Consider the following 128625-nt stretch of genomic DNA (forward strand, 5'->3'; position numbering starts at 1 on the left):
CCCAGCACCCACCCTGCTACAGCCAGTCCCCAGCAAGGGTTGTTCTCCCTGCAGCCCCCACGAGTTCAGTCATTGTTTCTCCAGTCCCGGCAGGGCCCACCTCAGCCCAGACGTCTGCCCAGGTCAGGATGTTTGGAGAAGAAACAGACTGTGTGTGCCAGGGTGGAGTCCCTGCGAGGTCTGCAGCTCAGGGACATGCCCTCTCCTGCTAGGACCCGCCCACATCCAGATGCAATGAACACTTGCCCCACCATCTATGGGCGGCCAGATGCTCTGTTGTGCGTTTTCACTCACAGCTCTGTAAGTGGTGGCGTTACTCAGGTTCTCCTGATGAGGAAATGGGGTCAGCCATGCCTTGAGGACACCACCCATACCAGGTGCCTTTGACAAGACAGGCAAACTCCCCAACACAGAACACGATGCCCTACCCTGAGGCCAGCTATGTATACAACAAGACAAGGCCAGATAGTTTCACTGTCCCCCAGAATACTTCCCTGATTCTTTTCTTTTAATTGAAGCATAGTTGATTTACAATGTTGTATTAATTACTGCTGTACAGCAAAGTGACTCAGTTATACATATATATACATTCTTTTTCATTATGGTTTATCACAGGATATTGAATATAGTTCCCTGTGCTATACAGTAGGACCTTGTTGTTTATATAAATGCCTTTTTTTTTTCTTTTGGCCATGCCACATGGCTTGTGAGATCTCAGTTCCCCCAACCAGGAATTGAACCCAGGCCACAGCACTGAAAGCCCAGAATCCTAACCACTTGGCCACCAGGGAACTAACTACCTTAATTCTTGAGGGCAGGTTTTGGCCCAATATCCTGGGGCCTGAATGCCAATCCTGAATCTTCTGCACCATTTCTCCCAGAGGCTCAGGAGGCTGTTTTGAGTGAGGCAACGTGGAAGTTCTCAGATGCAACTCCCTTGGAGAATGGGGAAAGGGCTTTCTGAAGGAATGGAGTCTCAGGAAGGGTCAGGACAGGAAGATGGAAAGACTGACCCCCAAAGTCAGGACGAAGGAGTCAAGGGGAGCAGAGCCTGGCCCATAAGAGGGTTCATGAAGACGTAACTGTCCCCGAGCCCCTGGCCTCAAGCGATCCCAACTCCACTGCCACTGCAGCCGGCCTAAGATCAGGACACCCAAATACCAGGGGCCTCTGAGCACCAAGGGACCCACCTGGATCTGCATCCGCACAGCTGTAGGGTCTGTGAAGGGGAGTTCTGACACGTTAGGGTCTCGGGGGCCCAATGATAACACTGGGGAGACCTAATAGTTGACAGAATTGGAAAAAAACAAGGCAGAACTCAGTAGGGAAACTCTCAAGTCTCCTGTGTCTTAACAACCCACTGCAGTCCTTGCCATGCAGAATGAGCCCGAAAAATTCGACACTTGCATTGTCAGGTTCCTTTTGTCCTTCTGGTGTGCAACCAATCTCTCTGAAAGCCTTGACCTCTGCCGTTTATCCGTGTCATTCCTCTCCATAGTGGTTTGGGGTCCTCTTACGGGGACCCAGCCCCACTACCTCATAAATAACTTCTAGGTCACCTGGGATCTTCACAGACTCAATACTGACATTGCACTTGACTGGGCCGGTGTCTTGGATGGTGGTGGTGGTTCCAAAACCTGGTCGGGTATCTAAATCTCCCAGGGATTTTTTTTTTCTCTGCTATTAACAAATAAAGGGAGAAGTACGAGATATAAATGGTAATCAGTTGAAGCAGTATCAGAGGGCACAGAGTCAAAAGGTAATTTTCCCACCTAATTCAGTCAACCGGTCCCCATTTTTCAGTCCCCACAGGTGATCACTGGAACAGTTTCAGGGGTATCCCTTCTAGAGAGAGTCACGAATATACAAGCAACCAGCTGCCCCAGCTTCTCCTCCCCCCTCCAGAGGGAGACACACCATCAAGACTCGCACCATCTTGCTTTTTCCTCTTAATATTTATTGGAGAATATGGCATAACAACATGTGTAAACCTGTCTCGTAATTATAAATAGCTATGGATAACCATAATTTATTTAATGAGTCCCCGTCTGACGGACCTTTAATAAGTTATTAAGTGCATCACATTTAATCCTCACAATCGCCTCTGAGACATGTTATTCCTGTTGAACAATCCAGTGCAGTTCAAAGGCGATCCGTGTACCATCTAAAATGATTAGGAATCCTGTGATACTGTGATTTATAATAAGAGATATACATATTTGACTTTTGTCCCTGTTTCTGGCACAGAGCTCCTAAAACCCTTGGAATTTCCTAGGTGATAAGAGCAATAAAAGTATCTTGATATTTATAACAAACCCCTTTTGACCACACCTGAGTTTATGTTAATGAGACAATGAAGAGCACCCAAGAATGGGGGCTGGTTGTCAGGAGAACCAACCTCGTGATTGGAGGGTTGGACCGTTCAGTCCCACCTCCTGACCTTCGGGGAAGGGAGAGGGGCTGGAAGTTGGATCAATCCCCAATGGCCAATGATTTAATCAATCATGCTTACATAGTGAAGCCTCCATAAAAACCCAAAAAGACTGGATTCGGAGAGCTTCCGGGTTGGTGAACACACGGAGATTTGGAGAGAGCGGTGCGTTCAGAAAGCATGGAAGTTCTGCAGCCCCTTCCCCATGATTTGCCCTGCGCATCTCTTCCATCTGGCTGTTGTTGAGTTACATCCTTTTACAATAAACCAGCAATCTAATAAGTAAAATGTTTCTCTGAGTTCTGTAAGAGGTCCAGCAAATTAATCGAACCTAAGGAGGGGGTCTTGGGAACCTCTGGCTTATGGCCAGTCAGAAGCACAGGTGACAACCTGGATTGCGATTGGTGTCTGCGGTGGGGCATCTTGTAGGACTGAACCCTCCCCCTGTGGGATCTGATGCTATCTCCAGGTAGATAGTGTCAGAATTGAGTTGAATTGTAGGACACCCAGCTGGTGTTCAATAATTTCTTGGTGTGAAGTTGGCCTCAGAATCAGAAGTCCTCAATCCTGGCCGCACAGTAGAATTACCCAGGGAGCCAGACTGCCCCCCAGGGGTTCTGGGCTGAGGTCTACGCTCCACCCCCTCCTCTGCCTTAGCTGCTGGAGGCTATGTGAGGTCCAGCCAGGCTTTGTAGTGATCAATCCATCCGTTTTTATTTTATGTTACAGTTGTTCTTCCTGCCGACCGCCACTGCCTCCAAGCTATTTCAGGACATTAATCTTTATGGCTGGCCCTCCTCTGCCACTGTTTCTTGGGGTGGCATTTTACTCCACTCAGAAGACTTGGGGACAAAGCAGCTGCAGCAACAGTTACTGGGCAGTTAACACTCCTGGACCCCTGAAGTGCCGCCTTCCCAGCTGGGACTGGTGGCCTTTGGTTCTGTCCCCTAGATGGTGATGGAGCCAGACACAAATGCAGAGAAAGACACCAAGAGGGGTCGAGAGGGTGGAGACAGATACCAAGAGAAGCAGAGAGACAGAAAGCTGTGCCCTCGTCCCACCTATCCAAAGATGACTCGTATGAATTGGCTCAAGCACATTTTAAATCAGATAAATAATCATTTATGAAGACACTACTATCAATAAAAAGCGTTATCCAGAAGTGCCTACTGGATGCCAAAGGTAATACAGACCTCACCTCTGGTTCTCTCTGAAATCCTACAAGGAGGTATTATTGTGAAGAAACTAAACTACAGCGCAGAGAATTAAGTGCCTTACCCAAGTATATCAGTCAGTGTAGGCTAGGTCATGCTGTGTAAAAAACAATCCCCAAAATCCCAGTCATAAAACATCAGGGAGCAGTAAACTATCTCTTTCTCAAGCTGCATGTCCAACAAGGCATGGCAGTGACTCTGGTCCATGTCACCTTCTTTCATGGACACCGTGCTTCATCCCCAAGATAGCCCCTTAGAGGATGAAGGACCTAGTCCCCAGCGGTGTGTTGGTAAATGTTTAATAATAATTCTCTGGGAGAAAAAATATAAATACACACATTTATTACAAATTTTGCTGATATGAAGAATGTATAGTGTACTGTTTATATATGATAATAAAATATGTAATATTTTTTATTGTAAATTCCATATAGCTCAATAATTCTCACAGAATGCTTTTATTGATCTTTATCGAACTCATACATCCACAGCCACCTATAGTTGCAATTCAACTATTATTTGACTTTTTTTTTTTACTATTCACAATGTAACAGCTACCAGTGACATTTAGTTTAGTCTGCCTTTTTTCCATCACTTTCTCCAGTCTAGACAATCAACCAAACAAAGGATAAAGCCCTGATTTGCAGCATTTGCCAATTTCTGTGGTATAATAAATACTCCCACTAGGATGGATTTCAAGCTGCCGAGGTCACTGAATGCAGAGCTGGAGTTGTGTGATAGCACGCACTGTGTAGTATTTCCACCATACAATGATGTAAATCAGCTCAAGAGCTTAGGTAAAATAAAATGTAGTAAAACAATTAGGAAGTGATGAGTTCTGAGTATTTATTACCTTTGTTTTTAATAAAATGTATGTATACATTTATGTAATTTAATTTTTAATGGTGACTATGTTTAACAACTGGCTCGCCAAATTCCTGAACATTTAATAATCGGTTCTCACAGGCTGCTAGAAGCTGGTCCCTTGGGGATTCCCTGGTGGTCCAGTGGTTAGAACTCCACGCTTCCATTGCAGGGGGCACGGGGTCAATCCCTGGTGGGGGAACTAAGATTCCACATGCCATGTGGCGCTCCCCCAAAAAAAGAAGCGGGCTCCAGCACACCACTGCTGTTCTCCAGCTGCTGGAAGCGCTGTCCTCAGCCCGCAGCTGTGATCCCTCTGCAGGAATTGCTCTCAGCTGAAGAGCTCCATCTCATCCAAGGTTACATTCCCTTCCTGGTGTGTGTTTTGCAAGGACAGGTTCATTTTTTAGCCCATTTTGTGAGCTCCATTGTGCTTTTTTCTGTTGCTCTATGCAATTTGACTACGAATGAAAACAATATGAATGCATGGTTGCTGCATTAGTGTAATGCGGTGTGACTTTGCACTTAAAAGAGGTATTCAGATGATCTAGTTATAAATGTTCATGAAAAGCCTCCTCTGTACTAGTCTAACTGCTTTCAGTGAGTCTCCCCAGTGGCTTTACATCTGCAGAGCATTGAGGACTAGGCTGACTTTTTGAGAGGATTGAAATCGCTTCATATTGTGATCCTAAGTTTTATATTCACTATATTCCCTAAAGTATACCTTTATAAATATTTTATGACCAGGAAAGACAAAAGTTCCTGGGGGTAACTTACATTCAATGAGTGATTGATATGAAGGTATAAAAGCTCAGACCATTGCCCCAACTTGGGACATCTCTGAAGGACCACCCCAGCTTCAGCGCTCTTGCTCTCCTCCCTTCATCTGTGACTGTGGATCCCAGGAGCATCACCTGGTAAACTGCATGTGTGCTCATCTCCATCTCAGACTCAACTTCCCAGGGAGACCAGCCTTCACTCTGGGGTCCAGGTTGATGGCTCAGCACATCTGGAACATTTTTGTTGGTCATCATGGAAGAAGGAAAGAAACGTTTCTGAGGGATCTCACTTCTGCTCACAACCCATTGGTCAGAGCTAATCACATGATCCTACAACCATACTATCTAGTTCCCCCAAAATGGGAGCTCCAGAATCCTTGACAAACAGCACTGGTGATTACCACTGCACAGACACACGGCTGGGAAATAGCAGCTCTGGGATAGAACTCCAGGTTTCTCTGACCACAGAGTCTATGGTCTTTCCTCCAGGCCATTTGAGGAGTGAAACGCCTCGCTAGGTCCTGAGAATATGAAGATGAGTAATATTCATTCCCCACCCCGAGCTCCACTCTGAAGCACCCACAACATGAAAGCTGGTATGTAGACTTATCAGGTCAGAAATCCGCCCAGTGACTGAATCTTAGTACTCCCAAGAGACGCCTAAGAGACTACTGGTCTAGGTCGGCAGATACACTCCATCCTCCCACCTCACATACATTGCAGACATCACTAATCCATCATGACACTTCTTCCTGATAAGCCTGGATGTGGTGAGATCTCCATTCATGGTTCCAGGCAGACATTACCAATCGGTCATAGGAAGCACATAATTTAAAACCATTTGCCTTTCTGAAATCCTCCGATTTAAATATAAGGAAACTGAGGCCAGAGAATAAAAGATCATAACCCACGTACATGGTAAGTCAGTTTGGCCACACTGTCGCTTCAGCAAAGACATATGTCCTGGGAGGACAGAGGACAGCTACCTAAATCACCCAGAGTGCTCGTTGCTAGGAGGTACAAAGCCAGCCTCAGCCCAGAGCTTTCCCCCTTGCTTGGTTGATAATAACTAATAGCAAAAAACAATGATATTTGCCATTTATAGGGCACATTCCATGTGTGAGCCCCAGTGGTAAGTCTTTGAAATGCATGCATCATTTCTCATCCTTACACCATCCTCAGGTGGTTGTTAGCAATAGGTAACGTGATGTCTGCCCATTTCAAAGATGGAGAACCTGAGACTCCGAGAGTGATGGTAGGAAGTCTCTCCTGCAGTGAGTGTTTATTACGTGGCAGGTTCTATCTCTTTTGATCCTCACAACAGCCCTATGAATGGAGTAGTATCATCTCTCATTTTGCAGATAGAGAACCTAGGGCTCAGTGAGGTGTGTCTGTGACCCAATGTCACAGAGGTGGGATTGGAATTCAGACAGTCTGACCCTACCATCCAGCTCATGACAGTAGATGGTGGTTAATAGAGAAGTTAGGACTTGAACCTCCTGTTAGTCTGACGCCCTCAACCACTAAGCTTTACTGGCAGTGCCCACTGCCCATCTGAGGGTGGCGCTAAGGAGAGACTTGGAGCTAAGTCTGGAACGCAGAGACCTTGCGGTCTGCAGGGCAGGGCAGAGCAAGAGAGTCGGATGGCCCACCCCAGGCAAGAGGTAACCGGCCAATAGGATGCTGCGATCAGAGGAATGGCGTGTTCTGATTGGCCAAATCTCACGCCCACCACCGGGCTATACATCACCAAGGCTGAGTGCAATGCCTGGCAAAGATTAGGCACCAGTGAAATGATTGCTGAGTGATTGTTTCGGTTTACGTTTACTGCATAGAGAACCACCCCCAAATGTAGTGGCTCAAAACAACAGCCACTGTATTTAGCTCATGGATTCAGTAGATTTGCTGGGCTGGCTCATTGGAGCTGGGTGGTCGAAGGGGGTTCACCCACGTGTTAGCAGGCTGGTTACCATCAGCTGGGCGGCTCAGCCGTGTTCCACGTCGTCTCTGCTCATCCAGCAGGCTAGCCCGGGCTGTTCCACGTGGAGTCTCAGGGCAGCACGAGGGGACTAACATCAGCTGGCACCGCATTTGCTAACATCCCATTGGCCAAAGGCCATCCCATAACTAAACTCAAATCCGCGATTTGGAGTAGACTTCACTTCTTAGTGAAAGAAGTGCATCACAAAGGGACTGGATACAGGGATAGGAAAAATTTGTGCCCGTTTTTGTTGCAACCTCCCACAGTGATTGAATAAATGAGTAGATGAATAAATAGAAAGGCAGAAAGGAACTAACGAAAAGGTTATGTCCAGGTTGAGCCCCTGAACTCCGTCCGACCTCGGAACCTCGTATATTCCTCTGTCCTTGGCAAGGAGCAGGGGACAGAGCACACACGTCCCTCAGTTGGGATGAAGTGGCTGGGGAGAGGCCAGCAGGAGCAAGGGGCTGAGCAGATCCACGTGCCCAGGCCCCAGCTAGCGCAGGGAGGAGAGACAGGCTTGTGTGGTCTGCAGGTCCCTGCGTACCACCCTCCCACCTCCCCCTCCCCCAAATCTGCATCCCTGCCTCTTGCCCCAGCCATCCCTCTGCCCACCTGAGCATTCTTCCAAACCCCCTGTGCCCCTTATGACGCACAGTGCTGGGGTTTGTAATTGCTGTAGTGATTACTTACAGCCATTACATTAAGTTTTAAAATGCTCCCTTCAAATTGAACAATGTTTTTTCAAAGTCAACAGCTGGTTCACAGCTTGAATGCAACCGTTTGGATAAATTAAATAAAAAGCGTAATAAAATCACAGTCTAAATTTAATTTCTGAAGAGTGCATAGGCTCAAAAAAAAAGAGCATTTAAATAATGCCTTTAAAATACAGCCAGAAAAGCTGAAGTTAATTCACTCCCTGATTATGTCAGCTAATGGGCACACTGGCACAATTACCCACATAATTGCCCTGGTGTGGACAAAGCCCGGAGCTCACTCCCAGGGTTCTTTTGTACAGCCCACAGGGTCCACATGGGAAGGGGTTCTCAGACAGGTGGCTGTATATGCAGACATCCCCACAAACTGGCTAACACGCACACGCACACACACACACACAGACACGTGCACATCTGCTATTAGGGACCAATTGTCCCTTGAAGCAAAATAACAGCAAAGATAATGTACAGGGCAGGCCTCCATCCCAAAGCATCTTCTCATTACCTGCAGCCACCTGAGGCTACCTGCTGTTACCTGGCAGGCTGGCTGGAGCTTCTTTGAACTTGCTTGTATGCAAGTTGCAACATTCAGCCACTAAAACCCTTTGCCTCTGAAGGGTGGCAGAATATGCCACCCCAAAATATGCCATTTTGGCATAAGGATTCTTTTGAGCTGAAGGCAACTGAAAAAAAAAAAAAAAAGATACAAGAAAATCTCTCCATCCTTCTCCTATTTGCCTAAAAGCAGGACATAAATCTGTAAAGGTGTCCCTCCTCTCTACCGGGAAGGACAGAAGTTAATCACTGGAGACAACTCTAGAATCTTATCAGCGTGAAGATGACACTAGAGGAATCTACACAACAAACCTTACTAACTAGCTCTCATCTTCCATTAGTTTCCCCATAGAGTTACCTTCCCACAGTTTGCTGCCCTAGAAACTCAAAGTCCTTTTCCTTCTCATGTCACTCTAGCACTATATTGTGCCTTTGTTAAGATGCTATGTAAGCCCAGATCCTGACCACTGCTTTGAGTTACTCAGCACTGGATACTCCCATGAGTATGCTAGACATACATGTTAATAAACTTCTGTTTGTTTATCTCTTGTGGGTCTAATTCACAGGGCCCCAGACAATGAATCTAAGATGGGTAGAGGAAGAAAGTATTTTCTTCCTCCCCTACACCTCAACTTGCCTCATAACCCACCTAAAAAGACCCGTCCGTGGGGGCTTCCCTGGTGGCACAGTGGTTGAGAATCTGCCTGCCAATGCAGGGGACACGGGTTCGAGCCCTGGTCTGAGAAGATCCCACATGCCGTGGAGCAACTAGGCCCGTGAGCCACAACTACTGAGCCTGCGCGTCTGGAGTCTGTGCTCCACAACAAGAGAGGCCACGATAGTGAGAGGCCCGCGCACCGCGATGAAGAGTGGCCCCCACTTGCCACAACTGGAGAAAGCCCTCACACAGAAACAAAGACCCAACACAGCCATAAATTAAAAATAAATAAATAAATAAATAAGCAAATATGGTTAAGAAAATATATTTAAAAAAAAAAAAAAAAAAACCCGTCCAGCACTTCCTCCAGGATCAAGCCCTACATTCCAATTTGGAGCCAGCCTGGACTTGAATCCCACTTCTGCCACCTACTTGCCGTGTGGACTTGGACAGTGATCAGCTCATTTTCCAAAGCCTCAAGTTCCTCCTCTGTAAGAAGGGAACTCATCCATTCTTTCATACAGTCAGTAAATATGTATTGGGCACCTAGTCTTAGCTGGTACCTGGGACACAGCAATGAACCAGTCGGACAGAAATCCCTGCCTGAAGGAATGTAGATCCTAATGGACCAGACAAACAATGAACACAATCAGGAAGCAATATGTATAGACTGGGAGAAGGTAAATTCATGTTTGGGGGAAAATAAGGTAGGGGAAGGAGGGAGGGAGTGTTGTAATTTTAAATAAGGTGTTTGGGGGACGGCCCTGCTGAGAGGGAGCAATTGGAGTAAAGCCTGAAGGAGGGCAGGGAGCTGGCCACTTGGATATTGGGTGAAGAGCATCTGGGCAGAGGAACAAAAATGCAAAGGCCCTGAGGCAGGAAGGAGGCCAGTGTGTCTGGAACAGAGTGAGCAGGAGAGTGGTAGGAAACAAAGTCAGAGAGCCACCAGGGGAATAATAAGATCCAATTCAAAGGGCTAATCCGTTCATTCAACCAGTATTTACTGAGTATTCAGTACACACAGTAGACCGGTTTGTTGTGAGAGTTAAATCAGATCAAGTGAGGGCAGTTCCTGGCACCTACTAAGCTCTCAATACATGGGAACCACTATTACTGCAGAGGGGTGGACCCCCTGCATCCTGGGCAGGTGGAGGTGGACACACGGTTCAGGAGATCCTGAGCCCTGGCTCTGCTTTCTGCCCCTGGGTGAGGATGCGGCCTCACTGCCAGTGAGCCTGGCTCAAAGCCAGAGCCTGAAGGTGTAAACAGCCCTTTAACAGGGTGCCCAGGTGGTTGGGGGATTTCTCCCCAGCTGTCGGTCCAGCCATGGAAGGTCTGCATCACAGCAGAACTCTGCTGCCTCCTCAGCCCTTAAAGGAACCATCCTGTGTGGAGAGGGACACAGGAACTGGTCCCATGGAGGGAACCAGGGGAGGGCATGAGAAATCAAGAGAAGATGCCCCCGCTCTGCGGACCGCCTCGTGCAGCCTTGGCTAAAGAAATCGGTCCCTTGTAGCAGGTGTGCACACGTGTGTGTGTGTGCAGGCAGTGGTCTCTTTCTCCAAATCTGTAGTCCACCAACTACCCGGCAATTATTTACTCTTCCTTTCCTTGTTAGCACCCAGCCTGGGCACCGGGGTTCATTCACCACTTGCATCGGCCACAAGGGGGCTCTCAAGGGTCCCCCTTCCTCTCCCTCCTCCCATTAATGTATCAGGCCAAGGCCCCACATCACACACACAGGCACGTGCACACACACACCTCCTTCTCCATCTTCTCTCAATTCTTACTCTTGAAAGTACTGGTCCCAGGGCTGGCGTGGTAAGAGGTAACCTGGGGTCTCCTCTGTCTTTTTAAGGATGGCCACCCTGGGATGGCCTGGTGGGTCATACAGACCACTTCTACAGAAGCACTCGGGCAGATGCTTCCTTTTGCCACTACTGTGCCTTAAGGTGGTCTCTCCTCACCTGAGTGATGTAAGACCTTAAAGAAAGAGCGGCTGATGCTTCCTACTTTTAGGATGGAGATGGGTTAGTTGAGGCTCCCAGGGGCTCCCACAAGCCCCTTGGGCTGTGGCATAGAAAGATTTTCCAGGGAAGCTTCTCAAACATTTGGGTGCCTGTGAGCCACCTGGGCTTTTTGTTAAACTGCAGACCCTGACTCAGGAGTTCTGGGGCAGGGCCTGAGAGTCAGCATTTCTAACCAGCTCCTGGACACCCTGATGCAGCTGGTCCAAGATCACACTGAGTGGAAAGGGTGGGGCTTATGTACAATTTCCATCTCGTGGCTGCCACAATATCCCCGTTCTTTCCCTCTCTGGACAGAGAGCTGTGATTCAGTGAAGCACCATTTTTTTTTTTTAATATTTGACATAACTCAAGTATCCATCTATAGGAGACTAGTTAACTAAGCCTTAGTACAGCCATCCAATGGGTGGAGTACCATACATGTTCATAACATCCAGTCCTCTGAGAGGGGAAGCCCTGATTGGTAGAGGTTTCCCACTTCTGTTGAGCAAATACTTCCTCCAAGGCCCATTTCAAGCTACCAATATGGCGACAACCAGCTCACAAAATTTGTGACAGTTTAACAATCAGTTTTACTGATTCCAGCACACCCCACTATGCAGCTGTAAAAATATATAATAATAATAAGGAAGCTGTCTCTATCAAAAGAGCTTCAGAATATACTGATAAGTGGAAAAAAGCAAGATATAAAACAGTATATATAGTTTGCTACCTTTTGTGTAATAAAGGAATGAGACACACACACACAATTGCTTGTATTTGCATAAGGAAGTGCTAGGGGGGCTTCCCTGGTGGCGCAGTGGTTAAGAATCTGCTTGCCAATACAGGGGACACGGGTTCGTGCCCTGGTCCGGGAAGATCCTACATGCCACGGAGCAACTAAGCCCATGTGCCACAACTACTGAGGCTGCACTCTAGAGCCCACGAACCACAACTACTGAGCCCGTGTGCTGTAACTACTGAAGTCCACGTACCTAGAGCCTGTGCTCCGCAACAAGAGAAGCCACTGCAATGAGAAGCCCGTGCACCACAACGAAGAGTAACCCCCGCCGCCACAACTAGAGAAAGCGCGCTCACAGCAACGAAGATCCAATACAGCCTCAAAGAATAAATAAATAAAATAAAGAAATAGAAAAAAAATTTTTAAAAAAAGAAGTGCTAGGGAAAGACACACAAAAATAATAAATGTGGCCATCTAAGGAGAGAGAAAATACAATGAACAGAGACAAGAAAGAGTGATGCTTTTTTGTAAGTATCTTTTTATATTACTTTGATTTTGAACTATGTAAACACAATATAGAAGCTATTCAAAAACTTAAGAAAGCAAGCATATCAAAAAAGCAAGCACATGATTGTGACATTCTTATTGGGGCCATAGGTATGAATTGTTCTATAACTCCTGAAATAGAAGATATGTCCCATTTCTTTAGATTTCTGAATCAAGTCAGACCCCCATTAGTTAGATAATAAATTCAATAGTAGTCAATTTCTGGAGTCTTCTCCTTTCTCTGGATCATACAAGGATTCCAAGGTTTGATCCAAAATAATTAGAAAGGATTCAGTTTTCAGCTCTTGTGATCATCATCCCCTCAGTTACTGCTTGTGGCTGTACAGCACAGGGACTAAGAATAGACTCAATGGCTTACTGCCTCTATTTAAATCCCAGTTCTCCCTTTCACTGGCTGTGTGACCTTGGGCAAGTTGTGCCTCAGTGTCCTCATCTGTAAAATGGGAGTAATAATGAGACCTATAACTTAGTGTATTTAATACAATGAGACCTGGCACTAGTGAACGATTGAAATGTTTGCTACTGACGTTGTCACCGTCATGCACTATGCCCCCGCCAACAACTGCTCTTTGGGATGGGTGACAGATGCCCATCAAGGGCTCTCTTCACTGATGCAGGCCTGTTTCGGGCCCCAGGGACCACATTCCCAAGATTGCAGGACTGAGAGTCCAGCTTCCACAGCCCTCATGGAGCCACCCCCCCGAGGACCTACCACCTGGAGGGCCCTTTGCAAGGGCCACCACCTTCAGAACCTCAGCGTCTTCTCACCCAGTCCCAGAGGCCAAAATACCTCTTTCCCCTCCAAGCACCAGCCCCTTGCACCTCTGCATCCCACATGAGCCAGCTAAATTCCGCTCCAGGGAGCCTCAGACACCCAGGGTTCTTACTACCCACATCAGAGTCTCCTGAAGTGCCTGTGAAAAATGCGGAGTCCTGGGCCCACCCCAGAACTGGGGCCCAGGAATCTGTGTTTTCAGCCAGCTCTCTGCCTTCTGCACTTCTGCTCTCAGGGGTTGTGGAACCTCTGATTTTGCAGCGGGTCCTGGGGAAATGGGAAGAAACATTCCTCTCATTCCTTTCTGATGAACCTAAAGCAGCTGAGGAAAAAAGACACCAATTAATTTTTCAGTAATTCACACTGCTCCCTAGGAATCACTTTGAATCAGCTCTAATTTTGTTGAAGTTAATCATTCTTTGACGTCGGTACTTTAATGGCTTTTAATATCAAATGATTGTGATTAGCCTCCCCTCCAGTTACAGCCCCCCCGCCCACACATTTGGGAGGCCAGGAATAGGGTATCAACTGTTTAACCCTCAGAAAACTTCCTGCCCACCGAATCTTATCCAGAACCCTGAAACAGCACGTCCCATTTTATGCATATTTGCATTATGTGACTTGGAAAACGGACGATTTAAAAATATTAATAAAGACTTGCCGTATGTTCAGATTTTGAAATAATGCAGATCTTGCTTTGCATTTATCCCTCTGGGAAATTTAGTCTTGAATAATGCATGGCTTCAGGAATGAATCCCTTGCATAAATCTGATCAGAGCCGATCTGCTCTAATGCTGGGGGAGGGACCCCAACACTTAACCCTTTCTTCCCCTCCCCCACCCTTCCCGTGTCCCCCACAGGAACCTGTAGCCCAGCGGTGGCCTGCGTGGCCATTCAGCTTTTTAGATAAGATTTCCTGACCAGTCATTCTGCTGAGACCTGCCCTCTCATCCACTCAATCCCAATATGTTAAGCACCTACTGTGTGCCCATCCTATAATGTGGGCGTATCATCTTCGTGGAGTTTACACGCTGGACCAGCCCTCCCAACAGCCTGAGAAGCCAGCATTGTTCCCAGTGCAAGAAGAGGAAACTGAGGCTCAGCCCAAGGTCACCCAACGATTATGTTATGCAGAAGCCACATTTGAAAGCAGGTTGTCTGATTCCAAAATCATCATTCCATCTGCCGGTTGAGAGGCAGGGTGTTGGAGGATCCCAGATCCTGGCCAAACACCATCACATCGCAACTACGGATCTGCAGGGGACGTCACTGAGATTGTGATCATGCTTCTGTGGTCAACACTGGAGAGGGGAGCAATGCCTGCGTCACAGGACTGGCCTCCTGCAAGGGAGGTCGGGAGCACCTTATTGATATATATATATATGAGTTCTGTTATCAGAAGGGGGAGTGGATGTTGGGAAGGCAACCCACAGTGTCTCGTGCAGAGAGGAAGTTTGAGGAGGGGTCTGGAAGAATGATAGGAATGTTCCAGTTGAACAAAGGCAGGGAAAAGGCTCAGCTGAGTTAAACATTCAGAGGCAGGAGAAAGCAGCTGTTGACTTGGAGACCCAGAGACAGAAGAGGGGGCCTGGCAGGCAGAGAATAGGACGGAAGACAAGGCTGGGGCAGCTGCTGTGAGGAGACATCTCCACACTCTCCCATTCCAGCAGGTAGGACCCCAGGTGGGAAGGGAAAGGGGCGGGTGCTTCTCGTCACACCTGTATGGATTCACATATGGACGGGACATCTCCATATGGGCGTGTTATGAGCTCCCACAAGTTAAGCCTCTTCTTCATAACAGTGTTGTATTTTCTCCCCCAGAAAGTCTAGATTCTATGAAACATTACATCTCACTTTGTTTCTGTAAAACCAACCCAAGGTCCTCCGTTCCCCTCACTTTGAATTCTGCATATATTTCTGCACATAAAGAGAAATGGCTGCACGGGGTGGGGAGAGGTGCTGGTGCCTGGGAGCGCAGGCATCTCCCTTCCATGCCTGGCACGTGGCAGGTGCTGAGCTAATGACCGTCTAACCTGGGGGTCCCCAGGCCCACCTGCCTGATTAACGGCAGTGACTCGGATTTACCTGCTTTGACAAGAATTTTGGCCTCCAGAGTCCTGTTTTTCCATCAGCAGTATTTATGGGATTACCCAAGACACTCACAAATAGATCTGAGCCCAGCCTAGCTGCTGCCTTGCCAGGCGCCAATGTCCCCACTATCCCCAGCCCTCCAGATGTCACTGCTCTGTGCCCTGTGGCGGGGAGGGGGAAGCAGGGGAGGCAAATGGATTTTTTTGTTAATTCACTGTTACAGCAGGCTCCTGTCTGAGCCCCTTGGGCCCCAGTGTGTTCCAGAATGAAAGAGCTTTCTGTTTTGAGTTACAGCCATCTCCAACCCCACAGGGCGGGGCCCCCAAAAAGTCTCAGTGGCCTCTTTCGCTCCAGCCATAGAAACTTCTTGACTACAGTTAGATCCTTGGGGATACGTGCACAGATCCCAACAAAGTCTCCTTCCCAAGAGCTGCCAAAGGGAGCGGGTCCAGCAAGAGCGTTTGTTCCGTGTAACCCCACTCCCTGGACACAGCAACGGGACAGGGTAGCTGACCCAAGCTGGGCCAATCAGATGAATTTCTCCCAAAAATTCAATGCTGAGACCAAGAGACATTGGGTCTATTTTCTGTGAGGTCTGGAACTTGCAAAAATGAATGAAAAATCTGAGAAACCTCATCCGTGCTCGGGACCAGAGAGAAACAGAGAGGAGAGGCACAAGAAAAAGCACGTTGATGCCTGCCCTCTTCCCAGCTCCAGGCCTTTCCAGCCCACGACTTCCATGAAGTTCTGTACCGTCAGGGCTTTTGGGTGCCTGCAACAGGCTCCACTCTAGTTGGTTGAGGAAATAAAGACATTTATCAGCAACACTCACTGAGTCTCCAGAAAAGCTAGAGAATTAAGCCCACCAAGCCAGGGAGAGTCCTCAGATGACACTGCAAAGATATTTTAGCAAAGACCCTACAGAGACCCCTCATGCTGCTGGAGCTGGACCCATGGCACCCCTGCCAGGACCTTCCTCCCGCTATCCTGAGACCATGGTCCACACCCAGGTTGCAAGGGGGGCTGCCAGATGGCACCCCTTGACTTCTATCTTGAGGAGGCAGGGCTACGAAGAAAGACAATTTCCCAAAGGTGTTCAAAAGAAATCACAGAGCAAGACAAATGTCCACTACATCACTGTAGTAATGTCTCTCTCTCTCTTTTTTTTTTTTTTTTTTTTTTTGCTCTTGTTAGCAGCTGCTACAAGATCTGATGATGGAACTCTGGGCTCAGCATCCTGGCCTTGCTCTGACCACTGGAGCAGCTGGACCAGTCTGGCTCCTTACCAGGATCAGGAGGGGTGAGACAAGTATAGGGCTCAGGATGCAAAATTTAAGGAGGCGCTTACTCTCAGGCTCGTGGAAGTGTGGGACCAGCACCTGGGAGTGAGGGTCTCCTTAAACTGGATGCCGTGGGTGCCGCCTTTGCCTCGCCCTAGTGCAGGCCCTGCTTCTTGCTGCTCCCAAGGAGGGGGATTTGCTCTCCAGATGTCTCAGGCCTCATGTAAACACAAATGGGGGACCCACCCCCACCAGCGTTCCTGGCACATTTCAACATGCCTGAATCCACTTAGAAACCACTGGAAACAGGGACACATTTGTTTGGTTGACTGATTAACAATAATAACAACAAAAAACACTAATCACACACTGACCTTGTGCCAAGCACTTGGGTATTTCATCAACACCACAGCTCTATGAGGCTGTCATTTGATCATCCCCATTTTACAACTTCTGAGGCACAGAGAGGTTAAGGGACTTGCCCAAGGTCACACAGCTAGTAAGTAGCAGAACCAGGAATCAAACCCAAATCTCTGCACTGCCTCTGCCAAGCCCCTTTCAAGAAAAGCAGCTGCCTGCCTGTGAGAACCACAGAAACAGTGGAAATGACCATTTTTAACTCACTCAAGCTGTTTAGAATGGCCACAGGGCTATTAAGTCATCAGCCCCTAAACCCACTAGTTATTGTTATAATTAGTAGCATGAGTGTCAGTGTCAGTACAATTACTATTACCGTGACTATGGATCAATTCTTTGTGTTGGATTTAGGTGGGTGATCTCATAAAACCTTCACTACAAGTAGATGTATTATTATCCCAATTTTACAGTTGGGGAAACTGAAGCACAAAAAAAGTCAAGTTAGTTGCCCACAATCACACAGCTGGGAAGTGGTATCAGAGTACAATGCGGGTGGAATGATGGGGTGGGTGAGGGTGCAGAGGGCCAAGAAGAGTCCACGAAGCATATCCAACCCATCAACCACAGACTCTTGAAATGGATTGAAATCTACCTCCTTCTGACTGGTCACTTAGGGCCAAAATAAGGCCTGCAGGCGCCTCTTCCCTCTCCATGGCTTGTTCAGAGGAAAGATCATTTTCCTCAGAATCCCCACACAGTCTCCAAAAGACAACAGCCTTCCAGCAGCCTCACACGAACTTGGTGATGGAAACCAGATTTCTCCCATCTTCTGCTTTCAGCCAAGTGACATTTAATTCAAGCTTATAAAACCCACATAACATGTGGTAATAATTATATCACCATATTGAGGCTGAGAAGCATTAAAGTCCAGTATTAAAGCAGTCAGACAGGCACGAAGAGGCCTGGAAAAGGATGGAGGGCGGGGGAAGGGTCCTATCTGATGACCCCCAAGCAAAGCCAACAAGAAATCCATGGGTTGGACTGGGCTGGGGGCCAGCAGGAGGGGGAGCGGGAGCTGGGCTCTGGGACATGTTCTGGTATCGGGTGAGCGCACAAATTTTACAAGATGCTGTTCTGTTCAAAGCAACTGTTTAGCCAGGGATAGAGGTTAATATGGCATTAATGAGGTTCCACTAAAAACTAATGCTGATAATGATGGTGGACATGAGTCACCATCCCCTTCTTAGTCAGGTTTACCCCTTGGCATTTAACACAAACTTAAAATACAGGAGAGATTCATAAAGTATCTGTGTCTTGTACTGCATTGTGTTGGTGGTGATGAAAATACGAGTGATGGTGACAGTGAAAGCAGTGGTGGTGGTGGCAGTGATTTGGTGACAAGGAGAGTCAAGTGGTAGTGACAGTGGTGGATGGCGGTGAATGATAGTGGCGAATAGGCTCACAGTATAAGGACGGTGGTGGGGGCAGTGTTGGTGGGATTAATAACGGTGATAGCAATGGTGATGAAGGTGTCATACTGATGGCAGACATGGTAGCACTGATAGTTTGGTGATGGTTGGAGGGGTTGATAGATGGTTGGAGATGGTGATAATGCCATGGGTGATGGTCATCGCTATGGTCATAATGTAACAAGGACAGTGGGCCGGCCGGTGGTGAGAGCGGTGGAGCATGGTGAACAGGGATGGTTATAATAGGATGGTGGTGATGATGGAGGTTGTGACAATGATAAGTGAAGGAAGATAAAGGAGGATAGAGATGGGAGAAAAGGGAAAAAGTATCCTGGGGCATTGATGTCATCAGCCTTGCTGACAGGAGCTTAATTCCATTCCCTTTGGTCGCTGGAGGTCAAAAGGCTCATTGTCCCCCAGGCTAGGGACCCCTCCCACCACCACCACTTCAGCGGCAATGTACAACCTCAACACAGGCCCTGCGGAAATCCCTTCCTAGGGGGAAAATTGGCCCAGACCAGGTTTCATAAATGCATAGATGCCCTCCCTCCATTGTCTAAATCACCAAGTAGGTTTCCAGGAGAGTAAAGACAGCAAGATGATGTGGCAATCAAGAATCTGGGCTCTGGATTTCACTTGGATTTGAATTATCGATTGTGCTGTGTGACCTTAGATCTGTTACTTAACCTCTCTGAGCCTCGGGCCCTTCATATGTAAAATGAAGCTCATAACAGCACCTATCTCCCAGGATTGTTGTGAAGATGATGGGAGACAATGCTGTAAACACATGACTCACTGTTTGGTGCCCCGTGGGAATTCAATAATGTCAGTTATCAGTATTATTATCCACCACTGCTGTTAGATAAATAGAAGGGGCTTCAATAAAGGGTCAGGTCCCCAGGATTCTTTGGGGCAGGGAGATTGGCATCAAGAAGCTCTCTCACAGACTCTGTGCGCTCTCCAGTGCCCTCTGTCCGTGGAAACACACAGGAGAGACATCCTGCTTTCAGAGCAGCAATGCAGAAGTTAGAGCGGGACCCCTGTATGACCGGGTGGCTTCTGGCTGGGGATGGCAGGGATAGGGTCTCCATCAGAGCAGCCTGGTGGTGTAATTTAAGTGTTCCTCCTGTCTGCATAGCCTTCAAGTCTGATGGTAGCCCTCTGGAAATTCTGTGCTCTATTAAGTCATTTGTTATTCCTCTTCAACTTAAGATTGCTGGAGCGGCTTCTGTGGTCATACAACAAAGAGCCTTAACAGCTGTGTTCCATGGCTTACAGCCCATCTCCTCTGACCACACACTGCCCTTGCTCAGGCCACACGGCTACACTTAGCCCCTCACCCTCTCCCAGGCACTGCCCAGCGCAGCTTTGCCTGAAAAACCTACCCGCCAAGCCCCAGAGGACTGGGCGCCAGCCGCCATTTCCCTCATTCATCCAATCACAATGTTTTGAGAGCCTGCTAACCATCAAGTTATCTCAGAGTTCCGTGGAAAAGCGTTATCACAGGAGGAGTGTGGGATCCTTGCTCGGGTAGAAGCAGCAATAAGAATGGTGGTAATAACATCATTTAATATGCACTCAGCCCCGGCAAGGAAGCAAATGTTTTCCTAAGCACTTTACTTCATTTAATTCCCACAACAACACGATGAGATAGATCATATTATTTCCATGTTACAGATAAGGAAATTGAGACACAGACAGGTTAAGCCACTTGCCCAGAGTCTTATGGCTTTAAGTGGCAGGCCAGGACCTGAAGCCCAGCGGCCGAACCCAAGCTCAGCTCATAACCACTCTGCCATCCTGTTTCTCTAAGGTTTTTTAGGAGCATATAACAGAGGCACCCGACCGAGTCCTGGGGGGCACAGGAGGAAGGGATGGTGCCTGGAAGCAGTGGTGCTACCTCAGGGTCTGAAAGATTCGTAGGAGACAGTGAGGTGAAGAAATGGGGAAAGAATGTTCTTGGCAGAAGGGTTAGGACCAGCTTGTGCAAAGGCTCAGAGGTGAAAGAAGGCCTAAAGGAAGCCCAACTCATTTTTCTGAACTATTCCAAATACAATAGTATATGGAGAGTTGTAAAACGATGGAGAATGGGAGGAAGATATCATTTGTTGTTTGCTTTCTGTGTACCAAGCACTGTACTAGTTAGGATAAGTAATTCCAGATGTTGTAACAAACAATCCACAAAATATTAGAGGTCTACACAATAAACAGTTATTTCTTGCTCATTGAGAATCAGTCCAACATGGCAACTTCTGGCAGGCACGAGGCCTTGTATGTGGTTACTCAGGGATCCTAGCTCCTCCTATCTTGTGGCTCTGCCATCTTCTAGGGCAAGGGTCAGCAAACTTTTCTATAAAGGGCTAGACAATAAATACTTTTGGCTTTGTGAGTCATAGAGTATCACGATTACTTAACTCTGCCATTAGAGCACATATGCACAGCAATAGATGATACATAAATGAATGGACATGGCTGTGTTCCAATAAAACTTTATTTACAAAAACAGGCAGCACGTGAGATCTAACTCATGGGAGATCGTTTGCCAACCCCTATTCTAAGGTATCAGAGCCTTCCGCTGGAGCTTCACACCCAGCCAGCAGACAGGGGAAGAGTAACAAAGATCTTGAGGGGGGAGGTTATAATAGTCCTGGCTTGGAAGTAAGAACATCACTTATGCCCGCATTCCACTGGCCAGAACGCAATCACATGGCCACATTCAACAGCAAGTGGGACTAGGAAATAAAGGCTACGTGCCCAGAGGAAAAAAGAAAAGGATTTTGGTGGATGTACAGCTGTCTCTGCCACACACACTTTACATGCATCCTCTCACCCACTAAGTGGCAGGTAGGTAGCAAGAAGGTATCAGGGGTCCCAATATACAGCTGAGTATACTGAGGCTCGAAGAGGGCTAGAAACTGGCTGAGGTCACAGTCAGTAGAAAAGGCCTGTCTGCATGAAACTTCCAAAAGCAGTCTTGAAGGAGAAGAAAAAGAAGTAAGGAACTCAGCCTTGGGGGACGGGAGTATAAGTAAAAATCTGCCACAATGGAGGATGAATTTGGACTAAGATTTGCTCAAGCCAAAACCCCAGGCATCATCGCTGATGTTTCCCTTTCTATAACCCAGCAAGAAAGGAGCCCACACCTTGGAGGTCACTGCCCCAGTCTCCCATGGCCACCATATTCTGGCACAGAACCCCAAGAAGTCGCAGAAGTCCTAATGTAAACTTGGCTTCCAGGTGCCTACAGAGAAGGTGTTTCCCAGGACTGGAGAGCAGGATATATTTCACTTAATAATGGTGTTAGCTTGACTTCTAAATGTTAGACATGTATGGGGGTCCCTATTTGTGCTCTTGCCCCGGTCCTGCCAACAGTAGGGGTGGGGGCCTGTCTTTACCCTCCAACTCCGCTTCTTAACCATGGCAAATACCATCTCTCCATGCCTAAAATAGTTCCCAAATCCACCCATTTCACTCCGACTCCATTGCTTCCACCTTAGTCCATGCCATCTTCACCTCTGTCTGGACTGGGGAGACAAATATCCTCCTAATGCGCTTCCCTGCTTCCCCTCGAATCCCTCTCTGTCCTTTCTCCATACAGCAGCCAGAGCCACTACTGCAAAATGCAGCTCAAATCCAGTTACTTCTCTGCTTAACATCCCCCAGTGGCTGCCTGTTGTTAATATGTTATCCAGATTCCTCATCACCAACAGCCATGTCTCATGCTCATCTCTTGCCCACTGCCGGCTGTTCCCCAAGCTTTTGCCACTCCTTCAGCAAGCCAAGCCTGTTCCTACCTCAGGGCCTTTGCACTTGCTATCCCCTCTGACAGGATCATTCTTCCCCTGGATAGCCACGTCTTATTACAGGATTCCCCTGCTATCCGAAAGTAGAGCATTCCTATGAAACCTTTTGTAAGCCGAAATGGCATAAAGCAAAGAAGCAATTGCCTTAGGACACATCTTGCTCACGGATGCACAAAATAAACAACGTAAAGCACAGATGCTCACAGGCCCAGTTCAGAGCTATGGTGGCTTGATATGAGATGCTGAGTATGGTTTCCAGGAAGGAGCTTGGCAGTGCTCCATGACTGTATAATGGCTCGCTGCAAAGCAAACACAGAATGTTATTTTCTCTTTTCACCTTTTTTCATAAAAGAGAAAGCCCTCCTTGGATTTTTGTCGGTTAGCAGAACAGGGGTACTAATATAGGTCTTTCATAAGAGCAAAGTGGCATAAAGCAAACTTTCAAAAAATGGGGGATACCTGTACTCCCAAGGCCACCTGCTCAGGGATGCCCTCCCTAACTCTTCTATCTAAAGATGTCTGTCTCTCACTCCATTCCCTTCAAAGCACCATCACAATCTGAAAGTATCCAATATATTATTTGTCTCATTGTCACTATTCTCCCAGAGGAGTGTCAGCTCCAGGAATACAGGGCTATGTTTACCCTTTCTACCCTCCAACACAGTGCCTGGCATATTTTATTTACAAGACTGGGCAAAACCTATAAATAGGGGTTGGTGAGAAGGGGGCTTCCATCTTCACCATCAACCACCTTCCATCTTCAAGAAGCAGCCTAGCTAGGATGACCAACTGTCCCATTTTGCCCAGGACCATCCTAAGTTTAGCACTCAAAGTCCCACATCCATCCTGGGACAGACCTCGGTCCCCGGAAAACCCAGACAGCTGGTCACCCTAAGCACAGGACAGTGGTTAGGAGCACAGATGTTAAAGCCAGGCCACCGCATCCCAGCTCTGTCACTCACCAGCTGTGGGACCTTGAGCAATTTACTTAGAGGTTTGTGCCTCAGTTTCCCCATTGTGAAACGAGGATGACAATAGTTCCAACCTCATAGGGTTGTGGTGGGGATTTAACTGAGTTGACATTTGCAAAGCACTGTGAGAAGCTGTATGTAAAGGGTGCCGTGCCTGGCACTTAACAAGTGCCCTGTTAAATAAATAACCTACCTCTCCCTTCACCTCGAGGGAAATACAAATTGAATAACCAAAGTCACAAGCTTGTAGCTATTCCTCTCTCTCTGAGAGTGATAGCCCCCAGGTGGCACTTACTGTCTCTTGCTGGTCCTGCGAAGCAGCTTGTTCAAATGCCAACTGCCGCGTGTCACCTTAGCTGGCGGAAAGTTGTTCCACTTGGTCATGACCCAGAAATTATGATGCTTTGCTGCTCTACGTGGAAGTACGGGTTGGGACTGTTTGTAAGTCTTGGCACCTGCCAGTCTCAGCAGAGCAGATGAGGGAGAGAAAAGTCCAGGGCCGGGAGCAGGCTGATGAAGAACCGGCGTGGCTTTTCCATGTGGCTCCTCAGCCAAGATGCGTGAAATGAATCAGGCCTTTCCTACTCTTCTAGACCTGCCTGCCCAGCTGGCATGATAACTCCCTAAAAGGGTCTCAAGGTCAACTCCAGCCCAGCCCTAAAGGCTTTCTCCCAATTAGAGACCCTGGACCCCTTCACTCCTTAAGTAAGGAGGAGATAAGAACTGGTCCGTTCTGATTGAAAGTCAATGTCATAGAAGGGGGTGTAATCTGGAGCCTGAAGGAGGGTGACAGCAGCCCTGCATCTCATCCACAAACGCGGTTGCTCAAGAAATATATTCGTTTTTTCAATTCTTCTGTAACCCATTGAATCGCTGACGCTTGCCCTCCGTTTTGCCGTGCCAGCATAAGAGTAAACTTCAGTCTACTTGATTTTCCCCCTCCTTTCTGGGACTGGGCCTCGGCTCTTGGGCTCCACGGTGCCAAGATGTAATAGTCAGTTTTGGTAGTCACTCTCCACGTGGGTTTCCATCCCTCCTGACCACACGACCCCTTCAGACGCAGAAACTCTCTGCTGCTTCCAGAACATGCCCCAGAAACTTCTCTCAAGCTGTCTCTGGCACCATCATCCGGAGCCTGAGAACTCAGATGCCCACAGGGACCAGACTAGTCATTGAAAGAAGCCAAGTGGACTGGCTGTGACGCAGTGGCAAGAGGTAGGGGCTTCGGGAAACAGCAAGTTGGTGTCAGGCCCACCGGTGGGGAGGGGCGGCCTCACAGGAGCACAGGTCCAGGGCTACTGGATCTCTTTTTCACGAGAAACTGCAAATCTGAACCCGAATTTTCAAGAGAATTTTGAAATAGCCAATCTCTTATGGACAAATAACTAAAAAAAAAAAAAAAAAAAATTAAGAGCATCCATGGGCCAAACCAAGCATAGTTGTGGGCAGGATTCAACCCAAGGGGAGGCTGAGCTGAGGCTGGCGTCTCCGGCCTTAGAGGCAGCGTCTCCTCTCCGGGACCTGGCGGGGGAGGTGCTCAGGCCCCAGCCCGTCGCCTCTCACCCCTCCCCTGCCTCAGCCAAGGGAAGTCTCTCTGCAGCCTGGGGAGGGGGGTCCGTTCTCCCCACCGTTATTCCAAGACGGTTCCGCGGTGCCTCAAATCCCCAGCAGCCTCTTAGTTCCTCCGAGAGCCGTAAATTCTCCTGAAAGAGAAGAAAAGCCAAGAAAGACCTGTGGGCTATTTCTTCCTCCCCTTCTTCTGTGTCCCTCCCCTGAGGCAACAGCTGCCTGCTTTGATGAGAAGGGAAAGGGGAAACTGGAGGCAGGTGGAACAACAAAAAAGATAAAGTAATAGATCAAAATAGGATGCCGCTTCGTGTACAAAAGCAGATGGGAGGAGGTGGGGGGAGGGGACGGAGCAGAGAGGACCGAAGTCCCTGGGACCCGAAGGGATTCAGGCCATTCCTCCCCGTGAGGCAGGGGGAAGGGTTGGGTTACTGGTTGAGATGGGGTAGTCCCGGAAGGCCTCTCCGAGGAGGTGACATTTGAGCCGAAACCTGAAGGATAAAGGAGCCGGCGGCATGGAACCAACCAGAGAGACGGCATTCCAGGAAGAGGGAACAGCAAGTACAAAGGCTCTGAGGGATATTCAAAAGAAGCCAGGGGGCAAGCGTGGCCTCGCCGTGAGGGAGGGCAGAAGAACCAGACACGTGTGCAGGACCACGGTGGCCGCAGCTTGGATTTCGGTATTAGCCCCTTTTGGAGGGTGGCGAGCCTGCAAAGGGTGAGATCTGATTGACAGTCTTATGAGCTCACTCTGGCTGCTGTTTGGAGAACAAACAGGAGGGGGCGCAAGAGTAGCAGCGGGGATGGGTTCCCTGGGTGGAAGGTGATGGTGGCCCAGGCCACGGCACTCAGGGAGGATCAGGAGACTGGTGCTTGCAGGAAAGGTGTATTTCAGAGGTGCTGCTGGTCAGACTCTCTGGTGCTGGGCAAAGCAATAAAATAATAATAATAAAAAATAACAACAGCAACAACAATGAAATAAAAGAATCTGGATGATGCTTTGGTTTTTGCCCTGAGCATTGATGAGTATCAACCTGGGCCATTCAGTCATCTCTCAATAACTATTTATAGAACAACAATTTATTGAACACCTACTGTGTGCCAAGCTCTGGGCTAGGCCCTGGGGAGCTACAGAGTTGGAGAATACAGGGTTGGTGTCCCCAGGGCGCCACCCTAGGTGACCTGGGCTTTCTGTGACACCTCCCCCTGAAATTGCAGAGGAGGAGAGTAAAAAGGGCAATGTGTCCCTCCAAAGTAAATCCTTTCATTGAGTCGAAAATATTTTCTGAGCACCTACTATGTGCCAAGCACAGTTCAGCAGGAAACAAGACAGGCCAGGTCCCTGCCATTGTGAAGCTTCTACGGAGCAGACAGAAAATAAACGGTTATTTAAAATGCATGTCACATTAGAAAAGCTGTGAGTGCTGGGGAGAAAGTCAAACCAGGGGAGAGAGGAGAGGAAGGCTAGAGCTGCAGTGTTAACTAGTAGGTTCTGAGAAGGGACATTGGAGCACAGATGCGAAAGCAGAGAGCCCTGGAGATTGGAGATGGAGGAGGAGAGCTCCAGGCAGGGGAAGCTGGAGCCTCAGAGGCCCTGAGGACAGGGAGCACCTGGAATGTTCTAGAAGCAGCAAGGAGCCAGAGTGGCTGGAACAGACCAAGTGAGGCAGGTAGGAGTGAGAGAGAGAGAGTAGGGCCACATCAGCAGGGCCCTGTGGACCATGGTAAGGACTTTGGGTTTTCCCCTGAGTGAAATGGGAACTCAGGAGAGGGTCCAACTTGCCGAGGTCCACTCCCCTCAGCTACTCTGCTACCCTCCCCCATATACCCATCAACCCCCTTGAGTCCCAGGGAAGGCCAGACAGAGCCCCCTACTCTCATGGGCTTTTCCAGCTCAGCTGCCATCTCTGGGGCCAGCAGCGTACGTGATTTACAAGTCCCTTCCCGGGATGGTGTATTTCAAGGCATCTGTTCCATTTTTATTGCTTCTGTCCAGGGCTTTGGTACTCCTTCACAGATCAAATCACTGCCTGCCTTCCCGCTAATTCACACAGCTGGTTACCGCTCACCGGTTCCCCAGCTCTAATTGCCAAGGGAAGAATTATAAATAAATGTGTACAAGCAAACAGATGCTGTCATTTAAAAAATCGATCCATCTAGCAAAAATGCCCCACTTAGGACTGAAGTGGCAGACTGCGGAGCATGTGTCTTGGTGGCATTTTTAATGAAATCAGAAAAACAATGACGGAGCTTGCTAATGGATTCCCAAGGAGGAGATGACCAAGGACGGAAGGAGGGATGAGGGGGTATGGACACAGTTTACAGCTCCAACATGTGGGACTCAGAGCCATAGAAGAGACGCAGGGCTGCATCGTTGTTCTGAATGTGGTTCTCTCCTTTCCCCTCCTTCCAACCTTCCCCTGCCTGTTCAACCTGTTGTGACATCAAGTCAGATCATTTGTTATTACTTTGTGAGTCCCAGACGCAGTTGGCGGTCCTCACTTTGTGGTTTCTAGGAACTTTAATCCAGGGTGAGGTGTCATCCTCTTTGCTGTCCTGGGCACATAGCTAGACCATCTCCCACCCTTCCTTGTGGCCAGCTTTGTACTGAGAGGCCACTGGAAGCAGAACAGAAGTGACCGTTGTCAGGCCTGGCCCATAAAAATCTCCCACATGAGATCTGCCACCATCTTTCCCATCCATGGATGGAAGGAGGAGGACTTTGAGGCCCCTGAAGAGGGTAGAGCCTCAGCTGGAAGGACTGTGGGTCCCCGAATGACTGCATGGAGCAGAGCCTCCTTGTGCCTCTACACTGGGATGCAGTGAGAGGGAGAAATAAACTTATTGTGTCTGGCCAAAATGTTGGGGTAGTTTGTTACTGTTGGGATCCTACTCTGACTAATACATGAGGCCCAAAATTCCTTCCTTCCTTCATTCATTCACTGAGCACATAATAAAAATATCTAATTATCTCCTTCAGACATCACAGCAATCTGGAGTAATGAATGGAGAAACTGAGGTTCAGAAAGGTTAAGTAACCTGCTAAGAGACACACAGCTGATAATAACAATAATAATGGGGGCTTCCCTGGTGGCGCAGTGGTTAAGAATCCACCTGCCAATGCAGGGGACACGGGTTTGAGCGCTGGTCCAGGAAGATCCCACATGCCGCAGAGCAACTAAGCCCGTGTGCCACAACTACTGAGCCTGTGCTCTAGAGCCCGTGAGCCACAACTACTGAGCCCACGTGCCACAACTACTGAAGCCCATGTGCCTAGAGCCCGTGCTCTGCAACAAGAGAAGCCACCGCAATGAGAAGCCCGCGCACCGCAATAAAGAGTAGCCCCCGCTCACCACAACTAGAGAAAGCCTGCACGCAGCAATGAAGACCCAGTGCAGCCAAGCATAAATAAATAAATTTATTTAAAAAAATAAATAATAATGGCTATCATTTATTGAACACTTTTTATGTGCCAAACACTGTACTATATGTCTCATCTGCAGGAAAGATATTTTTTATTCCTCATAAAAATTCTCATAAGTATTGTTATTATCCCTATTTTACAGATGAGGAAACTGAGGTTTAGAGAGATTAATCAAAGGGAGGAAGGGAGAAAGGAAGGAAGGAAGGGAGGGAGGGAGGGAATAAATAAAAGCAGAAGGATTCAAACTTTCTAGTTTGAACAGGCTGATACTACCTGTTCTTACAATCCCAAGAAGGGGTCTCTAATAAGCGAATCACATTGCATCTTAAAATACCAGCTTATCTCAAATCAGGCAGCCCTAGAGAAACACACACACACACACACACACACACACACAGAGGCACACACACACACTCCATAAAGGTTAAAATCATTACATCAAAATAAAACATATGGCCACCCAAATCTGCATTTATTACATCTAACTGGAAGAGACACAGTCAAGTACTTGAATATTTTAGCAGTTTCCAACATGCAAATCACTGTGCCAAGACCCAATTACTCTCTAATCAGCACATGGCTGGCTGCTGGTGGCACCGAGCTGGAACGGGCTCCATCCTTCCCCTCCCGGCAGCACTGTTTGGGTGGTCTCTCATTCTGAGTCAGTTTGCATTTTTTTCTGCCTTTAAAGAGCACCCCATGAACAGAAAGACTTGAAAAGCTCCCTCTCACCAGGTTTATACCCTTGATTAGTGTCTGGGGAACACAATAGGCAAGGTATTTGGCTCTAAAACGAAACTGAAAATTCAGATCTTTTCATGTAATCTCTGACTAATCAGTTTTAATGAAGAGATTCTAGTGATTGTTGCTTAAGCCCTAGGACATACAGGGAACAAATGGGAATTAACAGAGATTTATTTTTTCTGGCCAGTCCCAATAAAGGTCAGAGGTCCCATGCAGAGAGCAAGATGAGAAAACAATGGCAGTATTTCCCCCAAATGCTACTCATTTGAGTCCTTGCCCTGAGGATTTTCACCATATCTGGGTATCATCTAGCAAATGATTCACTTATTTTTCTTTGAACAAATTCACTTTTTATTTTGGTAAATTTTGCATCATTATGTAAATGAAAATCCAGCATTACTCACTCTATTTAAGGCTTATTAGTCTGGAAAGGTTAGGCGATGCAGCAATAACAATTGATCCCAAGAGCAAAGTTTCACATGACACATGTTGCATCTCCAGAGTGAGTTGGCAGGAGGCCCGCTTTACTCAGTCAACGAGTGTCAGGCAGAGGAAGCAATGCCATCTTCGAAGAGGCGATGAGAGAACAGAAGCGTCGCTCACAGGCTTTTAAATCTTCCACACACAGCCCATTAGCCACAGAGAGTCACAAGGCCCTGCCAAAGTGCAGGGAACTAAGACATGGGGGTGCGGGGGAGGAGGGTGGCGCGTGCAGACTGGTAAGCAGTGACTGTCTCTGCTGCAAAGAGTAACTGCCAAAGTAAAATAAATAAATACGCTTAAATTCTACCTAGAAGTCTGTGTTGTACGAACGCTCTGAGCCAGAACATTAAAAAAGAAAAGAAATGAGCAAGTGTTAGAAATGCAAGTGTTAGAAGTGCTACATTTGTAGCACCAAACTGAGACTTTCTCCTTGACCCCAACAAAAGGACTAGGAGAGTATGAGAAGGCAGTGATTGTCTCACAATGTGGCTCAATGTTATTTAATGTACATCCCTCTATCAACTAAAACCATTGTCAAGAAAAACCACACCATGGAAAGAGTTTCTCTGAAGCAAAATAGAAACCAAACAGGGGTGAAAGATGTTTTAAATCAAATAAGAATCCTTGGGTGTGTAACAGAATCACTGTCGTGACAGATGGTGTTTTCCAAAAACGATGGCACCAGTATATCCCGTCTCATAAGCTCTTAACGATGTGACAATAACAGACCTTCAACCAACAAGTGGGAAATCTGTGTTCTCTCCCCTTGTTTCTGAGCAAGGCTGTGATTATGACAGAAGAGAAATCCATGACTTTGGAGGCTATGTTTAAAAAGGCGATACACCCCAGTAGCAATAAGCCCACCTAACACCCAGATCTTGGTTTCTAGTACTATTCTCCAATAAAAGGAACCAGGGCTCCTTGGAGAAACGGCTGATTCTAGACAAAGGCAGGAAATAAACACGATAAGCCTGGAGCATCTTGTAGTGCCTAAAGGTAAGGAAGTGTGCGCGCTTACACACGCATGAGGAGGGGAATGAAAGGGACACATGAGTCAACCTGAAAGAGCTTCCAATGGCCAAAGCTAGAACAATTCAAGCAACAAAAAAAGAACATACCCCAGCACAAAATAAATAAGCGTGAGTCAATACTGATATAAATAAATGATTGCATACCTAAATAAATATGGGAAACGACAAATCTCCCATGCAGAAGAATCTCAAATAATTTATGTTAGATACTCTGCCCTCAAGAAGGTGGAGCCCAATTCCCCACTCCTTAAGTGTGGGCTGTGCATACTTAGTGACTTCCATCCCAAAAATACAGTATGAAAAAGGGGGGAAAGAGTAATTTTACAGTGGAGAAAACTAATAATCACCACTTCAGCCACATGATCAAAATTAACATCAACAGTGATCAGTCATGCTGACGGTATGTACCCTTGGTATAATGTGATAAGAAGGGCATTTCACCAATGTGGTTTTCTCCCCCCAAACCCATAACCCCAGCCTAACCATGACAAAAACATCCGAGAGATCCCAGTTGAGGGACTCAAAATTGCCAAGGTCATCAAAAACAAGGAAAGTATAAGAAACTGTCACAGCCCCAGGGCACTAAGGAGACTAAATGTAATGTCGTATCCTAGATGGAATCCTAGGACAGAAAAAGGATATTCGGTAAAAACTAAGGAAATCTGAATAAAGTATGAGCTTTAATTATATAAATGTATCAATATCGGTTCATTAATTGTGATACATGTACAACACTAACCTAAGAGAATAGGAGAAACTGGGTGTTGGGTACATGGAAACTGTCTATATTATCTTGGCAATTTTTCTGTAAATCTAGAGCTCTTCTAAAACTGTTGATTTTTTTTTAAGTGATACAGCTTCCTTCTGGTACTCTTTTTCTTGGGTCATACAACTTAGGTGTCCTGCACTGACATGGAGAAGTCCGTGGCCCTGACACCATCCGGTTGCAGAGACTGTGTAGCAGCTGCCTGAATCCTCCCAGCCCAGGGACCAGATGTGTCGGTGAGCAGCCTTTCAGATGTCTCCAGTCCCTGGCCTTCTAGCTGCCCCAGCTGCCACCAAGTGGAACATAGGCAAGCTGTCCCCACCATGCCCAGCTCAAATTGTAGATTTGGGCACAAAATAAATGTTGTTCTAAGTCAATTGTGGTGGTTTGTTAGGCAGCATTAGATAAATGGAACCACTGGTCTGCAAAACCAACTTTGGTGATTGGTTGGTTGATTGACTGATTGATTTTTTACGCATATGTATTGACCTTTGCTAGGTGCTGGGCAGTGGAAACAGCGATTCACAAGACCTGGTCCCCGCTCTTGAAGAACTCACATTCCAGAGGAAGAAACTGAGCTCCATGAGAGTAAGAAAAAATGATGACAATACTGGATTTGAGCAAAGGGATGGATGCAGTATTTCAGAGACACAGAGAAGAGAGTGAATGACTCTGGGGGATCCTGGGGATGTGAGCAAAGAGGAGAAAGAACAAGCATTTATTGAGCACCCAATGTTACGCTGTTCTAAATGTGTTACAGCAGTCATATGAATTGATCCTTCCAATTAACCCCATATATATACATATACGTATATATACATACATATATATATATATTGGCAATGCCACGCAGCATGCGGGGTCTTAGTTCCCCAACCAGGGATCAAACCTGTGCCTGCAGTGGGAGCTCGGAGTCTTAACCACTGAACTGCCAGGGAAGTCCCTCCAATTAACCCTATGATGTCATTATTCTAGCCATTTAGAGATGAGGAAACTGAGGCACAGGGAGGTAAAGAGATTTCTCAGAGCCTGCCCAGTGGCAGAGATGGGATTTGAAGGGTCTCCCAGTTTTCCCATCTATAAAGTGAGGGTATTGGATAAGGCACACCAAGGCCATTTCTACCTCTGAGGTTGTGTTATGCATGGGTTTTGCCTGCCCAGCATCTGCTCCCCTTCTTCCAGTAACAGCATCCCAATTTTTGAGAGCAGAACTGCTCAACCTCCACTCTCAATTAAAGGGGAACTCATACCTAACCATGGCCAATCACAGTATCACAACGACTTTACACAGTGATTGGCTCAGGCATATACATAGGGATACAAGCCAGACCAATGGGAGTCTTCTCCAGGACTTTTGCTACAACTCTTAGGAGAAAGCACTCTATTTCCCCTGGAGTTGCTAATACTAGGATGTAAAGTTGGAACTGCCAGGGGCCACCATAAGAAGAGAGTCTGCCTGGAAATAAAACCAACCAGTTCAGAGGAAAAAAGAGAGGCCAAAAGATGATGCAACACCATCCGAGCACCTAGGTCCAGCCTTGCCTGAAGCCAAATCAATCCCTGGGATTATCTGTCATGTGATTCAATAAATGTGACCATTTGAGTTGCATTTCTATAATTTATAACCAAAATGTCTGATACAAATCAATGATGATGATATGTACTAGGGTTTATCCTTATTTTTTTTTTTTAAATAGGTTACAGATTTCACTTTTTTTTTTTTTTAGACAGAAATTGCTACCTTACAAAGTTCTTTTTTTTTTTTAATTATTATTTATTTATTTATTTATTTATTTATTTTTGGCTGTGTTGGGTCTTCGTTTCTGTGCGAGGGCTTCCCCCAGCTGTGGCAAGTGGGGGCCACTCTTCATCGCGGTGCGCGGGCCTCACTATCGTGGCCTTTCGTTGCGGAGCACAGGCTCCAGATGCGCAGGCTCAGTCAGTAATTGTGGCTCACGGGCCCAGCTGTTCTGCGGCATGTGGGATCTTCCCAGACCAGGGCTCGAACCCGTGTCCCCTGCATTAGCAGGCAGACTCTCAACCACTGCGCCACCAGGGAAGCCCATATCCTTATTTTTATTCTCCCTATTAATGTCTAAGTTCCCAAGGACATAAAATATGCCTTTTTCATCTTTGTAGCTTCATCCCCACCACCCCTGCCAGAGTCTAACAGTGCCTGGCTTATCAGAGGACTCAGGAAAATATTCGTGGAATTGCCCTGATGGGCATCACTGATCACTTTCACCCCAAGCTTCTCCAGCTCCTTCACTAGATGTAAGCCTTCTGAAGGTCTGGGGTACCCAAGCTTTCGTCTGATTCTTTAAAGAACACGAGGCTCTGAGCGATTAAAGTGTCTTCCTGCAGTTTCTGTAACCAGCCAGGACTAGAGGATTGGGGCACAACTGTGCCCCAGCAATCGTGCGACCTTGGGAGGGTTACTGCCTCAAGCTTCCCTTTTCTCATCTTTAAAATGGAGTTTTAGGGAATTCCCTGGCAGTCCAGTGGTCAGGAGTCCGAGCTTCCCCTGCAGGGAGCACAAGTTTGATTCCTGGTCGGGGAACTAAGATCCCTGAAGCCACGTGGCGTGGCCACTAGCTAAATTGATTAATTAATTAAAAAAATAAAATGGAGTTTTAGTATCAACGTCTCCAGAACCACAAGTAAAGATAAAAGGTGACGATGTGTATACAAAGCACTCAGCTCCTGGTAAATGCTCTAGAAATGGTAACTATTTCCACTGTTGAAAACAATGGTAATCACAATCCTCATGATGATGATGATGATGAATGGCCCTTCCAGTCCCCCTGGGGAAAATCAACTAAGCTCTTTGTCCATATTTGCCCCCTCTCTGCTCGCTGATGATGGCCTCTCCCCATGGACACCGGGATGGACACAGGGCGAGGACAGGACATCCGGACTCTTCCTTCTGCTTCACCCTCACAGGCGTCATCACACCAGGCTGGGCGCAGCTTCCAGAAGCCTCCTGCAGCTGGGGGACAGCAGGGCAAAGGGGCAGCCAGGCCGAGACGTCTTGGCGGTGGCGACTACAACATTCTGTGAGGCGCAGAGCCCAGGCTCTTCCCTCTCAAGACAGCCCAGAGACTTCCCTGGTGATCCGGTGGTTAAGACTCTATGCTTCCAATGCAGGGGGCGTGGGTTCAACCCCTGGTCGGGGAACTAAGATCCCACATGCCCCGCGGTGCAGCGCTCCCCCCAAAAAGAAGACGGCCCAGAAGCTCAAGCTTCTTCCCCACCCCACCCCACCCCTGTTTTCAGTCTGCACTGAAATTGCTAGAGGAAGACACAGCAGCAAGATCCCAGGCCTCTTGAGGTTACCGGATGGATAACTGGGGTACTGGAGATGTAAAAAGCCGGGGGCTGGGCCTGGAGGCAGCAAGACCTGGTTCCGGCGGGTACTGACTACAGAGCTGAATGCAAAGATGGCCAGAAAGGGCCACCACCCCACCATGTCCCCGGCCCCCTGCCACATGCTCACCCAAGCCGCGCATCGTGAGTTCTTCCCAAGAGGCTCCCATTCGCGAAAGCCCTTTGCCAGTTTTCCCATATTCTGCCAACCCCTGATGTTCGTACTATTTTCTTACCCCTCTTTATCTATTCTAAGATGCATATTCTTTTTCACATTTAACGTCTGAAGTCAGGATGCCTCTTGCAGACTATGTCATCATGTAATCGCTGTAGAGCAGGTGGCGGTTGTGACCAAGATGTTATTGCCTATACGTGTGCAAACTGGGCGGCTATTCCTGATGAAATGAATGCCACAATGACACTTCGACGTTCCCGGGCGTGGGAGAAAATGCCTCCCCAGGCAGGCCTTGTGTCACCAGTGGGAACGCCCATACTTTGGAGATCTTTGCTCTAAATCACCCCTATGGTCTCTCCTGCCCTGCCCCCCCGCAGACAGGCTGTTTTCTCTTCCTGGAACACTCCCTCTGCATGGAAGGTATCTGAGTTACTCCCCTTCCCTTTATTTAATCCTGAGCTACTCTAAAGCTCATACATGTAATAACCATTATATCGTGCTTGCAGATTCGATGGGGTGGGAAATGGCATGGCAGAGGCAGCTTGTCTCTGCTCCATCACATCCAGGGTTCAGCTGGGAAGACTTGTATGGTTGGGGGTGGAATCTTCTGAAGGCTCATTCACTCAAGTGCCTGGTACCTGGGCTTCAGGGGGGTCAGACCTCTTACATGGGTGCTCCAGGCTCCTGAGAGTTCCAGGGAACAAAGCAGAAGCTGAATTATTTTCTAAAACCCAGCCCCAGGAGTCCCATAGCGTCACTCCTGCCATATTCCATCGGTCAAAGTAGTCACAAGCCTGCCAGAAACAAGGAACAGGAAATGGGACCTGGACCAGTAGGCAAATGAGAAGTTGGAACATATGGATTCTGGGACAAACAAGAGACTAGGGGGTATAGTTTGAGATGTACAGCTGTCTTATTAATACTCACCACCACTTTGGGATGTAGGTTCTCATACCCATTTCCTGGAGGAGAACGCTAGGGCTCGGAGAGGCAATACGTGTCCGTCTGTCTGACTTGACGTCACAGACTTTTTGCCTCCATCCCAGTGGAGTCCACTCAACAAAACACCATGTTTTTTCCTGCCCAGACTTTTAAGATCATCTTAGACTCACTAACTGAGGCAGTGAAGATAACATACCAAAGTGGAAGGAAGGCACAAAATAGGTAATTGACCAGCCCTAGGTCACTCAACCAATCAGTGGAAAAGCCAGTATGTGGGAGGTTTTCACATCATCTTTAAACAATTGGAGTAAATTAAACATCTCTTCCGTTGCCAAGCTAAATGTTGTTTTCCAGTTTGGAGTTTTGTTTGTATGTGTGTATTTTAAATACATGTGATAATTAAGCCGCAAACATTCCCAGCACACTTGGATATATTAAAGTTACAGGCTGCTGATCAAATGGAGAAAAATCACAAACACAGACGTAAATGACTCCTTTTGTTTGCTCAGTGCCTCTTGCAGCACTCAGATGGGTCTGTCAGCTTGACGGCGGGGAGTGAGGGGAGGTGGGGTGGATTGGCAAGGAGACTACAGGAAGTGAAACCCCATGGTGAAAGATTGCCGTTCTTTTCTTTTCTAAAAACATTTCATCTGTGCCTGTATTTCATCTCAACCAGCCAGTTCTGAAAACACAAACGAGCTGGCAAAAGGGCTGTTTCTCTCTGCCTGGCTGGCAGCACTTCACACTCAATGTTAAAGGCCAGAACCCCTTTCCTGATTGTGGAAGTGAATCAGAGTGTCCTTCTAGAATCAGGGGGTCCTGGTTTCGAATCTCCTTCGGTCCTTGCAGTGGGGCCTGTCTGGGCTCTTAGAGGCCAAGTGCCCCCCCACCCACTGTAGTCTCTGCCCATTCACTGTCAAATAAAAAAACAAAATCAGACTTAGTAAGAGGAGACTTTGATTTGAAAGGATGATTGCAAAGGGGGAAAGGGGCTATTGTAACAGAGACAGTGCTGTGACCATAGTTCTGCAAGCATCTCAAGGGTTAGGCAAAAGAATTTTCCTTTTATAAGAGGAGAAACCGAGGCAAGAAGGAACTGGGAGGTTGGATGAAAGGGAGGCATGATGGGACAGGAGGTCAGGGAGCGCTTTATCCTGAGGCCCCTCTATTCTCAGGAGGGGCTGTCTGCAGGCTCAGGCTGAGAGTGGGCCAAAGTTCAGGGGCCTGGAGGAAGGAGAGAATTTAACCAAAGTTTAGTCAACAAGTGTCAACAGGGAATTCCCTGGCGGTCCAGTGGTTAGGACTCCATGCTTTCGCTGCTGAGGGTGCGGGTTCAATCCCTGGTTGGGGCACTTAAGATCCTGTAAGCCAAAAAAAAAAAGTGTCAACCGAAAAAAAATGCACAACCTAAACACTGAGAGTTATGTTTTATTCGGGGTCATTACTGAGGACTCTAGCCCAGCATATAGACTCTCAGATAGGAACTGTTCCAAAGAAGTAAGGGAGTAGCCTAGATACATAGGAGTTTTTGCAAACAAACAAAACCTACGTAGTCAAACAGCAAAAGATTACTACTGCTAATCACAAATATCAGACATCTCAAGTTAATGATTTTACTGCTTTTCTATGTTTGGGAAGATGCAAGAGTCTGGGCTCATTAAAATGATTCTTTTGATATGCATCTTAACTATCAAGGGCCAGTATCCTGTTTTTCTCCATCCTGAATTCTCCTCAGGGTGCACCGGTAGGGGTGGCTACAGTAGCTGATGGCTTGATGGCAGGCAACACTTTTTTTATCCACACAGGAATTTTGCTCAGAATGATTGGTGGAGACAAGCAGTTCAGCTAGTTACTTTTGAGGCAAAGAACAGGGATTTGGAGGGTCTGTGGCTGGCCTTGTCATAGGTAAACAAAGTGGGCATCCATGAGTCCCCCTAAGTCACAGGAGGAATGGTGGTTCATTGCAGCAAGTACCCTTCCAGAACAAAAAAGGGTAAGGGGTCTTCCTTTAACCGTCACTGTTTCCCAGGAGCACAGGGCTCAGGTAAAATTCAACGCTGTCATCACCCAACTGGGGATGATAATTATGATAGTACTATCTACAATTTTAATATTTTAAAAGTACCTTGGAAGTGCTAGGTGCATAGTAAATGCTCAATAAATATTTGTGAATCTCACTTACCCGTGAGATCTGTGAGGGCTGGGTAAGTTGATTCAGTGTGTTTTCTTTGGTGCTAGCACAGTACCCAGGATCCACTGATCAGCTGAATTGGCCTTGAGCGAGCTTCAGTCTCCCTGACAGTACAGTTACTTTTTTTCTTTTTTTTTTTTGGCTACACCACGCAGCTTGCAGGATCTTAGTTCCCCAACCAGGGATTGAACCTGGACCCTCAGCAGTAAAAGCACAGAGTCCTAACCCCTGGACCATCAGGGAATTCCCCCAGTTTCCTTGACTGTAAATAAGACATGATAATCTCCACTTCACAGGCTTGTGAAGAGAATTACATGATTTGGAGGAGTCTAGGGGGCCCAGACAATGCCTGACACATCTCTGGTAACCAGTGACAAAGACTCTCTCCTCAACTTAACTCTAGTCAGACTCTTCTGAGACCTCTTTGTAACTACACCTTGCCCTTGGGCTCTGTCTTTGATCTGCTTTGTCTAGTTTTAGCAAGAATTCTGCTGGGTCAGTTTAGCAAAAATCCCCTACCCTTCATATCTGATCAAAATCCTTATCCTCTACCCTTGATATCTTATCACCCTCACCTGCCATCAGCAAAAAACCTGGGACCTTGGTTTAGCCAGAATTCCCCTTACCCATTATGTTTCCTCTTAATAAGTTTCCATCCACTGACCCAGACCCTGCTCCTTGGCTATCAATCTCCACTTGTCCTTGCTGTATTCAGAGCTGTGCCCCATCTCTCTCCCCTATCACAACACTTCTGCCCCTCCCATCGCAGCAGTCCCAGTGAATAAAGTCTGCCTTACCGTCTTTAACAAATGTCACAAATAAATTCTTCTTTAACACCAGTAAATAAATTTCCTTCCTATTTCCACTTGGATTCCAAACGCAGTACGAGCAGAACTTTCTATCGCCTCTGTTCAATGCTTCAAAGGGCCCAGTCCTTGGAGACCACGGGGAGTTTGCTCGAAACCGAAACCCCCAGTGATGCCCACACCACTCAGCATCAAGTTAGCAGTGGTAGAAGTAAGGGCTCTGACCCCTCGCCTGCCACCCCGTACTGAAACCCTGAGTCCTCCTCACTCCCACAGGCCGTGGGTGCAGCACTTGGGGGTGAACTTCGAAAAGTCAGGATCTGCGACTTTCCGAAAGTACGAGGATTTGACCACTTTATCTCACTGAGCCTCGATTTACCGCTCTGTAAAACAGAATAATCCTAGTTGTACGATTAGATAAAATGGTAGATGTGAAGCTGCCTTGTACACGAAGTTATCGTTACAGAGGCAATCGCACGTGTTACCCACTTGGTAAGAGAAACTGAGGCAAAAGCCCAAGCCTAGGCTGTCGCTCCACCCTCCAGCTTTTAAACGGGGCGGGGCGGGGAGGGCGGGGCCACGGCATCGATCACTCGGCGTTCCTCTAGGCACGCCTTGGTGATCGATACTCCTCGGGCAAGCCTCTGACGACTCGGAGACAGCCGGAGTATTCGGTCCAGAAGGAAGAGTCGTCGCCGGCCTCCGACGACTCGACACTGTCCAAACTCGAGACAGGTGAGTTTGAGCAACTCGAGAGGGCGTGCAGCTCTGGCTTCTTAGAAGCGCGGAGGCCGGGCTGAGAGGGGAGGACTGCGCAGGCGTAGCGTGAAGGGGCGAAGCAGGAAAGGACGGTCTCGCGCGTGCGCTTTGGAAAGCCCAGGGCGGCCCTTCAAAGCAGCGAAACTGAGCCGGCTGTTGGGGGGGGGGTGGGGGGGGTGGGGGGGAGGGGAAGAACCGGGGGTAGCGCATGCGCGCTGAGAACGCAGTTTAGCCGGTCAACTCCAGCGCCTCCACGGGTAAGAGGAAGGTCCTGCGCGTGCGTGGTGCACTTCTTACGCCAGTCATTTCTTTTTGCGCGTGTGTGAGAGCAGGCGGTCGTGTCCCTGCGCGGTTCTTGGTGTCGCGTTGATGCGACTCTAATGCACTTGCGAGGCTTCCGATTTCCGCCGTGTTTGTAGCGGCAGGTGGTTGCCGGCTGACCCTCCCGGGCTAGTCGCCGTTTGTCGGTCTGGAGCTAGGCCGACTGGGCACGCTTAAACCATCGGGCCCCAAATGTGGACCAAGGGAAATGAAGCCCCGGGGGAGGCGCCGGGGAGGGAAAAGGTGTGAGACCTCGGGGTGGAGGGTTGGTGGGTTACGTAGAGCCCGCCCAGCCCGCTCGTCCTGGGGGACCCGGTGGGCCCTGTGCATGTGGCCGCCTGGAGGACGGGGGTGTCTAACTCGATAGGGGTTAACTCTGAGCGAAGATGGGTCACCGTGCTCAACAAGGTTGGAGTAAATCCAGGGGCAGGAGGTGGGCAGGTGTTGGGGCCACACCGACGGCCCAGCCCGATCCCGTCTGCTCGTTACAAGAGTGGGCAGCCTGGTCCCAGAAAGCCAGATTGAGGCCGATGTATTCTGGGAGGCGCTTTAGAGTTTTAAAGATAACTTAAGAGAATTCTGGGATGACTGCGGTGGCTTCCTAGAAGGCTTTATTTTATAAACGTCATGAACCCCCTTGGGCTGTTAACTAATAGCCAACCAAAGGCCAGCTTACATAATACCCTCTATCTGGATGGTGAATTCATGAAGTCAGGACCTGAGTCGGGCTGTTGTATACAGCCTGTACTTGGCTCCTTGGTGTTTAACGTGACCAGCAAGAAGCCGTTTATGAAGTTCACATTAGGCTGGTTTATAAAGCCAAGACAAAAGCCACTCTTGAGAGGTTAGCTCATACAACCTTGGTCTGACCCCCTTTTCAAGATTATTTCCTATGCCAACAAACAGTCCTTTATGCAAGAAGCCAAGACAGTACACTGAGAAGAGCAATTCTATGCAGGCTGTACCTGAGCTTCCTGTGAAAGCTGTCTCATGTCATGAGACCAGTACAGACAGGTGGCACTCTGGAAGGTCAGTTTACAAAGCCAGGACACAAGACCTTCCTCTGGAAGGTTTGTTCATTTAATACAACCTTTTATAAAAAGCAATTCACCTCTACCCTCACCCCCTTCAAAAAAAAGCCTTGTAACCAACAAGAAGTCTTTTAAGGCCAATACCTGTATACCCCTAGGAGGCTGACTTTAAAGTGAGGATACAAGGCCACTCAGGCTTTTTCATATGGCCTGTGATTATGGGGACCATGGGTCTCAATGTGCCTGGAATAATGCCAGGTTGTGACTTGTCCTTGAAAGCTACTATCAGCACTTGCAGTATTCAACTTGTGTAAGATGAAATTCCTACGTGCAGAAATGGCAGTTCCGAACAGTGAAAAAAAAACATTGGAGAAAATGATGAGAATAAAAAATTTTGCAAAGGAAAAATGTATATTTTACCAAGCTAAATAAATAAAAGGCTTATATATAGCATCCTGGTTTGTATGATAAATTCTGTAGTTAATCCACCTATACCTACCAGAAGGCTGTTTATGCAACTTGCTTATCCCTTTTATGTGGAGCCCTGGGAAACCAATGTAAAGGCCAGTTTGCAGTCCCACTCTGAAAGACTGTTCACACAGTTTACCCTTGATTCCCTCATCTGGAAGCCTCGTTCGTTTAATACAACCTTTTAGAAAAAAAGGCAATTCAGTGAGGAACTCTGGGAAGCAAATCAGTAAAGCCAGGCCATGAGGCTACTCAGGCTGATACCTTCCTCCAGAAAATTGCTTGATACAATCGTCAAGAAACCTTTCTATCAGACTAACGCGTGGGGAATGCTGGAAGCCTGATTTGTAAAGCCTGGACGTGAGGCCATTGAGAAAGGCAGCGTAATGTAGCCTCTACCTGACCTTCAGTGGAAGGCCGTGTCAACTGGTTGTTTTAAGGCTGCTGCTTACAGCCCACATGAGGCCAGCGCCTCTGGAAGATTGTTTCACACAGCTGACAAGAAGGTGTTTCACCCAGCCGGGAAAGGACCTTGCTCCTATAAGGCCATCTCAGATGGCTAACAGGGATCATGGAAGATAGATTTGTACAACTAAGACGAAGTCCAGGCTTCACCTGGCCCTCAGACAAGGGCCCAATATGTAATGAAGCCAGTCTTTAAAACAGGTCATGAGGCCACTTTGGAAGACTTTTCTGTAATACGATGCGGCTCCTCCTTGGAAGGCCGTTCGATACGGCAACTATTGAAAAGGCCAAATCATGAAAGATCCTGGGAGGCCGATGGAACGAAGCCATACATGAGACTTCTCAGACGGATGGTGGCCAGCGCGGCACCTCACCAGGCTGCTACAGGCTGCTATTGTAAGGCCCCCTGGGAGGCCAGTGTTTAAGATCAGTCATGAGATGCGCAGGGCCGTTTCAGGTGGCTAACACAGAGGCAACCTGGAAAACCATTTTGAAAATGAACGCACAGCCATCCCGAAGCGCCCACCTCTGAAAGGCTGTGTGGTGCAGCGTCAGCATAAGTCTCTCTGAAGGCTTTGTTGTAAGGCGTTCACTGAGGAGCTCTGGATTCAAAACAAATTACTCAGGCTATTTTATGTGGCCACGGAGAGGCTGCTCTGTACAGCCGGCTCGAGGCCCTCTCTCCCAGAAGGCTGGTGCACACGGCCGTCAACCTGAGGCCCTCCCCGCAGCCACCTGGCGAAGCAGCACCACAGCCTCCTTAGAGACCGGTTTATGAAAACCAAACACGAGACCACCTTGGGAGGTCATTTTGCAAAACAGCACGGGAGGCCACCTTAGAAGCTGGCTTTGTAAGGCCTTTGCGAGCTTTGCGAGCGACTATTTTGTAAGGTCACCCTGGGAGGCCAATTTACAAAGGTTAAAATCTGCATCCCAGGGACCTGGTTTATAGCCCATTTGAAACCCTCCAGGAGGCTATTTTCTAAGGCCACTAAGAGACCAATTTACAAAGTTGGTACATAGGCCCCAGCAGAAGCCATTTTTATATTAAGGCAAATAAGTCGTCTTCTGGGAGGCCTTTTTGTAGACCTTTGTGAGAAGCCAGAATATGAGGCCTCTGAGGCCTGTTGCACGCTCAAGGTGAGATTTTTCGAAATTGCTTTATGAGACTCATGTGCGACACTCAGGGGATGAGCATTGAGGCCACCCAGGAAGGCCAGCTGGTGGGTCCACGTGCTGTTTTGCGTGTGACTAGTGGATAAGACCATGCTGGAAGCCTGCACTGTGAAGCTCTTTTTTTTTCTAATATATTATTATTTTTATTGATATTAGTATGGTATTTTTTTATAAATTTATTTATTTATTATTTTTGGCTGTGTTGGGTCTTCATTGCTGCACGCAGGCATTCTCTAGTTGTGGCGAGCGGAGGCTACTCTTCGTTGCGGTGTGTGGGCTTCTCGTTGCAGAGCCCAGGCTCTAGGCGCGCGGGCTTCAGAAGATGCAGCACGTGGGCTCAGTGGTTGTGGCTCGTGGGCTCTAGAGCGCAGGCTCAGTAGTTGTGGCGCATGGGCTTTGTTACCCCGCAGCATGTGGGATCTTCCTAGAGCAGGGCTCAAACCCGTGTCCCCTGCATGGCAGGCGGATTCTTAACCACTGCGCCACCAGGGAAGCCCTGCACTGTGAAGCTCTTAGCGAGACCAACACAAGACATTGATGAATCTTCTGGGAGGCTGGAGATAGAAGTCATCCTGGCGGGCTTGGGCCAGGCCACTCAGGCTCTCTGAGTCCTGTCATGCAGTAAGCCAGCTGGGAAGGATATCCGTTGTGAACCAGGGACTGAGCTGGGATCCAAAGCTCCAAAAGCTGATGCAGTCCTCATGCCCGAACATGAAGAGTGTCTGAGTGGACACTGCCACTTACTGTGAAGTTTTGGACAAATTGCTTAATCTCCCAACTCTCACTTCATTCATCTGTAGCACCTCACACTGTACAATTGTGAGGGATATGTTAGATAATGTACATAAAACATGGAGCCTTGGGATTTCCCTGGCGGTGCAGTGGTTAGAACTCCGCGCTCTCACTGCAGGGCCCCGGTTTTGATCCCTGTTCTGGGAACTAAGATCCCACAAACCGCGTGGCACAGCAAAAAACAAAAAAAAAAACCCAGAAAACATGGAGCATTGACATGGCACATACGAAAGGGCCCTGAGGTTGAGCATAATCTAAGTTCTGTCTCTGCACAAGTTGATTGACTGTGGTGGTGTGTTTTGGTCAAGTCACTTCATTTTTTCTGGACTTTAGTTTTCTCATCAGCAAAATAGGAGGGTGGGGTTGCAGGGGAAATGATCACATACACCCCTGTCGGCTTCACACTATGGTGAGGAACAAATACAATTAGAAAGCGGTGCTGGGGATAGACTGCAGCACTGAGAAAAACTCTGAATTACTGCACTTACTTTAGGACAGGCCCAGGAAGAGGCACCTCAAAAATAGTAACAAGCGAGAAAGGTACACCCTTTTCTTATGTGAAGTGATAGGATTTTCTCATCTCTAGAATGGGGAGAATAATAATTCCTTCCTCAGAGTTTTCTTGAGAGTTAACCCGGATGTGCAGCTTCATCGTGTGCTGGCTTGTGATCTTGTGGCTCTGGTCCCTCATTTATAAGATCATGGATTTGTGAGCTAGACTGCCCGAGTTTTAAATTTCTGCTCCACCTCTTACTAGCTGAATTGCTTTGGGACATCATTTAACTTCTCTGCTTTAGCTTCCTTATCTGTAAGATGGAGATGATAATACCTAAAGTTTCTGTAAGAATTAGAAGTGTATATAAAGTGCTTGGAGCATTCCTGGCTTTACAGCAAACGCTTTGTAAGTACTTTATCAGCTTTGTAGGGTCTTTCTGGGGGTGAAATGAGGCAAGTATTCTGTCTGCTGAATACTGAATATTCCTGAACTGGTGCGGAGTGAGCTGAAATGGGGCCCAGCAATAGGAATGGCTTGTCCGACGCACCCTCAGGGACCATATCTCTAGCATCCTTCACACGTCTTTGTTTCTCTACCTACTGCTAACGTCTTCACACACATTAGAGCTAAAGGGAACCATGCTTTCTCCTCCTGTTCTTTGGTGTGAGTTATAGATGGAGTCCCAGCATGTCCAGGAAATCTGGTAGGAGTGTTTATTATCTATTGCTGCGTAACACATCACCATAAATTTAGTGACTGTAGAACAACACACACGTATTATCTCTGTTTCTGTGGGTTGGGCGTCTGTACAGGGTTTAGCTGGGTCATCTACATCAGGGTCTCTCACAAGGCTCCAGTTATGGTGTCAGGGCTGAGCTCTCATCTGAAGGCTCAACTGGACAAGGATCTAAGTGCCTGTGGTTGTTGGCAAAATTCAGTTCCTGGAGGGCTGCTGGACTGAGGCCCTCAGTTCCTAGCTTGCTGTTGACTCTAAGCCACCCTCAGTTCTTTGCCACATGGGCCCCTCCAAGCAACAGGGCCACTTGCTTAATCGATGCGTGCAAACCAAGAAGGCAGTAGAGAGAGTCTGGCAGCAAGATGGAAGTTCCAGTCTTATGTGACCTGATCCCAGAAGTGGCATCTCGTCACTTTTGCCATCTTAGACCAAAAAGTAAATAGCTACACATACCAAACCTACACAGCTGTTGGTTATAATAGGCAAGTAATAATAGTTTTCTATTGCTGATATAACAAATTATCACAAACATGATGGCTTAAAACAATAAAAATTTACTAGCTTACAGTTCTATAAGTTAGAAGTTACACATGGAACTAAAATCAAGGTCTCAGCAGGGCTGCGTTCCCTTCTGGAAGCTCTAGGGGGGAATCCATTTCCTTGCCTTTTCCAGCTTCTAGAGACCACCCACATTCCTTGGTTTGGGACCCCGTTCCTCCATCTTCAGAGCTGGCAACATTGCATTCTCTAACAATTCTGTAATCACGTCTCCCTCTGACTCTGACTTTAGCCAGGAAAGATCCTTTCAAGGACTCCTGTGTTAGGTTGGGGCCAGCCAGATAATCCAGTATAATCCTATCTCACAGCCCTTATTCTTCATCACATCTGCAAAGTCCCTTTTGCCATGTTAGGTAACATACTCACAGGTTCTGGGGATTAGGATGTGGACATCTTTGGAGGACATTATTCTGCCTACCACTCAAATTACAGGTCCTGCCCATACTTAAGGGGGTTAGATAAGAGTGTTCATAACAGCAAGCAGGGATCATTGGGCTCTCTTGCACCTTAGGGTGACTTTCTTCCCTCACAAGAAGTGGAGCATGTAATGGGGCTTTATCACAGGCATGTCTTCGTTCTTGCCTTCACCATCCACCAGTGGCTCTTGAGTATCAGTTACTTTTAAGGGTCAAATAAGGTTCTTTTATTATTAACCACAGAAACCCTGGTTGACATAAGCAAGAGGAAATTTCTTGGGAGACTGTGGGGCCCACAGAATCAATGGAAAGCTGGAGAACTGGGCTTGGAAAAGACAAGAACTAAAGTGGTTCTGCATCCTAGGAATTGCGGACAATAATTGTGAGACCCTAGCAAGAATAGTCTGGTCCAGAAACTGCCACTAGGACAAAATTGAAATGTCAGCTATCTCTGGTCAAGTTGACCTACTTAAAGTTCAAATTCAAAGGAGGCAACTCATTGTCTAGCTTGGGTCACATACCCACCCCTTGGCAACATCCCACCAGACTGATCTCAGTGGGTATGATGGAATTTCTCAAAAGGAGATGGAAGTATGTTGTCAAGAAAGAGAAAAGGATTCTGAGCCACCAGAACTCAACAAATACCCTCTACTACGTTCTCTGCCATCTGTTTCCTCAATAGTAGAAGGAAGTTATTGCTTCATTCAGGGCAGGATAACTGCTACAGCAAGCATCATCAACACTGTAGTGGCTAAACACAATACAAGTTTATTTTTTGCTCCCGAAGCATTCCAGCATGGATATTCCTAGTTGGGGGGCTATCTTATGGCTCTGCCATCCCCTAAGGCCTCAGAATCTTTTGCTTCCAGCCAGTGGATAGGGAAAGTGTGGAGGATCACATAGGAAGTGTTTATGGACCAGGCCTGGAAGGGGCATACGTCACTTCCATTCATTAGCTGGAACACGGTGCCGTGGTCACATCTAATTGCAAATGAGAAATGGAGTCTAACTGTGTGCCCCGGAAGAAGATGGAATGGGCTTTGGTGAGCTTAAAGCACGAGTTTGTTTTTGTAGATAAAGTTTTATTGGGACACACCGTGCCCATTTGTTTACATGCTGTATAAAGCTGCTTTCACACTACAGTGACAGAGTAGTACCAGCAGTGACTGTATGGCCTGCAAAGCCTAAAATATTTGATATCTCACCCTTTACAGATAAAGTTTGTTGACCCCCAGCATAGAGCAGTCTCTGCAAAAAGCATGATGGTCCCTGTTTCTTAGTATCAAATGAGATGAGGCATATAGCAGCTGTTAGTATAATACCTACAACATTGTAGTGCAAATAAATCACCATAAGTTGTGAGCAGTAGAACCTATTCACGTATTAGTACTTATTCCTAGAGACTGGCCTGCCATCTATATATAATGTCCAGGCTAAAGTCACTAAAGACACCAACTGTGATAAACCTTTTTGTATAGGATTTACGTATTTCCAGGTTTCCTCCAGAGACGTTAAGATCTCATTCCTTCAGTAGTAATTGAGTGCCTACTATGAGCTTGACTCTGCAAGAAGCTCAAGGGCTGTTCAAACCCAAAACACTGTCGGAGAATCTTGGCAGGCTTCACATAGGGGATCATTTAAGATGGGCCTTAAAGGCTGGATAGGAGTTGCCAGAGAAGAGGGGTGTTGGAGGCATTCCAGACAAGAACAATACATGTTACTCTCTGAACAAATACAGGTCCGGTGCCCACTGTGTGCCTAGTGTTATGCCAGGCCCTGAAGATGCAGTGGTGACACCAGACAGATAGGGACCCTGCCCTCACAGGGCGGAGAAGACCATTGTTGAAGAATCAGTGCAGATGAGATGTGTGTTACATGGGACAAGTCCGGAAGCCTTGGGAACCTGTAGGGGACCAGGTCTGTGCGTGCTGTCTCTCTCTCGGTCTCTCTCTTTTTTTAGGAAAATAGTTTATATATATTTAAAATTTCAGTTGTTGACATTTTGGCCGCTGGATGTCATCACAGATCTAGCTTGTTTTCCCCCAGTCTTATTTTATGAAAATGTAGAACTGTAAATATGTACACATACAACGTGGTGTTTTGCTGTAACTTATTTTTCCCCCCAGCACTCATCGGACTGAGCCGGCTGGGCCGATGGCGGGGCCAGGCGCGCTCTGGGAGGCCCTCTGGGCACTCCTGCCCCGCACGAAAGAGGAGCTGAAGCTGGAGCTGGGAGAGAAGGTGGAGGGCAGCGTGGTGCTGCTGCTGCAGGAAGCCGCCGAGCTCTTCTACGGGGACAGGAGGCGAGAGTGTCTGCAGACCTGCGAGGTGCTGCTCGACTACTCCTGGGAGAAGCTGAACACAGGGCCCTGGCAGCACGTGGAGAAGGACTGGCGGCGGGTGTATGCCTTCAGCTGCCTCCTGAAAGCCGTGTGTCTGTGCGCGCCGCCTGGGGACGCTGCCTCCGTGGCCGCCGCCCTGAAAGCCTGCGACATGGGCCTGCTGATGGGGGCGGCCATCTTCGGGGACATCCTCCTTAAAGTCACTGCCGTCCTCCAGAAGCACCTGCTCTCTGGAAAAAGGCCCGCCCCCGGCCCGAGCCAGGAGCCGCTCGGCTTAAAGGTATCCGGGGGCGGTGGGGGGGGAGGGGGGTGGGCAACCGCCACTGACCACACCCAGCAAAATCCATCAGCCCTGTTTTCCTAGAAGTCACGGTCAGCTCTCCCCTGGGGTGAAGCCCCTGGCATGCTGACCCCTCTGGTTGAAAAATGGCATCTCCATTGATTTGGAAATGGAGCAGCCTCTTGTCTCAATTTTTTTTTTTTTTTTTTCTCAGTTTGTGCAAAAGCAGTGCCCCTTGGGGAGAGCAGGAGGGTAAAAGCTTTGTGGTTCCTGAGAGAAATGGCTCAGAGGGATTGTGTGGCCGAGCCCTGCAGCCAGCGGGAGCCCTTCTCTTTCAGCTTCTTCCTGGCCCCTTGGTTGAAGTGTCACCCACTTTCCTGTCTGCGTCTGTCTTTGTGCTGCTGAGTTTGGATGAGATACTACAACTCAGTGACTGATCGGTCCTGCCCTTTAGATACTTGACCGTGTCCTCACTGGTATTTAAGTGCATGTGCCAGAGAATACCCCACAGATACTGAGGGTGGTTTCTTCAGGCTTCACATCCCAGCACTGACACGCAGACCCACTCACAGTACCTCTGGGCAAGTCAGTCACCTCCTCTGAGCCTCAGTTTCCTTATCTGTTAAAATAGCAGAGTGCTGACCCCCAGAAAAAAAAGACCGAGACTGTACTGGACACTGGGTAAGGGAGTTATGGGGTGTTTTCGACATTTTTCTAAATATTTTCTTGTTTTCAGAATTCCCTACAGTGAGTATTATTTTTCTATAAGAATAATGCAAATGGATGTCATAAACACACCATGCATGTAACTGAAATAAAAAGTGAGCCTATAAACAGGGAAGAGAAATTTGTAGCAAAGCTGTCAGAGAGGAGATATCTTTATTGTATAAGAATTATACAAATCAACAGGGGAAAAGAAAAAAGAAAAAACTGGGCCCCAGGAGGTAGAGAGCAGACACACGAACAGACTGTTCACAAGGAGGAAACAGATCTGTTAAACAAACATGTGGGAAATGTTCAACCTCACCTCTGGTTTAAACATACAAACAAAAAAAGCAGCCATTCTTGGCTCTGAAATTATCAAATGAGATTTTATACAACACCCAGTGTTGCCAAGGGTGGCACAGGGCCAAGGGCATGGGGTGTTGGTGGACCTTTCAGAGGGTCAGGCAGACATGCAGATCAAGGGACAAATATCTGTCCCCTTGGGCCCAGGGGTTGCACCCACCCTTGCCCAGGCCAGGGCTGTCCCAAGGGATATGGCGGTGGCTTCATGGCCAGGGTGGTGTTCGCGGTCTGGGGCAGTGCATATGGTTAAAGGGGTGGGAGCTCAGGCTCTGAAGGCAGCTGCCTGGGTTCACATTCCTGCGCCACCACCCGCTGCCTAAGCCTCAGGCAGTGTCGTGGCTGCTCTGTGCCACCTCCGTTCCCCTGCCTGTAGGAAGGGCTTTGCTCAGCAGCCTTATTGAGCCCCAGCGGTGGCCCAGATGCGCCGGGAACCAAGGGCATGGTCCAGACCCCGTCCTCAAGCTGACGTTCTAGTGAGGCTGTAAAAGAATGTCTTCTCCCAGGTGGTGAGAAAGGTGGGGAGGCTGCTTCAGACAGGGTGGTCAGGGAAGGCCTGTTTGACAAGGGAGTACAGGGAAGTAAAAGTCTACTTTGGGGACAGCGAGAAAAGAACAGGCAAATTCAAGGCCTCGCGCATCGCCTGCAGGGAAGAATGTTAGCTGTCGCTGCCGCCACTGCGTGAATGTTGAGCACGGGCTTGGGGTCCAGCAGAGGGAGCCGACAGGTGCCCGGCGGCAGTGCTGGGTGCTTTACATATGGGGTCTCGTCACCCAGCGGGGTTTAACACATGGGGAAACGGGCTCAGAGACAGTAACTTGTTCAGGTCCCTCAGCTGGGAGATGGTTAAGTAAATGATGAGGCAGCCACTCAAGACATTGCAAGGGCTGGGTGGCAGCATGGAAACTACTTTAGAGAAATGATTGGACAGAAGAGGCAGAGTTGCTTATTCATTGTGAATCTTAGAGTGGATCAGAGATGTATATGTGTGAACAAAATGGGAAAGGAACATACAGTAATGAGAAGAATCCTTGTATGTTAGATGGTGGAGTTTGGGATAGTAAGTTTTCCTCTATGAAAGTAGTATATTAGTTTTATAATTAAACAAACATTTTAAATGAACCGGTAGAGAAAAAAACATGTTGATATCGTGAAACATCAGTAGTAACAGTAGCAGCAGTAAAACTGACAATAAATAATAACTTCTTATTGTTACTAATGACACCTCAGCTGTCTTACTACCATTGATGCAAATTCCTAGTGGAATGCCTCGAATTTTGGCCTTTCTGCAGTTGTTGCCATCTTGTTTTGTCTTAATTTTGAACAGAAAGCAAGGAATGACCGCGTTCCGATTCCAGATACGACGTCAGAAAGAACGGTGCCCCGGCTTCACTGTCCATCCCTCCAGCATTTCAGGAAGCATTTTTTGGATCCAGGGAGGCCTGTGATCTTGGAAGGTGTGGCCGACCACTGGCCGTGCATGAAGAAGTGGAGGTGGGCGTCTGCTGAGGGCGGTGCGGTTCCTCTTCCCAATTTAGCAGCCCCAGAGACCCCCAAATTCCTCCTCCCATCATCCCCAAGTGAATACAGCCCCCCAGACACTTCACTGGCAGTGAAGCGAGATGGACGGCCGAGGGGTTAAACACGCATCAAAGGCACAGCGCTCTGAAGCGATGCCAGAGGTTATAAGATTCTTACCTTCTACAGCTTGCCGGCCCTAAGCAGTTTTTAAGGAGTGCGTCGTGGAAGTCCAATGTTAAGTCCATTATGCAGTTTTGCAGGATCTCAGGAATTCTGTGGAGTTTCTTAGGGGTCCCTGAGCCTTGAGAGTAGAAATAAGAACCCAAGACAGCCCCACCCCCTCTGCGTGGGGTCCAAGGGCTCCTGTGTTTATTCTCTCCTCATGTCTGTTTCCAGTCCCTCCGCAGATTCATGGTGGAGAGGTCAGATCAGGCAGCTGGACAGTCGCCATGATGCCACAGCCGTGCCTAATTTTGAGATGAGGAGGCGTGTCGCAGGCAGGTGGATGGAGCCAGCCTGTCTGTGGCAGTGGTTTTGCGGAGGGAGTGGTTCCCGCTGAGACTTGTGTGCTTGACCACGCAAGGCGGGCACATGCCATGTCTTCCCTCACTGTCCCCTCCCTGGTTCCTGTGTGACGGGCAGTGTCATCACCCACAGTTCGCAAACGGGGAACAAGGGCTCAGAGAGGCGAAGGGACTTGCCACAGGTCCCCTGGTGGGTGACAGGCAGGGCTGGACTCGGCACCAGGCCACCGGAGCTGAGGACCCAGGCCCCTCACCACCCTGCACTGCCCGCCACTGGCCCAAAGAAGATCTCTCTGCTTGTGACAGGGCGAGCAAAGAGAGAGGTTGAAAGGCTCTAGGCAAGCAGGGAAATAGAGCCGCCCAGCAAGAACCAGATTCATTGGTTGTATCTGCAAAGCTGCCCAGCGCCAGGTGGGCAAGTGACCTCGCCTCTCTTGCACCTGTGTCTCCTCAGCAGTGAAGTGGGGTCTTCCTCCTCCTCGTGAGCGTTTGTGCCAATGAAAGGAGACCAGCATATCACGTTTAGCAGGGCACCCAGCGGGTGTTAGCGTACGATGGCAATGCCAATCCCTGTTTTCCGAATAGTCTGGAGTACATCCAAGAAATCGCTGGCTGCCGCACCGTCCCGGTAGAGGTCGGTTCCAGGTACACGGATGAGGAGTGGTCCCAGACGCTCATGACTGTCAATGAGTTCATCAGCAAGTACATCAGGAATGAGGTGTGTCGTTTGACTCCTGCCCCCTAATACTTAGGAGGGAGGGAACGCGTTACATTTGGGCAAATAACTTCCGTATGTCGCCGGCGGGGGGGGTTTGGAGGAGTCAAGAAACCATTCTTTAAGGGCCTGTGGTCAGAAGGCTGGCCAGCATGAGAAAGGCAGGCTGGATATAAGGTTCCCATTTCAGGCCCTTTGTGTTTTGGAGGTTTTTTTTGTTTGGTTGGTTTTTTTTGGTTACAATTTAGTGGGTTTTGGTATATTCACAAGATTGTGCAACCATCACCACTATCTAATTCTAGAACATTCTCGTCAGCCCAAAGAAACCCCATACCCATTAGTAGTCACTTCCCATATCCCCTTCCCCTTCCCCCCATCCCCAGGCATCCACGAATCTGCTTTCCGTTTCTATGGATTTGCCAGTTCTGGACATTTCACATAATTGGAATCATATAATATGTGACAACCTCTGTCTGGCTTCTTCTATTTAGCATAATGTTTTCAGGGTTCATCTCTGTCGTAGCACGTACCAGTCCTCCGTGCCTTTGTATGGCCGAATACTATCCCTTTGATGGATAGACCGCATCTTGTTTGTCCATTCCTCAGTGGACGGCCATTTGGGTTGTGTCCACTTTTTGGCTGGTATGAAGAATGCTGCTGTGAACATTCACGTACACATTTTTGTGCGGACATGTGATTCCATTTCTCTTAGGTGTATATGAGGAGTGGAGTTGCTGGGTCAGATGGTAACTCTGTGTGTAACCTTTTGAGGAGCTGCCAGATTGTCTTCCAAAGCAGCTGCACCATTTTGTCATTTCTTAACAGTGAGGGCCCTGGGTGTCTTCCTCTTCCTGATACCTGTTGGCCACTCTGGCCGCAGTTGGGGTCAGTGGTGCCCAGCGTCCCATCTGCCCCGCCCCCATCTGACCCTTGTAGAGGCCCTCGGGCATCTTCAAAGAACCCCTGAGCGTCGGGGAGCCCAGTTTGTAAAGCACTGATCTTTTCACTCATCTGATTCGTAGACATTTTCACAAAATGATCATCTCCAGTGCAGGCAGATGTAGGAAAGTGGACTCTCACGTTAACTGCTGGTGAGAGTGTAAATGATGTAACGTTTGGGAAAACGACGTGGCAGAAGCTATTGAGGTTTAAAATCCACATACTTCCTGACTGCATTGTTCTCCTTATGTAAACATAAGGACCAGAGCATTCGGCTGTTTATTGAAACACCGCGGCAGAACCACCTTAATGTCCACCAGCAGGGGGATGGTTGAATGAATAATGATGCATCCTGTCTATAAAACATGCATCCATCAAAAGAATGAGTCACGTATGCCTGTATTGACCTGAAGAGGTAGTCATGATATATCATTAAATGAAAAAAGCAGACTTCACAGTAATACATATTGTATGATTCCGTTTTTATTTTTAAAAAATCCTTATGTGTGTACAGCCCCTTCATGTTTCATTTGAGGAAACTGAGCCCCGGGGCTCAGGGTGACTTACTCAGGGCAGAGGCAGGGCCGGATCCTCAGTCCCCCCATCAGCCCAGTCCTGCTGGCTGGCGAGGGATCACATTCGCCCCCGGGTCAGAGGAGGGGGACCAAGCAGGCCGGAGAGGAGGGCCCTGCAGGTGACACCTAGGGCAGGGGGCTGAGAGCCAGCCAAACGGGCAGCTCTGAGGAGGTGTCCTGCGACTAACGGGGCTTTTCTGTGTCGCCTCTGGTTTTTCTCCCATGGAGTAGCCGAAGGACATCGGGTACCTTGCTCAGCACCAGCTCTTTGACCAGGTAAGTCCGAGCCCCTCTACCCTTCACCCTCTCCCCCTCTCCCACCTCCCTTCCTGGGCGCTGGCCCCAGAGGGTTGGAAAGGGGTCGCAGCCTCGTTTGCTCCCCAGTGGTACTGCCCCCTGCGGTGAGCAGGGAGGCCCCCTGTGCCTCTGCCCGTGCCCTACTCGCCAGCGGGAAGCAGGGGAGCAGAGCAGGCCCTAGGCTGGCCCCCGGGGGATGGAGCCTGAAGCCCGGGTGTGGTCGGAACTGAGGAACAGGTCCCCCAGGTGAGGGTGGCAGGCTCTGACCTGACCCAGAACGAGCGAGCTGCCGCCGACCTTGACTCACAGGGTCCCCTGGGCAGGGCCTGGAGCCGCCCTAACCACCCCTCAATCGTCTGCTTATGAGGCAGGCTCCCCGTACCTGGGCCTGTGCGCTGGGGCAGGGCCCGGGTTCCACTCCTCTGGCTACCCTGACCGGCTGGATGGAAGACCCTCAGGACGAACTGGTGGAGACTGAAAGAGGAGGGGGCCGTGGGCTGGAGCTGAGGGGAGGAGCAGGGCTCAAGGCCGAGGCCAGTCCCAGGGAGAGGCGCCTCGTGAGCCGGGGTCGGAGAGCAGAACGAATCCCCGTGCTGGGCGCGTCCACCGGCGTGAGAGGGTTTGGTCAGAAAAGCAGAGCAGGAAGCCGAAGAGGGGGGCTGGGGCCAAGCTGGGAGGGCCTTGAAGGCCAGGCCAAGACAGCGAGGAGCCTTAGGACATTTGTGAGCCGGAGGGTTCCCACTCCAAGTTAGTATTCCCAGGAGAATCCAACAGGGGAGCCGGGGGATGCACGGAGAGCGCCTAGGGGAAGAAGAGGGACAGTGGCAGGCTGCACTAGCCCTTTCTCCGTCACACATCCTCCCCTGAGACCGTCCAGGTGTGGCCCAGACATCGCCAGCATCCTGGCTTTTAGAGTGCAGGGTCCATCCTGGGCCGCACCCAGATCAATGGCACCAGCATCACCTGTCACCCAGACCTGGGTCAGGTGGGGCCCGTAGCCACCAAATGCAGAGCTGGGGAAGCGGCGGGAACCGGGACCGTCTGGCTCGTGGGGAGTGAGGAGATGGGGCTGTGCAGTGATGTGCAGGATGGCCGCAGCTGAGTTGGCAGAGGACAGGAAGAAAGGCCGCAGAAGGTGAACAGGGATTGTCTGCGGGGGGTGAGAGGGCGAGGGGGTTCCTCCCTCTCTTTTCTGCGGTTTCCAAATCATCTATAATGAGTACGTACAGTCCTCGTAATGAGAAGAACAGAGACTTTGTTTTTAAATGCAAACAAAACGGAACAAAGTGAAGTGTAGCGTGAATCAGATTGCATCCTGCGCTTTCAAAGCCGTCCAGTTAGGATGCCGAAATGCTTAGAGGAGGGCTCACCCTGGGGAATGACCGGACAGTTGGGCTTTCCGTCCACCCCTTGCCTCATCCCCCGCTCTCCTCTTCACTCTGTACTTGGGGGGTGGCCGGGGCTGTGACCCTGGTGTCTGGCGGGAGACGGCTGCTTTGTAGGCAGGCCCCTGTGCACCGGCACTGAACCCTGCCCTGGGGACGCCGGGACAAAGGAGACAGTCGCTCTCCTGCCCCGTGGACCTGAAAAACACATGTATCTGAGGGTAATGAGCGCCTTGAAGAAAAGGAAAAATGTACCCTACAAAGGAGGCTGGGCAGGGCAAGGGCCCTTTCCATCCGATGGTCAGGGAAGGGGTCTTGGGGAGGTAATGTCTCAGCAGCAGCCCAAAAGATGAGCAGTAGGTACCCAGCCACATGGCAGATATTTTGCCCATTTTTTTTTTATTGGGTTGTTGGTCTTATTTTGAATTTTAGGAATCCTTTATATATGTTCTGGATGCAAGCTAGTTGTCAACCGTAAGCATTGTGGGTATTTTATCTCCGTCATCAACTTGCCATTTTATTTTCTTCTCGTGTCTAAAAGGACATGACAAGTGCCATGCCAGCTGGGAGAGCAGCAGCTGTGAACTTTCACCTTCAAGGGGCAGGAGAGTTCAGCGTGGCCGGAGCCGAGCGCATGAAGGGGAGGGAAGTGGCAGATGGGGCCTGAGAGGAAGATCAGGGCTGGAGGAAGGATGGTTTTCTTAATGTGAAGGGAAGTGTTTCCAGGATGGCTGCGGCACTGTCTGGGGAGGAGTTGAAGTGACAGGTGTGGAAGCAGGGAGACCGCTAGAAGGCTGCTGCAGCGGTCCAGGGAGAGCTGACGCCGCGCGTGGAGAGATGGGGTTAGGGTGTGTGTGAGCTGCCGGCACCTGACATGGTGGGTGTGCAGAGACCGAGGGAAAGGGAGCAGCCCAGGAAGACTCCTAGGTTTGGGACCCGAGCCACTCGTTAGGTGGAGCTGAGGCATCCGGGGGGACTTGGCAGATGTGGTCTTGGCCAGGCCTGACGCCACAGCTGCCCAGAGTGGGCAGTGCTGGGCGAGAGGCGAGGTCAGGGGCTGGGTCTGTGCCCTGAACAGGGAAGACCTGGGTCATTCGGGGTCAGGACCACAGCCAGTGGGAAGCTGGGGTCCCTGTCCTGACCGGGGGGCCCCAGTTGGGGCTGTGCCAGCCTCCGGGAGCTGCAGGTCCAAAGTTACAGGGGGGCAGGAGGTGATGGGGCCGCGTGGGCTGTGTTCTCTTGCCCAGGCTTCCCCATGTGAGGACTCGTAGGTCCTGAGTCCTGTCCTCTCTTGCTAAGTGAAGAAAAGGGGGATTCAGGTTGATTAGGCCCCTACCACGTGATCTCAAGAGACCGGCCTGTCCTATCCCCTGGCCTCCGTCATACTGGGGCTCGGCCTCCCAGGGCCCCTGGAAGCCACAGGTCATCTTGGCTCCCTGTCTTGGAGCAGCCAATTGCCATTTTACTAGAACACGAGGAAGCACATTTAGAAGTAGAAGGCAAAGTACATGATTATTTTTATGACAATCGAAGACTTTGAAGGCGTTTTGTCTTGGGACCCCAGAAGTGGGTTTTCTCCTCTGCTGTCAGACTACCTTGGGGATTGCCGGAGCCCTGGGGCCATCATGCAGCGCAGAGGGACCGCCTGGCCTGCCAGCCTCTGTGTGGCTTCTGGGGCCTTCTCTGCCTGCACGAAGCTCAGGGTCGCCCCACCCAAAACCTCTTACTGACTCCCCTCCCAGCGACCCTGTGTTTCAGAAGATTTTGGCCACTGTGCTTGGTCTGCCTTCAAGTATCAGTCACGTCTAAGACAGTTTCTCCTCTTGGCGTCTCTGAATCCTTGGCCAGTGGCTCTGATGACACCGTCTGGTCAACCAGTCACCTCTCAGGAAACCTGATGATGTCACCAGGAACCAGGCAGCTTCTCAGCATCCCCCAGGGCTGGAGTCTGGCGTAATCCCAGCCAGAAACCGTGTGGTGTGACAGCGAGCCTGGCAGGGGAGACGCAGGCAGTTCCCAGAGGCCTTTGGCGTCTCGCCACTCGCTGGGGAGCCCCACAGGACAGGGCACCTCAGACTGTGAACTTCTCTGTCAGCCCAAAGCAGTGGACACAGCAGCATTTCCGCATTTCTACATGGGCTGTTGGAGACAGACTCTAAAAGTACGGAACAGCCCAGGCTCCCCGCAGGGAGAACTTTCCAGCTGCCCCCTGCGATTGTTGCACTAAAGTAATGGCCAGTCCACCTGCAGGTGTCCCTTCAGCCCCGAGAGCTCAGTCTGAAAATACCTGAGTAAACTAGCATAGTGGGTCCCCTTTGCAACCTTTTGGGAACCAAACTTAAGTTTCTATTTAACTTCCCAAAGCCTCCGAGCATTTGCCGGCAGAGCAGGCAGTCTTGGGAGCTGGGGGCTCGGCAGGGCTGTGTGGACTGGCCCCATTTGGAAAGAACCGGAGTCTCAGAGTGAAGAAACCACTCACCCTGGCTGAAGCCACTTCCCGACCAGGCCTGCAGAAGGCAGCTCCAGCCCCTCCCTCAGGGCGGCTGGATTCCTCACGGGCCCTGGGAGTGGAGCCCTGGAGCTGCCTTCTGCGGGTCTGGTCGGGAAGTGAGGAGGTGTGGGGCATAAGAAAACATGAGGGGACTCACGGTACTTGCCGTTTTAAAGTATAAGGTGGTCCCCAACTTAGGATTCTTCAACCTTATGGTGGTGCCGAAGTGATATGCGTTCAGTAGAAACTGTACTTTGAATTTTGAATCTGGCTTTTTTCCTGGGCTAGTGGTGTGTTTACGATACTCTCTCGTGATGCTGGGCTGGGTCTCCCAGTTCGTCACACGATCATGAGGGGAGACGATGGATACGGTCACAGCCACTCTGTACCCAGATAACATTCTGTTTTTTGCTTTCAGTACGGTATCCAATAAATTGGGTGAGGTAGTCAACACTTCATCATAAAATAGAGTTTGTGTTCAATGATTTTGCCCAATTGTAGGCTAATGTAAGTGTTCTGAGCACGTTTAAGGCAAGCCAGGCTCAGCAATGATGTTCGGCAGATTAGGTGTACCAAACGTGTTTTCAGCTTTCGATATTTTCAAATTACGATGGGTTTATCGGGACACAACCCCATCGTAAATCGAGGAAGAACCTGTCCATCTCATTAGAGATGGTCACTGACGGTGCCGGGGCAGGTCAGCTGACCGCACCTCCTCGTACAGCCCTCGTCCTTCCCCGGGAGCCCTAACTGCACAGCCTCCCGGAGGCCCCTGACGCCGCCACACAAAGGAGCAGCACAAGCTCACTTTCACCTGGGTCAAAGTCCATGAATGGTTTTAAGACTTCCACACTTGACCACATCGCTTTCTTTTTTTTAAACCAATTTTTTTTTTCACCCAATTTCTTTCTTTCTTTCTCTCTCTCTCTTCCCTCCCTCCCTCCCTTCCTTTCTTTCTTTCTGCATTGAGTCTTCGTTGCTGCCCGTGGGCTTTCTCTAGTTGTGGTGAGCGGGGGCTACTCTTTGCTGTGGTGCACAGGCTTCTCATTGCAGTGGCTTCTCTTGTGGCAGAGCACGGGCTCTAGGCACACGGGCTTCAGTAGTTGTGGCTCGCGGGCTCTATAGCGCAGGCTCAGTAGTTGTGGCGCACGGGCTTAGTTGCTCCGCAGCATGTGGGATTCTTTCCGGACCAGGGCTCGAACCCGTGTCCCCTGCATTGGCAGGTAGATTCTTAACCACTGTGCCACCAGGGAAGTCCTGACCACATCGCTTGATGCCACCAGCAGCCTGGCATGAGGGTGCCCCCTAAATTACCACATCCTCACCACCACTGAGTGTTACCACTTTTTCAGCTTCTGCCAATTTGATCAGTGGGAAATGGTGGCAATGTTTATTGCTAATGAGACTGAAACCCTTCTTTATATCTAATTTATCTTTACGTATGATCTGGTTTTTGTCCTTTTCTTATTTGTATACCTTATGTATTGGGATCCTTATTATTTTTCCTTATTATTTTGTATGCACTCTCTACATTAACCTTCCTTTACCACAGTTCAAATGTTTCCCATTTTACTCCCCATCTTTGTATTAAGTAACTTATCTTAAATGTACCAATTGTGATTGCTTTACCATTAGTAAAGTTTGGAAAATCTTCCCTTTCAGAGATTTCATTAACTACTCAGTCCCATTTTCTTTTTGTTTTTCTTTAATTTGATGTTCTAAAATTAGAAAATTGCAAGCTGGTTTATTTTTAGGTACAAAGCAGTGGTATCAGGTTTTTAAGAAAAGGAAACCAAGCTAAAATGCATATGACATGGAAAGAAATCTGAAAATAAAATTATAACCCTTCCCTAGCAATTATATATTTACTTTCTAAAATTGATTTTTAAACTGCTATACAGTAAAATATGGCTACAGTCATATTATTACACAAGAAGACAGTGTGTATCGGCCTTCCGGGAGAGTCAGTGGACTTCTAGGCTGCTGTGTCCCACAGGCCTGGTCTTAACCCCCCGCGTCTGCTCTGGCCCTACAGATCCCGGAGCTGAAGCAGGACATCAGCATCCCCGATTACTGCTGCCTGGGCGCCGGGGAGGAAGAGGAGATCACCATCAACGCCTGGTTCGGTCCCCAAGGCACCGTCTCCCCGCTTCACCAGGACCCCCAGCAGAACTTCCTAACCCAGGTTGGAGCTGCTCAGAACATCGGCCTTCCCCCTCCTCCTGGCCCAGCCACACGCGGCCTGGCCGCATTGTCCACATTTAAACACTAAAGAGATGAACCACTGACAGGGACGTGGACAGAAGTGAAAACAGAGAAACAAAAGGTACCCCGCCTCAGGGTGGGGCCCTCTGCCTGGTCGGGGCGGCTTCCAGCCATGGCTCCTGCATCGTCTGGGTTCCCGGACACCTCCTGAGGGCAGAGCAGGGCCGGGGCGCCATCTCAGGACGGAGCAAGTGCCCCGACGGCTGCCTCTCCCCTGCCGTCCATCGGAACCAGGCCAGCTTCTCCTGCCAGAATCCTCTCTCCAAATACGGGGAAGCTGCTCAGCCAGTGGGTGGTTTTACTGAGACCCAGACAGAGCAGCGCGCGCGCGTGCGTGTGTGTTGTAAGGGGAGGGGCACCTGTTATAAAACCACCTTCCGTCGTAGGCAGAGAGGTTTGACGAGGGAGAGTGTTCTTCCAGCCCGGGGACCAGTCCCCAGAGGCAGCAGAGAGGCCGGGAGCCAGACCGCCTCTCAGCCTTGTGAACGTGGGCCATTCACTTAACCTCTCTGTGCCTCCATTTCCTCACCTGTAAAATGGGGGGGAGAGGATAAACCACCTCGGAGGGCTGTGCTGAGGCTTAGAGTTAATAACACGTGCGGCACTGAGACAGCGGCGCCACGGTCGAGGCCGGTTAGCAACGGTAGCGAAGGCAGTCGCTCCTCACCTGGCGTGTGCGCCGGGCGCGGGGCGGCCGGGGCGGCCGGGCACCTGCTGAGGAGGGCGGCTCTCTTCCGTGCAGGTGATGGGCAGGAAGTACATCCGGCTGTACTCCCCGCAGGAGTCAGAGGCCCTGTACCCTCATGACACGCACCTTCTTCACAACACGAGCCAGGTGGGCCTGGGGGACCGGTGTGACCCGCCGTTTCCCCTCCTCCACACCCTGTCTCTGAGAGCAGGCCAGTGACTTCCTTCGCTTTCCTCAGGTTGACGTGGAGAATCCCGACGTGGAGAGGTTCCCCAGGTTTGCCGAGGCCCCATTCCTGTCCTGCATCCTGTCTCCGGGAGAGATCCTCTTCATCCCGGTGAAGTACTGGCATTACGTGCGGGCTCTGGACTTAAGCTTCTCGGTCAGCTTCTGGTGGTCGTAGCCCGAGAGGAGGGTGCCCGGCAAGCAGACGCGCTCGTGGTCACACGTCCTCCGCCCTGTGCCCGGCCCGGCCTGCGCCTGAGGACTGCCTCGCCGGGCACACGCAGGGCGAGGGGTGCCCAGGCCAGTGTGGGCAGCGGAGGGAGGCGGGTGGGACCCCAGAGGGACAGTCCAGGCCCACAACCCGCACAGAAGCTCCTGGGCTCTGAGGTTGGCTGCCTGGATTCCAGCCTGGCCCTGTCGCTTAATTGCTGTGTGATTTGGGGCAAGAAACTGCACTGTGTGTCTCCATCTGGAAAATAGGGCAGCGCTAGTCCTCACCACAGAGGGCTCTAGGGATGCGGTATAGGCAGAGCTGCGCTGCAAACCTCAGCCGGCTGTCCCCAGTCTTCATGATTATTACTGTTGTAAATACTGGCCTGTCAGGACAGCCGTGGCCCGCAGGCTCTGGAGTGGGGTGGCCATGGCCTGGTCACGGGGGTGGGTTCTTATCGGCTTGCTCAGCTCAGGCCTCTGCTGGGCAGTGGGGAGCCTGGGGCAGTTTCTGTCTTGGTTACTTCAGAGAAGTGCACAGACCCGCTAGCTTGGCGAATTTTCCGCTCCACACCCTCCCAGCAACCAGTCCCCCAGTCAAGAAACAGAACCACCTGGCAGGCCCCCTCCTGCCCCTTGCTGTCTCCATCGCCCAGGGGTCACTCCTCTCTGGAAGAGGGTTTTAGGCTAGGAGAGACCCAGGCTTCAGACTTTCCATAAACACATTTGTTTTGTTTGTATAAAACATGGGTGGTTCTGTTTGAATTTTGGCCAGGTAAGGATGCTGGGGGCAGGGGTGTCACAGACCTGCAGGAACAGCTGTGGAGGAGGCCCAGGGCCATGCCTCTACCTACCAGGCCTCTCTCCCTCCGTGGCCACCTCATGTCTGCTGGTCTGACCTTGACTTCAGTCTCTTCCCTCTTGTAGCTAGCCTTCTCCCCCGGGGGAGAAGATGGCCCCAGCAGGTCAACTCCAGATCCCAGCACCTCAGCCCACAGCTCAGAAACCTCAGGGAAGGTTCTGACCATTGGGCCTGGGACCTTTGCCCGTTCTGGGGCGATGCCGTGGGGCAGGGAGTGGCTGCTCTGATTGGCGGGGCCTGGCTCACAGGCGCCCCCCCCCCCCCGAGTTACTGTGAGAAGGGGGGTGGGAAGCATTGATGGGCAGCTGAAACTAGCTACTAACGTCCTCTGTAACCAGGCCAAGGAATTTGAACCTTATCACGTAGGTCTTGGGGCTTCAGAGTTTTGAGCAGAGAGATCATCAGAATATATGTTTGATTCTCGGCAGGGAAGAGGAGGGGCTGATGGTCAAAGCTGCAGGGAGGCTGTGGGTCTGATGCCGTGGGTGAGCCCAGGCCAGGGCCGGGCGTGGAGGCCGGGCGAATACGAGAGCTGTTTAGAAAGGAATCGAGGGCTCTGTGAGCAATTGCTTGTGAGGTCGTTTATTCCCCTACCCAGCATTATTGATAGCTATTCGCCTCATTTTTCATATGAAGAACTTACAGCAAATATCAACGCCGCTGAAGGCAGTCAGGCATAAAATGGGGATGCCACCATGCCCACAGGCTCGCCGTCAGTGAGGAGACGGGCTGCAGACGAGCCGTAATAACCCCAGGGCTGCCTGCATAACCCCCACTCCTTCCCCGGCTCCAGCTCCCACGGTGGCCCAGCCTTAGGAGCCCATCCGTCCCAGCCGGCAGGCCCCACTCCTGCTGAGCCGCTGATGACGAAGAGCGGTTCATCTGTAACGCCGTGGTTCTGAAGTTAGGGACTAGAGGAAGCGTTCATTAAAACATATTGAGGCCTGGCCGCCTCGAGCAGGTGTCCCTTGTCAGATGGGAAGATGAAATCTTCATCTGCTCTCCGGGCAAGGCTCCCGTGTTGCTAGTATCCCGGCTGGAGGGCTGGCTTCCGCTCTGAGGGGTGTGGACTGAAGGCGGCTTAGAAGAAAGGTGTCGACCAGCTGCTCGTAGGGCCAAGGGGAGGTGCAGGCACCCACCCACCGGAGCTGCAGAGAGGGCTGCTCAACACCCGCGTCCTGTGCCAGGCAGGGCGCGGCATCGAGCAGGATGGGCACCCTGCCCTCCTTGTGTTTCGTGCTCTTGGGGGATCCCGAGAGGAGACGGACAATAAAATAAATAGTGCGGGTATTGATAAGTGCTGTGAAGGCAAGAGAACAGGGTGACGGTGGAATGTGGCCACGGGGGAGGGGCTGGGGACATGACTTTCATAGCTGACGTCTGAGTAGGAGCGTGAAGGACCTGGAATCCAGAACTCACACAGAGACTTGAGGAAGGTGCTCCGAGCAGCAGGTGCAGCAGCCCAAGGCAGGAAAGCCGCGGCCTTGGGAGGGAGGACGGGGCCGGCGCAGCGCGAGCTGAGGGCGCTGAGGGAAGCGGGAGGGCAGCTGGGGTTGGCAGGGCCAGAACTGTGGCAGCAGGGGGAGGGATGAAGGTGCTGAGCAAGGAGAGACGAGGGCTGATCACGCTGCCGTGTGAGAAGAGCCCAGAAGGGGGAGACCGGAGGCCGGAAGAGCGGTGAGTGTCCCCGGTCCAGTAATTCCTGGAGTGACACACTTGGGGCACCAGTGGGAGGGCAGAGCGGTGGGAGACAGGCTGTGCCCGGGGGCAGGCAGGGCCGGACCACAAAGGCCTTGAGTGCCAGGCAAGCGCTCTGGAACCTGGGGTTAGGGCTTTGGTTGGGCCATGCCAAGGGGTCCTCAGGAAGTTCACGCTGGCGTCACCGCAGGGGAGACTGGCAGCAGGAGGGCAGTGTCCCAGCGTCAGGTGCTCAGAGCTTCCTTGCCACCTGCGTGGTGTGACCCTGCCTGGCCTTGACCGCCCAGCCACCCGCCCAGACAGGCAGGAAGGCCACGACGTGCTGCTCTGCTTTTGGCCCCTGGCCTCCGTTCCCCCTTGTCCGGAACAGCATTGTGGAGGATCCCCTTCCTCCCGGGAGTGCAGCCTTGGAGGGTGTGTCAACCCCGAGCCCTTCCTGCACCTGCATCTTGAGGGCGCGTTGGGAGGACGAACAACAGCTGGAGCTGCTGTGCAGCGGCACCCGTCCCCACCGTGACCGGGGAATGGGTCTTACCCGCCGGAATCCCCGAGTCCAGGGTCCATGTTTTCTAGACCGGTTCTCCTGCCTTGCTGTCAGCAAGCTTCCTCAGACCCTCCCAAGAAACCCCTTTTCTGGGTAAGCTGGCTGGGGCTGGTTTTGGTGGCGTGCCTGGCACACAGCTGCACCCGCCCACCCGCCAGTCGGGGCTCCCACAGGGCTTCACCAAGGCTTGTATTTGCCTTCAGAAGGCTGGGCCAGGGGCCGGGCTGGCTCACAGCTGAACGCCTCTCGCTGCCTGGGGGTGGGCCTCAGGGCCCAGGCTGGACCTGGGTCCCGCTCCACAGCCGGTTGATGCAGGTGAATCGGGCAGAGCGTCCTTGCCTGCACGGGTGGAGGCCGCCCCGCCCTTCGGGCGCCAACGTTCATTCCCTCTCTCCCTGGTGATACCGTGTTCAGTTTGCTTAGAGAACCTCCTCACCCACCCACGTGGCTCGGGAGCGGCTGCCCCACTCACGGCTCACAGGTGGCCCAGGCCGAGAGTGCCGATTGGACTATCCCACTCTCCCCCACAGGTATCCAGATTGGATGTTTGCTGGGATGGGGGAGCCACTAGGTGAGACCCGCCCTCTTCCTCCTGATGGCGGGGCCTGGGTGAGCGAGGCCTGCAAGTATGGCAGCCATTTTGCTACCCTGAAGAAAGAGGCTGGATTTGCTGGAAGACCATGTTTTAGGTGCCAGCGTGAGGCCAACACTCATGATAACAGGGCAGAGACAGAAATATGGATGCTTGGTGACAACACTGGAACCACTAAGTCAAGCCTCTCCTAAAGGACCCCCTCTGGCCAAGTCCTTCCTTGTTTAAGCCACTCTGAGTTGGGTTTGCTGTCATGACTGAAGGGGTCCTGATTGATTCTGGGGCGGAAGGGAGGCGAGACAGGGAGTTAAAATAGTGTGGCAAGTGTGATGGTCAGAGACATGCGGGGAGGTGGGGGACTGGAGTGGAGGTGGTGACAGCCTAACCAAGATCGAAAGGGTGGACAGGTGTTGCCGACAAGGGTGGGACACACGAGGGGAGGGCAGGCAGGCGGGGGAGACGTGTGTGCAGAGGCCTGGCAGTGAGGAACACGATGGTTCATTCAGGGACAGAAAGAAATGCCGTGCCCTGGAAAGTAAGAGGGGAGAGGGGCTGAGGTACACGGGGCCCCATCGCGTGGCCCGGGCCTGCGGGCAAGAGCAGTCAGCAGGGGCGCACCAGGCCGCCTGGCACGGTGGGAAGGTGACTCTGCGGGAGAAGCCTGGAGCCGGTGGGCGATGCCGTTCAGGCCGGTGCATCTTGGGCCGAGGAGGGTGCAGCCCAGGGGGCCAAGGCCCCCACAAGCCCAAGTCAGGCCAGCCAGTGTGGGTGGGACGGGTGACCACAGCTGGGGACCGAAGGCAAAGCCGCCCTGAGCAAGTGGCCTCGGACGGTGCCGGGCGGGAGGAGCTCTGCCAGCCTCACTCCGCTCCGGAGCCCAAGCTGAGGGGCTCCCAACTCTCAAGTGAGCCCCAGGAAAGAGGGGCACACGACCACAGATGAGGCCGAGGTGGCTGCTTATTTAGCAAGTTTATTCCAAACCTGTTCAGAAGTGAACGTAAAAGATAAAGGAGGTGATTCACGTGAAACACGCAACTGATGCCTCTCTTCCAAACGGGGCGCGCCGGGCACTCCCCTGAAGGCGGCGGCCGGCTAGTGCTGCCTGGACCGCAAGGACCTTTTGTTCGATTTGGAGATGCCGGCCTCCCTCTCCTTCTCGGGGTCAAAGACTTCTGTACGCAGAAAAGCCACAAAATACTGTGAACGGTGTGGCCGGCTGCCATCCACAGCCATGTCTGTGTGCCAAGGACTCTGTCCTATGGGACATTCTACTCCCCAGGAAGGCAGAATTAGCCCCAGTTGACAGATAAACAAACAGAGGGAGCTGGGGACACCGCTTATACCTCCCCTCCCGAGACAGCTGCCGGGGAGAGAGCCTCGTCTACACCAGACCCTCACGTGCCTCAGGACGTCCACCAGGGTCTAGGGAGCCCTGTGGAACAGGGCAAGCAAGCTGGCCTCCGCTTACTCAGAGCTGCTTCAGCGTGTGCGGCTCAGGTCCTGTGCGCACGTGGCAGCTTTGTTGGAGCACCCCGTCTCCCTGCCCCCCGTGGCCCCTCAGGGCCAGGCACCAGAACTCGGGCACGCTCACAGCCCTGCCAGCCCAGCCGCCCGGAGGCCAGGAGGAGACAGCGGCTTGGGGACACGAACCTGGTATCTCGTGGGGCCAGTAGTCGTTGCAATGGGGGCAGCGCGGCTCCGAGTTGGACTGGAAGTACTTGGCCACACAAGGCAAGTGCATCCTGATTCCACAGGTCTCGCAGCTTTGACCCTGAAATGAGAAAGGTGATGGCCGTGGAGCCACAGCGTGGAACCCACCATGTTCATAAACCTTCAGGAAACTGCAAGGAAAACGTCCCGCAGGCTCAGTATTTTTGTCTTCCAGGCCCCAGATTAATAATAAGAACAACCCGTAAGTCTAACTTAGTGCAGTGGGTTTTAGTAAAGAATCTGACGAATGAGCACATGGGGAAGAAGCTCAAGACTCCAAAGGCCAGAGCGCGGCAGCAGGGGCGGCGGGCCAGGCCCTTGGAGCAGCAAGGCTGAGTCCCAGGCTCCCAGCACGTGTGGGTCCTGCAGTGGGCGTGAGGACGGCCACTTTTCAGAAGGCACTTTAGCAACGTGGAGCAAAGCTTTCAACAGTCGTGTGTGCACTCTGTTCCAGGAATTCCACTCCCAGGAATTCAACCCAAGAAAACAACCAGGTGCCCAAGGATGGACGTGCAAAGAGGCCTATCCCGGTGTAGGTGACAATCGCAAAGAGATAAAAAGGAAACATCAACACCCGGCACCGGTCCAGCTGCTCTGCTCTGCAGCCCTACAAATTACACAGGGGAAAACAGATGACGGGGAAACCATGGTTGAGACAGAAAGGTGTTCACCACACAGCTGCCGAGATAATATGGACCACACAGAAGACCTCTGAGAGCCTTATCTGGAAGAAAAGTAGAAAGAGCGCTGGGACGAGAACAGAGGGACCAGGGAGGAGAGGCGGGCCTCCGTGCGCTCACTCATGCTCGGACACTTCTGAGGAGACGCCCACCTTCTGCTCACGCTCGAGGAAGGCCTGGGGCCCAGAATGAGAGTTCTAGAAAGTGCCCGCCCCCCGCCCTGCGGTACCTGGATGAGGAGGCTGTGGCAGATGGTGCAGACCTTCACGGCGTCGGGGTACGTCTCCCGGATGTACTGCTCCATCTCCAGGATGGCCCGGCCGTGCAGCGTGAACTCCCCTTCCTTCTGCAGGGACACAACAGGAAGTGGCATCTTTTATGAAACTGGCACACCTGGCCCTCTTCCCACCCTGTATCTCTGCTCCCATGGCCCGAGGCCCAGAAACGGGGAGAGGTCCACACGCCCCTCGCCGCACAGGCTTTCACCAACCCCGGTCAACAGGCATCCACGCCGGCCTCTTGCAGAGCCTCTAGCGGTGAAAACTTGGACCCCCGCCCCCGCATCTTCTTAGCGCCTTCCTTGTGCCTTCACAGACAGGAATCACGGATCTTGCACGGCAGCCCCACGTGAGGCCTGCCCAGCCCCCCAGATGAGGACAGAGGCCGTGAAAGGGAGGCAGTGATCCCACGGCATGAACTCCACCCCCTACCCAAGCGCCCACTTCCTCCTCTCCTCCCCAGCGCCCCCCACCCCCACCCCCAGGGAGCAGCACAGCAGGTGCCCCCAGCCCTGCTGCCTGGAGCCTCCGAGGGGACCCTCCGTGATCACTTCCAGCCGCGCCACTTTACAGACAACGCTGGAGACGGTCCAGGGAGGCCCCCAGCGTGGCTGGGTGGCATGGCTGGTGGGGCGTCCCGGTTCCCCCAACCAGACACGCTGGAAAGCCAGGACGTACAGAAAACCTGGCTGTGGTAACTGCCCTACGGCCGGCTCACAGGGCAGAGGCAGGGGTCACAGAGGCCCACGGACGTTATTCATGAAAACCGACTAGTGAAGCGGGAGGTGAACCTCTTAACCATGTTCGTTCCCCTCCGCTGCCCGCGCTGGGGGAGGAGGAGCTGCCGGTGGGGCTCCTGGGCAAAGGGCACTGAAGGGCCGGTGGGCAGCTGGGGCAGGCCGACGTCGCAGGCCTTGCAGGAGAAGCCGCTACCGGAACCTGCGGCTGCTGGGTCAGCCCAGCGCCCCTTCGCGTCTCTGCTCTTCTCCACCTGACGCCTGCAACAAGCGGGGCCCATTTCTCCCACTTCACACCCCCTCCCCACCGTAACCCAGCCAGGAAGTGCATTCACTCTGGGCCTCCAGTGGCAGGTGGGTGACCAGCCAGAGGGAGACATGGCAAATGGGTGCAGAGTCAGCAGGAGCGCCGACTACGGGAGCAGGGCGGGCAGGCAGGATGCAGCCCGAGGACTGTCACAAGTGGACGGAGGCCCAGCACGAGGCACTGGTGTCCCGCGCCACAGGCTGTCGGGCCAGCCAGGAAGCGGACGGGAGCTCTGTGCCCCGCAGGTGCTGGGCACGGGAGGGCGGCCTCCCAGGCTGTCCTGGGTCCTGTGGCTGCTACCTTCTCAAAAGCTCCCAAGTTCGTAACAACGCTCCACCTCCACGGCCACCCTCACCCTCCTAACCGCCCTCTGGGCCCACCCTTGCTCCTCTGCAAGCCTCTCCAGCGACCTGAGCTCTGCGGGGCCCAGCCCTGTGATGCTCTGCCGTTCTTAGGCTGAAGAACCGAACCCCTTCCTGCCCACCTCCAGGCTCACCTCGTCCCCTCTTCCAGAGCGCTCAGCCATAGCTCCTTGCGCCCACCATGCCCACTCGGGCACAGGCTGCTCCTTCTGCCCTGGACCATGGTCCCCACCCCCCGTCCAGGTGCCTCCTATCTAGCCCTCAGCTGAGTGTCACTTCCTCTGCAGAGGGCAGGTTGCTCTGTTAGCGCTGTGGCCCTTGCATCGATCCCAAGGAGGAACGCCCAAAGCTGGGGTGAGCAAGTTCAAGTTCAGAGTCAGGCTCGAGTTGCAGTTACTAAACGTCTTCTAGCTGCCTGAAACTGCCCGGTGCTTGCTGTTCATGACGCCACTCATCCTCGGGGCCCCGTCACCGGGACAGGCGGCCTGCCCTGGATCTCCAAGGAAGACCCAAACCCAAGTGACCTCCCAGGCCTCACAGCCATCCTTTGAGCTGGGCTCTTGCAGCGGGGACTGGTGCCGAGGGTGCGCAGAGACGCAGCTGCCAGCAGACACCCAAGCTCCAAGGATCCACGCCTTCTCCGAGGCCGCCTCCATATCTTGGGGCCTCGCCTGCTGACCCTGACCACCCTCCAGGCCAGGGCCCCCTGAGGGGCTGCACAGGTGCCTCAGCACCTCCGTACCCTGTGCAAGGCCAGGGCGGAGCCTTGCGCAGGGTACCAGGCAGGGCTCTCCAGGTACTTTCGTAACAAAGTGCCACCAGGTGACATTCCCCCACAGCATGGCTTCTGAGGAAAGTCCCGTTTCTGAGAGGCTGAGGATGAGACTCAGACATGGTCCCTCCGGTCAAGGTGCTGCCCCAGGAAGGCTGGTCGGGGGGACTGGCCAGCACTCACCTGGCAGCCCCTCAGCTGTTCCTCGCAAGTGCCACAGAACTCACGGCCACGCCATGCTGACCACTTCAGAAAGCACCCTGCCCTCGTGACAAAAACACCTGCGCGCCACCACCGTCCTCACCCTTCAGACAGGAAACGGGCTCAGAGGCGAGAAGCCACTGCCAGAGGTACAGGCACGGCCGGAGGAGGACCCTGGGGGTGTCTCACCACCATGCCCCCCACCTCCTCCCGGGTCTGTTCCTTTGTCCACACGAGGCCGGAGGAGTCAGGCAGCAAGGGGGCTCCCCGGAGGCCCTCGGGGCTGCAGAGGCCAGTGCTCAGGGAACCCCCAGCCCTGGGAGGACGCACCAGCGTCTCCACTTCACTGAGGAAGAAGCAGAGAGCATGGGAGGCAGGGCCCAAGGCAAGTCCAGTGGATCCCAGAGGCGTTCTTTCCTTCTGTCGTCCCTGCTCTGGGCAGCAGAGCATCAGTCCCGATAAAGTCGGGCACACAGCCCTGCACTGTGGTGGGACAGCACCTGCATGTGCTAGACACACACGACCACCCTGGGGCCCAAAGCCGGGCACAGAGGCTGCGCCTGGGCAGCGGAGGGTGAGCTTCGGGGGATATGACGGGTGTTCGTATCAACAAGGTCCCGTATGAATACTGGTATTTCCTAATCTACGAGGATTTCTTGTATTATTTTGGGGGTAAGCTTGAGATAAATGCTGTTCCTCTGGAACTTCCTCTACCCACCCAGTCACCGTTCAGGAAGTAGTACCTCCAGGAGTGATGAAGTACAACGATGAAATAACAGTCCCCGCCCTTAGAAAGCCTGGCCCGAGGACGGAGCATGGTCAGTTACGACCCGAGCTGCCCGAGAACATTCCATATTGCCAAATCCACCCCAGAGAGGAAGAAAAACTGTGACAAAGCAATTGATGGGGACCTGCAGTCACCCAAGCTGGGGCCTGAACATGCTCTGCCTCTTGCCGGGTGTGGGACTTCACCCAGATCACGGAGCTGCAGTGGGCTCAGCTACAAAACATAGCTAAGGGGCTCCCCGCCCTCACAGGGGGGCTGGGAGGACCCAAGCACATGCTGCGCAGACACGCCCAGAGATGCTGGCACCCACTAGCAGCTCCCCGCCGCTGTGGCCTCTTCAGACATTTCCTCCCATCAGGCAAGTACCTCAGGCACTGAATGTTTCTGGTCAGACTACCAGGGCCGGCTCACCCTCTGAGATCAGTAACTCAGAACACTGTCGCCAGGACTCCAGAGGTGAGCTCCACCCCAAAAGGAAGTGAAGCATCATGTCACCACAGCAGCGGCCTCCAGCCAAGGGGCTGACCGCCAAATGAGGAAGCTGAGGGACTATCTCAGCACGTCCTGCCCAGACACTGGCCCCCGAGGGGCAGGGCTGTGGTGCACGAGGCAGCGCTGAGCCTGTCTGACTCGGGTTTCTTAGAAACGGTGGTGCATTTGTGGAAAAAGAACTGAAACATCTGACTGCTCCAGCCAACAGAATTAGACACAGGGCGTCGAGAAACTTAAACCTCTCACAGATTCCTACAGCCCCTCTCCAAACGCTTGTCTACACGTCCTCTTTGCTCTTTAAGGGCCACCATCTAAGTGAAAGAGCCCAACAGCGCTGGCCCTGGATAATACGACGCTGACAGCGATAACCACGACAGGGACGGTGACTCCTGTGGGGGCCCAGCGCTGGGACCCGACACACACCGGCTCGCCCCGCGCCTCACACACCCGGAGGTGCACGCTATCACCCCCCTCTCACAGGAACGCAGGGGCACCTGCACCGGGGTTCAGGCCCAGGGCTGACGCTAGCACCGTGCTCCTGCCCGCCATACTACATGACCTGCCTGGGGAGCAGAGTCTGGGGCCCACGGCTCTGCCACTTCCAGCTGGGGCTCCCCCACTTCCAGCTGGTGCTCCCCCAGGTCACGTGAATGAACAGGAGGTTCCAGTCGTCCTTGCAGGGTCACTGTGGGCCTCAAAGCAGAGAAGGGACCCGAACGGGCCTGGCTCAACAGACATCCATTAGATACAATATGGTTCTGGAGGAAAAACTGTGATGCATTCTAAAAAGTGAGCCAAGCTGGAAAACCCACGGCACGAAGTACCTCAATCAGCCATTTGTTTTGTACGAACTTCTGCAGCACATGCTCGGCTTCCTTCTTCCTCATCTTCTTGCCTTTAAGCTGATCAACCAGGTTCAAAATATTTGTGGAAGATGCAAAGCCAGTTTCCGAGTCAATAATCAGTTCCAACTGGAAGAAATAGATAACCACATTCATCTATTAAATTGGCAAAAACAACTTTCAAGCAATAATACCAATTTCTGGCAGGGGTGCAGTGAAACTATGCATATCACAGGCAGAACTGCAGGACTCTTCAGGAAAATAACTTAATAATATGCATCCAAAGCCATGAACAGTTTTGACCCAAGAGTCTCTCCTGTAACACCATCCCAAATGAATGACCTTAATGCCCCCCAAATCAAGAAGGGTCACTTCACCTCCCTGAAGGTGGAGAAGCTGAGGAATGAATGAATAAGGAAATGGGGCGGCACCCCTCCTACTCAAAGGTGGACGCAGGGCCGGGAGAGGCTGGCCGGCCAACTGCCCTAACACTTCTGCCCACAGCAGGGCACAGCCGCTGGGAAGACAGGTTTCCTGCACACATAGGTGTGTCCGGCATCTTAGAGCCCAATTCTCAACCTCGGCTGCTGATCGTCCCCAGAGGAGGCTTAGAAAGGAAGGATTCCAGGACTCGGTCCTCAGAGACTTGGACTCGACAGACCTGACCTGAGGCCAGAATGTCTGCGTTGTTTTTACCTCCCCAGTTACTACGGTGCAGCCAGAGCTGAGAAGCACTGTCTCGACCAGGCACTCAGCCCGGTGAGTGACAAGGTGGCTGAGTGAGCAGCTCCAAAGCCGGGCAGGCAGAGCAGCGCTTCACAAACGTGCCTGTGCAAACGGATCGGGGGCACCTTCTTAGAATGCAGTCTGGGTGGGGACTGGGATTCGGCCTTTCTAGCAAGCTCCCGGGCGACGCTGCCGCGGTACCAGGCACTGACACCTGCTCACCTGCCTCACCCACCCAGGAGGCCCACTGTTGCTCAACCAGCTGGGGTCAAACCCGGACCAGCCTTTCTTTCCTAGGCAGCCGTGGCGACCTCCCCAGCAATCACCTGGCAGCTGTGAATTCTGGGCGAGGTGCTCGGTGACATCCCTCTGCAAAGGGCTTTCTCAGGCAGCACTGGTGACCCTCTAAGATTGCAGTTTCCATTTCCAGTGAAAGACAGGAATTCCCACAAGAAGCCCAGCTGCTGGGCAATGGGAGCTACTGTACTTACAGCCTTTCTAAACAGATCCAGCTCATTCTCTGCAAAGTCTGAAGCCATTTTAGAAATTGAAGTTGTTGCAAGATTCACCTAAAAAATAAGTCAGCGTGAGGGTCAGGTTGTGCCCTTCACTTGTCAGTTAATTCACTTGTTGGCGCTCTCTCCCTCCCCGCCTCCCTCCCTGCCTTGCCAAGTCACGGAGCACCTGTGTCCCGGCACTGTGGGCCACAGGAATAAATTTGTAACCGGTCTTATGTTACAGGCTTAAACCTGTAGCTCAGTCAGTATGTCTAATTTTCAGAGATTTTAGAATTCCCAAGATTGTGTGGTATCTTCCAAACTCAGATAAATTCAGGAAACTTGTCTGCGTGCTAACGGAGCTTCAAATGCAAAAGGCACTGGGAAGTCTAGCAGTAAATAAATCTGATTTACCGATTTGACCCAGCATTTCCATGTTATTTGACTCCATGACCCTTTCTTCCATGGAACAACGTTTGGGAAACCCTGGGCTAGAGCACCTTTCTGTGTGGGCCCGGTGGGTAGGAGCCTGATCTCCTTTGACGGCCTAAGGTGGTTCCCGAGCCAAGGATGGGGGTTTGTATTTCACCTCCTTCCCTAGCTGGGAGGGAAAACCTGAAAACAGGAGGCCCCAAATATGTCTCAGTCCTTAGCGGCCACGCACGTTGTTTCTTTTCCCAGCTTCTATGTCTTGTTCTAAATGAAAAGGCATTTTATCCCTTTCTCCCTCCAAGCCCTTGGTGAGGCGGGTGCACCTGCATTCGCCCCAGTAAGGAGGGCACGGGGCTGTCTCCACTGCAGTCCCTCACACATCCACCAGGGGGCTCTGTCTGCACTCACCAGCGCGTAAATGGGTCTCCCGTCATCTTCCGTGACGCCTTTCTTTATCTCGATGTACAAAGACTCCAAGACACTGTTAATGTTGTTGATGAAGTCCTCCAGCTTTTCTACGGTAGCATTGCCTGGAAATAAACAGGCAAAAGCCAAAAAGGGGGAGGGTGCTCCATCAAAAAAAGTGCAGCTTGTTTCAGTCCCGCCATCATCCTGAACACGAGACAGCAAAGCCAGAAATGGGCGAAGGCCCTGGCCCTGTTGGGTGAGTGCCAACGCCTGCGGCTTCTGTCTTCCTGGAGCAAAGAGACAGCGCTGTGAAGTAGAAAGGCCTGGGAAATGGTGTCTGAGCCTGCCGAGGTCTTCCTGTCTTGGCTGGCAGCCCTCGGCCTCCTCCCCGGCCCCAGTTCCCTGCCGCCCGGTCACCGTCCCCACTCAGCACTTCAGTGCAGTGGGCATCGCAGCCTGACTCCTCCGTAGAGCCTCTGCCCCTGCCTGTCCTCACGCACGCGTCAGGTCCACCTCTGTCCTTCCTCCCTTTATTCAACATCCAAACACAGATCGAACACTGACACGCCTGTGCTGGCCCGGGGCTGCGACAGTGAAGAGTAACGACCACAAGGTAAGAACAACAGCTCACACAACAGCTCACACGGAGCACCCAGCCCGGGGAAGGCCCTGATCTGAGCGCTCTTCACGCAGTAATGAACCCATCCTGCCTGCAGAGGGGGGCTCACTCACCCAGCGTTACACCGCCAGGCACGGCGAGCAGCGGGGAGCCCTGACAGCACGGCCACAGCCCCTGACCTGTATGCCAGCCGCCCCGTGCTGCCCCTGGTGACGCACAAGGCAGCAGCACCCTCTCCGGGGCCATCAGCCTGTCAGAGGAGGGGGTACGGACAGGGCCCGGGGAGCACTGCAGGGGGCTGGGGTGGATGGACGGCTGGGAGGGCTGCGGCGGCAGCAGCAGGAAGCAGGAGCCAGATGGCCCAGGGCCCCATGGGCTGGGGGGGGGGGGGGGGGGGCGTGTGCCCTTCCTCCTGTGGGACATGGGAGCCTCTCAGAGCTGGAAGCAGAGGAGAGACATGGTGAGCCTTGGGTCCTGGAATCACCCTGTTGTACTGTGAGACTTTTTTAAACCAAGCGTATGTATTACTGTTTTCACTTATTAAAATAATTAATTTCAAAAGATTTGTGCCTTAGAAAAATCACTGTAAGAAAAAAATAGCAGGAAAACAGACAATATAATATTATGTTAAAAACAATAATAAAACCACCAATATATGCAGGAAAAAGGCCAGGAAGGTTACCCACCAAACTGATGAACAAGGCCATTGCTAGGAAGGGAACTAAAATGAGGGGGTCATCCCAGGGCACTTGAACTTTATCTGTTTGGCTTCTTAAAAAGGTACTTGTAAGCTCCTTGTATAGCTAAATATTATGAAAGTTTAAAAAAATAAAAGATCACGCTGGTGGCAATGGAGGTCGCAGCCATGTAAAGGCGACAGCTGTGACACAGGCACGGCATCTGCTGAGGAGGCCCAGAAAAGCTAATGACAAAGACCCGGACAGAAATACTAATAGGTGAATCACAGGCGGGATCTAATCTTCCTTTACAAGTAAAGTTGCTTAAGTTAAAGAAAAAAAAAAAAAAAGCAATTTAGGAAATTCCCTGGCAGTCCAGTGGTCAGGACTCCGAGATTTCACTGCCGTGGCCCGGGTTCAGTCCCTGGTCAGGTAAGATCCCTCAAGCCACGTGGCGCGACCAAAAAGAAAAACAAAAAAATGACGACAAAGAAAGCAATTTAAAGAAAAAATTCGTATTAATAAACAGATGGTACATGGACGTGGCAAAAATCGTAACGGTAGCGTGATGATGAAATTTGGCCACAGCTGCTGAAAAAGTGTGATCAGAGGAGTGAAATACGGTCACATTTCCTGCCTCCGTGCCCCTGCTCACACGCCCTCCTCCTCACTCCCATCGACTAGTGCAGGGCACTTTCTTCCGCGAGCTGTTCTCTGCTGCGCCGGCACGAAGTGCTCCGGTGCTTTCCTCCGCTCCCACACCACGCAAAGCATCTCGCCCCGGTGTGTGGGGCCAGTTTCCACAGACGAGCCCCGCGCCCGGCTTGCTGGACACCCTTCGGCCCCGCCAAGCACCCGACTCGACCGTGGGAGAGTCAGGCGCGGGGCCCCCGGGCACCAAGAACCGCCTCCTGCCCACTGACAGGATCTCTGCCTCGGGAGCCAGCCCGTCCACCCCAGGTGACACAGTGGCAAGTCCCCCCTCCCTCTGAAAGCGACAATTCACATTTTCCACTGAAAAGGCCTCTCCTGGGTGTCGTTCAGAAAAACGTACTCTGTGGGCAGATCAAAAGCATTCTGCTACCTCGGACTTTCCTCGTCCGCACGGAGATGAGCTAATAGCCGCCCTGCGCTTTCCCCTCTCCCACCACCTCCAGTTTGCTGTCCAGCCTCACTTTTCAGAAACATGAATGCTTTCAATTTAAGGAAAAAAAAGCCCTTCCTACCACTGACCTTGCAGCAGCCGGCCGCCTGCTCAGGGGCCCCCGTGGGCTCCAGCGCACAGTGGCCCTGTCAGGGGCTCGGCCACAGCCCTCCCCTGGGCGGACCTGCCCGTGCTGCCCACGGATGCCCTGCGCTGCACCATCACCTGGGAAGAAGCTGCTCTCCTGTTCAGCCACACGCCCGCCCTAACTGGACTTCTTGGGGCCACAGAGGCAGCAGCAGGGCCGGCCCAGTCCCGCCCCGCCCCTCTGTGGGCCCCCAGGCCAGCCTCTCCCTTTCTCTCATCCCTGAAGGCCACCGGCCACCTCACGTCCAACCTCACACGCGACGAGAACACTTCCCTGCGACCCTCTCTCCACCACCCCCGCTCCAACCAGCCAGGCTCCCGACCGGCTGGCGTCCGGCCACGCCCCTTCCTGTGCAGGCCGGCCCTGACCACAGAGGCTCAGGGACCCGCGCTGTCTCTGTCCTCCCACGGTCCTCAAGCACTTCCTTCCCCATCACACTTTGTTCCAGCTACCAAATCTGGCTGCCCCACTCCCTAAATAGACTCTACCAAAGAGTCTTTCTTTCCCCCATCTGTGTGATTCTGGTGGGAAAACAAATCCCATACGCAGAAAACCAGAGAGCAGGAACCTGCAGAGGCCAGGTCCCAGGTCAGCCAACACTGGGCCAGAACCCGTGCTCAGCCTGTCAGACACCCTCTCAATCTGAGCAAGGGACAAAGGGATGGCGGGAGGTGGGTCCAGCCCAGTCGGCGCAGGGGGAGGGGAGGAGGGCTTTGGCCGAGAGGTGCTGCTGTGCTTTCCTGTGCCTGGTGCCCTGGGGCTCCGGCCCCTTCCCCAGTCTGGCCACCAGCCAGCGGTCAGTCCCGTGTGTTCCTTTCCCAACAGCCTCCCAACACGTTCCTTTTCAGGTTGGCCAGAATTGGGAACTCTTGCTTGCTACCAAGATCCCTGACAGGCCCGTTAAGTGGCAAGGTAACATCAGATCAGTGCTTCCCAAAATCAAGTCTTCAAACCAGCTAATTTTCACTGCTCTGCCCCCTCTCCCTCCCCTCTTCCTGGAGCCCATGGTGGAAAAGCTACAGTTGGCAAATCTGTAGGAACACACTGGGCCTAAAGCAGTGTCCGAGGATCCATTTGGCCCCAATATCCTATGAGTCCACAGTCGCGATACCGTGCGTGAGATAAAGACCATATCACATGATTTTGAGGCAACTATTTCCAATCTTGGTTCTACCACTTCGAGGGACTTTAGAGAACTAACGAATAACACTGCTCCTCCCTTCAGATCCCGAACCAATTGAGAAAAAAAGATACGCTTCAGGTAAGTATCAAAATACCAAGTTTTTGCAGGTAGAACTGGATCAGAGGCTGGGGCCCTCCACACCAATGACCAGCAGTCAGCAACATGGGATGAGCTATAAGAGGTAAGGAACAAGGCCCTGGACCTACCACAGCTGCCTCTTCTCAGAGAGCAAAGAGACACCCTAACCAGGACAGTCAGCACCACGGCTGAGGCAAGCAAGGGTCTGTAGATCTGCGGTGCCACCCGTGCTCTCTCTCCATGAAGCAGGCTGGAGCTGTGCCTCTCTTATGCGCTGTGGTGAGGTTGCTTCTGCTGGGCTGAGAACAACAGGCCCGTAAATGTGGGGCTGTCGTCAGCTTAGTACGCGCTGGGCACTGCTCATCAGCTTGGCTCACTGCGTCGCTGCAAGAGCACTAACCCCACGAGGTCAGCTGTTATCATCGCCCTTACATACCAGAGGTTAAACAACTCGCCCAGCGCTGCAAATGGAGCCCAGGCCAAGCTCCTGCGCCAGAAGCCACACAGCCTCTGTGGAGCAGAGCAAGCGTCCTCTGGGAACGTTCCCTACCCCAGACCCCACCAAGGTCACATCTACATTCCTCCAGAACTTGGCACTGTGCCTTCAGGGTCACAAAGAGGGACTCGGCCAATACAGAAAGACAGAAAGTGTCTGAGCAGTGCCTGGGAAAGACGCCAGAGGCGGCTGCTGACGCCAGAGGCGGCTGCTGACGCCAGAGGGCTGTGCCCCGAGGCCACGTACAGGGCTGTGCCTGGCCGACATCCATCATCCCTCCAGCCCTGACTACTTGGCCAGGGTCACACGAGCTGCTGCGGGAGGAGCTAAACTAAAGGCCAAGGACTCAGGACAGAATAGCTCTTTCTTCAGCAGGAAATGCCCTTCTGTTGGGGCAATTAAAAAATGGGACTCAGGGCAGTGGCCTGGCTGGGGTAGCACTGAGCAAACGGGACACTTCTCTGAGGAGTGAGAGCTGGTTCAATTCATTTTGAGAGGTCGTTTTTTCTGGCCACCACTGTTACCTCCTCTTCTTTTAAAATAAATTTTAATTTAACCCACAAACCTCTTCTTGTTAATCAGAGTCTCTGCTTCCCAGAAGCCTACTGGAACCCAGGGTTCACAGCATACTTGGGGAGCAGGAAGTCTGCTGCCCGAACTTCTGAACAACAGATAGTTTTGTTCCAAACCAGGCACCACAGATAGAAAACTTTTAGGCAGAGGAAATACTATTTTAGGCAGAGGAAATAATAGCAAAAAATAAGACCCCAGAGGACCAAACCACTTACGGGCCAACATGCCCCATGAGAGCTCTCTCATCTGATGGGGCCAGCTGGGTGGTCCTCCTGAGCGCTGAGGACGGGGCAGCCCAGGCCCTGGACCAGACATGGGCACTAGGGCACATCAGGCCCGAGAGCAGACCCCTGGGCTGGGAGAGGCTGGCAGGCAGGCACACTGGGCCAGAGAGGTGTGTGAGGGGTCGCGTCCCAGCCTAGGGCTTTCACCTCAGTTGCCTGGGGAAGATGATCCCCTCGACACTCAGGCATGTGAGTGGAAAGACGGGAGCTGACAATGGCACCTCCACAGTGCGGTTAGTGAACAGTGCTGGGAAGAGCAGAGACAGAAGGAGAGCAGCCTTTTACGCGGCAGACAGGTTAGACAAAGCGTTCTCTCCATCCGTACATCACATCACCACGTGCTAAAGTTCTGCTCCCTCAGGATCTCATCAGACCCTCACGAACGACCGCCAAGGGGAGCCAGTATGTGGTACAGTCTGTTTTCCAAAAGAGGAAACCAAGGGTCAGAGAGCGTAAGGACTTACCCAAGACCAGAGGGCCGGTAAGTGACAAAGTCCAGGCCAGAAAACAAACTTTATCTGGCCTTCAGTCTGGCACAGTGACAAAAGGAGCTGAGCATTCATTTAAAAAAAAATTCTTACTCAGATATGCAATGAGGTCTGAGAATTATGTCAAAATGATATGGGGATAAGTAATCAGGAGCACAGATAAAACAAGATTAGTCATGAGTTATCATTTTAACTGGGTGATGTGTACATGAGGCTGCGTTGTATTATTCTCTCTACCTTTCTTTCTCCATAATAAAAGGTTAAAAAAATATTTCGACGCTCAACAACATAACTTGATGCCTTAACCCCCAGGACTCTGAATCAAAAAAGAGAAAAATGGTAGTGTCTTGTGACAACGGAGATTAGCTCAGGGCTCTGACTGTAAGCTAGATCCCAATGACACTCCAACAGTTTTCAAATTCTGGTGTGGGCTGGAGCCCTGCCATAAAGAGACATGGTGACTGCAGAGGCCACTCCGTCCCCTGACCCACCGGATAAGCAGTTGTGGTTTCTCAGAAGCTGGACTGCAAACAACTCAAAGGAACAGACTGTGTCACACACCTTCTTCTGAGAGACTGAATATACAAACGGACAATAAACGTTATAGAAACAGGGCTCTGATCCACAATCTGCAGCAACCAGCCCAGGGAACCAACCCACCACCTAGAGTAACCAGCCCAGGAAGCCAGCCTGCTACCTATAAGTTAGACGTGTAGGATGTCAGACCACTATCTCTAGCAACCAGCTCAGGAAGCCAGCCATAACCTCTGTAATAATTGGCTCAAAACGACCAGGTCTTGGGCTTCCCTGGTAGTACGGTGGTTAAGAATCCACCTGCCAATGCAGGGGACACGGGTTCGAGCCCTGGTCCTGGAAGATCCCACACGCCACGGAGCAACTCAGCCCTTGCGCCACAACTACTGAGCCTGCACTCGAGCCCGCGAGCCACTACTACTGAGCCCGAGTGCCGCAACTACTGAAGCCCACGCGCCTAGAGCCTGTGCTCCGCAACAAGAGAAGTCACTGCAATGAGAAGCCCATGCACCGCAATGAAGAGTAGCCCCCGCTCACCGCAACTAGAGACAGCCCGCGCGCAGCAATGAAGACCCAATGCAGCCAAAAATAAATAATAAAATAAAATAATCTATATTAAAAAAAAATGACCAGGTCTTGATTAATAACTGACAGCTTCCCTAATTTTTGTCCCTGCTTCCAACTTAGGACCAACCAGAGAAAGCCAGTGTGCTCCCCCAACCAATCACAGCCTGTCCTGCTTCTAGACTGCTCGCCTCCAGCTTCCCGAGCCGACGGCCTCCAATCAGGGCACAGCTGAAGCCTTCCCTTTGTTCCTCTATACAGCTTTCCCACTCCTCTGCCTGCCAGCAAGTCTCCAAAACACAAGTCCCCCTGCTAGAGCAAGCTCTGAATAAACAGCCCTTGCCTGTTCTCATCTGAGTGGTCTTCACTTATGTCCACACTCTGTACACGTGGGACTTGGTTCAGCACCCTGTTCCCGGCACGGGTGAGGAAGGTGGCTGAAAGGCACGAGCAGGCCTGTGGTGCCATCAGAAAGATGACGCTGGCCACTTTCGTCCGGTTCACTGCAGCCCCCCTCTGAGTCCGCAGCACCTTGCCCCTGGAGTGTGACACAGCCTCCTCCAGCCTCCCAGCGTCCACCCTAGCCCCCCACCCGTCCTCCACACGCAGCCAGGGTGAAGCCAGATAACCCGCACCACCACCACCAACCTGGAAGCCACCAGTGGCTCCCGTGTGCCTCCATCGCTCTACTCTCGGTCGCGCTGGCCTTCCTGTCACTCACACCCCCACTCAGCACCTGCACTCGTGATCTCCTTCCACGAGGATTTCTGAGAAAATCCCAGCGTGAGAAATGCAGCCTATGGTCTACATAACAATTCCTTTCACCCTACTTACCAACATCCTGGATCTTCTGAGGTGAGTTCCCACCCCCAACCCCAGCCCCGGGATCTGAGAGTAGATGGTAGGGGGCGGGCCATACAGGAAGGCAGGGGCAGCAAGGCACATGCGCTGGACGTGGAGCAGGAAGTACTCTGTGCCAGGCGCTTCACCTAAGTTCCCTGTTTAACACTCATGACTTTTCCATGAGGTAGGTAAGATCTCCTCTATAAAACAGAAAGCGGAGACTGAGAAAGTGAAAAAAACAAACTTTCCCAAGTCCCTGATTTGAACCTGTCTTCAAGAAATGGCTTCCCTATTGCTGCCAGTGGTGTGTGTGGTAATCCTGCTGAAGAATCCACTCCCAGTGCTCCCACACACCCACACACCCTCCCTCGTGGTTGGGATCCAGTATAAAACACTTCCTGGAGCAAAGGAAGCCCACACTTTGGGAGAGCGTGGAGCACACAGAGGCCCCGGCTCAGCAAACCCACACTGGCCTGAGGGCTGCTGGGGGCCATCTCCCCGCTGGGTTCCTGCGCCACACAGTCATCAAGGGCCGGCTGGAACTTGGACACAGTGAGTCCTTCAAGAGCCAGAGATGTGAAAGCCACAAGAGTTTGTTTCCTCGTGGCTGCAGAGCTTCCAGAACCCAAAGACTCTGGTCTGAGCACATCACAACTGCCTGTTATGAAATTCTGTATGTTGAAATATTCATCAAGTTGCGATTGAGATGTTACTTTTCATGCTAATTTTATGCCACTTTTCAGTTACGGTCACAAGCCTAATCCCCCTTGATTAACTGGAAAGGCAAGCAGAAAGACAGCGGTAAGCTTATTAACTGTTCATCACGGCCAAAGGGGAGAAATGTACAATGAAATCATTAAAAGCAGGAGGAAAACTTATTTGGAGCCAGCGTCTAATCATCGCTGAGTCCGCCGTGGAAAGAGAAGGTGCGTATAAACGCGACTGCAGATACAGGATGGAGTACTGAACTGAAAGGCGGACAGCACCACCGCCTCACCACTGACACGTGCCACCCAGCGATGAGTCTGAGCCCCGAGGCCTGCAGAGACAACAGCGCAGATGCGGTCATGTAAACCCGCATGAGAAAAACAAAGCTAGGATGAGGGCAGATGAGAGGTTTGACAAAAACGGAAAATATCTATCATCCATAATGGTCCTCTGACACTGTGTTCCCTAATCTATTTTTGGTACATGCACTTCAGTTCACTGGTGTTTTGCCTGAACGTCATATCACTTATTCTGCTCACTGAAATTATGTTAAGTCTTAATTTTTTAATCTAACATTTCAGGTATTCTACCTAATTTGTCCTGAGGACAAATTGTATGTGACAACTAAATGTGACACATGACTCTGGGGTGGATCCTTTGCTAAAAAAGACAATATTGGGACAACTGGAGAAACCCCAATGGGGTCTGTGGACTAGATCATAGTGATGGATCAATGTTAACATCAGATTTTAATGGTTATCCTGCGGTTATTCAGGAGAATGTCTTTGCTAGAAGGAAACACACCCTAAAGAATGTAGGAGTGATGGAATTTCAAATTGGTAACCTACTCTCAAATGATTCAGGGGGGAAAAAGTTCTTTGTACTATTCTTACAACTCTCCTGTGAGTTTGGAACTATTTCAAAATAAAAAAATAAATTTAAAAAGCAACCCTAGGAGCTTCAGGCAAGGCAGGCCCTCAAAGAATCTGGCACTGACTCAGAAGGCAGCACTGGGCAGTGCTGGGGCCCAGAGCCATTGTGTGAGAAGGGGCTACACAGCACACCAGACTCCCAGGGGTTTCTGCTTCCTGCTTTGTAAGACGAGGAGGCTGGGCCCAATGATCCCCTAAAACCCAACTTGTTCAACCAAACAGAACCAGAAAGACCAGCCCCAAAATAGTTTTAACAAGGCGAATAACTTTGAGAGACTCGTTGCCATGAAACTGTGGGCTGTGGCAACCTTCTGCTCCTGCCCAGTAAAGCCACATGATCAATGACACACATTCCAACCCAGAGTCAGGTTCAGGTTCAGGGCCCCCTCAAGCCCCAAGCTGGGCAACACCATTCCCCGACAACATCATCAGGAATACCAACTTCCCAAGGGGACCTGGGCCTCCTTCGAAGGCTTCAAAATTCAGGCTTCCATGTTTGTTTTGTTTTTAGAAAATTGAACTAATGAAACTTTCCGTAACTACTTGCCAACTCTCTTGGGAGTCAGACTTCAAGAAGGGGGCCTCTCCAGGTAAGCCCTGGATACAGAAAGGATACTTTTCCTGAATGCTGCATCTATTTCCTTAGAGTCCCACACAGATAACACAGGGCCTTATGAGACCAAGAGAATGAGCTGCATTTTGGAAACCTGTTTATCCCTCTACATGGCACTTACAGGCCACGGAGCACATGCCACACATTATATTCATGAAGCTCTGGGGTTTAGTGACGATCAAGGTTACACAGCTACCAAGTAGCGAAGTAGGTTTAAATGCAGATTTTTTTTTAAACAGCTTTGTTGAGATATAATTGACATACAATTTTTAAAGGGTACAATTTAGTAAGTTGTGATACACGTGTACACTCTTTTTTTTTTAATTTTTCTTGCTTGTTTTTATTTATTTTTTTATAAATTTATTTGTTTATTTTTGGCTGCATTGGGTCTTTGTTGCAGTGCACAGGCTTCTCATTGCTGTGGCTTCTCTTGTTGCAGAGCACGGGCTCTAGGTGCACGGACTTCAGTAGCTGTGGCACACGGGCTTAGTTGCTCTGCAGCATGTGGCATCTTCCCGGACCAGGGCTCAAACCCGTGTCCTCTGCATTGGCAGGCAGGTTCTTAACCACTGCGCCACCAGGGAAGTCCCAACACGTATACACTCTTGAAACCATCACCACAGTCAAGATAATAAGCATATCCATCACTCCCCAAAAGTCTCCTCATGTCTCTGTGTAATCCCTCTCTCCCACCCCTCACAACTCTCCACTATACCATCCCCAGGCAACCACTGAACTACTTTCTGTCACTATAGCCATATATGCGTTGTCTAGAATTGTTTATATATGGGTTCATACAGTATATACTTTCCTTTGTTTGGCTTCTCCACTGGACATGACCATTTTGAGATTCATTCATATTGTAGCAAGTAGCAATGGTTCATTCCTTTTTATTGCTAAGTAGTAGCCCATCAGATGGATAACACCACAGTCTACTTATCAGTTCGCCTGTTGATGGAACAAGTAGGATTCTTTCAGTTTGGGGCCATTACAAGTAAACCTACTCTGAAGACTTACGTGCAAGCCCTTCTGTGGACATGTATCTTCGCTTCTCTTGAGTCTAAAAACAAGTACATGAGAGAGAAACGGCTGTGTCAAGAAGCTGCCACACTGTTTTTCAAAATGGCTATATCATTTTACACCCAACGGCAGATGAGAGCTCCAGTTAGTTCTTCCACTGTCTCGCCAACACATGATACACACAGTCTTTTAAATTGTAGCCATTCTGATAGGTGTGTAGTAGTCTCTCATTGTGGTTTTAGTTTGCATTTCCCTAAGGTCTAATGACAGGCTGAGCATCTTTTCATGTGCTCATCTGCCATCCACATAACTTCTTTGGTGAAGTGTCTGTTCAAGTCTTTTGTCTCTTTTTTAATTGGGTTGTATGTTTTCTGATTGTCGAGTTTTTTGAGTCCTCTATATGTTCTGGATACAAATCCTTGATCAGATATGTGATTTGCAAATATTTTCTCCCAGTATTTGGCTTGTCTTTTCATTCTCTAAGTGGTATATTTTAAAGAGCAGAATTTTAAAATTTTGAAGTGCAATTATTGATTCGTTCTCTTATGGATCATATCTAAGAAATCTTTGCCTAACCCAAGGTCACAAAGGTTTCTTCCTATATTTTCTTCTAGAAGTGTGACAGGTTTAGGTATATGATTCATCTTGAGTTAACTTTTGTATAGGGTGCAAAGTATGGCTCGGGTTCATTTTTCTGAATATGGATATCCAATTATTTCAGCATCATTTTTTGAAAAGACTATCTTCGCTGAGTTGACTTCGCATGTCCGTCAACAATCAGCTGTCCATCTACGTGTGGGTCTATTCCTAGACTCTCTATTCTATTCCATTGACCTGTATATCTTTCTTTATGCCAATACTACACTGCCTTGATATGGCAGCTATATAATAAGTCTTAAAATCAGGTAATCTTAATTAACCTTATTTATCAGAGTTAATCCTCCAAGTTTGATTCCCTCTTCAAAATAGTTTTGGCTCTTCTTGGTTCTTTGCATTTCCATGTGAATTTTGGAATCAGCTTGTCAATTTCTACAAAAAACCTTGCTGGGATTTTGACAGGGACAGAGTAAAGGGACAAAGTAGGTACAGTAAGTCCCCTACATACAAACCTTCAAGTTGCGAACTTTCAAAGATGCGAACGTGCCCAGAGAAAGGACGAAGAGAGACAAGAGGAAGAAGTAAGTGAAGAATTGAAGAGATTCACGACACAGGAAATGACAAGGGGATTTTTTTTTATCTGAGGAGGCACTGTTAGTTTTTGAGGCACAGGACCCAAACGCAGCACGGTACACGAAGGTTCAGCAGCCGTTCAGAATGCAATCCAGTGCTACCGTGTCATCTATGACAAGAAAAAAGGACCTACTACCCAGACATCACCGGATCGGTTTTTCAAGAGGGTAGATAGAATTGAACCCAGCAAGGAACCAGAACCTGTGCCATCAACGTCATGCGTGAGTGAAATTGCAGCTTGCCCTCCATCTCCTATTGCGGACAATCCTTCAGCTCTACCATCTTCCACCTCGTCTCCCGCCTCCAGTCAGTAACTCTTCTTGCCTGTTCACTTGATATCAGCCCCTGTATGCCAGCTGTTGTACTGTACTGCTGTACTTTTCAAGGTATTATACTGTAAGATTATAAATGTTTTCTTTATTTTTTTTTTCTTTTTTTTACTGCAGGTTCTTATTAGGCATCAATTTTATACACATCAGTGTATACATGTCAATCCCAATCGCCCAATTCAGCACACCACCATCCCCATCTCACCGCAGTTTTCCCCCCTTGGTGTCCATATGTCCATTCTCTACATCTGTGTCTCAACTTCTGCCCTGCAAACTGGCTCATCTGTACCATTTTTCTAGGTTCCACACACATGCATTAATATACGATATTTGTTTTTCTCTTTCTGACTTACTTCACTCTGTATGACAGTCTCTAGATCCATCCACGTCTCAACAAATGACTCAATTTCATTCCTTTTTATGGCTGAGTAATATTCCATTGTATATATGTACCACATCTTCTTTATCCATTCGTCTGTTGATGGGCATTTAGGTTGCTTCCATGACCTGGCTATTGTAAATAGTGCTGCAATGAACATTGGGGTGCATATGTCTTTTTGAATTACGGTTTTCTCTGGGTATATGCCCAGTAGTGGGATTGCTGGGTCATATGGTAATTCTATTTTTAGTTTTTTAAGGAACCTCCATATTGTTCTCCATAGTGGCTGTATCAATTTACATTCCCACCAACAGTGCAAGAGGGTTCCCTTTTCTCCACATCCTCTCCAGCATTTGTTGTTTGTAGATTTTCTCATGATGCCCATTCTAACAGGAGTGAGGTGATACCTCATTGTAGTTTTGATTTGCATTTCTCTAATAATTAGTGATGTTGAGCATCTTTTCATGTGCTTCGTGGCCGTCTGTATGTCTTCTTTGGAGAAATGTCTATTTAGGTCTTCTGCCCATTTTTGGATTGGGGTGTTTGTTTCTTTGATATTGAGCTGAATGAGCTGTTTATATATTTTGGAGATTAATCCTTTGTCCGTTGATTCATTTGCAAATATTTTCTCCCATTCTGAGGGTTGTCTTTTCGTCTTGTTTATGGTTTCCTTTGCTGTGCAAAAGCTTTGAAGTTTCATTAGGTCCCACTTGTTTATTTTTGTTTTTATTTCCATTACTCTAGGAGGTGGATCAAAAAAGATCTTGCTGTGATTTATGTCAAAGAGTGTTCTTCCTATGTTTTCCTCTAAGAGTTTTATAGTGTCCAGTCTTATATTTAGGTCTCTAATCCATTTTGAGTTTATTTTTGTGTATGGTGTTAGGGAGTATTCTAACTTCATTCTTTTACATGTAGCTGTCCAGTTTTCCCAGCACCACTTATTGAAGAGACTGTCTTTTCTCCATTGTATATCTTTGCCTCCTTTGTCATAGATAAGTTGACCATAGGTGTGTGGGTTAATCTCTGGGCTTTCTATCTTGTTCCATTGATCTATGTTTCTGTTTTTGTGCCAGTACCATATTGTCTTGATTACTGTAGCTTTGTAGTAGAGTCTGAAGTCAGGGAGTCTGATTCCTCCAGCTCCATTTTTTTGCCTCAAGACTGCTTTGGCTATTCGGGGTCTTTTGTGTCTCCATACAAATTTTAAGATGATTTGTTCTAGCTCCATAAAAAATGCCATTGGTAATTTGATAGGGATTGCATTGAATCTGTAGATTGCTTTGGGTAGTATACTCATTTTCACAATGTTGATTCTTCCAATCCAAGAACATGGTATATCTCTCCATCTGTTGGTATCATCTTTAATTTCTTTCATCAGTGTCTTATAGTTTTCTGCATACAGGTCTTTTGTCTCCCTAGGTAGGTTTATTCCTAGGTATTTTATTCTTTTTGTTGCAATGGTAAATGGGAGTGTTTCCATAATTTCTCTTTCAGATTTTTCATCATTAGTGTATAGGAATGCAAGAGATTTCTGTGCATTAATTTTGTATCCTGCAACTTTACCATATTCATTAATTAGCTCTAGCAGTTTTCTGGTGGCAGTTTTAGGATTCTCTATGTATAGTATCATGTCATCCGCAAACAGTGACAGTTTTACTTCTTCTTTTCCAATTTGTATTCCTTTTATTTCTTTTTCTTCTCTGATTGCCGTGGCTAGGACTTCCAGAACTATGTTGAATAATAGTGGTGAGAGTGGACATCCTTGTCTCGTTCCTGATCTTAGAGGAAATGCTTTCAGTTTTTCACCATTGAGAAGGATGTTTGCTGTGGGTTTGTCATATATGGCCTTTATTATGTTGAGGTAGGTTCCCTCTATGCCCACTTTCTGGAGAGTCTTTATCAGAAATGGGTGTTGAATTTTGTCAAAAGCTTTTTCTGCATCTATTGAGATGATCATATGGTTTTTATTCTTCAATTTGTTAATATGGTGTATCACATTGATTGATTTGCGTACATTGAAAAATCCTTGCATCCCTGGGATAAATCCCACTTGATCGTGGTGTATGATCCTTTTAATGTGTTGTTGGATTCTGTTTGCTAGTATTTTGTTGAGGATTTTTGCATCTATATTCATCAGTGATATTGGTCTGTAATTTTCTTTTTTTGTAGTGTCTTTGTCTGGTTTTGGTATCAGGGTGATGGTGGCCTCATAGAATGAGTTTGGGAGTGTTCCTTCCTCTGCAATTTTTTGGTTCTTTATTTTTTGTTTGTTTTTTATGTATTATTTTTGTGAAAAGTATTACTAACCTATTACAGTACAGTACTATATAGCCGATTGTGTTAGTTGGGGTACCTAGGCTAACTTTGCTGGACTTACGAACAAATTGGACTTAAGAACACGCTCTTGGAACGGAACTTGTTTGTATGTAGGGGACTTACTGTAATTAAATAGTTAATCCCGCTAGGGGATTGTAAGTAAAGAAAAAAGTATCGGCGACCTCTGTGAGTTAATGATGACTCAAGAAAGCAGACTTGCTTAGCAACAAAACCATGCAACAGAAGTGAGACACACCCCAAAACAGTAAAACAATGGTGGTATGAGACCCACAGCCTAACCCATATCCTGACTCAGTAAGTTAATGATTCCTAGGACACGCTCCTCTGCATGTACTAAAAACAAAAATATAAGGAAAAGGTGACATTATACCAAAACCTGAGATGATTTACCAGTTTTAGCATATGTTACCGCCTTTTTGCTCATTTCCATAGTGCCACGACAGTCCTGGCTTGACCAAGTAGGGAAAAGAAAACTCCCCTGGCCAACCTGGAGGAGGAGCTGATGAGGGAAGCCTGACGTCAACTCTAGAATGAGGAAGAGGATGGCCTTTTCCCCCTCCCCACTTTTCCTTTGATTATAAAACTGTGGCCCACTAAGTTCTCAGCGGACGGCACCCTCTTGCCCGTCCGCTACTTGTAACCTCACAAGCGTCCTATTCTAATAAATCACTTCTTATCACTTTGCCTCTCACTGAATTCTTTCTGCACTGAGACATAAAGAACCGGAGCTCCTCGGAGCCCTCCCCGAAACGCCACCTAGCGGTTTCAATTTGACTGAAATTGAGTTGAATCTATATATCATTTGGGGGAGAACTGATATCTTAGCAATACTGAATTTTCCAGCCCATGAACATGGCATGTCTCTCCATCTATTTAGATCTCCCTTAATTTCTCTCAGCAATATTTTGTGGTTTTCAGTTTACAGGCCTTACAAATTTTTGTCAGATTTATTCCTAAGTACTTCATATTTTTGATGCTATTATAAATGGTGCTTTAAAAAAATTTTTCAGTTTCTGATGATTCACTGCTAACACACAGAAATGCAACGGATTTTTGTATATTGATCTTGTATCCTGCAACTTTACTAAACCCACTTATTAGTTCTAGTAGCTTTTTCAAAGATTCCATCACATTTTCTACGATGATCATGTCTGTGAATAGACACTTTTACGTCTTCCTTTCCAATGTGGATTTTTTTTTTTTCCCTTGCCTGGGTGCACTGGCTAGAACCTCTAGTACAACGGTGAACAGAAATGATGAGAATGGACATTCCTGTCTTGCTCCTGATATTAGGGGAAAAGTATTCAGTCTCTCACAACTAAATATGTTAGCTGTAGTTTTACATAGATCCCCTTTATTGGGTTAAGGAAGTTCCCTTCTTTTCCTACTTGCTGAGGGTTTTCTTTTTTTTTTTTTTTAATCAGAAATAGATGTTGGATTTTTCAACTCTGTGCAGACAGTTGCTGATTCCTCTCTCCTGCTCTAAGGCCTGAGGTCCTGTTTATCTTGTTTACACACTGTTCCTGAGGATCTCTTTAGCTTTCTGTAAGAAACTTCTGCTTTGGGACTTCCCTGGTGGCACAGTGGTTGAGAATCCGCCTGCCAATGCAGGGCACACGTGTTCGAGCCCTGATCCGGGAAGATCCCACATGCTGCGAAGCAGCTAAGCCCGTGCGCCACAACTACTGAGCCTGCGCTCTAGAGCCCGCGAGCCACAACTACTGAGCCCGCGTGCCACAACTACTGAAGCCTGCGCGCCTAGAGCCCAAGCTCTGCAACAAGAGAAGCCACTGCAATGAGAAGCCCGCGCACCTCAACAAAGAGTAGCCCCCGCTCGCCCCAACTAGAGAAAGCTTGTGTGCAGCCATGAAGACCCAACATCGAAGACCCAATGCAGCCAAAAATAAATAAACAAATAAATAAATAATAAATAAATTTAAAAAAAGAAACAAAAAAAAAAACTTCTGCTTCATCATGCCTGGGTAGATGTTGGATTTTGTCAAATGCTTCTTCTGCACCTACTGACATGAACATATGGTTTTGCTTTTTTAGTTTGTTAATGTGGTGAATTACATGGATTGATTTTCAAATGCTAAACCAACCCTGCATTCTTGGGGTAAACCCCACTTGGTCATATTACATCATCCTTTTTATATATTGCTGAATGAGACTGGCAAAAATTGTGTTTAGAATTTTAGCATCTACGTTCATGAGGGATCCTGGTCTTTAGTCTTCTCTCCTTGCAATGTCTTTGTCTGGTTTTAGTATCAGGATAACACAAGCCTAATAGAATGAGTTGGGAGTGTTCTCTTCTCTTCAATGTTCTGGAAGAGTAAGGGTGGAATTGGTATTACTTCTTCCTTGAATGTTTGGTAGAATTCACCAGGGAAGCCATTTGGGCCTGGAATAGGCACTATTCCCAGCCCCGTGTGAACATGCCACATTGTTTCCCTAACTCTTTCTTTCAACTGGTTCTTTCCTTAGCCTCAAGTAGTTCCCTTGCTGATCAGTTCTCAGCTGGATCCTTGATGGGGGTGGAGGGGTACTCTATAGATCTCTACTTTTCTCTCTGTGCATCTCTCTTCTCCAGTACAGTTCTGTCCTACAAACCCTAGCTGCTTTCATCTCCTTGAACTCTCAGCTCCATCTCCTCAACTCAGAGAGTCTGTCTAGCTCTGCCTGGTTTCCCCTGTGCCATGGCCTGAAAGTGCTCTCACAGCAGTGACCGGAGGCAATTGTAGTGCGCACCCCAATTCTCCCTGTGGTATAAGAAAGATACTTGCGGGTGGGAGGGAGGGAGATGCAAGAGGGAAGAGATATGGGGACATATGTATACGTATAACTGATTCACTTTGTATAAAGCAGAAATTAACACACCATGTAAAGCAATTATACTCCAATAAAGATGTTTTAAAAAAAAAAAAGAAAGAAAGATACTTGCTCTTTGTCCCTGGTTCCTGGCACAGAGCTCCTAAAACACTTGGAATTTCCTGAGTGATAAGGTGATAGGCATGTCTTTTGTTCTAATGAGATGACTCTTGGCAGGTCCCTAAATAACTTCAGGATGGGGGCTGGTTGCCAGAAAGACCAAGCCTTGATTACATGCCTCGAACTTTCGGCCCCATCCCACAACTCTGGGCAGAGGAGATTGAGCTAATCACCAACAGCCAGTGATTTAATCAATCATGACTACGTGATAAAACCTCCATTAAAAAAATCCCTAAATGTTGAGATCTGGAGAGCTTCCGGGATGGTGAACACATCCAGGTGCTAGGAGGGTACAGCACCCAGAGAGGGCACGGAGGCTCCAAACCACCCCTGCCCCCAGCAGCCTGCCCTATGCATCTTATCCATATGGCTGTTCTTGAGTTGTATCCTTTATAGTAAACCAGCAAATGCAAGTAAAGTGTCTTCCTGAGTTCCGTGAGCCATTCTACCAATGTATTGAACCTGGGGAGGGCATCATGAGAACCCTGATTTATAGCCAGTCAGAAGTATGGGTGGCCCAGGACTTGAGACTGGCATCGTAAGTAGGGGCAGTCTCGTGGGACTAAGCCCCTCACTGGTGGGATCTGACTCTAACTCCAGGTAGGTAGTGTCAGAACTGAATTGAGTTCTTGGACACCCAAGTTGGTGTCCAGAGAACTGGGGAGGTAGTGCTGGGAAAAAAATGCATATTTGGTGTCAAGAGGGAAAAACCTCTCAAGAGATCACTGTCCTTCACTGACTAATGTCCAGTGTTGCATGTTTTTGTCCATCTTTTGATTGTTTCAGACAGGAAGGTAAATCAGTCCCTGTTACTCCATCTTGGTCTAAAGTGGAAATCCTCAAATCCAAGTCTTCTTAACCACCACTCCCCAGGCCTCCTGTACCTACTGCCATCAAGGGGGCTCATACTGGAATCGTCTGATTCCGTGTCTGATTCCATGTCTGACTCACGAAACCCAAGGCGAAGCAAAAGTTTATCTGTGTCATCAAGTCCTTGCACAGAGGCCTGGCCCACTGGAGAGTCTCAGGAAACGGTGCTGGATGGCCACATGCTTGTACACAAGCCCTGGTTCAAAATCTAAGGTGCTCCAATGCCAGGAAGAAAGGCCAAGGCTTTATACCAGGACATCAGGAAAAAAATCAAAATTCTTCACTAGCCAGGAGATGTGGGGAGTTGGTCTTCCCCTAATGACAGTAAAAGGACAGCCCAAGCAAGAGCCCAGAATAGGAAGTGCTTTGATAAAAGGGACAAATGCTCTGGGAAACTGAAACTTGCAGTTTCAAATACTCCTTTGTTTCTTCATTCTCTGAGAACCTAAATATTTTTCTAGTTGGTAAAAGGGGAATTTCCTAGGAATCTCTTCAAAAGATAGGAGATTAATAATATTGGTCTTACAAGTTTTTACTTAATTTTAGATAATTTCATTCCATCATCCCTCAGTTTAAAAATCCCTCAAATAACATTAACACTTGGAAACAAGCTTTTCTCTCTCTCTTTTTTTTTTTTAATGAAGGATGGGAGAAAACACCGATAGTTCTATCCTGACTACCCTAGCCATAACCATATCTTGATGCCCAGAAATGGTACATAAAGTGTGAAGAATAAATCAATTCCTAGACACATTTTACAGGACTTTCCTAAATTAGGTCATGACAACTTTAAAGGTCAAATAAAGGCAAAAACACTTTCATTCTAAGTACTTAGGCATCATATAGCTTCTTGCAGTGAGCTCTGAAACTTCCCCGTCAACAATGAAGCTCACACTCAAAGACTTAGATGAGAAACTAAAAGGGAAAAGGAACTGTCACGTAGGTAAAATTAAGAAAAGCATGATTCTGCCCATCACTAAAGGACATTGAGGGCCAGGTTTAAAGTCCTGCTGTGTTTTTTAAAGAGCAAGAGAAGGTAGCTTGACAGATGTAATATTCCCCTTCCATAAAGGAGGCTCTCACCAAAGACCCCGATCCACCACAGTACAAGAAATTCGAGCAAACATATTTTCACCAGGAGAGTCTCAAACACAGCAATAATTATGTCACTCTCCTGCTTCAAATCCTTCTAGAAGTCTGCAATGTCCACAGAATTAAATTAAAAAAAAAAAAAAAAACCCATTACTATGGTGTACAATTATGAGTTCTTCATAACCTGTAAACCTACGTACCACAAGAACCTGTTCTCTTCCCACACGGCATATGTTCTTGTCCAGAGTTTCCCAAGGTTTGTAGGTCAGTTAAGTTTGGACACGGAAGATTAAACAGAGTTTAAAAGGATTCCTTACTGTAGGGCCCCTCCAAGCTTTTAATTTGTTGATGTGCACCATCCAGCTCCCAGAATTTCCCGTGAACACCTCACTGGAGCAGCCGCTTCAAACCCTGCCTCTTCTCTAAATGCCACCCTCTTAAGTCTTCCTTCTTCTACACATCAGGAAGGTACTGCTTCTCTACTCACTGTCTTCCCTCTTACTGCCCTTCCCCCCTCAGCTCCTAGGGATCTGGCTTCTGCCTCTGTCAGGCCACACACTGCAGTTCTCGAAATGTGGCACCTCGTCTTGGGTCCCTTCACCAGTGCACCCAGAGCCCCTCCCACACCTTTCCCCACCCCTCTCGACTTAGCTGACTACTTCTTTTGAAAATTAAAAATACAGAAAGACAAAAACATAGAATAAAAAACAAATACTTAAATTCCTGTTAATCAATCAGAAGGACAACCATTAGACTATGCTGACAATGCCATGTTTAAGTCTTTTTTTAAATAAAAGAACAAAACAGGGTAACGATGAAGTATCCTTTGATTTCTACTGACAAAACGATCCCACTCCTCCTCTCCCCAAAGGCAAGCACCTTACGGTGTACTGCACATCCTTCTAGAATCCACTTTTATATTTTTACACACAGATGTATGTATTCATGAACAATAAAGATCGTGAAGTTTTACAAAAACACTTAGCACAATGACATCATACAACAGGTATAATTTATCAACTTTCTTTTTCACTCAACAAGATCTACCCATACTGACACTCACTCAATAAGATCTACCAATATTGATTTCACTGATCTATCAGAATGGATCCTCTTGCTTCTACCGCTACCTCCAGTTATTGAAACCAGGTCCTGTCTCTAAGTGCTCTGCATGTGTTATCTTATTTACCCCTCCCAACAACCCACTGAGAAGATGCTCCCAATGCCCACAGCTGGCACAGGGCAGGGATGGCACTTCACCAATTTGGCCAAGTCCAAGGCTGTGCCCTTCACCCCTGTGCTAAGGTGCCCTCTTCCTATCAATAGCCAATGCAGCGCCTTCCGTGCCAGGTGTTTTGTATGTATTATGTCTCTTAATCCTCTGAATCACCCCAGGTGTGAAGTACAAATAATTATCCTCATTATAGAGATGATGCAACTTGGACTGGAGAAGGTGCTAGAGCTTTGGTGTGAACCATGACTATCCAGCTTCAGAGTCCAAGTTCTTAGCCACTGGGCTAAATGTCAGATTTACTTTAAAAAAAAATAAAAAGTTGAAGATGAGATGAGAAAGGTGGGCTGGCACGAGATGGTGAGAGACTTGAACGCCCAGGTCAGCAATATCGGTTGACTGGGTACATGGTATTCGTCCAGTGTCACTAGCCCCTGATCACACGGTGGCAGAGCAGCCTGGGAACAGGGAAACGATACTCACGGTCATGGACCTTATAGCAGTGCTTCTGCAAGCGCTGCACGTCCCACTCCTCCAGCACGCCGTGAGTCATCAGCAGCTGGAGGAATCGCCGGTGGACATCAGTCATGACGCCCATTCTCCTCGTGCTGCCCTGCATGGATGGAGGAACTGAAAAAAGAAGCAAAGGCAATCCAGTCACGTCTGAGCACACCAAAAGCAACGTTCCACGGTCCGTTCCAATTTACATTAACAGATAAAAGTGTGTTATGGTTTTTAAAATCTAGTTCATCACGATGAATAGTACGAAGACGAAAAGGACACGAGTCAGGGGTGAGGCAAATTAGTACTGGGCAGTGCTGAGAAGTGTGGACTCTGGAAGCAGCCAGAAAGCCTGGATTCACAGGCGGCTCCACCACGGAGGTGTGTGAAACGGGGACACTTAACCTCCACGTGCTTCAGTTTCTGATCTGTTAAGTGAGAATTGTGATAGAAACGTCTTCCCTAGAATTACTATGAGGATTAAATGAGTAAATACACATAAAAGCCTATAACAACTATAAATGGAGTATAACCTTTAAAAATTGTGAATCACTCTGTTGTACACCTGAAACTTATATAATATTGTATATCAACTATACCTCAATAAAAAAATACATATAAGAGCATGGTAACAGAGTAGACACTAAAAAAAAATTTTAGCTATTTTTACTAGTAGACACTTCTGGGTCTGAAACTTGGCTCAGCCTCCTACCAGATCTATGGCCTGGGATAAATTTAGCTGAGGCCCCATTTCTCACTATAAAATCAGAATAACTTTCACTGCTTAGAGAACTACCAGTAAACACTTAATAAATGCTAGTTTCCTTCCCCTTTCCCAAACCACTAATAAAACAACTGTCATGCTAGGACTGCAGGGTGTTTTTCAAAATCTCCTGCTCTCTACTAAAATGCTATCTTTCCACAAACCACAAAGATCAGAGCTGATAAAAGAACTGCACAAGCCCTGATCAAAAAGCCTGCCCCTGCCACAGAGAGGTGGCGCAGTGCAGCGGCTAAGACCTCAGGGTGAGAACTAGACAGGTGGCTTTGAGACCTGTGCCTGCCAGACCCGCCTGATCTTAAGAATCACCTAATCTGCGTATTAAAAAATGCAGATCCCCAGGTCTTTTCTGGAGGTTATGACTGCAGAGGGGCTTGAAATTCTGAGGTTTTAACATCCACTTCAGGTGATGCCATGATCTTATAAGAAAGTCGCTGTTACCTTAGGCAAATATAACACAGACACATTTTTAGCTAATATGCTTCATCTCAGTCTTTTCTTCTATAAAATGGGGATAATACGATCTTTAAAGAATAAGATGCAGTTTAAATGAGATATGACTACCACGGGTTTGCCAAGAACTAGCACTAGGAGATACGCAAGAAGGCTAGTTCCTGTTCTTTTTAAACGGCATCATCAGCTGGGCCTCAGAGCTGGGAAGATGCACCATCTCATGACCAGCTTCTCTGACTGCCTGCTAGCTCTCCTCGAGAATATCTCACCAGCATCTCAACCTCAACCAATCCCAAAACAGACTCATCTTCTCCTTCCTCGACCCCTTCCTCCCCGCGAGTCCTCTCCGAGAATCATCTGGTTTGGGTGGTACAGTCCACGCAGACATACAGACACCACAGACCTGAGCATCAAACCCTGATCCTGCTCTCCTCTGAGGCTGACGAGATCCAGCCAGCCCCCAAGTCCTGCCACGTCTACTTCCTATCACTAGGATCAGGTACCTTCATTCATCCATTCTAGTTTTAGGTATTGAGTACCCCTTATTTGCCAGTGATTGTTCCAGACACAAGAACAGAATATGCTGGGCTGAGGAATTTGGACTTTTATCCTAGAAACTCTGGAGATTCATGCTTTCCAAACTAAGGGTCTTTAAGTAGATGATAGAGCCAGGCTGTTAAACCAGATCAAAAACTTGTCAAATTGAATAATTAATAAAACCTAGCTACATGACATAGCAGTTACTTCTAAAACATAAGAATGCCAAAAAATTTACAGTAAAAGCATAGGAAAATATACACTCTGTGAACTAACCAAAAGAGAGCTGGTGTGGCTATATTAATATGACACAAAATAGACTTTAAGGCAGAAAGCATTACTAGAGATAAGGATGGTCCCCATAAAATGATAAAAAGATTCAGTTCCAAAGAAGCCATAACAATTTTAAATATTTAAGCACATAATAACAGAACCTCAAAACAGTTAACAGACCTATGAAAATAAACATACAAATCCATAACCATAGTGGGAGATTCTAACATATCCCTCTCCATCATTGATAAATGAACAAAAAAATGTGTGTATAGAGAAGATTTGTAAAACACAACAAAAAGCTTAATGTGATGGACATGCATAAAACATTGTACTCAACAGCCACAGAATACACAATCTTCAAGCATACCTGGAACAGTTTTGCAAATTGCCACATATGGGTCAGAAAGTAAGTCTTAGCAAACTGTAAAAGACTGGTCTCATACAGAACATGTTCTCTGACTGCAGTGCAATAAAGGTGGGAACCAGAAACAGAAAGAAAAGTAGAAAAACTGTTTAAAATTTAAGAAACACACTCCTAAATAATCCTTTATCAAAGATGAATTGTTAATGGAACTCAGAAAATATTTTGAACTGAAAATAAAATATTACACATAGAAATTGGTGGGAGGCAACTAAAACAGTAGAGAGAAATTAATAGCCTTAAATGTTTATATATATATATATATTTTTGGGAGGGGGGTGTGAAAATTAGTGAGTTAGACATCCATCTGAAGAAGCTATAAAAATAATAACAGCAAACTAAATCCAAAGAACGTTAAAGAAAGAAAATAATAAAGACCAGAAATTAATGAAATAGAAAATAAGTGCATATCTGAAAAGATCAATAAAACCAAAATTATTCTTTGAAAACACTTAATAGAAGTGACAAACCTCTGACAAGATTTTCCAAGAGAGAGAAAACTTATAAATAAATAATATTTGGAATGAAAAAGGGAAACTAATTGCAGACACAAACATTTTAAAAAGATATTATAGACAACTTAAAATAATCTGTATTTTAAATGTGTACAAAGTCACAGGAAATTCATTCAAAACTGACTAAAGATAATTTAAAAACCTAAACAATTTCATAACCATTAAAGACATTTTATGGGAAATTTATCTTCCCACAAAGAACACTTCAGGTCCCAATGGATTTATCAAGAAATCCTACCAAACATTCTAGAAACAAATCATTTCAAATGTTACATAAACTATCCCAGAGCCAGAAAAAGAACAAACCATCCCCAAAGCATCTGATGAGGCTGACATAAGTTGGGCACTGAAACCTAACAAAGACTTCAAAAGAAGGTAAAATGAAAATCCGTTATCTTTCATGAACATAGCAAAATGTTAACACACCGAATCTAGCAATGTAAAAAGGACGATATATTGTGTGGTTTATACCAGCAATGGTTAAACATCTGAAAGTCCATCAAATGTCATATGTCATAAAAAGAAAAGAAACTGAGTTATTTGCAGTGAGGTGGATGGACCTAGAGTCTATCATACAGAGTGAAGTAAGTCAGAAAGAGAAAAACAAATACCGTATGCTAACACATATATATGGAATCTAAAAAACAAACAAAAAAAATGGTCACGAAGAAACCTAGGGGCAAGACGGGAATAAAGATGCAGACCTACTAGAGAATGGACTTGAGGACATGGGGAGGGGGAAGGGTAAGCTGGGATGAAGTGAGAGAGTGGCATGGACATATATACACTACCAAATGTAAAATAGACAGCTAGTGGGAAGCAGCTGCATAGCACAGGGAGATCAGCTCGGTGCTTTGTGACCACCTAGAGGGGTGGGATAGGGAGGGTGGGAGGGAGGGAGACGCAAGAGGGAGGGGATATGGGGATATATGTATATGTATAACTGATTCACTTTGTTATAAAGCAGAAACTAACAAACCATTGTAAAGCAATTACACTCCAATAAAGATGTTTAAAAAAAAAAAGTCATATGCCAATAATATCTCAATAAAGCTGTGGCAGGAGAGAAAAACCAATCAGTGTGAGCCACCACATTAATAGAAAGGAGAAAAAGCATACAATCATCTTAATAGATGCAGAAAATATAGTTGATAAAATTCAACATTTGTTCATACTAAAAACTCTTTAACAAACTTGGAATAGAAGGAAACTTCTACAAAAACCCACAGCACACATAACACTTAAGGATGAAATGTTCAAAGCAATCACTTTAAAATCCAAATTGATCCAATGCAATTGAATCAATACAATTCCAATCAAAATCCTCACAGGCTTTGTGTACATGTCTGTGTGTGATTTGACAAGATGGTTCTAAAATTTACATAGAAAATGTAAAGACAAAGCAGCAAAGACATTCTTAGAGAAGATAAAGGCAGGAGGACTTGTCCTACCAGGTACCACGACTTATTATACAGGTAGAGTAATGAATAAAGGGTGATAATGGTACAGAAATGGACAAATAAGGCCAATGGAACAGAACAGACAACTAAGAAATAGAAATGTATACATATATGGATACTTGATATGTTGAAGAAATGGAACTCCAGATCAAAGCAGACTTTTCAATGAAAGGTGCCAGAACAACCCATTATTCATATGTGAAAAAAAATAAAACTAGACCCTTACTTCACATTATGCACAAAACTCAATTCTTGAGGATTAAGGTCATACGAAAGGAAACACAATAAAACTTTTAGACAACAATATAGGAGTATATCTTTATGACCCAAAGGTAGGGAAAGCAGAATTTCTTTAAAAGATATGAAAAGTACAAACCATAAAAGAATATACTGATAAATCCGATCTTGTTAAAATTAAGATCCTCTGTTCATCAAAAACACAGAAAGTGGGGGAGAGAGAGACAGAGACAGAGAGAGACAGAGAGACAAAAGACAAGCTCAAACTGGAAGGTATCTGAAACACATTTAAGCCACACACAAAAAATTCAGAATATATAAAGAAATCTTACAAATCAGTAAGGGGAAGGCAATGTAAGAGAAAAATGAGCAAGAGAAAATTTATGAAGAGAATGCACAAATGACTAATAAATACATAAAGAAATGTTCAATGTCATCAGGCAAATGAGTATTAAAACCATAGTGATTATGTCTTACCTGTCACCAGAAAGGCATAAATTCTTAAGAATGGCTGAGGCTGAAACTTTCATCCACTGCTGGTAGAGTATAAGCCCTTATAACCACTTCAGACATTGATTTGATATCACTAAAAATCTGATATCCCCAGAAATCTACTATTAGGTATATACCTTACAGAAACGTCCACATTTACCCCAGGAAGTATGTTTATGAAGCATGATGTAATAGCAAAAATCTGGCAACAGTATAAGTGCCAATCAACTGAAGAACACCTACATAAAGACTTTATAATCATACCATGGAATTCAAAACAGCAATGAAGTAGAGCTACTCATAGTAACATGGATGCATCTCATAAATGTAATGTTATGTGCAAAAATCAAGTCACACAAAATATATATTCGGATCCCATTTATATAAAATCTAAAAACTAGCAAAACCGTACACGGCATTCATGAGAGATACATAGATACTAAAAAGTACAAGGAAAAACAAGGGAATGATAACACAATATTTAGGGCAGTAGTTATCTTTAGGGAGGGAAGAAAAGGATTCAGTGGAGGCTTTGAGGATATGACAATGTACTATTTCTTAACTTGGTGGTGTGTGGATGGGTGTTCACTGTGCTTTTGTTCTTCAAACTTATATCACACATTTTTATAGGTGGGTAACTTATCTTAATAAAAAAAAAAAGAAAATTATATAAGTATGTTAAGGAACAGCCAAAATAAATGTTAATAAGAAGGAGGTATAGAACAGTATACAATGCTATAATTTGGGGAAAAGGGGTGGGAAAATGAGGATGAAAGATACATATAGGCTTGTTTATGCAGAGAAGTCAGTTGTCTCTATGAAAGGAGGGTGTATCACCATTCAAATAATTTAAAAATAGAAATGTTTGTGGAATAAGCAAATCTCAAACATAACTATCTGTGCCAAGTGCTAGACACAGTATTAATGTTTCACATTCACAGTCTCATTTCATCCTCCCCAGAGCCTTATGAGGAAAGCATTACTGACCCCATTTTACAGATGAGGAAACTGAGGCTGAAAGGGCACAAGGCGACACAGCGTTAGTAATGGAGACAGGGAAGTGACCATACAAAAAGCAGGGTGAGGAACTGTGGCAGCCTCAGTCCGAATTAGTGAGAAATATGAGTGAACGATAAAATTATGATCCAGGTCCCTTATCTGCAATTCTCAAATCTCGAAAGTTCTCAAAACTAATCTTCTAAGTTTGAAAACCTGATCTGACCTAAGGTGAGACTATTTATGGTTGATGTTTACCCCCTTCGCGTAAATACGCACATATTTAGCTGTGAGAAAAGTAATGTATTTGATCACAAGACATTGCCCCAGACCCCGTTGAAGATATGACAGAACATATAATATATGCTCCATATTACCTTTCGAAAATCCGAGAAATTCGGGATTCTGAACACATCCAGCCTCAGGGCTTTAAAATAAGAGGCTGTGGACATGTACAAAGTAAGAAGTTCTGTACCCAAAATAGAGGGGAAGCACAGAGGCCGGCGAGACTAAGAGGGTGGTCAGTGAAGGCCCTATTTTACGTATTCAGTTTAGACAGAATTTTGTATTTTGCTTTTTCAACTAATATTATGATTTAAAGTATTTTTTCACCTAATATTACGTTTTTAAAATGTCTGTCTGCGTGTGATGGACTAGCTTCCGGTCTACCTAGCTCTGCCGCCCCTCTCGGGGCCTCAGTTTCCCCATCAGGAATTGAGAAGCCCCAGCCCCCGGGCCCCGGAGCCACACTGCGGCACAGCACGCGGACCGACCCCCGGTGCCTGACCCCCACCGGCCGTCCGCCCCTCGCCTTCCTGAGCGGCCCTCTTCCTTCCCTGTCAGCCTCGCGCCCCCGCGCCCCCATTACCCACCGCAGCGCCCAAGCGCAGCCCACACTGCCGGCGGCGAAGGCAAAAAGGCGGGCCCGGCCCCACCCTCGGGGCGGGGCGAGCGCGGACGCGGCGCTCCCATTGGTGATTGTAGCAGATTTGTCCCTCCCACCGGGTGACTCACTTCCTGTTCTCCAGCCCGCGCCGTTGCCTTGGAGTCGCGGGATCCGTCAGTTAGGGCGGGAGTTAGCGCATCTAAGCGGCCCTCGGTACCTTATGGGAAAGGGCTTCCGCTTCTCGTTCTCCGCCTCCCGCTCCGCAGTGGCAGGCACCGCGCGGCCCAAGAGGGGGAAGAGCAAGAGTGCAGCGTGCCCTCCTCAATGGGCGCGATTCCCATTCCCAGGACAAGTTAGTGCCCTGTCCCGGGCCTCAGTTTTCCCATCTGTAGAACTTACAGTGTGGCCTCATGATCAAGAAAGAGGCCTCTGTTGTCTCATAGCGCGCGCTAGAATCCTGACTCTGTCGCTTACTAGTTGCCAGATCTCGGGCAAGTCACGGAGCTGCACTGAGCCTCAGGTTCTTCTTCTGTCTAGTAGGGATAATAATAGTCCCTATGAAATAGTGTGTTTGTGAGGTGTTAAGAGATAACGGCACATGGAAGTGCTAATTAAATGTTAGCTACTGTCCTACCTGGGCACTGTTGTGAGAAGTAAATGAAGTTATTAACAGAGGTGAACAGACTGTTCTGCGTCTCCAGGGCACTCATTTTACAAACGTTTGTATTCCAGTCCCTGCTCTGAGAGCTGGTCGTGCAGTCTAGCAGGGGCAACAGGTAACAGGTAACTAATTATAGACCAGTAGAAAGTGCAAGTGTCTATCCCTGTGATGATATCTTCAAGTCCCTACTTGGCCGGTTACCACTCCTGTGGTCTTGGACAACTTCTCAATCTCTCTGGTCCTCAGTTTTCTCATCTACTGCGGGAGGAAACCAGCAGAGTACTGTGGTTAAAAACTTGAGCTCTGGAGCTGGACTGTCTGGATTTGAAACCTGGTTCTTAAACTCAAAATCTCTGAGACCCAGGGCAAAGTACTGAACCTCTCTGCCTCAGTTTGCTCCCTCTATAAAGCAGGATAATAATAGCACTTTGTTGATAGGATTGTTGTGAAGATTGAATGAGTTAATACATGCAAACCACTCAGAGGTGTGTCTGGCACATAGTAAATCCTCAATAAATGTGAACTTCCATCACTAATAAAGTACCTTATAAATTGTCCTAGGGGCAGTCGAATAAGAAAAGAACAGCCCTAATGAGACCATCCATGTTTTATTTACTCTGCACAGTTTTGGCAAACTTTCAATTCATAATCTATATTTAAAGTTGAGGCATTTCACGTAAAACCCTAGGGTATCTGACAGCTCTTGAAAAGTGGGGCAATGTAGTGACAATCAGCCAGCATTCTCCCATGGCAGTGCTTGTTCGGAGCTTGGTAGAGACTACACCCCTTCGTAATGAATTGTGTGCTTTCCTGGTGTGTGTGGAGAAATAAAAACTGAGGACCATGAGTAGAAAACGCTGGGGACATTTCAGGATCAAAGGGACAAGAAAGAAGGTAGAAAGACAAGAAAGAGATTCAAGACAGAGTGGTATCAGGGGCAAAATAGGTAGGAGGGAGTTTTGAGAAGCAGGGAGTGGTCGGGATCTTCAGCGCTCTGGAGAGGGCAAGAAAGATGTGACCCGAGTTTAGAGTCTGATGGCCAGTTAGAGCCCATAGAGAGGGGAAGAAGCTAGGCTGGCCTCCAATAGGAGTGGACGCAGGGAAGCTGAGGTCGGGGGTGCTGACTACTTTTGGGAAGGATGGTTTGGGAAGGGGAGACACAGGAGCAGAGGGAAAAAGTAGAATAAAAACAGGGGAGACAAGAGAGGATGGAGTCAAGGACATACGGAGACAGGATTACTTTTACCCTAAGGAGGAAGAGAGACGCTCTGAAACAGAAGGAAAGGAAGTGAAAATGTTTAAATAAAGGCTCACCCCTGATGTATTCTATTTTCTCCACAAATTAGCAAACTATCATTCTGCTGAATAAAGGGGCTGGGGAGATGCTAGGGGACTTGAGGGGAGTCAAAAGGTTTGGAACAGAGGCCGAAGGGAATGCAAAAGTGAGGTTCCAGCAAAGGTTGAAACCTTAAATGTGTAGACAGGACAGTCGCTTACCCGATTCCTCTCCCCCCCCACACACACACACACAATCTCCCGTTCGTGTGTCAGGGGCCTCAGAGCAAAAGCTTAGTGTGGATTCATCCTGGGGTGGGTCTTGGTTGGGCATATGCCACTGACTCTAGAAGGCAAAGCAACTGGAGAGCGTTGGTGGGAGGGCCTTTGAAGTGATCCACCATGATGGGCAGGCAGAGGGAGGGAGGAGGGAAAGTGCTGAGAAATTGACATGGAGGATACTGCAACCAGAGACCTCAGTGAGGCAGGTTGGGTTCAGGAGGAGCAAGTAGTGAGTAAGGATTAGAGTTCATGATGAGGGAGTGAGTAACCCACCTCTGGGTGACTGTCCTGTCTCAGCATAACTCCATCCTCAGAAGACAGCCCATTCTATGGCTGACTCATTGAGTATCTAATAGGACCTTTGTGTTGTCAGGCATTGGACTATCTGCTACAGGACAGCTCTGACAGTTCAAGCATTGCTTCTGAAAGTTGACCCTAAAAGGTACAAGAGCTACATGTCTGTAAATGTGTTGTATCAAAGGGAGGTGACTGAGGGCTTGGCTAAAGAGGAAGGTTGGGGCCAAATCATAGGCTAAGGCAGTGGGTCTTTAACCCGAGGACCACAGAAGCTATCAGAGAGGAAGTGATGAGAACAGTTTTGTATTTTAGACAAAGAACATTAGCACACCTGTTCGTGTCAAACACAGTTGAAACATTTATAGAAATTGACTATGCACTGGCCCACAAAGGAAGCTTAAATTCCAAAGAATCTACAGACTGTATTCACAAACCGCAACAAAGTAAAATTAAAAATCAAAAACAAAAAGAGAGCCAAAAAGAAACCTATTCAACTCACAAGAATACACCTTAAATTAGTAACTGCAGTTGCTTCTCAGGAGGGGACCAGCAAGACAAAGTGATTTGCTTTTTATCACGTGCATCTTTTACTTATGAAAAGTAAAATTGAAAATTATCAGCATACATTTGAGTTTTATTTCTTAAGCTGGGTATTCATTATTTTTAAATATCTTTTTGTATTTTGAAAGATTTTATAATACATTTTTAAAGGAAAAACAACAGGGACTTCCCTGGTGGCGCAGTGGTTGAGAATCTGCCTGCCAATGCAGGGGACACAGGTTCAAGCCCTGGTCTGGGAAGATCCCACATGCCGTGGAGCAACTAGGCCCATGAGCCACAACTACTGAGCCTGCGCGTCTGGAGCCTGTGCTCTGTAACAAGAGAGGCCGCGACAGTGAGAGGCCCACGCACTGCGATGAAGAGTGGCCCCCGCTTGCCGCAACTAGAGAAAGCCCTCGCACAGAAACGAAGACCCAACACAGCCAAAAATAAATAAATTAATTAATTAATTAAAAAAAAAGAATCCGCCTGCCAATGCAGGGGACACGGGTTCGAGCCCTGGTCTGGAAGATCACACATGCTGCAGAGCAACTAAGCCCATGCGCCACAACTACTGAGCCTGCACTCTAGAGCCCACGAGCCACAACTACTGAGCCTGCGTGCCACAACTACTGAAGCCCATGCGCCTAGAGCCCGTGCTCCGCAACAAGAGAAGCCACCGCAATGAGAAGCCCGCACACCGCAATGAAGAGTAGCCCCCTCTCTCTTCAACTAGAGAAAGCCTGTGCGCAGCAATGAAGACCCAATGCAGCCAAAAATTTAAATTAATTAATTAATTTTAAAAAAAGAAAGAAAAAGAACATACATTTGGTAACTGAAGAATACACACGGCTTGAAAAGAAAACCAATAAAAAAATTATAAAATATTTAGAAATGAATGACAATAAAAGCCTGACATAAAACTTGTGAGACATAAAACTTGTGGGATCTAACTAAAACAACAATTAGAGGAGGGATTTATAGCCTTAAGGGTACTTATTACAAAGAAAGAAAACAAAATTTAAGTGTTGCATTTAAGAGGTAGAAAAATAAAAACCAAAGAGACAACAAAAGGGAAAGCAATTCTTTAAAAGCAAAATGAAGTTGATTATGGAAACCAAAACCCGATGTTCTGTTAAAGACAAATAAAATAGACAAACTCCTAATAAGACTGATCAAGAAAATGATACACATAGGCAATGTTATAAATGGCAGAGGAGACACCAGATAGAGTAAAAATGTTAGAAAACATCAGAGAACACAATGAACAACTTTATGCCAATACATTTGAAAACCTAGATAAAAGGGGTAATTTTTGACAAAAATACAAATTACAAAACTTGGTCCAAAAAGAAGAGAAGTAGATGAACAATCATCAGTGAACTTGAAAAGGTAGTATAGAAGACTGGCTCCAACTGCCAAAATGCCTAGACCGAAATAGTTTTACTGGAGTGATACACAAAAAATGAGAAAAACAAAAAACAGAACAAAACTGTATTACACAAACTGCCCTGGAATGTGAACAAGATAGAGTAGTCGATCCAACACATTCTATGAGGCTAGTCTAAACTTGATACCAAAATGAGAACAGCAGAGTTAAAGAAAATGTCAGCTCCATCTATATTACAAACATGGTTGCAAAAACTGAGTCTCCCAGTGTATCTTCCAGAAGAGGAAATTCAAATGGCTACAAAATGTGTAGAAAGATGTTCAACCTTATTATTACTTGGAAATAAAAACAAAGAGATACCGATTTTCCCCCATAAGAATGACAAAACGTTGCCAAGGGTGAGAGGAGACCAGTATTCTGGTACGTATATGGTGGAGTTGTAAATATTATAGCTGCTCTGGAGAGCAATTTGGTGTTACTGAAATAGAAAAATCTCATCTATCAGCTCCACTTCTAGGAAATTAACTGGAGAAAACTTCCCTTGTGCTCTTGAGGAGGTTTGCTGCCACAGTGTTGGCAATAGAGGGAAAAAAAGAAAACATCTTTAATAGGGAAATGAAAAAGCAAAATATTCACGTGCAATAGATAATTGTGTAACATTAAAAAGGATGAATTGACTCACAAGTATTTGCGCGGATGAATCTTAAAAGCATAGAATGGAGTGGGAAAAAAGCAAGATACAAAAGGATGCAACAGGATTACCATTTATGCAAAATTGATGAAATGCATAACGGGAATAGTTTATATTTCCAATAGATAAATATATGCATATAAAAGTATTTTCTTTTTAAGGATTGGAAATATTGTCACAAAACTGTAACTAGAGGGCCTCTAGGAAGGGGGAAGGGGTGTGGGATGAGGTAGAAAATAAAGAAGTCTTGAGGTTTATCTGTAATATGATAATCTTAAAATAGTAAAACCACATATTCATATAGAGTTTGTATAATTTTCCAAACATCCCCTTTAAAAAAGGGGATAGAGGTAAATGTGCCAAAATCTTAACAGTGGTTAATGTTGGATGGTGGGAAAATGGATGACTGTCATTTTTTTCTCTTTCACTTTTCTGTATTTATTTTTAATTTCTAATAGGAAGAGTGAAAATAAGAAAAAGAATGAAAACCACATTTTAATTTTTTTAAGTACATGGCAATAAATGGAGAAGAAAGTAGAAAGGTTAAACCCTTTTCATGTTTTCATGACAGTCCTCTTTAGCATCTATTACTCACATAATTTGGGGATTCATTACATTTGAAGTTTGATCCGGTGGAGGAACTGGGTATGAATTTGTGGAGCAGAAAGGGAAAGTGATTCCCCTCTACTCATCCCTTATCTTAGAAGGATGGAGGCAGCCCCCAAAGGTCAGCTTTAAAAACGATCCCTATTTAGAGTCCAACAGTGGACTGAGAAATGCGCATGCTTCAGGGCAGTGTAGACTGTTCAATCTTCATAAAGGGCAATTTGGCTGTGCCCATGATGAGCCTAGACATATCATGTTCTTTGACCTCATAAGTCCACTTCTAGGAATCTGAGGACATAATCAGAGACTCACACAAAGGTTAATGTACAAAGAAGTACATCATAGCCTTAATTCCATCAGAGGAAAATGGCAACAATTTAAATGTCTCCATATAATTAAAAAGGAGAATGGTTGGCATAAGTTAAAGTTCTGCAGAACATTATGCAGCCTGAAAATCATGTTTTCAAAGAATACTTGAGGTCAGAAAAAAACCATAATGCAGAATATTTTCAGAGAAAGAGAAAACTAGAGAACTAGAAGAATATATACTAAAATATTATCGATGGATATCCCTCATTGGGGGGATTACAGGTAAATTTTCTTTCATGTCACTTTCTTATATTTTCCAACTTTTCTCGAAAAGCATGTCTTATATTCATGAGAAATATTATTTTTCAAAATAGAGGCTGTGATCATGAAGATTTTAGATATAATGAAATTGACACTATAAAAATTGGGATATAGTTACAGCCATATTTATCTAGCATCATCCAAGATTTGTTATACAGAAAGGAATTTTCCATACAACTAGATTATCCCTTTACACACTAACATTTTAAAAGTTTTCTATTTTCTGTATTAATAATTCTAAAATACTTATCTGCCGTTTTAAGCCAATAATGACTTTTCTTGATGAGTACAGGGAGGTCTTTGAGGACAATTACTACTTCTAGGGCTTCTTGCCTTTGCATGAAATACCCCAAGTTTGTAACTGTAGCATCAGCTTTTTACAGTATTTCCATCTTCTTCCCTCTGTCAAGCTACCAGCAGTCCTAATCTCTTCTTGTAACTGCCTTCTTTTAACGTCCCCTGGCCTGAGCAAATAAATGTTGGAAAAGTGGCAAATAATAATAATAAAGCTAAATATTAGTAAAATGAACACATTTAGAATTAGATACACCTATTTTCTCAGGCCTCTGTTTTGCCTGTGTCTGTGCTCTCAACTATTTTCTAAAGAGTGAAATTACGAGAGAAGTGATTTTCAGATAAGATTCAAGGTCATAGTGATTTCCTAACTGACTTAAAAAGAAAACTTATCAAAGGTTGAATTCAGGGCAAGCTGATCAAAACTCCAAATTCAGTGTGGTCTCAAGTAGGCCTTTTAAGAGCTCTTGAATTGCAGTGACGGTTCTGATCACATAAGGAACATTCTACATTTGCTCTTCCAAGGTGGTCCATGTACTAGCGCGTCAGCATCACCTGGGAGCTTGTGGGACATCTCACAGGATGAGTCTGAGGCCCCACCCTGACCTACTGGAGCAGAATCTGCATTTTAACAAGATCCCCAGCTGAATCGCAAGCACGTCAAAGTTGGAGCAGGACTGATTTAGAAAACACTTAAATTTATTCACACGTCCCATGGCGCATGCTCTTACAGGTTATTCCACCAAAAGCATTTTCTCTCTCTTCTCTCTCTCTTTCTCACTGGGAACAGGTTGTAAATCATTTTCACTTTACATGTGTTTCTTTTAAAAGGAAGGAAAGTGGAGAATTCCTTCTTCTCCATGGTTCTTCCTCATGGGTTCAGCAACTTCTTGGGACACTTTTATTCTGATTTGAAAATTATTAATTCCTTTGGGAATGATAGACAAATATTTCCAAATTGCTGCTTCTCTCTTTGTCCACAATACAATGTTAAACATCAGGATTGGGGGAGGGGTGGGATGGGGAGATGAAAAACTAAAAACCCTACATATAGTATCTGTCATGAATTAAGAGCTTAGTGAATATTATTTTTGTTCTGATGTTTCAAAAGTATTTTGTTCTTTAGCATTTAATAAATTTTTGAAGTTATGAATCAATTATAATATGATTGAAAACATATATATACATATATATTGCCACCATCATCACAAAAATAGAGGTAAAATCATATTTTTAATCTCTTAATTAAAACTCACTTGAAAATACATTTGGAAGCCAAGACTGAAAAGAATGTATCTAGTTGACTCATCACATTTTTCATTTTCATTCAACTTTTGCATTCATCCTAACAAATAATTGTTGAGAGCTTTATAAGTGTACGGCAGTGTGGTAGCATGCAAAGATGAAATCTTGGTAGTCCCTAATCAGGTTGATTAAAAAATATATAGCTGATTAAAAAAATAAGATAGATGCACATTAGTAAGTATAATCAAAGAAGGAACTGCTAAGTGCTGTAGAGTTTATCAGTTAAGCTATTTTAGCCATAAGAAACTGACTCTGGGAACTTAAGCAAAATAAAAAAAATTGTTGTAAGGATATTGGGTGTATATTACTCAGGATAGGCTAGGCTATGGTGCTGTAACAAACATCCCCCAAATCATTATTTCTAGGTCATGCTACATAGCCCTTGTGTGTCAGCAGAGGTTCTTCTCTGCACTCACTCAGGGCCTCAGATTAACAGAGGCTCCACGATCCTGTAGCCACATCACCTGAAACACGTAGCCTCCTCGGTAATCATGCAGGGGTCTCTAGAGACTAGAGATTTGCACAGGGGTTTTTTACTGCCTCAGCCTGAAAGTGACATGTCATTTCTACTCTACTGTCATCTGTCAGAACTAGTCACAGGGTCTGCCCTAACTGCAAGGGACTGGAAAATGTAAGGGGAAAATGGAATAATTGGTGATCTTACTGTCTCTGCTACAAGTGGGTTCAGAGACTCAAAGAAAAAGCTGAAGAATCAACTCTTGCACTGAACAGGGATGAGAGCAGCTTGGGGGACCCAGCTGGCAGAAGCTATGAGGATGCAGTCAGGCTGCCATCCCTTTGGGGTTTCATGTCACCCATCTCAGGATTTGTACCGGAGGGAGAGAGCAGCTGATTGGCCCCAGTCAGGTTTTATGTCCCACCCAAGGCAGAGATGAGTGGACAACTTGATTGACAGTTTCACCAAAAAGGAAGGAGGGATCATCCGTCCAAACAAAATTGGTGCGCTGTTACAAGAGAAAGGGAGGGTGCATGCAGGTGGGTAAAAACACACACCTGCTCCAGAGCTGATCCAAATACCCAAGTATTCAGGGTTGACATAATCGAGAAGGTTTTAAAGAGGTGACATTCAAGATGAGCCTTGAGGATGGGATAAACGTGATGAGGAGGAAACCTAATCTAGGCAAAGTGTGGATGCAGGAGTAGTATCATCTGCAAGAAAGAGGAGACTAGTTGATTCTGACCAGAAGAAGTGAGTTTCAGTTACTTTTTCACCCCAACTTGCCAGCTTGTCTTTGCTCCACTGGCTGTCAGTTCAGGGGACACCAGCGGGTGGGGCCTGGTGGGAATGGCTCACCCTCCAACACGAGTTGGGCGCCTTGGTCTTCTGTGTTGACTGAGATTCTCAGCTCTCCTCCACATGGCCTTTCCTGGGGTTCACTTACACTGCCTCAGGCGCAGTGGTCTCAGTGCGGTTGGATTGCTTATCCGGTGGCTTAGGGCTACTGAGGATGTAACAGTGGAATCTGCTGGGTCGTCCTGACCCAGACTGACATAGCATCAGGCCCTCTGCTATTGAAGAATTAAAGTATTTGACAGGACCTGTGCAGATTCAGAGTGGGAGGGGGCTGCACAAGATTGTGGATCCTGGGAGATAGGCTCCTTGGGGGCCATCTTTGGAGACCAGCTACCATGGAGGACATACCTCCTCTTGGCCTTCTTACTCCCAGCCTCCAGCATAAGGTATGTGGTGAGAAGTGGGTAACATTGCAAGAAAGATAAGTGCAGAGTGAGGTTGTCTAGGCATCAAATGTCAGCCTAAAGAGTTTAAACTTCTAAAACATAAATAAGGGAATTCCCTGGCGGTTCAGTGGTTAGGACTCAGTGCTTTCACTGCTGTGGGCCCGGGTTCAATCCCTGGTCGGGGAACTAAGATCCCACAAGCCACACGGCATGGCCAAAAATATTAAATTAAATAAAATAATCAAAAATAAAACATAAATGAAAATGATGGTGCTGGTTGGGGGGAGGGGGCGGGGCGAGCAGAGGTCCTTCTCTTCATGGGCCTCTTTCCAGGTTTCCCCTGTATGTCTTATTGGTCAAAACTGAATCATATCACCACCTCTTGGTGCAAAGGAGACCAGGAAAGTGAGAATCTGTCAAAGAGGATTAGGACTGCTGTTTCTGGCTTCAGTCAATCATGATTCATTCTTTAGGCATGGGCCATGGCAGCTTGAATGAAGTGAGAGAGAAGAAGGGGTGCTGGGTAGGCTATAATACAGGGGCTACCACCAGCAACAAAAAGCAATTTGTTGCTTTAGTTCATATGAGAGGGAGTTAGGGCCTGGACCAGGGCAGAAGCAGCAGGGAGAGGGAAATAGGGCAGATGTGAAAATGAATCCAGGAGTGGAGTGGGCAGACCATGGTGGCTTACGGCTGTCTTTCATGAGAGAGAAGGGGAAAGAGAGAGACCGACAGACAGGGGGAGGTCAAAGATGGCGACATCATTTCCAGCTTGCTTAATTGGATGGTGACACCATTAACTGAGGCTGAGAACACAGAAGGAGAAGTAAAGCTGGAGAAAGATGATGAGTTGGTCTTAGGCATGGAGTTTGAGAGGTCTGAGAGATAGCAACAGGGGAAACGCACACAAGATGGGGGTCGTGAAACACTGGCACATGGAGGGCAGGCAGGGCCAGATGTAGAGACAGAGAATTATCAACATAGAGCTGTGGTCAAAACCACACTATCAAATTATGTCTCTGTTTGTACAAGAATGCACATCTCAATACTCATAGAGCTTCCTTCTGGGAAGAGGGATTGGGAGGGTCAGGGGTGGGGGAGTAGATCCAGGGGAAAACATTCACTGACTTTACATCCTTATGCATCCTTGAAGCTTTGATCACAGGCACGTATCTGATAAGGGAAAAGTAAGTTTGTAAATGAGCTGAACAAGGAGAGTGCTAGAGGAAAAAGAAGAGGACGTGGTGAATGATCCCATTTAGAGGGCAGGATGAAAGGAAAGAGAAAAAGGTGATTAGAGAGTCTGTGTGGAATCTTATAAATCAACACAGGAGAACATTTGAGGAAGAATGGGCAGCTGCAGAGGTGGGGGAGACTGCGTGGGACCTGGAAAAAGAAGGCCTTTGTGTTGAAGCTGCCATTGTTGACCCTAGAAAGTTCTGTAAGTGTGGAGTTGAAATACGGTCACATACACAGAACTGTGGTGACATAAGGAGAGAACACGGCAGCTCAAGAAAGTGCGGGAGACAAGTGCTGCCACAGAAATGATATTTCTTAACTACAGGAGACCTATCACATCCTTAAAATGTATGATACCACCCCTCCTCAAATATTTTAGCTAGTTTTTGACCTATGGGACTCCCACACCAAGTGTTAGGTGTTGATGAACCTGTACAGGGCACACACCAGTTATTGCTGTAACATCCTGCATCACCATGGGACCGGTAGTTGTTGTGGTGTAAATAGGTTGTGCATTTGTCTTTCCCACGAAATTTTTTCTAGCCACAAAATTAACCAGAAACAAGAGAAACATAACCCCTGTCTCCCCACTGACCCTTTTTCTCAGCAAAAAAAGAGACAAAGTTTCCAATACAATAAAATGAATAACGTTCGGAAACTAAGTTAGAAATACTGTCATAACAAGGTGATGATAGGTAATGGTTTCTTTGCCAGCCCATGACAGGCTGACCCCCATGTTACAATTCTGATTATGGGACGCCCCCAGATTAAATGAACAAGGCTGTGTGATCCGATTGAGCACAAACCAAGCCCGAGGAATCTGGATTATTCACTTGTGAGTGATTCCTCCCTTCCTTCTGTATTTTCTTTTGCTGTGCGTTCACCCACTCTCCTATGGACACACTGTAGAACTGCCCATGAGGCCAACACACATACTAGTGGACCAAGAAGCATTACCCATCTATGACCTCGGTTGGCAGTCAGCTCTTGTGCTAATGTGAATCTGGGTGGGGGAGTGGAGGCTGGAGAGTAGGGGGTGTTCATTGAAAGGCCACTTACCAGGGCCCCAGGAGTCCAGGATTTCCATCCTGGCACTGTCACTTCCTTTCAACAGTTACTGAGCATAAATTTCTGTAATAACATATTCAATGGGGCTTCCCTGGTGGTGCAGTGGTTAAGAATCCGCCTGCCAATGCAGGGGACACGGGTTCGAGCCCTGGTCTGGGAAGATCCCACATACCGCAGAGCAGCTAAGCCCGTGCACCACAACTACTGAGCCTGCGTGCCACAACTACTGAAGCCTGCGCGCCTAGAGCCCGAGCTCCGCAACAAGAGAAGCCACCGCAGTGAGAAGCCCGCGCACCGCAACGAACAGTAGTCCCCGCTCGCTGCAGCTAGAGAAAGCCCGTGCACAGCAACGAAGACCCAACACAGCCAAAAATAAATAAATAAAAAATAAATTTAAAAAACAAAAAAAAAACCCAAAAAAAACCATATTCAATGGAATACTTTCAGCTGCTAATACCAGAATCCCCAACTCAAAGTAGCCCTCATAATAAGGACATTTCAGATCCAATTTAACAAAGTGTTCTAAGATAGGAAGTTCCAAGGTTGGGGCAGCAACTCAACAATGTCATGGGGCTTCCCTGGTGGCACAGTGGTTAAGAATCCGCCTGCCAATGCAGGGGAGACGGGTTCGATTCCTGGTCTGGGAAGATCCCACATGCCATGGAGCAACTAAGCCCATGAGCCACAACTACTGAGCCTGTGCTCTAGAGCCCGCGAGCCACAACTACTGAAGCCCCCGCACCTAGAGCCCATGCCCCGCAACAAGAGAAGCCACTGCAATGAGAAGCCCATGCACCGCAACCAAGAGTAGCCCCAGCTCGCCACAACTAGAGAAAGCCCATGCACAGCAACAAAGACCCAACTCAGCCAAAAATAAATAAATAAATAAATACATTTTTTAAAAAACGTCATCAAGGCCCCTGACCCTTGCATCTTTCTGCTCTGACATTTTCAGCATGTTGACTTTTATCCTTACCTCTGCCCTCATGGTCACAAGATGGCTGCCACAGCTCCAAGCATCACCTCTCTCTATGATAGTGTCCAAGGTCTCTATCTCTCTGTCTATTTATCAGAGAGGAAAATCTTTCCCAGAAGCCTCTTGCACACTTTTGTTCAAGTCCTGTTGCCCAAGATTGGGGCACAGGCGCCTGCCCCAGCTGCAAGCAAGTCTGGGAAGATGAGTACTTTGCACTTTCAGTCTCTAATGTGGAAAAAAAGAAGCTGGGAATGACTGTTGGGTAGGCAACCAAACATCCACAACAAGTAACAATAATAAGAATAACAAGTAATAATAGCAGGTAATATTAATTGAGTTATTGGTACACGACAGGCACTGTTCTAAGGGATTAATATGCATTACCTTTGTTCATACCAACCAAACTACTATGAGATTGGTCCCATTTTACTGAGGCTCAGAGAAGTTTAAAAAACTTGCCTCAGTGGCACAATTAGAAAGCCCACTCTTGAGCGTTTGGAGACCAAGGTCAGTGAGACTGTTCTTGACCTCAGAAGACTCACAGTTCAGAGGAAGGTCCAGGCCAGGAAATAAATCACTGTAACGTGGTGAGGTAGGTGATAGACGTGTAACAGTTAGTAAGAAACTGTCTGGCCTCGGTATCCCTTGCCCCCTCCCCTAGGCAAGCAAGACCATGCTGTGTTTCCAGTGGAAACTCCCAGGGAAGAAGGGAACAGAGGGAAGAGCTTGGGGGAGATGGGCAGAAGCAGCGAGTTCCTCAAACTGGGAGGCAGGGGTGCAGGCATTTTGGGATTGTGTGACAATGCCATGCTGCCTCATGGTGCCCAGGGAGGTGACAGGATCCCAGTTTGAATGACTACATGCTGCTATGAGGGGAAGCTTCACCCAGCCACTGCCAGACACTCGTGCCCCAGCTGGGAGGGACCTGGGAGGACACCCACCTTCCAGGGCCTGGCAGGATTGGACAATAGCCTCTCTGTGGTGCCTTTTGTAGATCAGAGCCCAGAGGGTTCTCCGTAAGTGTCTACACTGCATACATGCCTCCACCCTCTGTCTCAACCTGGAGGCTGGGAGAGTCTAAGCAACTACTTAGAGTAATTTGTTATACTCTGGGGCATGAGGTCTTGGCAGCAGACAACTTTATTTGGAACAACAAATTCCTGTGGCGTTTTGTTCATCCAAAGAGAGAGCCAACTTGACTTTACAGCTGCATGCACAGATAGATGGAAATGCCAAAAAAGGAATCACTGCCTCTGCTGTAGGAGAAGGAATCCAGAAAAATCGCCACAGAGGAGGTGCAGGGTACTGAAGGACGAATAGGAGTTTCACCAGGGGAACAAGAGAGGGGAAAAAATCTATGCAAAGGCAAAGAGGTATGAAAGGCATTGCTCCTCTTCGGGACTGTGAATATTCTGAGCGTTGGGCAAATGGCGCAGAGCTCAGGTGATGACTCTGGGAAAGAAGACACCAGGGTTTTATCTTGAGCTCCAAGACCATGGGTAGGTAAGCCCAGCTCTTAAAATTGCAGAAATGACTTTGAATGAGGGTTTCCAAACTTGCACTTTTAAGTAGAAGAACATTTTTTTTATGCATGAACCCCTCTACAAGTTGAAATTAACTGTAACTCCAATATCAAAATCAGATATAATAGAGATACATTTTTCCTTGACCACAACTGTCTTGAAGTTAGGAAACATGATTTTACTAATAAATTAAATTAAGCCTGACCCTGTATGCCCAGTGACGAGGCTGGTGAGAAAGCTAATCTCTGTCAGAATGGGAGAACTTTTTCCCATCCAGAGTCGAGTGCAAATCCAAGGTCCGATCCAGTCCAGATGGTGGATGAGAGCCTTGTGGTTTTCACCTACACAGATGACTTCGAGAACGCTGACTGCCTTCTGTTGCCACCTCAAGCTGGCTCTCTGATGCAGGAGACAGGATTCTGTCCATGGTCCAGCTTCCCTGGGGACAGCAGGCAGCCATTTCCCTCTGAACTGAGCACAGGCTCCAGCTACTGCCCAGGACCTCCAACTGGCCCTGGTCCCAGAGTGGAGAACTCACCCAGCTCTGCTCACTTCTGGAGGCCCCAATCTCCCCAGGCTCTCTCAGGCTAAACTCTAAGTGCCTTAACCTGGTCTACAGCAGTGTTTTTCAAACTGCAGGTCACGACCCATCAGTAGCTTATAAAATCAATTTAGTGGGTCATGACTTCTAATGCTTTAATTATTACATTTATTATTTAAGGTATGAAGGGTGAAATGACTCACTATTTTTTATGTAATTAATTGTTTGTTTTGGTCATGCGTACATTTATTTATTTTTATCAATCGCTTAATATCTTTTTGATGTTTTTGCCAAACATCTGATTCTGAACTTATTCAAACATACCAAGAAGATATGAATACACATATTCCCACCATTTAGATTCTACCTTTAATATATATTTTTAAAAATTTTAGATTAAGGTATAATTTACTTAGAGTAAGATTCACCTACTTTAGTGCACAGTTCTGTGAGTTTTGACAGATACAGTCAAGCAGCTACTACCACAATCACGATTCAGAGCAGTGCCTTCAATCCCAAAAATTCTCCCCTGCCCCTTTGCAGTGACCCAGCTTCCCATCGCGTCCCTGGCAATCACTGGTCTAGTTTTTCTCCCTCGAGTCTGTCATATAAACAGAGTCATACAGTAGGTAGCATTTTCAGTCTGGCTTCTTTCATAACACATAGTGCTTTGGAGATTTTCCCACAGTGTTGTGTGTATCAGAAGATTCTTCCTTTTTATTGTTGAATAGCATTCCATCATATGCATGTACTGAGGTTCATTTATTCATTCACCAGCTGGGGGACATCTAGTTTTTGGCAGTTACGAATAAAGTCACTGTAAACATTTGCAGACAGATTGCTGTGTGAACCTGTGTTTTCATTTCTCCAGGATAAATACCTCAGAGTGGAAAAGTGGGTCGTATAGTAGAACATGTTTTACTTTATAAGAAACTGCCCAGCTGTTTTCCAAATGACTATATCATTTTGCATTCCCACCAGAAGGTGTGAGAATTCCTGTTGTTTCAATCCTCACTATCACTTGGAATTGTGATATATTAAAAAAATTTTTAATATAAAAATATGAGCCATTCTAGTATGTGTGTTGAGGTATCTCATTGTGATTTTCGTTTCTAAATCCCTAATGACATGATGCTGAGCATCTTTTCACATGTTTATTTGCTATATGTCTATATTTATTGGTAAAATGTCTGTTCAAGTCTTTTGCCCATTTTTAAGAATTGAGTTGTTTTTTATTGCATTTTAGAGTTCTTTATATTATAGATACATGTCCTTTATTAGATACATAGTTTGCAAATATTTTCTTACCATCTGTGGCTTGCCTCTTTATTTCCTTAGTAGTATCTTTTGAAGAGCAGAAGTTTTTAATTTTGGTGAAGTGTAATTTATCAATTGTTTCATTTTTGTCTACATTAACATTTTTAAACAGCTTTATTGAGATAAAATCCATAAACCATACAATTCAGCCATTTAAAGTGTATAATTTAATCGCTTTACTATATTCACAGATTTGTGCAAACCATCACCACAATCAATTTTAGAACCTTTTCATTACCCCAAGAAGAAACCCTGCACTCCTTAACCATCAGTCTCCTGCTGTCTCATCCCCACCTCCAACCCTGGGCAACATAATCTACTTTCTGGATCTTTAGATTTGTCTATTTTGGATCTTCCGTATATACTAAATAGAATCACACAACATGTGATCCTTCACAGATGGCTTCCTTCACTTGGCACAATGTTTTCGAGGTTTATCCATGTTGTAGCTTGTATCGGTACTTCATTTCTTTTTATTCCCAAATAATATTCCCTCGTATGAATATGGCACATTTTATTTATCCACTCTTAGTGGATGAACATTTGTGTTGTTTCCACCTTTTGGGGATTATGCATAATGCCATTGTGTGCAAGTTTTTGTTGTTGTTTACATATTCTAGATACAAGTCTCTTATCGGATATATGATTTTCAAAAATTTTCTTCAATTCTGGGGATTATCTTTTCACTTTCTTAATGGTGTCCTTTAAAACCCCAAAGCTTTTAAATTTGATGATGTCAAATTTACTTATTCTTTTTTCTTTTGTTGATTCTGTTTTTTGTGTCATAGCTCAGAAATCATTGCCTAATCCAAGGTCAGGAAAATTTACATCCATGTATTCTTCTAAGAGTTTTATAGTTTAACTCTTCCATTTAGGTCTTAGATCCATTTTGAGTTAATTTTTGCATATGATGTGAGGTAAGGATCCAACTTCATTCTTTTGTTTTTTGGGTTTTTAAAAAAATATTTATTTATTTATTTGTTTGTTTGTTTGTTTGTTTGTTTAGGCTGCACTGGGTCTCAGCTGCAGCACTCGGGATCCCTGTCACGGCATGCGGGATCCCTCAGTTGAGTCATGCGGACTTCTTAGTTGCGGCATGCAGAGTCTTTAGTTGCGGCATTCGGACTCTTTTTAGTTGCGGCATGCGAACTCCCAGTCACAGCATGCATGTGGGATCCAGCTCCCCGACCAGGGACCTAACCCAGGCCTCCCACGTTGGGAGAGTGGAGCCTCACGCGCTGGACCATCAGGGAAATCTCCAACTTCATTCTTTTGCAGGTAAATATCCAGTTATTCCAGCACCATTTATTGAAAAGGCTGGCCTTTCCTCGTTGAATTGTCTTGACATGTGTTAACAGTTTTTTATATTTGCTTTATCACATATCTGTAAATCTTTCCATTCCTCTATCCATCCACCAATCTATTTTATTTTTTGATGCATTTCAAAAAGTGAGTTGCCGACACCAGAATACTTTCTCCTAACGCTTCAGCATGCATATCATCAACTACAGTTCACTACTTGCCCACAATTTTTTTCCTTTTGTTATAAAATGTACATACAATGAAATACACAAATCTTAAGTGTACCACTTGATGAGTTTTGACAAATGCATTCACCTGTGCAATGCAAATTCCTTATCAAGATATAGAACACCGGCTTCCCTGGTAGCACAGTGGTTGAGAATCTGCCTGCCAATGCAGGGGACACGGGTTCGAGCCCTGGTCTGGGAAGATCCCACATGCCGCGGAGCAACTAGGCCCGTGAGCCACAACTGCTGAGACTGCGTGCCTGGAGCCTGTGCTCCGCAACAAGAGAGGCCATGATAGTGAGAGGTCCGCGCACCGCGATGAAGAGTGACCCCCGCTTGCCGCAGCTAGAGAAAGCCCTCGCACAGAAACGAAGACCCAACACAGCCAAAAATAAATAAATAAATTAAAAAAAAAAAAAAAAAAAAAAAAAAGATATAGAACACCAATACCACCCCGGAAAGTTCCCTCCCATGCATTTATTTTTATGTATTTATTTTTGACAAATGCATGTGTCCATGTAAGCACCACCCTAATCAAGATGCAGAATATTTTCATCTCCTAAGAAAGCTCTCTTTCACTTCTTTGCTTTTAATCTTGCCCCACCCCATCTGCAGCCCAGACAGCCACTGACCTAATTTATACCACTGTAGATTAGATTAGTTGTGTCTGTTACAGAATTGCATATAAATGAAATCATACGATGTGTACTATTTTGTGATAAGCTTATTTCACCCCTGACCAACATTTGAAAAACAAAATAGAACAGAATACAACATATCAGAATGAATGGCAAGTTGCAGTGCGAAATATTGCTTTGTTGATCTTTGTTTCACACATGCATGCACACACGTGTGCATGTGCATGTGTGTGTGTGATTGTACCGGGCCAGAATAGAAAATGCATTTCTTACTGTGGGTTGTAATCAAAAAGATTTAAAAGCTACTATTCTCCTGGACCAGAACGCTGTGTTTCTTTTCTACCTGTCTTGTCACTCTCCCTGTCCCCTCAGCTTTTTTGATCTCATATCAATTACCCCAGTAATTGGTCTCCTCTTAATACCTTTGCAAATTCTGTTTCTTCCCCTGGGTCACTCTCCCCACCTCGTCCCACTCATGCTCAAACTGGAGAACGCCTCCTCATCCATCAGATGTTCCAAGTTTGGCCCTTCTTCCAGAAAACTTCTGTTTTCATGCTTCCCTCTCAGGACTGGTATAACATTGTACCCTAATTACTTGGTCATGCTTTCCTCCAGCTGATCATGAGCTCCTTGGGGACAGGGACCATGTCTTATTCACCTTTGCGGTCCCTAGCTCCCAGGATGTGATGACATATAATAGGCATCAATAAATATTCACTGAATGAATGAATAAACCCCAGGGTTCTGGGTGACAGGGTTTTAAATAAACCAGCCTGGTTTTTCCGAAGGCCCCATTCCTGCATATTTTATTGTCCTGTATATCTCTGATTTCTTAACCATCATTTTTTATAACCTCCTTCAATCGCCCTGAGACTTTAGCCTTTCAACTTTCTTCTCTCCATGCCCCATACTAGTCCTTTCATCCTTGTAAATTCCTTCCGGACATGCTGAGGCAAACAACTGTCTTTATGAAGATGACATCATAGCCTTATCTTTGTGGCCTTTGTCCCAGAACGGCCCCACATCTTCCAAAGTAACGCTAATTCTGTGACTGTGGATATGGGAGCAGGTGTGTAGGGTGTGAATGCACATGTGCATGGAGAGATGGTCATAGTCAGGAGAGTCATTGGCTCATTTTGGTCTGGGTCTTACCCTCAAGGCAAAGAAGCCCACAGATATACCTCCCAGATAGAATCCCAGAGAGGAAGTATAGCAGAGTGGTCAAGGGCACAGGCTGTGGAGTAGGAGAGATATTGGGTATTGTGCATTTTTACCACTTGCTAGCTGTGAGATCTTGGGAAAGTTACTTAATCTCTCTGAGCTTCAACATCTTCATCTATAAAATGGGAATGCACAGTGTTGTTTGAAGATTAAATGGGACAATTGATTATATGGCACTGGGCACATGGCAAGTTTCCAAGAAATGGAAATGAGTCCAGTCTGGAGAAATGACATTTCCCAAGAGGTATGTCTGAGTGTCCGAAGGAGAAGAGAAAAGACCCAGCCAGAGGTAAGCTGAGTTAAAGACCAAAGACACAGATGGCACTAAAGGACCAGCAAAAGATGTCACTAAGGACAAACAGCACTGATTGTGCAGATGCTGCAAGAACACCCAGGAGTAAAGTCTGGAACCAGGAGGCCACTCCGTTTAGGAAATGTACTCTAGGAAGGCAGGGCACATGTTGGCTTGTCCCTTGTTCGAAGAATCTGGTGCTCCACTGACTCCTTCTTGCAAAACAGCTGGAGGGCAGGAGTGGGGTGCCACCCTACTGACAGCTTTGCCATGGCACATTCCTGCTCCCTTCCACTGGAGACTAACCACTACAAATATTTCCGCACACAGGTTGAGCACTCGGTTCAGCACAGCAAATGTTAAGAATGGAAAGCTAACAAACTGGCTTGAGGAAAAAACCAAAATGTCCAGGGTAAGATCTTGCTAGCTTCAGGCACGGCTGGATCCAGGAGTTCTGACAGTTTCATTGGGACCTAATTTCACTCTCTCGTTCTCCATCTCTTGACTGCTTTCTGTGGGTGTCCATAAACAGAAAAGCCCTCTCTTGGTGGTTATAAGATGGCATCCAACAACAATGAAGTTAAAATCCCATACCTTCCACACTCAGCTCCAGTGCAAAAGGGTATAAGTGCTCTTGTCCCAGCAGTCCCACAAAAAGTCTTGAGGTTCACCCTGATTGGACTAGCTTAGGGTACTTAGGTCACATGCTTGCCCTGCCAAGCTTTGTGGCCCTGTGGCCACGTGGCCAGTGGAATAGCCTGGGCCACGCATTCCAACCCTAGGCTGGGCATGGAGCCCATGCAGGTTTATGGATGGAAAGTTGGGGGAGGGGAGTAGATCCCCAGAGATTTAAAACAGGGCTTGACTATGGAGAACAGTATGGAGGTTCCTTAAAAAACTAAAAATAGAACTACCATGTGACCCAGCAATCCCACTACTGGGCGTATACCCTGAGAAAATCATAATTCAAAAAGAGTCATGTACTACAATGTTCATTGCAGCTCTATTTACAATAGCCAGGACATGGAAGAAACATAAGTGTCCATCAACAGATGAGTGGATAAAGAAAATGTGGCGCATGTATACAATGGAATATTACTCAGCCATAAAAATAAACTAAATTGATTTATTTGTAGTGAGGTGGATGGACCTAGAGACTGTCATACAGAGTGAAGTAAGTCAGAAAGAGAAATGCTAACACATATATATGGAATGCTATATATGCTAACACATATATATGGAATCTATGCTAACACATATATATGGAATGCTATATATGCTAACACATATATATGGAATCTATGCTAACACATATATATGGAATGCCAACACATTCTGTATGCTAACACATATATATGGAATCTATTCTAACACATATATATGGAATCTATGCTAACACATATATATGGAATGCTAACACATTCTGTATGCTAACACATATATATGGAATCTAAAAAAAAAATAATGTTCTAAAGAACCTAGGGGCAGGACAGGAATGAAGACGCAGACGTAGAGAATGGCCTTGAGGACACGGGGAGGGGGAAGGGTAGGCTGGGACAAAGTGAGAGAGTGGCATGGACATATATACACTACCAAATGTAAAACAGGTAGCTAGTGGGAAGCAGCCGCATAGCACAGGGAGATCAGCTCGGTGCTTTGTGTCCACCTAGAGGGGTGGGGTAGGGAGGGTGGGAGGGAGATGCAAGAGGGAGGAGCTATGGGGGTATATGTATATGTATAGCTGATTCACTGTGTTATACAGCAGAAACTAACACACCACTGTAAAGCAATTATACTCCAGTAAAGATTAAAAAAAACAAACAAACAGGGCTTGTTGCCTGGCAACAAGGGGACAATTATGTGTGGGCGACAGACCACTAATATCCATTACGAATAAAGCCACAGTTCCCGCAGCTTCGGCCAACTAGCTGAAGAGGGCAGAGCCATGCCAACTGACAGGTGGTAGTCCTGCCGCCATGTGAGGCCACGCAGGGAACACAGAAACATCACAGGAAAGCATTGGATGTGGAGCCCCAGTGTGCCGAGAGCTGGTTTCCACGTTCTTTAACTGTCTGGGCTTCAGCTCCTCCTTGGTCACTTCCTGCTGGGCAGTCAAGGGTGACTCACCAAAGCTCTGTAGGTCTCGCCCACCTCAACCATCCCATTGTCCACGCCTTCATTCATTCATTCACTCACTCACTCACCGGGCGCTCTGTGAGTGCTGGAAATACAAGACTGTTGGTGGTAGCTGTATCCCAGTACATAGCACAGGGCCTGGCACATAGTAGGTGCTCAATAAATATTGGTTCACAGAGTAAATGAACAAGACAGACAGAGTCACAGCCCGCAAAGAGCTCACGTCTAATAGAGAAAACAAGCACAAAATCACAAGGTGCCCCAAACTCCTAAACAAGGACATTGGGTAGGTGGCCATAGGCATACAGAGGAGGTACCCTGTCTGGGAAGCTCAAGACTTCTCCACTGAGGAGATGTCAGGCCTTCAAAAAGGACGGTGGTTTCTGCAGGCTGAGGAATGGAAGAAGAGCACAGCCAGCCCAGGGAACAGAGATGGAGAAGGGAAAGCTCATATTATTAATCATTTACTATGGGCTGGAAATTTTATATTTGCCTTTTCACTCTTGGAAAGGATTAGAATTTATCCACAATGAAACAGGAAGACACTGCCTCTTGCCATGCCTAGAATCCTACTGCCTCTTGCTCTACCCTCTGCTGGGCCTCAGCTCTCATGTGGATTATTGCAACACCCCAGCTGGTCACCAGCTGTGTCTCCTTCAGATTCGCCATCCATGCAACTGCCAGAGGGATTGTTCTATAACCCACGGTTGAACCTCTCTTGCCTTGGTTTGGAATCCTTTGACGCTCCACATCACCTGAAGCTGGTGTTCAAGACATTTTGTAATATGGCCCCAAGCTGCATTGCTGGCCCCAGCCCGGGAGTCCCTGAGATATACTTGTACACCTCCACCCCTTGCTCGTGCTGCTTTCTCTGCCTGGATGGCCATCTTCCCTCTTGTCTCCTTCAGAATGCTGCCCTACCTTCCACTGCAACTCACTCCTCTTCAGAGATGCACTCAGGACCCATTTCGGATGCCTCCCTCCTTGGTAGTCCCCACGCTTCCTGTTTGTATCCTTTTACCCCTTATCACAATCTGGTTGTACTCAATTTGACTCCTATCTCTTGAGTCCTCATTGCTCTGAGCTACAGATCAACCTCAGGGGAAGAGAAATAAGCCAAGTAAGGCTGGGTCTTCACCCTTGGGAAGCCCGCTGTCTGATGGGAGGCTCCCCTGAGAGCCCTGTGGTCAAATTACCTTTTAAAGGTTGGAAACCTGTTTCCTTTAACCCAGTGGTTCCATACCTGGGGCCACCACCACTTCCCACCCCACTTCGCATTTGGCAAAGTCTGGAGACATTTTGGTTGCTACAACAGGCAGGAGGCTTCTGGAATCTAGTGGGTAGAGGCCAAGGATGCTGCTAAACATCTTACAATGCATGGGACACCTCCCCACAACAAAGACTTATCCAGCTCAAAATGTCAATAGCGCCAAGGTTGAGAAACTCTGGTTTAACCATTAAGCAATGAGGAGTCACAGGGAGATTCTCAACCAAAAGAGAGAGAGATTTAACTTTGTGAATTCTGACAGCTGAGTCCGTGGTGGCCTGGAGGAAGGCAGCCCTGGAGACAGTATAATTCAGGACTTTTTTCCCTTTGTCCCAGGAAATCAGTGAAGTAAGCAGGCAGGAGTGTACTGGTCTTCAGCCAGAAACACTAAGCTCTGTATACATTCCTCCCAGATGGCAAATCATGCATATTGCAACAAGCACAGTGTTACAATGTCAGTTAGGTTCCTGAGAGGAGTTTCTCTCTCCTGAGGAAGTGTGCTCACTCAGTACTCACCAGCTATGTGATCTTGAGCAAGTATCTTACCCTCTCTGTGTCTTTTCCTCAACTGTAAATGGACCTAATCATAGTACCTAATTCCAAGAGTTTTTGTAAGGATTAATTAATATATGACAAGAGCCTACAACAGAGTCTGGTACATAGTGCCACACTACTACATAAATGTCAGCTCTTAATATCATCCTCTCATCACTACCACCATCACCACCACCATCCTTATCATCATCATCATCCCTATCATCATCATCAACTTCAACACCCCCACCACTATCATCATCATCATCACCATCATCATCATTAACGTCATCATCCCCACCTCCACCACCATGATTATCCCCACCAGCACCATCATCGTCATCATCATCACCACCATCATCATCATCACCACCATCATCATTAACGTCGTCATCCCCACCTCCACCACCATGATTATCCCCACCAGCACCATCATCGTCATCATCATCACCACCATCATCATCACCATCACCACCATCATCATTAACGTCATCATCCCCACCTCCACCACCATGATTATCCCCACCAGCACCATCATCGTCATCATCATCACCACCATCATCATCAACATCGCCACCATCATCATTAACGTCATCATCCCCACCTCCACCACCATGATTATCCCCACCAGCACCATCACTGTCATCATCATCATCACCACCATCACCATTAACGTCATCATCCCCACCTCCACCACCATGATTATCCCCACCAGCACCATCATTGTCATCATCATCACCACCATCATCATCACCATCACCACCATCACCATTAACGTCATCATCCCCACCTCCACCACCATGATTATCCCCACCAGCACCATCATTGTCATCATCGTCACCACCATCATCATCACCATCACCACCATCACCATTAACGTCATCATCCCCACCTCCACCACCATGATTATCCCCACCAGCACCATCATTGTCATCATCATCACCACCATCATCATCACCATCACCACGATCATCATTCCTTTCTTTTAGAAGAAAGCCTGTTTATCGAACCTGCGCTACCTGAGGTTTGATTGGATGTCATTCTGCCCCAAGGGTGGTAGCAAAAGGGATCAACCCTCAGCCCCCTTGACACAGTCTGCTGGCTATGTCCACAGAGCTTGGTTCAGGGTTGTTATCAATCCCTTTGTCCTCACCCGCCAAAACCAGGTGAGCCAGGCCAGCTTGGAGGCCCCAGATGGCTCCAACTCTTGAAATAAACCCCCTGGATCTGCTCTGTTAAAAACTGCAAAATGACAAAAAGTCAAAATTTCTCCTGTGGAGAAATGGTGTCTGTAGGTAGACCACAGCTGCTGTGGTTCAGCTGTTCAAAGATGTCAG

At 47.9% G+C, this 128625-nt stretch overlaps 3 protein-coding genes and 1 non-coding gene across 5 annotated transcripts; 1 reads left to right on the top strand and 3 right to left on the bottom strand.

Annotated features, from left to right (window-relative positions):
* Nucleotides 1-38117: 38117 nt before the first annotated feature.
* Nucleotides 38118-38190, bottom strand: TRNAK-UUU (transfer RNA lysine (anticodon UUU)). Its single transcript has one exon. It is a non-coding gene; the product is annotated as a tRNA-Lys (tRNA).
* Nucleotides 38191-39381: 1191 nt separating this feature from the next.
* KDM8 (lysine demethylase 8) lies at nucleotides 39382-74002 on the top strand. The gene is made up of 8 exons (XM_059898056.1): nucleotides 39382-39488; nucleotides 48098-48593; nucleotides 50986-51152; nucleotides 52289-52421; nucleotides 54164-54208; nucleotides 60141-60290; nucleotides 61113-61205; nucleotides 61297-74002. Exons 2-8 carry the CDS (start codon nucleotides 48126-48128, stop codon nucleotides 61459-61461), a joined length of 1221 nt encoding a protein of 406 aa, XP_059754039.1. The 5' UTR covers nucleotides 39382-39488; nucleotides 48098-48125; the 3' UTR covers nucleotides 61462-74002.
* Nucleotides 62922-64426, bottom strand: LOC132349892 (uncharacterized). Its single transcript, XM_059898707.1, has 3 exons — nucleotides 64349-64426; nucleotides 63775-64228; nucleotides 62922-63503 (listed from the first exon to the last, which is right to left on the bottom strand). Exons 1-3 carry the CDS (start codon nucleotides 64424-64426, stop codon nucleotides 63283-63285), a joined length of 753 nt encoding a protein of 250 aa, XP_059754690.1. The 3' UTR covers nucleotides 62922-63282.
* On the bottom strand, nucleotides 66140-103383 carry NSMCE1 (NSE1 homolog, SMC5-SMC6 complex component). 2 transcript variants are annotated; one of them, XM_059898055.1, is made up of 8 exons: nucleotides 103322-103383; nucleotides 96264-96410; nucleotides 74421-74542; nucleotides 73575-73652; nucleotides 72340-72486; nucleotides 67809-67925; nucleotides 66840-66960; nucleotides 66140-66361 (listed from the first exon to the last, which is right to left on the bottom strand). In XM_059898055.1, the coding sequence occupies exons 2-8, from the start codon at nucleotides 96397-96399 to the stop codon at nucleotides 66282-66284; spliced, it is 801 nt and encodes a 266-aa protein (XP_059754038.1). In that variant the 5' UTR covers nucleotides 96400-96410; nucleotides 103322-103383; the 3' UTR covers nucleotides 66140-66281. The 2 variants fall into 2 exon arrangements, with proteins under 2 accessions (XP_059754038.1, XP_059754037.1); XM_059898054.1 differs by lacking the exon at nucleotides 103322-103383 and adding an exon at nucleotides 101439-101455.
* Between the last annotated feature and the right edge of the window lie 25242 nt (nucleotides 103384-128625).

This window comes from Balaenoptera ricei, chromosome 15, assembly GCF_028023285.1.
Source record: "Balaenoptera ricei isolate mBalRic1 chromosome 15, mBalRic1.hap2, whole genome shotgun sequence".
Classification (NCBI taxonomy): domain Eukaryota; kingdom Metazoa; phylum Chordata; class Mammalia; order Artiodactyla; family Balaenopteridae; genus Balaenoptera; species Balaenoptera ricei.

Excerpts from the sequence above, each read along its gene's own strand:
- KDM8 (XM_059898056.1), top strand. The coding sequence starts at position 48,126 with ATGGCGGGGCCAGGCGCGCTCTGGGAGGCCCTCTGGGCACTCCTGCCC. Across the intron at positions 51,153-52,288 it reads CCGTGCATGAAGAAGTGGAG|TCTGGAGTACATCCAAGAAA; the intron begins GTGGGCGTCTGC and ends TTTTCCGAATAG. Across the intron at positions 52,422-54,163 it reads GCAAGTACATCAGGAATGAG|CCGAAGGACATCGGGTACCT; the intron begins GTGTGTCGTTTG and ends CCCATGGAGTAG.
- NSMCE1 (XM_059898055.1), bottom strand. The coding sequence starts at position 96,399 with ATGCAGGGCAGCACGAGGAGAATGGGCGTCATGACTGATGTCCACCGG. Across the intron at positions 72,487-73,574 it reads TGGATCTGTTTAGAAAGGCT|TTGGAACTGATTATTGACTC; the intron begins GTAAGTACAGTA and ends TATTTCTTCCAG. Across the intron at positions 66,362-66,839 it reads CTGGCCCCACGAGATACCAG|AAGTCTTTGACCCCGAGAAG; the intron begins GTTCGTGTCCCC and ends TTCTGCGTACAG.
- LOC132349892 (XM_059898707.1), bottom strand. The coding sequence starts at position 64,426 with ATGCTGTTCCGGACAAGGGGGAACGGAGGCCAGGGGCCAAAAGCAGAG. Across the intron at positions 64,229-64,348 it reads TGGCCTTCCTGCCTGTCTGG|CGTGAACTTCCTGAGGACCC; the intron begins GCGGGTGGCTGG and ends CGGTGACGCCAG. Across the intron at positions 63,504-63,774 it reads CACCTTCCTCAAGTCTCTGT|CTCCGGTGGGTGGGTGCCTG; the intron begins GTGAGTTCTGGA and ends CCCTCTCTGCAG.